Source organism: Furipterus horrens, unplaced genomic scaffold (genome assembly GCF_987537825.1).
Source record: "Furipterus horrens unplaced genomic scaffold, mFurHor1.1.pri manual_scaffold_3, whole genome shotgun sequence".
Taxonomy (NCBI): Eukaryota; Metazoa; Chordata; class Mammalia; order Chiroptera; family Furipteridae; genus Furipterus; species Furipterus horrens.
In genome coordinates, this window is record NW_028327173.1 from 18,057,125 (window position 1) to 18,197,550 (window position 140,426).

Consider the following 140,426-nt stretch of genomic DNA (forward strand, 5'->3'; position numbering starts at 1 on the left):
AGAAAGGAACACTTTTTTGGAGGAAATAAAAATCAATGCAGCTATTTTTGAGGGCATTTAGTTTAAGGAAGTAATTAAGGATGTGCACAAATGTGTAGTATAAGGCTGGTCACCTTAGTGATGGGTATAATAGCAAAAAAGGGAAATAATCTAGATGTCTCATAAAATGAAATGGAATAACTAAATGATACTTCATCCATACAATGAGATATGTTGCAGCCATTCAACATTAGTAGAAATTAATTCAATGACATGGAAAACCATTCCAGATAGTAAAATTATTAATTTTCTGACCTTAGACAAATTACTTCTCTGCCTCAGTTTCCTTATCATTAAATGGGAATATTAATATTGCCTTCCTTATAGAATTATCATGAGGATTAAATGAGTTATTGTGTGTAAATGTTCTTAGAATCCTACCTGGCCCATGGTAAACATTATGTAGACATAAGCTATAATTATTATTACGTGAAAAAGAAAGTTTAAAAAAACATGGATGTTATGCTACTTTTTATAAAATACGTACATATAGAAAACGGTATGAAAGTAAATACTTCCCCCTGGTGTGGCACAGTGGATTGAGCCAGGGAATCAAAATGTCGCTGGTTCGATTCCTGGTCAGGGCACATGCCTGGGTTGCAGGCCAGGTCACCAGTTGGGGGCGTGTGAGAGGCAACAGATTGATGTTTCTTTTGCACATCAATGTTTCTTTCTCCCTCCCTTCCCCTCTCTCTAAAAATAAATAAAAATTAAATCTGTTAAAATAAATAAATACTTCAAAATGTTAATAGTTATTGCTTGGTACTGGAAATATGCTGTACTTTTGTTGTTTTTTACTATCTTTTTGTTGTCTTTGACTGAACAAGTATATTTCTTGTGTAATTTAAAAATAATAACTAAAAGCAAAACAGAAGAAGATTGTTGCTTTCCTATCCTGCCCGAGCCCTGATTTTTAGCCAGTGTGGTTGGTGTAAGAAGAATATGAAGGAGGAGACAGTCTTCTCCACACACTTTAAAATGTGATCCCACCTCCTTCAAGGTTGAGAAGTTCAAACGCCCAGGATGCTTAGACAGTGACAGGTTAGCAGCAGGGGCCCAACAATATGGAGCCAAGGTTGATCTCTACAGGTAGACAGGATGTGAGTCATCACACTGGTAGTTTTTGTCAAGTTGACAACAATTGTTTCTCTGTTTTTCCTTGGTGGTGTGAATGTGATGAGATTCATTTTTTAAAAAAACAAATACATCAGAAGATAAACATCTGAATAAGTGGTTCTCTTCATAGTATGTTGAGAACTCACATACTTATTTACAAATTTTACCATTTGTTAAAATAATTTTTTTATTTTGCTGGGGGAGGGAAGTCAAACCTATTGACTTCAAAATCAGTTTGTATGAAATATTTTTCTAACCCCAAATATAGAAATTGTGATACCAGGTGTTTGTTTTTTTTCTCGATGCAAATGGGTATTCTAATGCTTCTAGTGACATTATAATTTAGTGAAAACATATCTGAAAGCAATTTGTAAGTAAATATCTAGAATCATCAAATTCTTCTATGCTTTTTCAATTTTTAAAAAATATATTAATTTGAGAGAGAGAGAGAAGCATCGATTCATCGCTCTACTTATTCATGCAGTCATTGGTTGGTTCTTGTATGTGCCCTGACTGGGGATTGAACCTACAACCTTAGTGTAGAAGGACAATGCTCTAACCAACTGAGTGGCCTAGCCAGGGTTATTATATTTTTTTTTAATCCTTATACCCTTTGATCCAACATTCTCCATTTGGTAATCCAAGGTGAAGAAATAAGCTAAAGTATGGAAAAACCTACATATTTCATGTAATAAAAAACTTGAAGTCAATAATACTGTGTTGCATACTTGAAAGTTGCTAAGAGAGTAGATTTTAAAAGTTCTCATTACAAGAAAAAAATGTTTAACTGGTGATTAACTAGACTTATTGTGGTGATCATTTTGCAATACATACAAATATCGAGTCATGTTGAACACTGAAACTAATATGTTATATGTCAATTATACCTCAGTTAAAAAGAAAGAAAGAAACTTGAGCCCAGGCTTGTGTGGCTCAGTGGATTGAGCGCCAGTCTGTGAACCAAAGGGTCTCCAGTTTGATTCCCAGTCAGGGCACATGCCTGGGTTGCAGGTCAGGTCCCCAGTTGAGGGTGCGAGAGGCAACCACACACTGATGTTTCTCTCCCTCCAGTTCTCCCTCCTTTCCCCTGTCTCTAAAAGTAAATAAATAAAATCTAAAAAAAAAAAAAAAAAAGGAACTTGAAACAACGTAAATATTCAGCAAAAGATAATTAGATATTTGTGGTTAAGTAAATTCTGGCACATCTATTAAAATTATTATGAGGACTCCACAGCAACATGAATATATGCTTAAGATATATTAAATTAGGTTAACATATAACAAATTATTTGTACACTATTCCCACTATTTTTAAAACGGTATATTAAGCCCTGACCAGTGTGGCTCAGTGGTTTGGGCATCGTTCCACAGAGTGAAAAGTCACTGGTTCAATTCCTGTGTCTTTCTGCTCATGAATAAAAGTTGGGGGCTAAAAGATGATTGGAAGGTCTGTGCATAAAAATAGAGCCATTGACCACGATGTCATTTGTCTATGAGCCAATGGACACAAGGAACCATTAGCTGGGAGACCTCAATGCTATTATCTTTTTTTCCCCAATTCTAAAATTTTATGGTTTTCTGGTTTTACCTGTATTGTTGTTTTTAAATACAACATACAAACACAGAAGATACCAGCCCTGTCTGGGTAGCTCAGTTAGAGTGTTGTCCTGATACACCACGGTTGTGGGTTTGATCCTTGTCAGGGCGCATATAGGAGTCAACCAATGAATGCATAAATGGGTGGAATGGTGGCTGTCTCTCTCTTTCCCTCCCTCCCTCTCTCTCTGGAATCAATAAATTTTAAAAAAATTTTTTTTAAAGGAGATATGAGTAACTTTTTAAAAATGTAATCTATTATTCAATCCATTCAATAGAATTTAAGTCAGGAACAGTCAAATGAAAGAGATGCATAGAAGGAAGGGGAATGCAGAGCTTCCTTGCTCTATCCAGGGGATCCCACCCTGATAGCACCATCTCAATACCATTCTCTTTATATCTTTCATATTGGACTTCATTTTCCCCATAGAAGAAGACTCAGATGCCAGCATTCTAGAAGCAGAGTTTGGGGAAAGTCTACTGATTCCTCCTTTTTTTGTAAGATGCCCTTAATTTTTAAAATTGATTTAGAGAGGAGATGGGGGAGAGAGAGGGAGGGAGAGACAGAGAGAAGGAGAGAGAGAGAGAGTGTGAGAGAGAGAGAGAGGTATTAATTTGTTGTTCCACTTATTTATGCATTTATTGCTTGTTTCTTGTTTGGGCCTTGACTAAAGATCGAATCTTGCAAACTTTGGCATATGGGGATGATGCCGTAATCAACTGAGCTACCCGACCAGGGTCGGTATGATGCTGTTGACTGTACCTGGTGACCCTTACTCCAGAGATTCTCTGTTTTACTCCATGAAGAGAATAACCCACCCTGTCTGGTGTGGCTCAGTGGATTGAGAGCTGGCCTGTGAACCCAAGGGTCGTAGGTTCGATTCCCAGTTGAGGCACATGTATTGTGGCCAGGTCCATGGTTGGGGGTGCACGAGAGGCAACCACCCATTGATGATGTTTCTCTCCCTCTCTTCCCCCCTCTCTAAAAATAAATAAAGTCTTTAAAAGAGAGAGAGAGAGAATAATCCTCCATACTTCTGCTGTAGTGGAGGAGGGGCAGTTCCCTAGAAGGGAACTAGTCCTTCAGCCTGTCCTTATTAGTTGTTCTTCACTCTCACTTCCAGAGATACCACTGGTTTGTTAATTCCTGAATATATCAGGCTGCTTCTCAGCTTTCTCCAGTTTCTGGTCCAGGATTCAGTGTTTTTAGGTTTACCAGGCCTATTGTTAGTCATTCATTTGCTTTTTTATCTGCAAAATTCTTTTGTATTTACTGTTCCTCCTCTCCCTTTCCGTATGCTTTAAAACAATCTTTTAGTGCAGTTTTAATGGGATTGGGAGGGGAGGGAGTGGATAGGAAAATTAGATGCATGAGAAATTACAGCCATTGTCTTTATCCAGAAATCTTTAGTTGTTTTGTATGGGATCATACTATATTCTACTACTTACGTAGGCAAATTACTTGGATTTCTCTGGGCCTCAATTTTCTGATCAACAAAATCACAAAAATGATAATACCTACTTCATGCTATTGTGAGGATTAAGCAAAATGTTATATTTGTTTTTAAGAAGCACTATTTCTATACATTTTTCTGTCTCTGATATAATAATGCTTATACAAGTCCAAGTATGTTATAAACATTCAATAAACAATATTGTAGGTTCAGAGAAATATGGTAATACATGTAATGCACTTGGAAGAGTGCCTGAAACAAGGTATGCAATAAATGTTGAAGACAGGATTATTATTATTATTATTATGCATACTAAACCATTCTTTTTTATTAAGATTTTATTTATTTATTTGGAGAGAGGGAAAGGGAGAGATAAAGAGAGGGAGAGAAACATTGGTGTGAGAGAGAAACATTGATCAGTTTCCTCTAGTGCACACCCCGACCAGGGACCAAACCAGCAACCCAGGCGCATGCCCTGATCAGAAACCGAACCGAAGACCTTCACTTTGCAGAATGACATCCAACCAACTGAGCCACACTGTTCATAGCTAAACCATTCCCCAGTCTATTTATTCCTACCAATTATGCTTCTAATTCGTGCACCATTTCCCCAATCTTTCCCCATTCCCTCCTCCCAATGATCTCCCTCCAATGTCTCCATATCTATGATTCTGTTCCTGTTCTGGTGGTTTGCTTTGTTTTTGTTTGTTTTTTGTGTTTTTTAGATTCAGTTGTTCATAGTTGTGAATTTGTTGCCTTTTTAATGCTCATGATTTTGATCTTCTTTTTCATAAGTAAGTCCCTTCAACATTTCATATAGTAATGGTTTGATGATGATGAACTCCTTTAGCTTTACCTTATCTGGGAGCACTTTATCTGCCCTTCCATCCTAAATGATAGCTTTGCTGGATAGAATAATCTAGGTTGTAGGTCCTTGCTTTTCATCATTTTGAATACTTATGGTCAGTCCCTTCCTGACTGCAAAGTTTCTTTGAGAAATCAGCTGATAGTCTTATGGGAAATCCTTTGTAGGTAACTCCTCTTTTCTCTTGCTGCTTTTAAGATTTTCTCGTTATAGCTGTTTTTAAAAAAGATTTGATTTATTTTTAGAGAGAGGGGAAGGTATGAAGAAAGGGAAGGAGAGAAACATCAATGTGTAGTTGTCTCTCTCAGGCTCCCAACTGGGAATCAAACCAGTGACCCTTTGGTTCACAGGCCGGCATTCAATCCACTGAGCCACACCGGCAGGGCTCTCTTTAACCTGTGGCATTTTAATTATTATGTGTCTTGGTGTGGTCATCTTTGGGCCAACTTGTCTGGGACTCTGTGTTTCCTGGACTTGTATGTCTATTTCCTTTGCCAAATTAGGTAAGTTTTATTTCATTATTTTTTCAAGTAAGTTTTCAATTTCCTGCTCTTTCTCTTTTCCTGGCACCCCTATGTTTTGGATGTTGGCTTGTTTGGAGATGTCCCAGAGGTTCCTAAGCCTGTCCTTGTTTTTCTGAATTCTTGTTTCTATATTTTGTTCTGCTTGAATGTGTATCTCCTTCTTATGTTCAAATCGTTGGTTTGAATCCCAGTTTTCTTCCTGTCTCTGTTGGTTTCCTGTGTGTTATTCTTTATTTCACTTAATGTAACCTTCACTTATTCCTTTATTTTTTTGCTGTGCTCATGGAGCTCTCTAAGCATCCTGATAACCAGTGTTTTAAACTCTGCATGTGATAGTTTGGTTATCTCCACTTCTTTTAGTTATTTTTCTGGGGTTTTGTTCTGTTCTTTCATTTGAGCCATATTTCTTTGTCTCCTCACTTTAGCAGCCTCCCTGTGTTTGTTTCTGTGTATTAAGTAGAGCTGCTTTTACTCCCTGCCTTAATAGCATGGCCTATGTAGAAAAGGCACCTGTAAATTGTGTGGGGTGGAGCCTTAGGTAAGTTCCAGGGTGGGTCAACCCCCTTCACCGCTTTGTGGCTGTGTAGCGTGGGCTCAGAGAGGGGACAATGCTGCTGCCTGGCTTCTGGCAGTTCTCCTGGCACTTGCCCCATTTCCAGTCATTTCACCCGCTTCCGGTGTTCAACTGGCGCCCTTCCAGCTGCTGCCCGGGTGGTGAGTCCTGGAGTGGGTGGGTTTGCATGCATTCTAAGTCCATACTGGGCCCCTAAGTGGCGAAAATCCAACAGTTTCTTCTGCTGCCCCAACCCCCACTGGTTTTTACAACCAGAGGTAATGGGGGTCTGTCTTCCTGGTGCTGGAACCCTGGGCTGTGCCTGTCTGGCCTGGGGCTGGATCTGCTTGATCCTAAGGTATCCCTCGCATCTGTTCCATCGCTGCTGATGCCGCCAACTTTCCACGCCACACTGCCTCTCCGCCTGTCTCTGCAATTCTGTCCCTCCTACCCATCTGGATGAATGTGTCTTTTTTAAATCCTTGGTTGTCGGACTTCCATACAGCTAGTTTTTCTCACAGTTCTGGGTGTTATTAGTTTTGAGATCTCGTAATTCTTTCTATGGTTGCACGAGGAGGCAAAGCGTGTCTACCTATGCCTCTATCTTGACTGGAAGTCCCTATTTTTCAAATTTTTTTCTGAAGTACCAATAGTGGTTTGTCTAGTAATATATTCTTACACACTTGTTCTAGTATTTCGGTGAGATAAAGGCAGAGAAGTGGAGTCACTATATCACACTTGCTGTATGTCTAATCAGAACTTTAGGAGTAAAAGAGACATGTGAGTGGTTAATTCTGATATAGGCAGGCAATATGTACTTACAGAAAGCACACTAGACTTGAAGGCAGGAGACATAAATGCCAGTGGGTGGCTCTACCACTTATTTTGGGAAATATTGTTTGTTCATTTATTCAAAAATAGTACTGAATTCTGCCTATTCTGTGCCAGGCACAGTGTTAGAGACTAGGAATACAGAGATAAATAAGAGACACTCCTTACCCTCCAAAACTTTACAGTAATTGGTGGGGAGATAGGCATGTAAACAGATGTTACTTGCTCACTGTGGACCTTAGGAAGTTGCCTAACCTCCTGAACATCTGTCTCTTTTTCTGTAAAATAGGTAATAATTATCATGAAGATTAAAAGAAATAATGAGAAATGCCCTCATAGTGCCTGGCACATAGAATGCACTCAGGGAATGGAAGCTATCATTATTGTTTTAGTAATAGGATAATTATAATAAGTAATTTTTTGTCATTCTGAACTCTTTCTACAGTATTAAATGAATTGTTGAGACAATACTGTAGCATATACAAAGTGGCACTCAATATATACTAATTTCTTTTTTTGCCTTTTTATGTTGAGACAAAGAATAAACAAGCAGGTGAAAACGCACACATCGTATGTTTGAACACAAACACAACAGTGATCTTCCTGGTCCATGTGTCATAGAGCCAATTCTGGGCACTTCCTTAGCTACACCGATTTCACCTCTGCCCATATCTGAACATCTGGAATGAGGCTGCATACCTCCCTGCCCACAGCCACGAGTAATCATGGAGACCAGACCTTCGTGTGCCCCAGGGCTAATGACTGCCTCCTGCAAGGGTACTTTTCTCCCAGTTTATTAAGCACAGCTTGCACCCCATCCTTAATGGGGTTGCTTATTTGCTTGACACTGACTTTTGTTATATAGTTTCTTTTCTTTCCCACATGTATATAAAACAAGGTTTAACTTTTTTAAAATATATTTTTTATTTATTTTTAGAGTGGGAGCAGAGGAAGGAGCGATACACCAATGGTTGCCTCTTGCATGTCCCTAACTGGGGACCTGACCTGCAACCCAAGCATATGCCCTGACTGGGAACCAAACTTCCGACCTTTCAGTCCTCAGGCTGGCACTCAATTCATTGAGCCACACCAGGCAGGGCAAGGACGTGTATCTTGATGCCAAAAATTTTGAGCTTTCGTACTATTTAAATTTAAATACGATTCTAGAGGCAAACTTAAGCAGAATTAAGTGATAAAAATACTAATATAAATATTTGGGATGGACTCTGTTTTAGGGCATAACTAGTATCTAATTACTAGACACATTATTGGGGTTTTTCCTCTTGTTTCTTTATTTCCCTGGAGGGTTTTAAAAGCAGTGATATTTATTTCTCCTGTCTGGATTTGTACCTGGCTATACAGATCGTACCACATTTTCCCTGGTTTTTACAAGCTAATTGTCCTTGCATATATAGTGGGGCGCAATGGTCTAGAGCCCAAGTTTTGGAGTCAGGCCGACCTAGGTTTGAATTCTAGCTCTTCTATTTACTAGGTCTGGGATCTCAGACAAAACTCCTTGAAGTTCAACTTTCTTGTCTGTGAAATGGGCAATATTAGTATCATTGTATTATGATATTAGCATTATAGAATGAACATGGATTAAAAGAATGGGGTTAAAACAGAATACATGTAAACTCAACACAATCAAATAGTATATGTTTTTTAGTTTTTACTTATGATCATGATCATGTTTATTTTCATTAAGGTACCCCAAGCAATGCCTGGTACATGGTTCATGCTCAATACCTGGTAGCTATTACAATAAGTTACCTACAGTTTCTAACTGCGAAGATTATGGCTTTGTAATTTATTTGTTAGCAATTAAAACAATCTTTAGCCTAGTATTTAGGGGCTTGTTTCATCATTCCTGTAACTCTGATAGTGTAGGCACTCAGTACATAGCTGTTGAATCATATTCAATTGACCTGAACATCTATTCAGACATTAGCACAAGAGCTGTGTTACTAAATAGCTGTCATTCCAAAACTGACAGCCAACCATGACACAGACATGCTTACACAGTTTGTAAGCCATGATTTCAACTTCCTGCATTGCAGACATCTCAGTTAATACTCCATTCCACTCACATGACCCTTAGAAGGAAAGGGCGAACTAATAGAAATACCTGCTGAGAAATATCTTAGCAGCTGAGAATGAGCTTTGGTCTAGAAATAGATCCAGGGTTATATTCTTGTTCCAGCACTGCCTAGTGGGTCAGTTACTTAATCTCCCTGAGAACATCAGTTTTCTCATCCATGAAAAGGGTATGTATTCATAGCATCTATCTTACCAGGTTATTGTGAGAAGAGTCACTTTTTTCAGAAAGCTTCCCTGCCACCCATGGTAGGTTGGGTTCACAATTATACTCTCCTTGTAGTACCTACCAATTACCCTTTGTAATTACTTCTTCAACTACTCCCTTTCTGGATTGTGAACTCCCACAGGACAGGGATGGTGACTGTTTCACTCACTTCTGTGTCTGCAGTGCCTAACAGTCCCTTGGTACATAGTATTTTGGATGGACTATATTTGTTAACTGAGTGAAATAATGAGATAATAATGCACACAAACACAGAGGCTAAATTTAGCAAGCTCCCAATAAATGGTACATATTATTAACAACATAGTATCAGTGCTGAGTTTATTCACCTTGAGAAAACTAACATAGTTAGAGGAGCAACAAATTAGAGGTAGGTATTGTGAATTTAGCTTTGTGTCTCGTTTGTTGTATGTCCTTGGCCAAATCTTTGTTCTTCTCATTTTCCCACTGTTAAAATGAACATAAAATATTTACACTCATGTTGAACCTGTCAGCTTGGTTCTTATAAAGTCTGCCCTTTGTCAGACCACACCTGACAGGCTATCCTATGTATGCCCAGAGTTTCTAGATATAGATCCTGTATTGCCTTAGCACTCTTCTGCTTTCTCAGCTGCTAATTGTTGACCCCTGACCCACCTCCATTCTGACCTTGTCAAGCTCCTCAGTTTGTTACACCAATTGGCTATCTCTTAGCCTTCAGCCTTGAACTACACCTGTCTTCACAATAAAGTCCAAAATCCTTAAGGTGCTGACTGGAGCCTTATCTTCTTCCCACCTTCTCTTTGCTCATTGTGCTTTAGCCCACAGGCTTTTCTGGTTACCTGGTGGCACTAATCTTCCTAATTGAGGGCCTTTGGATCTACCAGTCTTTGCTTGGAGCGCTGTTCCCCCTATTCAACCTTCATGCCTCAGTTTTAACATCACTTCTTCAGGGACCATTACTTGGCTCCCTTGGCAGAAATTAGTTTTCCCTGTTATATGCCATCTTTGCAGATTTTCACATTTTAAAAGAGAAGTTACGAATTTGGACTAAATGTGAAATTTCTGTTTTTAATGATGGCAGGTAATTTAAAAAATTGTAAATACTGAGGTTGAATGAACCAAAATATCTGTAGGTTAGTGAGCACCTGTGACCTGGCCTGTTTGCAATCTGAGTTATCCAACCTTTGGCTACACTTGGCATTTATTCCTGTGTTAATCATCACTCCATTTATTAACTGTCCATTCCATGCCAGGCACTGTGCTTGGTGCTTTACACAGATTTCATATAATATCCAAAACCACCTGTGAAGTCAGGTAAGGGTCAGAGAGGTTAAGACACCGGCCCGAGGTCACAAACCTTAAGTGGTGGAGCCAGGTGCTAAAGAGCTTTCTACAGGACTGCTGTGTGTCAATTCTGAGAGGAAGTCCCCACCCGCCCCCTTGGGCTATTTCCATGAACCTGTTATTGAGAGGTGTGGCCTGCAGGTGGCAGCAACACCAAGTCTCTAAATTCTGCAATGTTCAAAGCCACAGTGATGATGCTTTAGTCAGATTTACTTATTTGCATATTACTCTCTGATTGGCCCAACAAATTCTTTGCTGGTGAATTGGACTTGGTTCTCAACCCAGTGAGAACTGCCAGGTTTACAGAGCCATTCACAGCTGTGAAAGAGAGCCCAAAGGATTTGAAACTAGGGTGAAGTTTTCCAATCCAATAACCAGCCTGATGATTTTCAACTGTGTTGGGTGAAACCATGTTTTAATAGTCCCCCAACACTTTCTGAATATTAAGCATTAAAAAAAAAAAAATTTGTTTTCTGCCCTGGCTGGTATAGCTAAGTGGATTGAGCACTGGTCTGCAAACCAAAGGTTCTCTGGTTCCAGTCCCAGTCAGGGCACATGCCTGGGTTGCAGGCCAGGTCCCCAGTTGGGGTGCGCAAGAGGCAACCACACACTTATGTTTCTCTCCCTCTCTTTCTCCTTTCCCCTCTCTCTAAAAACAGATAAATAAAATAAAATAATAAAAATAACAAAATAAAAATAAAATAAACTTGTTAAAAAAAAAAGAAGCATAACTAGTAGGTACAAAATAGACGGGGAAGTTAAGAATAATATAGGAAAGGATGAAGCTAGAGAACTTGTATGCACGACCCATGGACATGGTCTAAGGGGGATGGGATTGCTGGAGGGAATGGGGGTACTGGGCAGAGGGGAGCAAAGGAAAATAAATTAGGACAACTGTAACAGCATAATCAATAAAATATACTTTAAAAAAAAAAGAAAGAAAAAAGTTCTTTCTTGAAAACAAAATAAAAATAAAATAACGTTAGATGTATACTTACCATACAATACAATCCCACTCCTAAGTTTACCTAAGAGAAATTAAAACTTATGTTTATATAAAAAGAATGAAATTTACTGTATGTTAATAAAAAACTGTTTATTGCCCTGGCAGGTGTGGCTCAGTGGATTGAGTGCTGGCCTTGGAACCAGAGGGTCGCTGGTTTGGTTCCCAGTCAGGGCACATGCCTGGGTTGTGAGCCAGGTCCCTGGTTGGAGGCATCTGAGAGGCAACCACACATTGATGTTTCTCTCTCTCACTTTCTCCCTCCCTTCCCATATCTCTAAAAATAAATAAAATATTAAAAAAAAAAAGAACTGTTTAAAAAACATAAACCCAATGCTTGCCACCAATACTGTGAAAGGCATTGATTTCAGGTTGGTTTAACAGCAGTCGTTGATATAATTTTTTTTTAAGGTAGCATGTTTTATACACTCCTCTGTTCCATGCTTTCTTTTAAATAGAGAATTATTTCAAGCATACAGAAAAAGAGTTTTGTTATAACAAACACCTAGTACCTTACACCAACATTATCAATTCTTCACATTTTGCCTTATTTTCTTACAATTATTTTCAAGAAATAAAATATCAGAGATGTTTTAAGCCTCAGTGCATCCCTTTTTCACCCATTTCTTTTCCTTCTTCTCAGAAGTAACTGCTTGCCTGAAGGTTTTAGTTCCTCACAATTTTTTTTTTTACTATGAATGTTGAATCCTTAAATAATATACTGTAAAGTGTTGTCTGTCGTATTTTTAAATTTTATATACATAGTATATAACCTTCTGCTAGTTTTCTTCTTTTTTCTAGTTTTTCAATATTTTGTTTTATCCATGCTGATACCTGTGACTTTGGTTTATTCACTCTGTTTTGTAGTATTTTATATTATGAATATATCACAGCTGATTTGCTCTTCTCCAGTAGGTGGATATTTAGATTGCCTCTATTAGTATATTATTACTATTATTATTATTTGCTATTTCAAACAGTGCTATGATGTACATCCTTATTCCTGTAGCCTGTGTATATGACATAGATGCTATCTTCATTGTTGAAAACTTGTAAGCTTAAAAAAATAGAAAGATGAAAACTAATATTACCCACCCAAACAGTTATTGTTTATTGACTATTTAATATGTATCAGGTATAGCATTGGGCACCTTATGTGCATTACTTTAATTTTCACACCAACCTATATATTATGTACTATTATGTTTGCTATTGTACAAGGAGAAAACTGAATCTTAACAAGTTTAAATAACAGCCAAGGGCACACAGATAGGAAGTGGCAGAACAGGTTTCTGTTGCTAAAGCCTCTGTTCTTAACAATATGCTCCAACAGTGCCCATAAGCCCCAAATCCAGAAATAATAATGGTTAGAAATAGTCTTTACTGGTAATTGGTCTCCCAATTAAAAAGAAAAAAAAGGGAAGAAGAAAATATCAGGGGAAATATTTGTGATCTTGGGTTAGGCAAAGATGTCTTAGATATGACATGATTCACAAGAGAAAAAAGAGAAATTGTACTTAATCAAAATTTATTTTTTAAAAAATAAAGATCAGGAATATAATATACATACAGAAAAGTATAGATAAGTATATAAAAGTATACATATCCAATTGATGAATTTCCACAAACTGAGTATATCCACGTGGGTGAAAAGAGCTCTATAATAAATCTAACTGAAAGTAATCTCACAGGATGTCCTGATCACAAATTCCTAATTAGGAAGGCCATGAAGGGAAGTCAGGCCTCAGTCCTATTGTTACAGAACCCCTGGGCTGCTCCAATTGAAACCTAGCACCCATGGGCTGTTTATTTAGGGGCCCGATTGCCCATCGCCAGAATTATAACTCTCAATACCAGAGTTTAGTGAAAAGAAAAAGAATTGTTTATTTAATAGTTATATAGATTTAGATTATTTGCGAATTTCTGCCGTTAGGTCTTATTTTCCTTAAAACACCCACAAACACGTATTTCTGCCTCCCCCTGCCAAACCAGGCTGGTTTTAGAAAAGTTAGAGATACGGTTTCCCTACTTCTTAGACACAGTTCAGCTTTACCGGTAGCTGCCAATCATTCAATTCTGATTGGGAAGGCCTTTCTGTGTTGTGGTGTCCACCAGCTTTTAATCCAGAACCGCAGATTCCCAGTCTTTCCTTTCCAAAACCACAAAGCTATTCTCCCTTCTCCAAGCCACAAGATGTGTCTCAAAGCTGCATGGTGTTCCCCGTTTCTAATCTGCATGGAGAGCACCTTTGCCCTCCTTGCACACTGCATGGAGAACCCTTCTTTTCAAAGCAGCATGGTCAGTGTATCTGCAGTTAAAACTGCATTGTCAGCCTGGTTAAAATGTCTGCCGCTTATTTTTAAATCCCTGACTGCGTCTTCTGACCCCCGTCGGCATGGTCCCCAGTTCTGACCATTCTCAGAACCGCACGCAGGCTCTGTGTGCTTTTTCCATACCATCCCCCTGTCCAAGACCCCTCCCATCTTCCTGGGCCTTGTATGCATTAAAGCCATTTTGCATAACAGACACTAGCCCCTAGCCTCAGGCATGTGAAAGCATGCTGAAAGCTGCTTCCTTCTCCCCATCCCCCAGCCGCAAGCTCTGGGGGTTTTAGGACACCCCACTTCTGTAACACTATCATTTTCCTAGTAAAGTTATCTTTGTCCTAAGCAAACCCTGTCCATTGCTATTGTGCATCTAGATTAACAAACCTTTGAAATGCCTTTTTTAGACTCCTGAGGGGAAGCATAACCACCCTCAAAGGAGCACATAATCTTGTTAACTACTTTCTAATCCACAGAGATTTCCCTGCCTTGTTTTCTCCTGGACGCCTGAAACTGGTAACTGTTACATAGGATAGATAGTAAACCAAGGAAGGGAAAAGGAGGGAGACATGTCTCACCCACTAACTCAGCAGTCCTGAGCCTGGTCCCATAAGATTGCCAGGTGTTCCAACATCACGAGAAATGCCATGCTAGCTAGCACAGGCGCCTATGACATAGATCCAATGTATGCTTTCCACTGTCTGGGAGAGCCTTTGAAACTGTCTTCATTCCAAGGTCTAGAATGAGGAAGAGAAGGGGGTCCACAGTGCCCAAAGAAGCAGCCCATGAAACAACTTTGGTTAATTGCCTACTTCTGGTCACTATCTGTTTTACCACGGGCTCCCCGGTTGCTTATAGAAAGAGCCCATAAATAACTTTGGGTAACTGCCTCAACTTTAATTGCCTCCTATCACGTGTCTGTTTTATAAGATGAACAAATGTGGTCTGTAGCAAGATACGAATTTGAGCTAAAAGACCCCCACAAATACCTAAGTTTGGGTAGTCTGCCCCCCCGCCCAAAGGTGACACCACCTTTACCTGTCAGTCAATATGTAACTTCTTCACCCCATCCAGGCAACTATCTAAGTCCTCAAGACAAAGGACCCGATGCTCTTGCTTTCTGCCACCCAAGACTATGGCTTTCACCCCGTCTTTAAGGCCTGTTCTCTTCCATGAAAACGTATCACTAATAAACTTTGCTAGCATGTTGGCTAATAGACTTGCTGATCTGTAATTCTTTACTGCCTCATCAAGAGGAACCAAATTCTTTCCGTGACAAGACTTGGAGAGAGATGCTGGTGGTTTCCTCTAGCTGATAGTAGTGAATATGGAAAGGAATTGAGATATTTGGGATGTCGTTGTCATCGTTGGCAGCCGTCCGTCTCGAGAGACGATGGTGTAGCTTCTTAAGAGTCTATCTGCACCACCGAGAATGGCTGTGCAGTCCAACTCGGGAGTGACACGGTATCTGTCTCCTCCCGTGTTGAATCGACATCTTGCGATGACGCTGGAGTGTCCTCTCCAGTGAAGCTGAAGCTACAGAGCCTGGGCAGGGTGATATGGAGGGTCTGCTGTTGCCCATGCAGCAGACCCCCCTCTCTTCGCAGCTGAAGGGTCCAAGGGAAAGACGGAGTCAATGCAGCTTGGCTTCAGGTGCGCCGAAGGAGTTGCCGGTGTTGACTACAACGTCAAACCGCCTTCGGGACTCCGGCTCCGGATTTTCTGTCGGGGTTTACTCCCTTAGCCTTTCCCCTGAAGAGGTATGCCGCAAGGCAGCGGAGGTTTTTTGGAGTCAGAGTTTTCCTTCTCTGATGTGCCCTGACTGGAAGATCGAACCAGCGACACTTAGCTCGCAGGCCGACGCTCAATCCACTGAGCCAAACCAGCCAGGGTGTAGAATAATTGGATTTAATGGGCTGAAGGAGGTGTGAATGATTCACGAGTTTCTTCCTCGTGCACAAAATTGAGGGAACTTGCTTCAAAAATTTTTACACTTCAAACAGGTCCGCAATAGTGCCGCCCCCTCCCCCGCCCCCTGCCCCTTTGGGGATGTTATGCCTGACATATGGCCGCAGTTTTCTAAAACAGCACACTTACATCCAGCTCCCACTTCTGGCACTGCCTGGGGCTCAGTATATTGAACTCTGACCCTCCTAGTCCAAAGACCTTTGTTCCCCTCAGTACCAGGAAAGGTGCCCAAATTCTTTTCCACGCGGGGCTCCAGAGGGTGGCGCATGCCCAGAGAGGGCGTGTGGGGCCGACAGCCGGAGAGCAAACGGCTAGAGGGTTCCGCCATTTTCTCGGCCCGACTCAGCTGGCCTGGGCTGGAGACTACAAGTTCCGTGAGCCCCCGCGAGGGCATTTCCTACCCCTCACTGTCCAGCCTGCTCCCTCTTACCCCCTCCCGGGGGCCGAAGGCTCTGGCTGTCGCGGGGCCGGCGGGCCAAGTAGGATTTCCGGGAGAAACTTCGGTGGAGGCTCAATAGGCGGCTGCGGCGGCAACCGGGTGAGTTCGGTGAGCAAAGGAAAGTGAGCGGGGAGTGCCTGTGGTCGGGCTGCGGCCGCCTTCTAGGCTGGGGCCGCGTTCCTTGCTCCACAGTGGGTCGCGGTTCGGGGGAGGGAAATTGCTCAGGCCGTGGTCGCTTCGGGCGGCGGACGGGGCGGGCCGGGGCCGCCGCCGCCGCCTCCGCAGTCCCACAACGGTCCCGCCGTGGCTTCTGTGGCGCGGCTCGCGCAGGCTCTCCCTATCCGCCCCAGGCTACTTGGCTGGTCCCTTTTGTCTGCGCTGCTTTGCGCCTTTGTGCCTGTGCGTGGAGTTGCCTCCTTGGGGGAGTCCCTGGGGCCACTTTCTTGAGGGAAACCTGTCCGTGGGGATCCGGTTACGGTAACCGGATCGGGTCAAAGTCCATTTTTCAAAACTGTCCGGCCTCAGACCGCTGCATCCCGGCTGGGTAGAGTGGAAGCGTCGGAGCCAGGGAGAGGCAGACGGAGTTTCTGTTGAAAACCTTGAGGTTATTGTCTAACTCTTGAACGTCAGCCCCCGGCGGCTTCACGACACGAGTCTCAGATTTTTCGGTAGGGGAATGGCCTTTGGAAAAGAAGTGAGCCCCACTCCCAGGGAAACTGGGCTGCGATGTCGGTTTGTTCTGATCAGGAAACCAAAGAACCAGTGCGAATGGGCTCAATGGTAGTACACCTCTGGAATCTCGGAGGAGAAAAAGTGATTTATAGCAGCGAGCAGCCTTTCCATTCATTGCATGCAGGAAACGATTACAGTACTCCATCCAGCCTCCTAGCTCCTCGCCCCCCAGATCGTTTTCTTATTCTGCTTAAAAAGTCGAAAGGAAAAGTCCATAAATAGAAGGGTCTGCTTTAGAGAGAAAACAGAAACTTGGTGTCTAGAAAGCAAAAGAAAAGACTCATTTCACCAAGTAATAGGAATGAAGCCAGTTTGCAGGAGAAGTAGCAGATCTTTTAAATGGAACACGTGAATTTTGTGGATTTGGTCAAACTTTGTTAAGTGGTAACTTTATGTATGTCCCGTTAGAAGACTGAATTGGTAGATATTCAGCTTGAGATAACACTTTATAAATGCATTGCAAATACTCCTTTTGAAAAACTGATTTACTATTTCAAGTCTCTGAAATGGGGACAGCTGGGACTCCTTTACATGAATCAGGGAAGGCTATTGAAGTTATATATAGTTAAATTCCCACCCTAGCCATGTAGGCAAACAAAGCCCTTTGTATTTTATTACGTTCATATCTCATAATGGAAGTAATTTACTCTTGAGAATCCCAGATTGTGTTAGTGATATTATATAGGGATAGAGATCTTTAATGTAGTTCTTCAATTTTTAATCTGGCAATGAGTGAGGATTGTGTTTTCCTGGCTATGCTTTGAAGAGGCACCTGCAAAATTTTTCTAGGAACAATTCTAAGCAACAGCAGTTGCTAATGTTGGACTGTTTTGTAGTTCTTCAAACATACCAATGCTGTTATTTTTTGAAAACAGCTCATGTACATCATTATTATTTTTTATTGATTGATTTGAGAGAGAGAGACATTGATTTGTTGTTCCATTTATTTATGCATCCATTGGTTAATTGTATAGTGAGTATATTTAAGAGAAATATGTTTGTGCCTACACAGAAATAAAGTAATTGATCTTTAGAATATAACAGAAAAAAAAGTACAAAATTAGAAAAGTATCATTCTTTTCCCAGCTCCCAGTCTTATTTCTCAAAGCTTTTATTCAGAATTTTTATTTTTCTAGAGAAAGAAGAAGGGAGAGAGAAACGTTGATTTGTTGTTTAACTTATTTGTGCATTCATTGGTTGATTCTTGTATATGCCTTGGCTGGGAATTGAACCTGCAACTTTGGCATGCATATGGGGTCAGCAGTTTAACCAGCATAGCTCCCTGGCCAGGGCTTCAAATACATTATGTAATTTAATTTTCACTACAATTCTGTGAGTTGGTTGTTCTCTGATTTTATGCTGACAAATGTTAAATTTACAGCCTCTAAAATGTTCTGCAACTTGCCCAAGGTCACGGAGTTCACCCAGATAGGAAATAGTAAACCATACTTAAGTGGTCTTTCCATTACTTCACACGTATTGCAGTTACACATCATACCACCACCAACACCTTGTGATATGATTTACTGAAATTTAAATATTGGAGAAAATAATGAAAATATTTTCTAGTCAGAGCAAACTGATTTATAAGGAACTGGAGTTTATAGAATTATAGACAATGTTATACTGAACCATAAGTCATACTGAACGTTGGTGCCATGACCTTGTACCTAGGCAGAATGGCAATTTTATGTATCCCTGGGTGGGGGGGCACGAATGGTGATCAATTCCTAGGCTGAGGTTTAGACTAATTATTACTAAAAGCTTTATTTACTAAAAGGTTTTGACTAATCTTTGATTAAAGTTTTATTAAGAAATATATTGGAGAACATACTCTATACAGCATCTTTGGCTGTTGGAACTAACATTGAAAAAAACTGAAGTTCAGATGCTTTTCTAGCCAAAGAGTAAAGAATCAAGAAAATGCTTTTTTTAGATTTTGCTTTTAGTAAAACCTTTTTATCAGTTTCAAACCTACAGTTTAAGTCTTGGATTTATGTCAGAACATGCCATGAAGTGACATCAGAAATAGAAAGCGCTTTCACCTCCATTTACTTAGATTCTTTTTAGGTAAAATGTATAACATGCCAGTGCAATTGAGTTAATATAATTAGTCTAGCCTTTTTAACTAGTAGAAGCCTGTTTCAAATCTCTTTCTAAGCCGTAATAATGGGAGGAACTTTATTTATTAAAAATTTTTAAAATTTTATTTATTTATTTTTAGGGAGAGGGAAGGGGAGGGAGAAAGAGAGGGAGAGAAACATCAATGTGTGTGAGACACGACAACAAGTTGCCTCCTCGCATGCCCCCAACTGCGGACCTGGCCCGAAACCCAGGCACATGCCCTGGCTGGGAAATGAACCAGCAACACTTTGGTTCTCAGGGTGGTGCTCAGTCACTGAACCACACCAGCTAGGGCTGGAAGGAACTTTTTAAAACATGTATTTTTAATTTATTATTTTAGAGAAAGAGAGGAAGAAGGAGAGAGAAAGAGAGAGAGAGAAACATTGATTTGTTGTTCTGCTTATTTATGCATTCATTTGTTGATTATATGCCCTGACCAGGGATGAAACACGCAACCTTGGTATGTCTGGATGATGACCTAACTAACTGAGCTGCCTGGCCAGGGCTGGAAGGCACTTTCTTCCCTTGTGCTTTTTTGCTGTTGGTCTTTTTTATTTCCAGAGCAATTCATTCATTCAGTCAACAAATATTTAGTGAAAGCCTATTGTGTTTGAAGTACTGTTGTAGACCAACCTTGAGGGTAAAGCAGTGAAAACAAAAGAAGTCTTTTCCCTTTTGGGGCTTATGGACTGATTTGGGTGGGGTGGAAAAACAGAGGAGTCAGACAGTAAATAAGTACTAAAATAAAATTCTGTCTTATTTACTGTCCAACTTTGAGGGATAACCTTTTTGAACTTTTTCTCATCTTTAACATGGGGATGATTCCTGCTCTACCTTGCTTGTAGAATTGTTTCCAGAAGTGAGAAGAGTATTTGGTTGTATTATACCCTTCCAGTTCCTGTAGTAAGTTAACATTACTGGTATTATAAAAGGAAAAGGAGCATTGAGAGATGGTTATTTATAAAGAAACAAAGAGAATGGATGGATTCTCTGGTCTAAGAGAGTCTGGTGTCCCATTATAAACTGTTTTGTGACTAATAGTCGTGTCTTCACATGGACTACTATAACTTTTTTTTCCTTTTCCTTTTTTCCCTTTTCCATTTTTACCATAAATCTTTATGTAGACCTTTCTTATAGCACTTACCAAATAAGATCATTATTATTATTTATTGATTTGAGAGAGAGAGAGAGAGAGAGAGAGAGACATGGATTTGTTGTTTCACTTATTTATATATTCATTGGTTGATTCTTGTACGTGCCCTGACTAGGGATTGAACCCCACAACCTTGGCGTGTTTTCACTATGCTCTAACCAGCTGAGCTACCAGGCCAGGATAAGATAATTATTATTTGTTCTGTATTGTCACAGTTAATTGTCTTAATGTCAGGGACTGTGTCCTAGTGTGTACATCCTTAATGCTTAGCACTCAGCTCCAGGTATTTCATTGGAACTTTAAATTGTTTGTTGAATGAGTGAATGAATAACAAAAGTAGGCAGGGGCAGTTGTGGAGAATACCAGAACACAAATGTAATGCCAAGATGGTTCTTTTATTTTTCGCATTGTGTGTTAGGATCTGGGTTACGTTCTGGTGGTACAAAGATGTGAAGGTATATAGTTTCTGCCTTGAAGAGCTTATATGACAACACCTAACTGTGTGGTAAGTGAATCTTAAATAGAGGTGTTTTGTAATATAGGTAAGGGACTGAATGATTCTATTTCAGTAGACAGTGAAGAAAGGGATTACAGAGGAAGTGATTTCGGAACTTGTTCTTGAGGGATGAATAAGAACTCATCAGGGAGACCAGTTACAATTAAGGTTAATCCAATCAGAGGGAGCAGTTTGAGCATAGGAATGGATATGTGGAAATATAAGGTATGTGCCTGGGGAAGAGTGAGTAGTCTAGTATGGCTAGAGGATATTAATATTTGGTTTTTAACATTTTTTGGTTCAGATAACCCCCTCTAGAGAATTTGAGAGAAGCAATAGATTTTCAGCCCAGAAAACCTATGAATACGCAAACATGCATATAATTTTAGAAAGTTGTGGAATACTCAGGGGTCTCTGAACCCCTGGGGTTAAGTAGCTGAAGAGTTACAATGGCTGGTGAAAGGAAAGATTGATGACTAGGTGCTGAAAAGGACTCAAAATACTGAAGAGTTTAGGCTTTTCGATTAGGGAATTGATAAGCCATTAAAGGTTTTTAAGCAAGTAATTGACATGACTTGATCTGTTTTGAAAGGTAATTACTTGCTATCTTCACCATGGGTTAGAGGGTTTAGGAGAGATGTTTAGAAAGTAAATGCTAAAGCAGGATTGAGGGCCTATTTTTATTTTGTTTTTGATTTTTTACGAATGGGAGAAATTTGACTTGTTTGAAGGTAAAGGAAAAGAAGCCAGCAGAGGCAGATATTGAGGATTTGCACAAGAGAAAAGGGAGATAATAAGGAAGCTGTGGGAGGAAATAGAATCTAAAGCTCATGGAGAGGTGAACCTTGAAAAGGAAACATGAAGAAAGGATAGAAGATACATTTGGAAGAGATGGAAATGTAAGTTGAAATTGGAGTAGTTACCAACTTTGGACTTAGACACCGATCTGTGTACTTTTACATATGTTATTTAATTTTACAAAAATTCTATGGAGCCTGTGGTCATTCCCATTTGACAGTTGAAGAAATTTATGGTTCAGAGAGATTAACCAAATACCCCAAAGTTACCAAATAAATAATGGAAGAGATCTGGAACCGAAATGTATTTCAACTGTAAAGCTCAGGATCATAATTTCCACCTTATAGGGTCTTTTAATATCTTATGACCAACCCCCCCTTTTTAAAATAGATTTGAGAGAGAGAGAAAGAAACATCGATTTGTTGTTCCACTTATTTATGGATTCATTGGTTGATTCTGATGGGGGGTCAAACCTACAACCTTGGCTTGTTGGGATGACACACTAACCAACTGAGCTATCAGGCCAGGACAGATGACCTCTTTTTTTAAGTCTTCCTTTCTGATAGGATGAATTACGTTAACTGCAGCATGATAAAAAGATGGAGTGGGCTAGAAGACTTCAGAGTGTTGAAAGTCTGAAACAGCAGTTGTGAAAAAGGTAAGGGGAGCCAACCAGAGATGAACAAAAGGGCTGCTGGGCAGCAGTTAGCGCCCCACTGAGGTCCGACACAAATTACCCAGTAGTTCCCCATTCTGTCTCCTGTACTCTCAGTAAGACCACCTTTCTTAAATATCGTTGACAGGGGCCTTAGAAGACACACTCTACTGTAGTGGAAGGTGCTGGTGCCATCCTTGACTGTGAGCAAGTCACAAGTCTTGTGCTTCAGTTTTCTCATTTCTAAAAGGGTTGATCTCTCAAATTCTAGGATTTTATTATTTACAACCAAAACCATTCCAAGGAGTTTTAGGAGAGGAAGTGTGTTTAGTGGCTGTTTGATTTTTTTAGAGAAGAGGTGGTTGAGACTATATACAGCTTTCAGACTCAGGCTTGGTTTTCAGTTTAATTTCTCTGTTATGTTTAAAGCACAAGGTGTGTGTATGGTTTCTTTTTGTGTGTGTGTGTGTGTGTGTGTATATTTTTTTTTTGACAATTTGAAAATTCAGACATATTTACTCAATATAATGCATTTAACTGTCTTTGGAGTCTGAAAGCCTGGGTTCTAGTTCCAGCTTTATCACTTCCTAGCTGTGAGTATCCAAGTCAGCTAACCTTTTTAAACTTTAGTTTTCTCATTTATCAAGTAGGGATAGTGACAGTTTCTTCAGAGGTGTCAGATGAGATCATGGATGTAAGAGGTCTGTGTAAACTTTTGTGATTAATAAGTATGAGATGAGCTATTATCTGTGGCAGAGGAAAAGGGGGTAGTACTGTGATCGGTACTGGACAAGGGAGGAAGAGCCCGGTTTAAAGTGTGTCTTTTGATTCTGGAGTACTGAGTCGTAAGGGAAATCTCTCAGGGTGTGACCTTGTCAGTGCACTGAAGTTAGAAGTTTACTTGTAGTATATGATGTTGCTGGGTGTTTTTTCAGGTATACATTTAAAATGGAATCTAATCTTGAACCAAATCTGTGCCTTAAGAAAACTCCATTGTTGCCCTGACTGGTATGGTTGGGTTGGGCATCATCCCGCAAACCGGGAAGGTCACTGGTTCCATTCCTGGTCAGGACACATGTTTGGGTTGCTTGCTTGTCAACCCATTGATGTTTCTCTCACTTATCAATGTTTCTCTCCCTCTCTTCTTTCCTTCCCCCCTCTCTAAAAATAAATAAGATCTAAACAAACAAAAACTTCATTGTTAAAGATTCTCTACATTTAGTGTCCCAAATATGCACTTGTTAGCCAAATTTCCAGGAGTATTTTTTGGATAGACGTTGACTCTTTTATTTAAGAGTAGATAACAATTTTATGATTGTCTGACAGAACAGTGCAGTGCTTGGTTTGTTTCCTCTGTGGATGGCTAATTCTGGTAGAACTCATTTAATCTCTTACAGAGGACTCCCTAGCCCTGCTTTTACCCTGCACTTGCATGCCATCTAGTTGATAACCAGTCTACTTGATTTTCAGTACCCAGCTGCTTACTCTCTTTTTTGCACTTTGGTTGGCAACACAGTGTCAAAAATTGGTATAAAGGATTAATGACTCATAAAGAATTAATGATTCATCCTTACCTTGAGCGATCCCAAATCCCTTTGTCCATATCTCTGCAGGGCACTTTTCCCTTGTAGTTTACCTCTTTATTCTCCTTACTAAACGGTACCTGTATGTGAAAATAAACTGAGTTCTAAGATTCCTGTGTTGTTGGCTTCAATTTATTTAACCATTACAAATGGTAAAGTTATCACAAATAATGCTGCACATAGGTCTTTGTACATGTAATGGTTCTTAAAATATGAAATTACTGGATTAGCAGCTAGTAACATTTATATATTGCTTTATTGGTATTACCAAATTGTTTGCCAACATTAATACTCAAATTTACAGTACTTGATCATTCACAGTCAACCTTACTGATCGATTTTAATATTTTAAAATAAATATATTTCCAGTTTAATAGTTATAAATGTTGCATAATTATTGTTTTAACTTTTTAATTACTTTTTAAAGGATTTTATTTATTTATTTTTAGAGAGAGGGTAAGGAAGGAGGAAAGAGAGGGAGAGAAACATCAGTTGGTTGTCTCTTGTACGCACCACCAGCTGGACTGAACCCGCAACCCAGGCATGTGCCCTGACCAGGAGTCGACTGTCGACCTTTCACTTTGCAGGACAACACCCAGCCAACTGAGCCAAGCTGGTCAGGGCTCTGAAGACACTAAATTAAAAATGTTCTTATTCATCTTCAGATGCTTATATCCATCTAGGTCATTAGAAATTTTAAAATCTTCACTTTATAAGAAATCAAGGACATTAAAAAATAAATATTTTTTCATATTACTGGTGATGACGTATTTCATTCTTATTTACCTCAGAATAGGGTTTATAGAGAAATGGTTGTTTTCTTGGGTGGGTGGATTTTTTCTTTTTAATTAAGGTTAAAAATTGGAGACCTGAAACACTTTTCCTCACTTTCAGTGAGTGACAGGTAGAAAGGGAGGATCCCCAAGGGACAATAGCCTTATCTCTTCTTTTTCCCCTCCCTCATGGATGCCAATTAAAAATGCTGCCAGTAGATACCAAAGAGTAACTGTGTAGAACCAGTCATAAGGTATGAAGAGTATTTTCATTTCTTTTTACTGGCACACACCCAACTTCACCTCCTGTCCCTTCCTCTGAATTTAAATTTGAGGGAAAACATTATGACCTGGGGTAAAACTGAGTGTATTTTTGCTGAATCTATTAAAAGGGGATACAAGCTCTTACCTCTTGGTGTTAACAATCAGACTAGGAATTTTACTAACAGTCTTTTACATAGTCTGTGTGCTTACATAAAATTAGGTGAAAGATAACTGGGTTTCTGGGACATCTTTGTATAATTGGGAGAGGGGCATCATCCTTCCATCATTAGCCACAGACCACTGAGGACTGTTCTGTTAAAGGAATATATCTTTGCATACTGTGACATAAGATAAATGAGAAGTCTGTTTCTTTGCATTAATCATTGCAGACTTTATATTTTTTTATTGTGGTAAAGTTTACCATTTTAACCCTTTTAAAGTGTACAGTTCAGTGGCATTAAGTACATTCATAGTGTTGTGCAGCCATCACCACTAACCATTTCCAGATTTTTTTCTTCATCCCAAACAGAAACTCTGTGCCCACTAAATAAAAACTCCACATTGTCCTCCTCCCTCAGCTCCTGATAATCTCTATTCTACTTTATATTTTTAAACTATCTCCTCTTTGTCCTTAACCTTTGTTTTATTTTCTAGAAAATCAGGAGCTCCCTGAAATAGAAAAGCAGCATTGAACTCTCTTCAGGGCACTTAAGGAATGAATAACAAGAGGTTTAAAGGATTTGGTAAATAAAATACTTCAGTATATGCTAGTGCTTTTGGAAGGGCAGAATAGAAAGAATAATATTAAAGAACAGTTGTTGAGCATCTTCTTTTAACTAAAAGGGATTTAAAGGGTTAACCTCCTAAACATCAGTATACCATATTAAATTCCTGTAAATAGTGAACCTAAATATTATTTCATGAGGAGGAAGTATTCAAATTGATATCACTGTGATCCAGGCATACATGAAATTATTTAAGTCCATTTAAATCAGTCTTTCCATTGATCATTTTTGCTTGATTTCTAACATATGTAACCAAACTTCTATTAAAAATAAACTTTTCTAAAAAAAAAAAATTAAAAAAATCTTTTCTTGCCTGAGTCCATCTTTAGTATTAAGTAGTCCAGAAGAAATAAGATGATTAATTCTGATCTGCAAATCTTAAAAATAATTTTTAATTGTAATCAAAATATACAATAAAAATTCAGATAGTATAGAAATACATAAAATAGCCCTGGATGGTGTGGCTCAGTTGGTTAGAGTGTTGTCTTGTCAACCGAAAGGTCACAGGTTCGTTTCCCAGTCAGGGCACATACCTAGTTTGTAGGTTCAGTCCCCACTGGAGCATGTACAGGAGGCAACCAAACGATGTTTCTCCCTCCCTCTCTCTCCTTTTCCCCTCTCTCTAAAATCAATAAGCATTTCCTTGGGTGAGGATTAAAAAAAGGAAAAGAAAAGGAAAAGCAAGTCTTTACCGTCATCCTTCATCACTCAGTCCCACTCCTGTCCTCTCTAAACTTCCACAAAGAGTTACCACTAATTGACAGTTTTGGTGAGGGTCCTATTTCTATCATTATACAACTTGTTTCTTTTTTCATTCAACAATATGTTGAATTTATCCTCTTACGTCAGAATGTAGTAGACATTTTTTATTCTTTTGTTTAAAGTATATTTTATTGATTGTGCTGTTGCAGTTCTCCCAATTTTTTTCCCCTTTGCTCTCCTCCGTCCAGAACCCCCTTTCCCTCCACCAGTCCCACCCCCTTTAGTTCATGTCCATGGGTCATGCATATATGTTCTTCAGCTTCACCCTTTCCTATACTATTCTTAACATCCCCCTGTCTATTTTGTACCTACCAATTATGTTTCTTAATCCTGCACCATTTCCCCATTTCTCCCCACTTCCTCCTCCCAGCTGATAACCCTGCAAATGATCCCCATACCTATGTTTTTGTTCCTACTCTGGTTGTTTGCTTAGTTGGATTTTGTTTTTATTTTTTAGACTCAGTTGTTGATAGTTGTGAGTTTGTTGTCATTTTAATGTTCATAGTTTTGATCTTTTTCTTAAGTAAGTGCCTTTGTCATTTCATATAATAATGGCTTGGTGATGATGAACTCCTTTAGCTTTACCTTGTCTGGGAAGCACTTGATCTGCTCTTCCATTCTAAATGATAGCTTTGCTGGATAGAGTAATCCTGGTTGTGGGTCCTTGCTTTTCATCACCTTGAATACTCCTTGCCAGCCCCTTCTTGCCTGCAAAGTTTTTTTTGAGAAGTCAGCTGATAACTTATAGGCACCCCTCTGTAGGTTACTCTCTGCTTTTCTCTTGCTGCTTTTAAGATTCTATCTTTAACCTTTGTCTTTTTAATTATGATGTGTCTTTGTGTGGTCCTTTTTGGGTCTAGCTTGTTTGGGACTCTCTGTGCTTCCTGGACTTGTATGTCTATTTCCTTCGCCAAATTTGGGGAGTTTTCCTTCATTATTTTCTCACATAAGCTTTCAATTTCTTGCTTTTCCTCTTCTCCTTCTGGCACCCCTATGGTTTGGATGTTGGCACGTTTAAAGTTGTCCCAGAGGTTCCTCTCCTCACTTTTTTTCAATTCTTGTTTCCTCTTTCTGTACTGGTTGACTTTTTTTCTTTCTTATGTTCCAAATCATTGATTTGAACCCTGGTTTCCTTCCCGTCACCATTGGTTTTGTGTGGATTTTCCTTCATTTCATTTAGCATAGCCTTCATTTCTTCCCTTATGTGTTTGCCATACTCAAGCATATCTGTCAAGCCTGTGAGCATCTTTATCACCAGTGTTATGAACTCTGCATCTGTTAGGTTGGCTATCTCCGTGTCGCTTAGTTCTCCCTCTAGAACCTTGATCCGTTCCCCCTTTTGGGCCATACTTCTCTGTCTCCTCATTTTGATAGGTTCCTGTGTTTGTTTGCCTCTGTGTCTTAGGTAGAACTGTCGCACTTGTTAACATTGTAAGGGGTGGAGCCTTAGGTATTCGTCAGTATAGGGCGACTTGTTTCACCACGTTGTGGCGCTGTATGTGGGGGAGGGGTCAGAGAGGGAGCAATGCTCAACACTCGCCCCTTTTCCAGGCACTCCTCCCGCATCTGTATGGGACTGGTGCCTGCCTAGCTATCGCCCTAGCTACCGTTGTGGGTTTCTAGACATTGTAGGACCATGGGGATCCTCTGCTGAGAGACTGGCAGTTTTTCCTTCTGCCCAAACCCCCACTGGTTTTCACAGCCAGAAGCAATGAGGCTTTTATTTTCCCTGGCACTGGAACCATGAGCTTTTATTTTCCCTGGCACTGGAACCATGAGCTGCTGCACAGTCTGGTCTGAGGTTAGGATCACTGCCCAGGTATCCCTCCCAACTTTTATAATGTGTGACTGCTCTTTCTGCTGACTGGCCACAGCCACTGCCTTGCTTCCACTGCCGCCACCACCAACACACCACATCCTCTCTACCCCTCCAACCTGTCTGGATGACTATTGCTTCCTTATATCTTTGTTTGTTAGACTTCCATGCAGTTCCATTTTCTCATAGTTCTGGTTGTTCTTATTTTTTAGGTAGTTGTATTTCTTCTTATTGTTGTGGAGGGTGGTGAAATGTGTCTACCTACATCTCCATCTTGGCCGGAAGTCCTCTTACCTTTTTGTTATCTTTTTCTAAAGCAGCAGTTCTCAACCTGTGGGTCGCGACCCCTTTGGGGGTCGAATGACCCTTTCACAGGGGTCACCTAAGACCATCAGAAAACACATATAGATTCTGGGCGGGGCGAGCGCCTTAACCCGTGGGCCAGAACTAGATGAGGTGAGACGTAAAGCACGGAGTGGTTTGGGATCGCAACTCCGTGGAGAGAGTGCTTTAGATTTCTGTTAAGTTCCTATGTCTTCCCCTGAAACTGCTTCCCTTTCATGGGGGCAAATGAAAGTACAAGGCTCTACTAAAACCTATAAGGACTGCAAAGTGTGGCCAGGGGGAAGTCGTGCTTGGGATTGGAGAGAAACTGGAACTGAGGTGCCCCCATCAACTCTGGAGTACCTCAAGAAACAAGGCATTGATGTGCGGGTCCTCCAGACAGAGCAGGCAGTAAAGGAGTGTAATGCCTTGGTTGCCCAAGGTGTCAGGGTGGGAGCGGTTTTCCATTCCACCTGTTGATGGAGCCTTAAGAAAATAAATTCCTAAGCAGTAAAAAAAAAAAAAAAGAGAAAACACATATATAATTACATTTTGTTTTTGTGATTAATCACTATGCTTTAATTATGTTCAATTTGTAACAATGAAAATACATCCTGCCTATCAGATATTTACATTACGATTCATAACAGTAGCAAAATTACAGTTATGAAGTAGCAATGAAAATTTTATGGTTGGGGGTCACCACAACATGAGGAACTGTATTAAAGGGTCTCGGCATTAGGAAGGTTGAGAACCACTGTTCTAGAGCATCAATTGAATTTAACAATTCCATTGTCATTATATTGTTTTCCCCTTACTCTTCAAGTGCCTGATATATCCAGTTATGTAGAGCATTCCCTTCCACAGAGAGACAATCACTATTCAAGTTTAAGAATTGAACCAGCACCTTGTGCTAGCGATTATCTTTGTTACACCTGCCACCAGTGATGGAGTCCTCATTGTCATCGAGGCTGTGATCAGCTAAACTCCAAAACCACATAATATTTTTTATTTTCTCAGATCACATGTGGTACCAACTGTTAATAGGTACTGTTCTAAAAGAACTTGAATTAGAGTTTAAGATTCAGACTGTTTATTAGGGAATGCTCTTGGGATCTAAACCGTGAAAGAGATAGGAAGTAAGATTGGACAGATTTCCTTGTCTTAAGGGTGAGGGAGGGTGGATATCTATACTTGGTCAAATTTCTTTCAAAACATTTTTTTTTGCTTTATTTTCGTATTTGAGCATTCTAACCTTACTGAACCATCCTCCTATATCTAAAATGACTACTATTTTCTTTAGGCAAACCAATTCCCTCCTCCTAAGAAATTCTCATATCCTTTCTCAGGTATTTATGTGAGTTTGGAACATGTTTTTTGTTTTTGTAACATAAAAATTTGGATTGACTGTGGGAACTAGGGATGGAGGGAAGCAGGGGAGAGCAATGGGGGAAAAATTGGGGCAACTATAAAAGAACAACAATAAGAAAAGGAAAAAAAAGTTTGCTTGTTTTCCTTACACTATAGTAAATTCAAGTTGGGGACTGGAAAGGGAACTTATTTGAGAAAACTGAGAATGACATATTTTAAAATGAAAATTATTCTTAAATGTTTTATGATATTTTTATATTATAAATCTGAATTTCAAGCCCTTACAAATAAATCTCAGTTGGCAATATTCTCACTTTATAAGTTGTACATTTCAATAATGTATTTTTCAATTATAATCATTGTTACTAAATGATTTTTTTTAAAGATGATGGATTCTATGTTTTAAGCATAATATTTATTATTTTCTCTTTTTAGAAACTATACCTCTACCTCCCTAAACTGATTAATAGTGACATGGAAGATCCATTTGGTGAGTATCACCTACATTTTTCTTAGTAAATGATAGTTGTGTTTTATCCTCACCTCCATTAAAGCTTTGAGAGTAAATTAATTCTTTTTGTGTTCATTATGCTACTGTTTTGATCAGTGGCTCTTAAACTTTTGATCTCAGGATCCCTTTGTACTCTTAAATATATCCGAGGGTCCAAAGACCTTTATTTGTATGACTTATCTTTGTTGATATTTTTAATATTATAAATTGAAACTCAGAAATTTTGAGCCCTGGCTGGTGTGGCTCAGTGTATTGAGCACTGGCCTGAGAACCAAAGTGTTGCCAGTTCGATTCCTGGTCAGGGAACATGCCTAGGTGGCAGGCCAGGTCCCCATTTGAGGGTGCGCAAGAGGCCACCACACATTGATGTTTCTCTGCCTCTCTTTCTTCCTCCATTCCCTTCTGTCTATAAATAAACAAACAAATTCTTTAAAAAAAGAAATTTTGAAAATATAAATTCATCTAAAATAACATTAGTAAACACATTATACATTATATAAATAACATTTTTAATGAAAAGTAACTCCCCAAATAAACAAATTACTGAGAAGAGTGGCATTGTTTTATATTTTTGCAAATCTTTTTAATGTCTGGTTTTAATAGAAGACAGCTGAATTTACATACCTGCTTCTGCATTCATTCTGTTGTGCTGTCACATACCATGTAGTTTCTGGAAAACTGTACAGTTGGAAGATAATAAGAGTGAAAGGACAAATAACCTTTTTGTATTATTATAAGAAATAGTTCTAACCTTGCTATTAGGTATTCCCTAGTGGTCCCTAGACCACACTTTGAGAGCTGCTGTTCTAGAATAGAATGTTAGTTAATTCAAATAAAACAAGAACCATTTGGCAAGTTAAAACAAGCAAATCTATATTCTCTAACAACATGGTTAAGGGAATATAAATCTTGATACACAGAGGTTTAATATCTACCTTTTTGACTCTAATGGCAGTTGCTGTGTATTGAACCTTTTTTTCTTGTTGACTCTAATTTCAAAGAGAGATACAGTCTAAGATATCCAATTATAAAATAATTATAGACTAGGAAATATAGTTAGAAAGTATTTCCCACTTAAAATATGCATCAGCATAAAAGGAACCAGAGACAGTTTTCTTTATTTAACCTTAGCATACATGCTAGAGGAAGATTTTGATTGAAGCATTTGGTGATTTTTTACCAAATGAGAAAAGTTTGAGTCTCCTTTTATGCTAGCGTAATCTGAAGAAGTATAGTAAAAATGTTACCAAGTTTATATTCTATTCATGCCCAGTTACCATTGATGACTGTGGGTAGGCCCGTTGGCCTACTAGTACAAAAATATCGGATAGCTCAAATTAATAGCTGTTATTTGGATTTGAGAAGACTGTTCTTGAAAATCTTGCAAAATCTGAATTTCTGCTCTGATTTTAATGACCCTAAATGGCTTCTTTAGGACCTTGGTTTCCCCACCACCCCACAAGGATACTTTACATTGCATAGTTCATCAGTGAAATCCTTAGTTTGAACACCAGAGGGCAGTTAGTACTGTATATAAATTTATAGTTTTATTACCAAGTTAATTCTTGAGGGGATTATTTATGAACAATTTGATTGTAGTTGCCTGGTGACAAATCCTAAAGAACATGTTCATATGGCCAACATGAGTAATGTAAAATAACTCCAAAGGTTTTTACTGGAAACATTTTTCTCTCCGAGCTTCTCCATCACCTAACTCATGCATAACTTAAATTTGATTTAATCTAATTAATTAAATTTATCATTAAGCTAATTAAGTTTAACTTAAGTATAACTTAAATTTACTAGAGAATATCAAAGTGAGAGTTGAGCTATGGAAGTTAAGGTGGCCAGTACAGTAGATTGAAACATAAATTGAAATGTGCTTTTGATCACTAAATATGAGAAAAAATTTTGTGTTCCATGCTAATGAGAAGATTTTTTTCTCTAATACTTTAAATCTTGGAATTTGTAAATTAGTTAACATTTATATTCATAATGTGGATTTTAGAAAAAATGGAAATGATTCATAGTTATATATTTATCAGTCTCATTCTCTGTCTCTTCCGTTCCTCCTTAAGATGTTATACTGATTTTTTTCTTAGTTGTTTACAAAATATACATATAATAAGAATTTGGTTTGAGTTATGGTTCACTCAATGCCATTTGACAAAGTAAAGATTCTGAATGCAAAATAAGTGTTTCTGTGAAGATGGAGTCTCTATAAGATGGGGTGAGAGTTTTGTTACAATTAGGTTGGCTAACAGTTATGTAGATAGATATATTGAATATGAAATTTTTTATTCAAAAAATAAAACTGAGGGATTTTAATACATTCTAAAACCATGCGTGCCATTTAATCTGCGAAAATCAGCAATTTCTTTTGCCACCCTGATCCCCACTGGTTTTTACAGCCAGAAGTAATGGGTGATTATCTTCCAGGTGCTGGAGCCCTGGACTGTGTGGTCTGGGCTGAGGCTGGGATTGCTTGCTCCCCAGGGTATCCCTCTCGATTTTTATTTAGCACCATTGCTTGTCTGAGGCACACCACCTCTCCGCTCCCTCCGGGACTCCGCCCCTCTGCCCCTCCTACCCATCTGTATGAATGTGGCATCTTTAATTCCGTGGTTGTCGCACTTCCATATAGCTCGATTTTCTGATGGTTCTGATTGTTACTTGTTTTTGAGATCTCATTGTAATTCTTTCTATGGTTGCATGAGGAGGCAAAGCGTGTCTACCCATGCCTCCATCTTGACCGAAGTCAAGAGTGGGAAGCTTTAAATGCATAGGCAGGTTGCCTTTGGACCTTGTTCCTCTTGTTTATTAGCTTCTCCCTATTAGTATCATGGATCAAGAAGCAGTCTCCCCATCACTGTTTAGATGGGGTGAAGAGCTGGAGAGGATTGGTGGGGGTTGCTACATTCAACATTAATTGTGCCTATGTTCACTTAATTCCCTTTAGTTTTCAGTATTGTATTCCTGTCTCTTGTGTCCCCCAGTCCAGAGACCATTTGTTTTATCTGTTCTAGGAAACAGACTTCCAAATCCTGCCAGAGTAGGTGTGGAACAAACATTGAAGTTCATGCAGTGGGGAAGATGGTAAAGGGATCAAACAGCTCTTACCCTGAATCTCCTTATTTTATTCCTTTCCCTTTCATCCCCAGTTTCAAAATAAAATGGTAGAATACAGTAAAAGTATCATTAAACTACATTGATATATGCAACTGATTTTTTTTTTTTTTTTTAATTTAAGTGATGACTACACTGGACCTAAGTGCTAGGAGAAGGAATGGTCCAGAGAAAATGTGTATACAACTTATGCTACTGTGATGTTTCATAACTGACTAATTGACATACATTTCATTAATTTCAGGTGTAGAACATGATTTGATATTTGTATATATTGCAAAATGATCACCACAGTTAAGTCTAGTTGACATTCATCACCATACACAGTTACAGGATTTTTCTTTTTTTTATGAGAACTGAAAATCTGTTCTCTTGGCGACTTTTCAATACAGTGTTATTTATAGTCGCCATGCTGTTCATTACATCGCCATCACTTATTTATTTTATAACTGGAAGTTTGTACTTTTGAGTCCTTTCACCCATTTCACCCCTACCCCACCTAACAACTTTAAAAAGTGGTTCATTCTTGCTTTGGCTTGCTTTCTTCCTACCTTATCAGCTGTTTGTCAGTTAACAGCCACTCTCCCCATAGCATGCCAGAGGAAAAGATTCTGAAACCCTGGCATATGAAACTCCTGAAAGTTTTTTGATATAGGAGAGGATCTGTATGTATACTAAATTGCCTTCCCAATATGTTTTACATCTTCTGACAGTTTCATTAAGTTTCTGTATTATCCTCCCCTTCCACGGAAGTGAATACAATTTGTTTAAAACTTTTTTTGGTGTTTGGTGAAATATTTAATGAAATAGATTATTAATGTTAATCTTGAATTTCCAACTAGATTATTCATATGCATGGTGTTCTGGGAACATATTTATAAGGTAATTTTTCCTTTAGATTAGAATTTATGTCACATAGGAAATAGGAGAAACAGTTTGTTGAGATAGAAAACAGAAGCTGTATCCTAATTAAATAAAGTCAGTTATTTCCTTCATACTCTGTATCTGAATTTATAAATCATTAATATATTATAAAGGGGTTTTTCCTAGCTATTCAAGGACATATGTTATGGAGCCACACTCCAAGCTAATGCACTTCACTTCAACGTTCATGGGAAAAAATTTTGTGACATTATGTTGTTACCATTTGAAGCTCAAATGTGCTGATAACACAGTCCTTCCCTCCCTCCCTCTTTAAGAATGAAGAACAAACTATGAACTTAATTAGTTTTGAGATCCTTGGGGTGTGGGAGATAAATTCCTCTGGAATTAAACAATGCCAAAAATGATGTTGGTTCTGTTTTTTCTCTGTGGTTTTGAGTAATACTTAATATAGCATTGCTATGAACATACATTAAATATCTTCAGTCATCTTCTTTCCTGATAAGACTAAACTTAGGGAGGGCTATATCTTTTTACTATTATATCCCACTGCCTCAATATTAAGCACACAATACATATTTGTATGTATTTCCTACAGTGGTTTTAAATTTTTCACGTAAGGCAGAACCACCACTCTTGAGGGATAATAGAGTACATGGAACACCAGTTTTTATGAGGTTGAATAACACAGATGTCTTTTTTTTTTTTCTCTGTCAATAGGAAAAGATGGGCCCATAATACTAGTAATGCAAGCCAGACAAGTAGTAATGCTAACATTTTGGACTGTCTCCCATGTCCTCTCACCACTTTTTTTCACTTCTGACTACTACTTACTCCCTAGATAATCATAACAAGTGTGATATGGTGACTAAATACGTAGACTGGTTTTCATCTGAGCCCTTATCAATGTGTCATGGCTGCTGCATAGGCAATGATTATAAAAATTAAAATTAAAAAGAGAGGAATAGGAGGGATTGGTGGCTTTCACTTTATCATTTAGTATGGTTTGAGTTTTCTAACTCTGCAATGTATTACTTTATTTTTCAAAATGTGAACAGGGATTTTTTCTTTGTTATATTTTTCAGTGTTAAAAATTAAATATATAAAACTAATTTCTTGCCCTGATCGGTGTGGCTCAGTTGGTTGGGCGTCATCCTACAAAACAAGTTTGCCAGTTGGATTCCCAGTCAGAGCACGTGCCTGGGTTGTGGCCTGGTCTCCTGTCAGGGTGTGTGCGAGAGTCAGCCAGTCCGTGTTTCTCTCCCTTTCTCTCTTCCTCCCTTCCCCTCTCTCTAAGAATAAATAAATACGATATTTTTTAATGATAAAAATAAATAAATAAATAAAATTAAAGTACTTCTTAAAGGAAGCAAAAGAGAATAAAAAACCATCGTTAAAGGGAATTACATACTCTTAATGGTCATTCTACATGTACAGCTTACCTGCTATACCTTTTACATCTCTATTTAATAATGTGTCCTTTTTAAATATAACTCATACTTTAATCTTCCTACGAAATTCAGCCTACCCTACCAAACTCTTAACACAACTGACTTATTCCTCATTTATTTATTTGTTCAGTAAACACTGAGCAAAATCAGCAAGTCTGTGGAGTCAGACGAACATGAGTTAACATCCCAATTCTACCACTCCTTGCTGTGTTCTTTTGGGCAGACTCCCTGATCTCCAATTTCTCTGTAAAATAGGTATATGAATTTTGCCTTTCTCACAAGGTTGCTATAAGAATGAAATGAATTAATGCTTTCAGTATGCATATAAGCACATAGTAAACATATAATAGCGATAATATTCCTATTTCAGGCACTAAGGTTATAAACAAGAATAAGACATAATTTCTGTTCTTACGGAGCTTTCAAGTCTGTTTAAGCAGTTAAAAGTTGCTCCCTAGGATATTTAAAAAAAAAAATTCAGATTGAGATATATATAAAATAAAATGTATCCTAAAAAAAAAAACTATATATATATATATATATATAGTTTTGTTTTTTGACAGACATAAGGTTGAGTGACTACCACTGCACTTAAGATATGGAGTTTTTCCTTTACTCCAAAAAGTTCCCCACCTACCTTATATAATCAATGTTCTCCCTCTACCCCCTTCCCCTGGCAACAACTTAGCTAAGTTCTGTCCCTTTTTCTATAATGTTATATAAACAGAACTGAATGATACATAGCCTTTTGCATGTTTGTTTGTTTTTAAGATTTTATTTATTTATATTTTTGAAAGAGGGGAAGAGAGGGAGAGAAACATCGATGTGTGAGAGAAACATTGATTGGTTGCCTCTTGCATACCCCCAGCTGGCACGTAGGCATGTGTTCTGAGCCAGAATTGAGCTTGTGACCTTTATATTTGCAGGCCAGCCTTCAATCTACTGAGCTACACCAGTTGGGGCTGTTTGTGTTTTGTTTTGTTTTTTAAGATTTTATTTATTTTTAGAGAGGGGAAGGGAAGGAGAAAGAAAGGAAGAGAAATGTCGATCAGTTGCCTCTCCCATGCCCCCAATGGGGACCTGGCCCGCAACCCAGACATGTGCTCTGACTGGGAATGAAGCTGGAGACTTTTCCATTGGAACGAAGTCCAACCTGCTGACCCACATCAGTCAGGGCTGCATCTGGGTTTTACTTAGCATACTGCTGTTGGAATTCATACATGTTGTTGCATGTTTCAGTAGTTCATTCCTTTCATGCCTTTTCTAGAATTTCATATATTTAGAATCGTACTGCATTTAAGGTTTCTTCATGTCTTTTCATGGTTTCATAGCTCCTTTCTTTTTAGCACTGAATAATGTTCCATTATTTGGATGTAACACAGTTTATTCATTCACCAGATGGGCATCTTAGTTGGTTCCAAATTATGGCACTTATGAATGAAACTGCTGTAAACATCTGTGTTCTGGTTTTCGTGTGGACATGTTTTTATTTGGGTAAATACCAAGGAGTACAATTATTAGAACGTGTGGTAACAGTATGTTTAGTTTTCGAAGGAGCTACCAGATAATCTTCTATTTTGCCTTCCCACAGCAATGAAAGAGAGTTCCTGTTACTCTCCTTTTGGTACTGTCGTTGTTTTGGACTTTGGCCATGCTTAATAGGTGTGTAGTGGTATCTCATTCTGGTTTCAATGTGCAGTTCCCTAATGACTAATGATGTTGAGTAACTTTTCATGTGTTTATTTGCCACCCCTATATTTTCTTTGATGAAATGTCATTCAGATCATTTATTCTTTTTAAAAATTAGCTTATTTTATTATTTGTGAGAGTTTTTTTTTTTTTTTTTTACATAACTGCATGCAAGTTCTTTATATGTGTTATGCAAATGTTTGCTCCCAGTCTGTGGCTTGTCTTCGCAGAAGTTTTTATTTTTACTTAAAAAAATTTTTATTTATTGATTGATTTTAGATAGAGAAGAAGGGGGAGGAGAGAGAGACACACACACATGGAGACATTGATTTGTTGTTCCACTTATTTATGTATTTATTGGTTGATTCTTGCATGTGCTCTGACAGGAGTTTGAACCCACAACCTTGGCATACTGGGGACGATGCTCTAACCAACCGAGCTACCTGGCCAGGACCAGAAGTTGTCATTTATTTTTATTTCTATTATTTTCAATTAAAAAAAAAATTCTTTATTGTAGTATTACTTTTTCCCATTATCATGTATTCCCTTACCTTTTCTCTCTCCCGCAATCCCCACACTGTTGTCAGTGTCCATGAGACCTTTTATCTTTTTGCTTGATCCCTCGAACCCCTAACCACCACCCCCCCAGAGCTATCACCCTGCTTTGTATAGAAGTTATTATGTTGATGAAATCCAGTGTTTTATTTTTTTTCTTTTACGACTAATGCTCTTTGTCTTTTAAGACATCTTTGCTTAACCCAGGATTAAAAAGGTGTTTCTCTATTTTTTCTTCAAGATGTTTTATAGTTTTAGGTTTTACATTTAGGTCAGTGATTCTTTTTTACTTAATTTTTGGTTATGGTATGAAGTTGAAAATACCCTCTGTTGTCCACTCAGTTACTTTGGCACCTTTGTTGAGTTCCTGATGAAGTAATTTTCTAGAAAAATGTAATTTACCAAAGTGACTCAAGAAATAAAAATCCTGTATAGACTAATAGTCATGGAAGAAAAGTTAAAATGCATCTAAGTCCAGTGGGGCTTTATGGGCAATTTCATTCAAAGTTTGAAGAAGCAGATAATTTTAATGCTATATGAACCATAGTAGAGCAAAGAAAAAGAAAATATACCCAATGATTTTACCAATTAGTGAAATCTTAACAACTAAAAGCTGACCAAAATGGTACAAAAATAAAATTGACATTTGTTCTATCTCAATATAGTTGTAGAAAGCCTAGGGCTGATGGGTTGTAGGTTCAATTCTTGGTCATGGCACATGCCTGGGTTACAGGTTCGGTCCACATTGGGGGCACGCTTCAGAGGCAACTGGTTGATGTTTCTTTCTCACATTGATGTCTCTCTCTCTCTCTCTGTCTCTGTCTCTCTCTCTCTCCCTCTCATTCCTTTCTCTAGAAGCAATGAAAAAAATGTCCTCAGGTGAGGATAAAAAAAAAGACAAACCCTAATTAGAAATATGGTTACGGTAATGAAAAATATTATGTATTTGTTGGCCGATTTTATTCTCTTTTCAGAAAAATACAACTAGGGACCTGGCCCACAACCCTAGCATGTGCCCTGACTGGGAATCGAACTGGCAACCCTTTAGTTCGTAGGCTGGCACTGAATCCACTGAGCCACACCAGCCAGGGCTTGAGTGTATTGTTAAATTTTTAAATTGCAGTTGACATTCGGTATGGAGTATTTTGAACTATGTGTGTTGTTCTATTGAACCATCTGCCCTTTATACACCAGTTCTACATTGTGTTTATTATTATAGTAGTATTTTAAGATCTAAAATAATATACCTTTATTATATTTTTCAAGCTTTTCATGGCTATTTACCTTAAAAAATCACCTTGATAAAGAGCAGTGTGCACAGCATAGTATATATAGCATATTCCCATTTAAAAGTGTTATTTTAAATAAAAAACATTAAAGTTTTTGAAATGTTTTAGAATGGTCATAATTAAATTTCTTTAATTAAAAGGTATTTTTTTCCTCAGCTTTGCTTAAAATTTAGTTTAAGTTTGGTCAATAGGATTTAAAAGTTGGTAATGAAACTGATATGAACATTTCCCATTAGGCAAGGAACCACTAGTTTCAAAACAATCTCAGTGGTTGGCTTCTTCCATTTGCTCAGAATTCTATGTTAATGACCTTTTATGATAGAGCTTTGACTCCACTCAAAGGCAAGATAGTGTTTACAAGATTGCATTTTGAAACATCAATGGAGTACAAAACACATGTGTATGTGCAAACACCCATGCACCCCATAATGGAGACTTCCATTAAAGGAAGGTGATACCAGAAAAAGAGCTAAACAAAATGGAGATAAGCAATCTCATAGATGCAGAGTCGAAAACACTGGTTATAAGGATGCTCAAGGAACTTAGTGAGGACCTCAGCAGCATAAAAAAGATTCAGTCAGAAACAAAAGGTACACTAATTTAAATAAAGAACAATCTACAGGGAAATAACAATAGAGTGGATGAAGCTGAGAATCAAATCAGTGATATGAAACATAAAGAAGCAAAAAAACACAAAAAAAGACAGAACAACAGGAGGAAAAAAGTATTTAAAAAAGTGAGGGTAGTGTAAGCAGCCTCTGCGACAACTTCAGGCATTCCAACATTCACATTATAGGGGTTCTAGAAGGAGAAAAGAAAGAACAAGAAATTGGAAATCCATTTGAAAAAAATAATGAAAGAAAACTTTTCTAATTTGGTGAAGGAAATAGACATGCAAGTCCAGGAAGCACAGAGTGTCCCAAACAAGATAGACACAAAGAGGCCCACTCAAAAACATCATAATTAAAATGCCAAAGGTTAAAGATAAAGAGAGAGTCTCAAAAGCAGCAAGAGAAAAACAGATAGTTACCTATAGGGATGTCCCCAAAGACTGTCAGCTGATTTCTCAGAAGAAATTTTGCAGGCTAGAAGGAATCGGCAAGAAATGGCAGTAATGAAAAGCAGGGACCTATAGCCAAGATTGCTGTACCCAGCAAAACCATCATTTAGAATTGAGGGGCAGATAAAGAGCTTCCCAGACAAGAAAAAGTTGAAGGAGTTCATCATCACCAAGCCATTATTATATGAAATGTTAAAGGGATTTATTTAAGAAAATGATCAAAGCCATGAACAATAAAATGGTAAAAATACATATCTGTCAACACTTGAATCTAAAATACAAACTAAGAAAACAAGAACAGAGACAGAATCATGGATACAGAGAGCGTTGCCAGATGGGAGGGGAGTGTGGGGGAATGGGTGAAGAGGTGAGGGGATCAAGAAGTACAAATAGGTAATTACAGAATAGCCTTGGGGATGTAAAGTACAGTCCAGGAAATGGAGTAGCGGAAGAACCTATACACATGACCCATGGACATGAACAATGGTGTGGGTATTGCCTGAGGGAGTGAGGGGTGCTGGGCAAAGGGGGACAAAGGGAGGAAAATCAGGACATCTGTAATAATATAATCAATAAAATATTTTTTTAAAAAAAGGTGATAGTAATAGAATGGGCTAGTAGAATGGTGCTGATGGCCTCTAATTCCTCATTGAAGATTTGTGTGTGTGTGTGTGTTTTTCCTCATCAAATTAGTGTTTATCTGTTGGTAGCCAGGGTGACATTATATCATGTTACAATCTATAGTTTTGGCTTTCCTTTTATTTTTTCATTGCATAAAAAGATTAAATATATTTGATCTGATAATTTAAACATTTTATATATTTAAATTTTCATATTTAAGTTTCATTTATTTTATATCTTTTGTTTTTCTTCTTTGATCTCCTAAAATAATTTAAATGCTGTAAAACAGGTGACTCTAGCTGCTTTGTCCATTTTCTCCCAAAGTAAGTCTTCTCCCTATTCAGTTTAGAAATTAATCATCAAAAGGCTTGAATAACAAAAACCCATAAAAATTGTCTTAAATATTAAAAGAAAAAAGTGTCACCAAAGAAAAGGCATTCTTACTAGGATGAGAAGCTTGGTGTAACACTAAAGGTGTGTGCTTGTTTAGTTCTGGATATAATCTTATAATGTATCCAGGGCAATGGCTTAACAGTGGTTACAATGAAGCTCATTTAGTTTTGCTTGAATATTTATTTTATACTTACTACATACGCTAACCCTAACCAAAAGGTGAAAAAGTGGATGGATGGATGGATGGATGATTGATTCATTAACTCACTCAATAAATTTTTGTTGGCTCACCACCCTAGCTGTAATGAATGCAAAAAATAAATAAATAAAATAGTTTCAGCTCTCAAAGAGGAGATTAAGAACTGTTAATGCTAGGCAGAATGAATCAGTGTTTTTATATAGATAAAAATAGCTGTGTTGTTGGAATTTCATGCCATGTTATTCAGCATGACTTGTGCTTAAGGAAATTATTAGAACAAAATTTGCTTGTATAGCATCTAGTATTTCCTTTTCTATATCTGTGTTCTTTGAATAGTTTAGTGGTAGTTTCTTTAAGGAGAGTTTTTTGCTTTATTGTCTTTGTCTTGTATCTAACAGGAGATTTGGGTGAACATGAGCAAATAGGGAAAACTAGGGGCTTCCTAACTGCCTTAGAGAGAGTATAGATAGACAATACTTGTTGCTGACATTTGTACATTGCTAATAATAATGCCCCCAGTTGCGTAATGTGGGTTAAAGGTGTTGTAAACCTGTGCTTCCGCAAATGCAGTTTCTCAGGAAACACGGACTGGAGTATTTATATTGTAGATTTAGTTTGAGGAATAGTGGAAACATCTCTGCCCCAAACAGCCAACTTTCTTTTATTTTAGACCTTTCGTTTATTTTCTAAGAAATTCATTTTAAAATTGATTTTGAGATAGGAGCATCCTTCTTGTTAATGATTACTGGAAATATCAGGGGTGAATTAAGAGAACAAATGTTTGCTTTTAAATTTTAACATTGTAATTTTTGGCAATATCTGTAACTGCTCTGTATCTGAATTTTACTTTTGTTAAAGTAATATTGGAATACCTCCCAGAGTTTTTATAAGGTTAAAAATAAATGTCGTTATCTAAGCATCTAGGAAATATTGTGTGAATCCAATGTATATTTAGATCTATAGTGTAGTAGTTAGGGGTGGGAGATTCACATCTAGGTGACTTAGATATGAATCCTGCCTTTGCCATTGATTAGCTCTGAACTCCTTCAACAAGTTAACCCCTGTGTGACTCAGTTTTCTTAACAAGTAAGTAGGATGATAAATGGTATCCTTCTTACATGTTTGTTTTAAGAATTAGGTAAGTTAATATATGTAAAACACCTAGACTAATTCCTGGCATTACAATACATGCTTAGTTACTCTTAGCTGTTATTCATAGAGAATGGGGAGGAATGCATGGGAAATTGAACTCAGTTTATTTTTTCGAAGTTTTAGCATCCTTTTCATTATATGTTTTGTTAGAGATGTTCATATATAACAGTAGATTGTTTTGAATTTAGTATTTTATTTCATTATGTTCTGATTTTTCTGGTGGAAAGTTCTCACTTAGTGAAATGATCAGAAACCAAGAAACAAGAATGAAGGGGAGAAGCAGCAGAGACTAGAAATCAGCTTTGAGAGATTAAAAACTGGTGGTACTACTTTAGACCTTATAAGTGTTTCTCTCAGAAACTAGAAGAAAAGAAAAGCTACTTTTTAAAAATAGGTTTTTTATAAATCTAAAAGCAACTATCATTAAAAGATGGTATTGCTGTTATCATGTACCTCTTGGCTTGCAAGATAATCTCAATTATGTCTGTCTTTTTTTCCTTTTTGTCATGAAATTGTTCAGTGATTTATTATATGTTCATTATCTACAAGCCTGACTCTTTTCCCAGCATAAATACTTCATAGCCTAAAAGGAACATCTGTAAGCTAAACTAGTGAAAAGCCCTGTTCTCCCTTTGCTTCCCTCCATTTTTTCAAATATTTATTGAATATCTACTATATGTGGAGCAGCATGTTACTTGCTGAGGATATAAAGAAATTTCTGCTTTCAAAGAATGTAGGAGAGACAGATAATTATAATGAGAGTAAACAGATAATTACTATATGTAGAGGTATATTTAAGGGGACATTGGAGAACAGAAATGGGGTGCCTAACTCAGTGTTAAGTATAAAAAGTAGATGTCCAAAGAAGAATTCCTAGATGAAGTGACACAGAAGCTGAATTTTGAAGGATCACGAGTTAGCCAGATTGGGGAATGTGGGCATTCCAGATAGCTAGAACAACAGGTGAGGAGGTTGATAGACCTGGGAGAGTATGTTCAGGAGCTCCAAGTGTTCAGTAGGAACTAAAGACAAGTATTAAGACTAAACGAAGCAGATATGGGAGAACGATGAGAGAAGAGACTAGGCAGACAGATAGGCATTGGGTCAGGACTTTTTTTGTAAGATGTGAAGAACACTTACATTCGTGTTGTTATATAGATCACTGTGGCACCACTGTTGATAATAGATGAATTAGAAAGGGACAAACCTGGAGGCAGGTGGAAAGAAATTATTACTGCTCCAGACACACACAGGTGGGTGTCGAATTTGAAAACCGTGTTCCACAAACAGCTTCTGTCAGACCAGGAAGATTTAGAAAACTGTTTAAAGATACAGAAGACTTCTTGCCCCAAGTGACTAAATCCCAGAAGAATCATTTCAGCCCTTTTCTTTTTTTCTTTTCAAAACAACACTACAAACTGATGGTCATCTCTTCCTTGGTTTTAGGATAGATGGTATTGTGAAGGCTTTTGGTGCCTTGGCCTAGAAATAAGGTGTGTATGCATACAGTGTTTAATAGCTAATTGGATACCGTTTAATTTAGGGCTTTTTCAATAAAAGAAATTATTTTTAGGCTGAAAAAACAATCAAATTTGCATCTTGAAGGGTTTTCTTTGGTGACTGCATTTTTTGCAGTCTCAGTAGCACTAATAAAGATGAGCTTTTAAGAAAAGTAAAACTGGGACTGAGCTACTTTAGCACAGACAGACGAGCAAAGGCACAAGTTGTCCATGTTTGCTCTCACCTCACTAGACTGTTTTCTGAAAGTGTTAATGTTTTTTACTGTTACAGTTTTTAAAACAAGATTTAGAAGCAAGGGTATATATAATCCAAAACATAATTTCTCTTTGAATTTAGAAATATGATACGTACTTATACTTTCTTTGTATGCATCACCTCCTAGGTGTGAAAGGTTGAGGGTTTTGAGGGAAGGGAATGATACAAAAGAGATGGATATTTCATACATGGAAACCAAAGAATAAAGTGCATTTGAATTTCTGGCTAGAGCAAGTTTGATAGAAACACCCTTCATATAGTCATCCTTGATTCTTTTGCAGGAATTACTGTTGACTCATAGTGTAACCAGGTGTTCATTACTGAGAATTTTTATTTAATGGAATATGGTTATATTCTCCTGCACATATACTGGAATAGAGTCCTTGAGGAGGTTCCTTGTTAGAAACTTTTGAATAATGTTTACAAACGGTATAGCTATTATCAGACATTTATTTTATTCCCACTAGATATGTATGTGGCTGAGTGTTGGTAGTATTTATTTCTCGTTCTCACTCACTTAATGTAAAATTAAGGGCCAGGTGAATTAGAAAGAGTTATGCAAGAGAGGAGGAAGGAGAGAAGTGGCAGTGGCTAATAGTCATCTTTCTGAGTCACCAGCAATGAATGCCACTTTCCTGGGGAACATTACTTGATTTCTGACTTGTTAGTTTCTACGTATCATTGATACCTTCTGGTTCCTTAAGAGAGGCCAATTGGGGTTTAGTTTTTATGAATGTCTTGTGATTTTTATAAAGTATGTTGTTCATTAAGATTAAGACTATTCAGTTATTTCACGGTAACTACATTTGATCTACCTTCAGCTCATGAAAAAGTACATTTTGGAGTAGAAAAAATATTATTAAATGGAAGACCAGTAAGATGAAGGTTGTTTGATTGATAAGTGGATATAATTCTAAGTATATCTGTAAGTTGAAATGAAGCTGTTATTCTTTCTTAGACTGAATTTTTACTAACAGTCAAAGACTAATTGAAAAAGAAGTGGAAATTCAGTTACTAAAGAAAGAGTATAAATAGCTCAGCAGCTTCTGTTGAATAAAAGGAAACTTTTTTTAACTGTTAAGGTTCCTTCAGAGTAGCCTTTAGTAGTTTATGCTATGGAAAATAGATACCGCACGTTGATGAAACGTGGAGTTGGTGCTTTGAAATACTCTGTTTTGTTATACTGAAAGACTTCTGTGTGCTTTATAAATCCTTTAGATTCAGCATGTCCAATGATGCTTTTTGCAGTAATGGAAAGGTTCTTTATCTGCACTGTCCAGTGTGGCAGTTGAGACTTGAAATGTGGCTAGCACAACTGAGAAACTGAAATATGCATTGTATTTAATAGAAACATTAAATATTAATATAAATTTAAATAATCATATGTAGCTTGTGACCATAGTATTGGACATCTTTAGATAGTTGAGAACTGAGCAGCATATTTGATAACCATGTTGTTAAAAATATACTATAGAGCCATGGCTGGTGTAGCTCAGTGGATTGAGTGCCAGCCTGAGAACCAAAGGGTCGCCAGTTCGATTCCCAGTTAGGGCATATGCCTGGGTTGGCGGCCAGGTCCCCTGTTGGGGTTGTGTGAGAGGCAACCTATGGATGTTTCTCTTCCTCCCTCTCTCGCTTTCTTCTCCTCTCTCTAAAAATAAATTAAAAAAAAAAATCTTTAAACCTAAACATTCATTTATATAAAGAATCTAAGTGGGATGAGAGGGAGCCAAATAAATTAAGTACCTGCAATCATCAGAATCTTTAGAGTCTCTTATTTAATCCTCACAACAGCTCTATGAGTAATTACAGTATTCCCTCACTTAGTGCAGTTATTACATTCTAGAACACCCACCGCCCCGTGATAGGTGAAAATCTGCCAAGTAGGAACCTTACATTTATTTTAGTATTTATATATATTTTCAGGCTTTATAAACCCTTCCCACACACTTATAAACCATTCCCAGTCCCTTATTAACCTTTCCCACTCCCTTATTAACCTTTTCCACACTTTTATAAACACTACTTATGTTCTTAAACATATTCTACACTCTTAAACCTACGTAACTTTAACAACATACGTATACAGTACCACAAAATCCCGCGATATAGTGAAAAATCCGCAACAAATAATTAAATATAATATTTTAATAATCCCGTGATACAGTGAGGCTGCGATAAGTGAACCGCAATATAGAGCGGGACTACTGTATCTCCGTTTTACAGATGCTGGAACTGAGGCTCACCTAAGTTAAGTAATGTGTTCAGGGTCACTTAATCAGTAAATGAGAAGGCTCAAATTTTACATAGTTATATATGTGACTCCAAAGCCTCTGCTCTCCTCCCTCTGTAAGCCTTTCTGCCTTCTGGAAGAGTGGTTAGGCAGGAACAAGATATAGAATAGGAGGCAGGTGTGTTTGTTTTTTTGCTTCCAGTGAGCCAGCCACAGAAAGAAACCAGTGTTACTTGGGTTAAATGGATGAGTATCTGGTGATATCAGTGGCCCTGTATTAACTTTAACTTTCACTGTCTCTTTCAGCCTGTTCTACAGACTAGTTCACATGAACTACACATGTTTTCTGCTGAGTATCTTGAGCCTAGCAGTAGTGATTATATGAGGTTTTATGTCAATATTCACCTGACAGATTTGTGTCCTTTGGAAATTACTACCTGCAAAGCAGTAAATTCTCAAAAACAATCCTGAGCATGCCACTTTCCCCCACAAAAGTGAGATTTCACAGCAATCTCAGGATTGTTTGGAATGATAGAATCCTCCATGGTCTCTACATTTCTTTCAGCCTCCATTTGTAGCACTTTTCACCTTAATGGTCTTTTGTTACTAGATTCTGTGAGCAAAGCTTAAAATTGAAGAATGCTGCTTCTCATCTACTCAAGGTTAATAAATACTTGTTGCATGCCCAGTGTGCACTCAGTTGTGCCGGGAGTTGAGAGTTTAAGGATAAATACATCATGGTCCCTGCCCAGGAGATGTTTCTAGCCTATTACAGAAGTCTGAAGATCACTGTAATTCGGGGTGATATGTCCAATACAATGAGTCATGACCAGCTCTTTACCTTTCCAATCATATCTCTTTGTTTTTTAATTAATTAATTTTTTAAAGATTTTATTTATTTATTTTTAGAGAGAGAGGAAGAGAAGGAGAAAGGGAGAAAAACATCAAAGGGTGGTTGCCTCTCATGTGCCCCCAGCTGGGGACCTGGCCCACAACCCAGGCATGTGCCCTGACTGGCAATCAAACTGGTGACCTTTTGGTTTGTAGGCCGGCGCTCAATCCACTGAGCCACACCAGCAGGGCTCCAATTATATCTCTTGATGCTTGTTCCTTTTTCTCACCTCTGTCTTCACTTCTATGACTGACTTTTTCAGTTTTGATCTCACTACTTTCAAGATATTTTCTCTGATCCCTCAGGACAAAGCTAGACACCCGTACCCCAACAATATGTGTTTGCATAGTACCTAAGTACTGAATGTGTGGTTGTCTCTCATGCACCCCCAACTGGGGAACTGGCCAGCAACCCAGGCATGTGCCCTGACTGGGAATCAAACTGGTGAGCCTTTGGTTCGCAGGCCGGCACTCAATCCACTGAGCCACACCAGCCAGGGCTCTCTTTAAGTTTTACTGCCAACCTCACAATGACCTAAAATCAGTCTTGAGCCAAGCCAAGATGGGCATTTAAATTTGATGGTAAACCGCAGCTGTACCAGGATCTGTAAATTTATGTGTTCTACTCTTGTGTGGTCCTGTCAATATAGATTCTATAGTAATGTTTCAGAGAGAGAGAGAGTGTGTGTGTGTGTGTGTGTTTAAGTGCCTGATTTAAACTTACTGACAGTAATACTTTTGTCAGTACTGTTGTATCTGCTTGATGTTTCTGTGCACCGCCCAGACTTCCTTCTTGCCCTGCATCTTCCAGTTGGCACTTTGGATTCATGATGCAGAAATGTCATCCTCTTCTGTTTCTGACTAACCTCTTTGTAATGACTAAGCTTTTTGTCATGTACCATTATCTGGCTGCTCTTGGCCTGGCCTCTCCTTTCTTGACTTTTTTTTCCCTGTAAGAACTGATCATTAATTTCTTGCATTTATTGAGAGCTTTTCATATGCCAGTCACATTACAAAGGGCTTTTTTAATGTCCATGTCATTTCATCCCCACAATTGCCCTGTACTGTTTAGTATTGTGTTGCCCTAAGTACTCATCGTACTCTATTGTAGGTCCTATTTGCTTGGACTAGAAGCATATTAAGGGCAAAAACTATTGTTTTTAGCACCAACACATTGATGGGCACATAACCAGTGATCAGTAAATCTATTGGAATTCTGCTTGGGTGAGAGACTTATAATAATGGAAGCAACATTTGAGCCAGTTCTTAAAGGATGAGCAGGAGTTTTCTAGATGGATCTGGGAAAGAAATTTTAGGCTGAGGGAACAATTTACATGAATAGATGAGATGATGAAAAGTTTACAAGTAACTAGCAAGGCTTTCTAATTTCCACATGGATTTTTATACACAGGTTATTAGTTGTAGGATATTATCATCTATAACTATCCAGAACCAGCTCGATTAGATTAGAATTATCACTGGGTAAAGAAGAGGAAACGGCTCCTTCCCCCAGTTATAAATCCAGACGTTGGAAACTAATCTTTTACTTGAATATGTATCTGTGTGACCTATTAATAATTTCTGTTGGTCAATCTTTCTGAAGGAAAGTCACTTTCCTAACCTCCCTCTAGAACTCACCTCTGTGAGACACGCAGGCCATGGGAAAGCGGCATGCTGAATTAAGCTTAGGGAGATGTGATTAAAATAGCTAAGAGCTTACTCTCCTAGGTAATCTAGTTCATATTGGTAGTTAAAGCATAAATCACATTTAAATGTAAGCCTTATACTCTCTTGATTGATCTTGTAACCTGTTTACTGAAAACATAAAACATATTTTCATCTTAGTGTATGATATGATGTGCTTGCCAACAAAAGTTTGGAGTTGTAAATGGCACTAAAGGTTCTGAGTATCAGCTCTTCATAGGTTAACCTTTCTTTTTATAAGGCCTTGCTTGCTCTTTCCATAAATATCATAGGAAGAGATTAATAACTTTTTATGTAACCTCCCCCATTCCTTGAGGCAGTAAGCTGTGGAGGAAGAATACTCTAAAAAGAGAGTATCTTTTATTAGGTGACAATTAAGAATAGTGTGTACTTCTTATAAACTTAAAGTGAGACTTTCCCGTGCATTTCTGAAATATAATGCATGGAAAACTAGAATGAATTCAAGGCTTTGATTGTTACATTTTAAAGCCATCAATAGGCCAGTATCTTCCTCTCTTTCTGCTTGTCTGCTTTTACCAGCTGGTACAAAGTAAATATTATTGGTCAAGGAACATTTATTGGCTTGGTACACAGGGGACAGAATTAGCATTTCTGAGAGATTTCTTGTTGTAGGGTATGGACTTCCTTGGGAAATGATTGTATCTTTAGGAAGTAGATATTTTCTTGACTATTTATACAAGAGTTGAAGTAAGTCCTAGAGTTAGAATCAAGAGATTTGGGTTTTAGTCCTGGCTCTGAGCATGGCATTTAACCTCTTTATCCATCAATTTCCTTTTTCTGTAAGGAGTAGAAGATTGAGCCAGATGATCACTAAGAATCTTGTCATTTTTTTAAAGTTTTTAAAAAGAGATTTTATTTATTTATTTCTAGAAAGAGGGGAAAGGAGGGAGAAAGAAGGGAAGAGAAACATGAATGTGTGGTTGTCTCTCATGCACCCCCAACTGGGGAACTGGCCAGCAACCCAGGCATGTGCCCTGACTGGGAATCAAACTGGTGAGCCTTTGGTTCGCAGGCCGGCACTCAATCCACTGAGCCACACCAGCCAGGGCTCTCTTTAAGTTTTACTGCCAACCTCACAATGACCTAAAATCAGTCTTGAGCCAAGCCAAGATGGGCATTTAAATTTGATGGTAAACCGCAGCTGTACCAGGATCTGTAAATTTATGTGTTCTACTCTTGTGTGGTCCTGTCAATATAGATTCTATAGTAATGTTTCAGAGAGAGAGAGAGTGTGTGTGTGTGTGTGTGTGTGTGTTTAAGTGCCTGATTTAAACTTACTGACAGTAATACTTTTGTCAGTACTGTTGTATCTGCTTGATGTTTCTGTGCACCGCCCAGACTTCCTTCTTGCCCTGCATCTTCCAGTTGGCACTTTGGATTCATGATGCAGAAATGTCATCCTCTTCTGTTTCTGACTAACCTCTTTGTAATGACTAAGCTTTTTGTCATGTACCATTATCTGGCTGCTCTTGGCCTGGCCTCTCCTTTCTTGACTTTTTTTTCCCTGTAAGAACTGATCATTAATTTCTTGCATTTATTGAGAGCTTTTCATATGCCAGTCACATTACAAAGGGCTTTTTTAATGTCCATGTCATTTCATCCCCACAATTGCCCTGTACTGTTTAGTATTGTGTTGCCCATTTTACAAATTAGAAAACCAAGGCTCAGAGAGTTGAAGTAACTTACCTCGTGTTAAGCACTGAGTGGTAGATCTGAAATTAAAATTTCAGTTGCCTCCAAAGCTCATCATGCTTTATTATCTTCATGATGATGGTGGTGGTGGTGTTGGTGATGACGACTATAATATGTTGAGTACCTACTGGGTGCTGAGCAATGCATTTGCTACCTTTTGCGACCCCATTTAATAGGAGTAGAAACTGCTATTGTATATGTTCCACTCTTAGGCTAATAGATACTCATATAAGTGCCAGGGTTCAAATGGTATTGGACAACCTTCTTACATTGTAGCATTCTGTCAATGTACTCACCTATTTTTACTCACCTATTTTAGTGGTCAACATCATAATCTTTTTATGACTACTACCAGTATTAACAATTAAATGTTGCCTGAGTATTTCTACACTTTCTTTTTCTTACCTAAGCCTATGATTGTCAGTTTCTTTTTTTTTAAGTATATTTTATTGATTATGTTTTACAGTAGTCCCAATTTCTTTTCCCTTTGCTCCCCTCTTCCCAGTACCCCACTTCCCTCCAGCAGTCCCACCCCTTTAGTTCATGTCCATGGGTCGTGCATATATAAGTTCTTTAGCTTTGTCACTTTCTTATTTGTTACCTTTGCTATGTTCTTTTTTTCTGTATCAAAACAGAACGGGGATAAGATAATGGGGGGGAAAGGAAAGAGTGCTAAGGAAAGGTAAAAGAAGTCTAGATACTAGAATTCTTTCCATGATCTCAGTTTGGAAAACTTAAAGATTTAAACTAAAAGCTCCATGTTTTGGGTAGCTGTCATTTGTTGAAGTAGTATTAGGACTTTGGCACTTAAAAACTTGGTGATATAAGACATAGGATTTGACCTCACTAGCCTTAGTTTTCTTATCTGATAATAGAGTAATATATTCTTCACAACACATGGTTAGTTGTGGTGATGATTAAATGAAATAACCAATATAAAGTTCTTAATATAATGCTAAAATTACTAGTTCCCCATTTTACCTTAAAGTGTTGTGAAATAACGCAGAGTATGTGGTTAAACACTCTTGTCATGTGTGGCTTTTTTACATTTAGAAAATCTAGTGTTAGCATACACAGGCATGTATGTAAATAAAAATTCATCAAGCTGTAGTCTTTATGTTTTGCCTATATGTAAATTAGTTATATCTCAATAAGAATGAAAAATCAGTATGTAAGCTGGACTTTTGGTTGCTGCATGTGGTTAGCTGATGTTTCCATGTATTATACCTAGCATGTGGAACTACTCCTCTGTATTCCCCAAGATCATATGGTGGTTATTGAGCTTTAGCAAAAAGAGAAATATTGTATAATACCTTCCAAATATTTATTTCAAGTTTATGTCTTAGTAAGCAAAATTTTCAGAAATAATTCTTTTTGTATTTAGAAAAGGTATACTCAATCCTAAAATAATGTTCCTAATGTTATTAATTCCCAGTATGTAGATCTCATTCTGCTTTGGGTATGCCACTCACAGGTAGGAAACACAATTTTAGAGCAATAAGGGAAATGTAAGAACAGTCTGATACGTTTTAGGCAAGCCTGTATCAAAAACATACCTTTGAGTGGATGTCTGCTCCATTTAGCTTGCTGCACATAACCCTGATGGGCTTTTGTGTGATTAAATCTGCAAGTTCTTTGGTAGGCTCTTGAGCAAGCTCCCTTTCTTCTGGAGAGCAGGAACCAAGCTCAATGTCAGGAAAAGTAGGTGTGGACTTTTAGGGCTGTGCCGCTCAGCAGCTAGAATGTGGTTGGCAGTCTCCTCCCCTTCCTGCACTTCTGCTCTTCACAGTGTGCACCCTGGAATGACAGGCATTCCTGTGTGAAGAGAGCCAGCGTGAAGACGTATTTATAAGAACCACAAGTGCCCAGGCCGGGATACAGGGAAAGAGAAACTCCAGCAGATTGACCTCAGAACATTTCCTGATGTTTGGCAGTGACACTGAGAGAGGAATGCACGTCCCCTCCTTGTGCGGATTTATTTTTTAAGAAAAGTTCGCTTTGGTCTGGCACAGTTTGTTGTCGTGAGACACATCAGACAATATAATCATGGGGCAAGCTGATGTCTCCAGACCGGTAAATCCAGATGCGATTGGTGAGTAATAAAAGGCAAAGAAATAAAATCTTGACAGACAAGGCAGATCTACAGGTGAAGTTGAATATTTTATAGAAATTTGAATGTAAGGATTTTGAGGTTTGTAACTTTGGGACGTTTATAACTTTGTGAAGAATGAATGAAAACATTATTAGTTATTTTTCACTTAATTATATTAAACTACCACACATAGTTTTGTTGTCTTGAATTTTCTTTTTTATAAGTAATTTTGCTAGGAAACCATTTGTTAATTTCTTGCCTTTGCAGAAGATAACTACAGAAACTGGTATTTAACATTCAGTGGTGTTTTACTAGCATTTGGCAGGGGTTGGGCAATTGATAGATACATATGGTGTAGAACTAGAACTGTTGACTTCTGTAAGCAGGACTATTTTAAATAATTGGTTTAATTTTTCAACTCAGTTAAACAATTTCTAAGTAAATCTCCGACTTTTCCCCTTGTGGTGATATTTCCATTTCTCATGAGGCAACACTTTGGTATAAATATTTCTGAAGTCAGTGCTTTATATTTGAAGTGTTATTATCTTTGGAGATAGCTAGAGATCAGGCTGATAATTACAAGTGTACCTCAGTTTCAAAGCTATTAAGTGAAATGGAAGTTCATTGTTACTGAAGATTAATTTTCCCAAAGTTCTGGGATTTTTGTATAAGATGAAGTTGGAAAGGTGGGTTAAATAGTTTTAAATGGATGTTCATCAAAGGATTGTTAAGTATATGCAAAGTAGGGGAAATCCTGTCAATCATTTCTTGACATTAATCTAATTTTTAAAAAGATTTATACCTTTTCTTTGACTTAGGGAGCAGCAGAAAACATGTTCAGGTCTTAGCTGATGGGGTTTTTTTCTTTACCCCTTTTTCCAGAAATGAAAAATGTCGGTGACTTTAAAGAAAAGTATGTAAGTGTAGGAGCACAGGTACACTCCCAGATGTCTCGTGGTTTAATATTATTTGTTGTCTAAGGGTATGTTTTCTCCTGAGACTTGCTGGATGAAATTCCTACAAAGTATTTTTTTATGTTTTACTGAATCTGAGGCACATGGCTCACAAAGTGAATCATTCAGCAACAAATTTTTAACACTGAAGTCATGACTTGATTCACTTTACCTTCCTTGATCACCAGGGCTGGGTTCATTTCCATTTCCTCACTCACTTTTTAAAAAAATAAAATGTTTTATAAATATTGTAGGAAAAGGTGTAGAGAAAAATATAAAGGACCCTCGGAGGCCAATACCCAGCTTTAGAAATGAAATTTAGAACAGAGATATGTCCCACCCCATAATACCCCTTTCTCTATGCCCACATTCTCTTTATGGTGACATTTTGCTTCTTTGCTCTCAGATGTAACCACTCTCCCGAATTTGGTGAAATTAATTTGGGGCACTAAATTCTCCAGTGGTTTCTACTCCAAAGCTTAGTTACTTATTAACAAATATAATAAGGACCTAAATAATGCTAGGTATTTCTCTATGAGATGGAAACGAGAGGTCTTTGAAAAGCAAGAAATAGGTAAGCAGGTATAAATAATGGGTGGTGATGTTTATGAAGAATGCCCATCTAACATCTATATACACATGAAAAATTTAATCTAAGTAGATGAAGTTTGATATTTCTTATGCTTCTTAAAAAAAAAGTCAGAATCATATTCATCAATTTTTCTAACTATACCAGTATTCCCTCAGAGAGCTATGAAGAAGAAATAGAAATCACTTGGGTACCTAACAAAAATTTTTATGTTCTCTCTAGATTAATATGAGGGTTTTATTTCCTATTACCTAGAAAATTTCTAGATGACTATAAGCTATTTTAATGGACAGACAGCTATTTTAATGGACAGACTCTGTTTATATTATTTGTAATTTGGGATGTATTCTATTTGAGCAAATTAGGACTGGGGTATGAAGGCTTAACGTTGACAACTTTGAGGACTTATACCATTGTTTTAAAGTCTTTTACCAAACATAACAATTTTTAATGAAATTCAAAAAGCATCTCAGTGGGTAAGGTGTCTGAAAAGTCTTACCAAATTCTTTGGAAGGATATATGTACAGAGGAAATTAAGACATAAATAGTTGTAATTTTTTAAAAGGCAAATAATTTGTTTATGATTGTGAGCAACTGAGCTTCATAAATTATGACACTAGTGATGACGAGTTCTTGGGGTTCCCAGAAAACTACAAGAGTACTTGAACCTTAAAGTCTCTCCTCATTTGATAATGACAGTGATGATGGTTCTTAATACCGCTGTTGACTGCTGTTCACTTCACATGGTTGAGATATTATTCTGTTATATTTTATTAAATATTTTAGTACACCATTTGGTTCAGAATTTTTTTTTTCTTGTCTTCCTCCTCTAAACCTAGGTGTATCTTATGGTCAGGTGCATCTTATAGTGTGAAAAATACGGTAATTAATTAATTAAAAATTGATGTTACTAGTTTGGGCAAGCCAAGTGATATAAATTACTGACTATATTGAATTGATTTATTATTTTCAAGGCGTTGTATAGATATAAAATATCTATATCCTTAAGAAGTTCACTTTCTAGTTGAGAATTTAAACTATTAAAAGAAAAAATTCAAAATATTTATAAACTTGTAAGGTAGTTGACTCCCTTGACTTATGATGGATGTCCAAGGCTGTTAACCAAGAAAAGACTGCTTCTTTCAATGCCTGAGGCTCATACGCAAATTGATGAGATGTTATGTCAGTATCCAACTAGAGTTTTTACTATAGGATCTTTCTAACAACTGGTGAACTAATTGAGTATACAGATGCTTAGTAGGATTTATGCTGTGGTGTCCATTCAGGGAAATAAGTAGCTATCCTCAGCAGTTCATACTTTTAAAATTATCCTTTAGTGAACTATGTCCATAGGAGAAAGTCTGTAGATTTACTCAGATAAAACTTTCAAATAATACTTTGTAGTTTTTTTGTGTGTGTCTATTTTTAAAAGATTTTACTTAGTTATTTTTAGAGAGAGGGGAAGGGAGGGAGAAAGAGAGGGAGAGAAACATCAATATGTGAGAGGTTGTATCTTGCACAGGCCCCTGGGCCAGGCCCGCAACCCAGGCATGTGCCCTGACCGGGAATCAAACCAGCGACTTTTCACTTTGTGGGACAATGCTCAACCAACTGAGCCATGTCGTTCAGGGCAGTACTTTGTGGTTCTTGATCAACATAAAAGCTGTTTCTGTGTTCACCAGAATACTTTGCATCATATTAAAACAACCAACTAATTAGCATATGTCCTCAAATTATGCATAAGACCAAAGAATTTTAATAAGCTCTACCTTTTCTTTACCTTTCCATTTCCCATCTCTAGCTTTTTTCTTTTATTTTTTTTGACCCTTCGCATATCTTTTATTCAATAATTAGCCTCTTCTTTCTATTTTTCTTTTACATAGAAATTTGTCATTTTAGAAGGCACTGTTTTGTAATATTTTGTCATACCTACATTCCTTTTTCCATTGTCATTTGATTCATTTTGCTCCAAAATTTCATATACATGATTAATGGGAATAGTTCTAGGAATGGTGATTTAGAAATATATCATCATTTGGAGCAAAATTAGTAAGGAGATTACTGTATGAATAAAATTTAATGTAGCTATATAACTATCAACCTTGGAATAAATAATAAATGGGTTAATTAAACATAAACTTGATATGACTTTAAAGAACAACACTTGGCTTTACTTAGTCACCAGAGTTAGCAGAGACATTTCTCATACCTGTATAGGTCTAATAATAAATGCTTTCTTCTGAAGCAGAAGGAACAAGCATATATTCTACATAAAATCCAGGAATGAGGAGGAATCGATAGTATAGGAGTCTGTCATGGACTCCTTGTAGGATTTTCTGTTTTCAAATGTGGAATACCAATCAGAATTTACCTTTCCTCTTTCTGCTCCATTGAATTTTCTGAATAGCCTATTGTCACAACAATGTATCCTTCTTTCTACTTACAAGTAAACTTTGGGAAGTTTAAGGATTTTTATTTTTGTTTTTTTAAATGAGAGAATATATTCTGGCACCTCACTATAAAATTTTACACTCAACTTGGAGTTTTTGTCAAAAAAAGTATATATATTAAGTTGACAAGGGTGAAGCATCATCACTTCTGATGCAGACATGGTCAGAAAACTGTATTTTCCCAGAGTTTGAATCTCAGACCTAATTGTACCTACAAGTATTGTACATTACAGACAATGACCTTCTCCTTGACTATCTTCTTGAGTGCTTTGCCCAATTCTAATTCCCAAAGGTCAGAACTATGCAGTACTTCCAAGGGAAGTTATGGTCCTGCATTAGACAAAGCCTGCTTTGTTCACTAGTGGCAGCTTTTACTTTCTGTAATTCGTTGAAGTTTTCTAAAAAAATTCTTTAAATCCAATACTAGTTTTTTAAGAAGGCAAACAATGAGTAAGTACAATACTGTAAGTACCATAAATTAATATTCTCCATTTACAGAGTTCTACTGCTGTTAAAATGGTTGTACAAAAGCAAGATCTGTTATAAAAGCTAGATGTACATAAAAAATCGACAGAGGCCCTGGCTGCTGTGGCTCAGTGGATTGAGCACCGGCCTGCGAACCAGAATGTCACTGGTTTGATTCCTAGTCAGGGCACATGACTGAGTTACAGGCCAGGTCCCCAGTTGAGGACACACAAGAGACAACTCTTTTTTTTTTTTTTAAAGTATATTTTATTGATTATATTGTTACAATAGTTCCAATTTTTTCCCCTTTGCTACCCTCCACCTAGCACCCCCCCTCTCCCAGCAATGCCCCCCAAATCCATGCCCATGGTTCATACATACAAGCTCTCCCGCTTCACCCTTTCATATATTCTTCTTTTTTTTAAATAAATAAATGATTAATTAATTATTTTAATAATAAAAAATAACAGTTCCTCTCTCTCAGATATTAAGACCCTTTATAATCTTATAAAGGACAATGGGCAAAGGTCTCAAGCTAATGGAGTATGTATCTTGTTGCATGTAACTATAGATTTCAAAATTTTGGACAAATAACATTGCAATAGAAGTTCTGTGGGTAGAATGGGAGAACTTTATACACTTTAAATCTAAACATTTCTTAAAACCCGATAAGGTATGAGAAATAGAGGTAGAACTAAGATGCAATAATTCTGTTGCTTATTACTAAACTTAGTGAAAGGGAGAGGGTATATAGGCTGTGTTGAAAACTAAGCTTCCTATCGACTCTAATAGCCTGTGCCTTATCTTGCCTTGCCTTCAACATAGATGATTAAGAATTGGTTGTAATACAGATTCTAAAATGAACACTGTCTTTGATCTAGAACTTTAATGTTGAACCCTGTTTTATCACTTATCTCTAGGAGGTAATGTAGGTATAATATGTGTCTACAGCAAATAGCCAATATAAACTTTATGTGAAGATGAAAAATGCTAAGTAAATTTTAATACTACTATACATTTATTTTAAAATCACCCTAGAAATTTATCTGGAACAACTAAACTTGAACTAAAAATCTTTAATTAAATGCTGGCCAAAAAACCCTAGGGGTTGAAGAAAGAAACTACTAGAACTTTACATAATACTTGATGTAAGAAACAAGCCTATGAAATGTGAGGTGCTACAGCTTTTGAATGAAGGAGTAAATAGTTTAAATACCAGGGCATAGTTTTAGGCTACTGCACAAACTGGAAGCTCCAAACTCCAATTTAGTTAGTTATCTTTCTCTCCCTACCTCCACCCACTCCAGGAAACATCTAGACCTCCAACTCTATGTGTGATTTGTTTTCCTAATGGTCTACAGCTGCATGACTTAAAAAAAAGAAAGAAAAGAAAAAAAAAAGGCGTTTTCTTTGGAACACATAATCATAAAACTAAAGCCAGTATCCTACACCCTATTACCTGTCAAACAAAGGGAATCTATCTTATGTTGGCTCTCACAGAATGCAAGGGGCCATAAGGCTATTTTAAATTTCATAACTGGTTTAAACAGAAACAATGGAATATCCTAATGTGATGCCAAGCCTTTATTTCTTGTCAAATTGGAAATGGAAGGGAGATGGTTGTCAAATCAGAATTGCTGAGAACGAGTGGTGGATGTTCTCATGATGTGCTTACGAACAGCTTCAGATTCACTCTGCCCTTTATGAGTATAGAACAAATCTGAGGTGTAATTGTATCATTAAAATAAAAAAAGGGTATTTTTTAGATACTTGAATATACTTTTTGTTGTATAATTTATTTATTTGTTAGCTTCTTTCTTTTTAAGTGATGTTTTCTAAGTGATGGAACTGAATTTTCTTCCTGTCAGACAAAAATTTATAGTGAGAAACCTGAGCTAGGGTATTAGCATAAATGGATCCAAGAATGCACCAGAGATTAGTGACTTCAGTTAGATCTAGTCAGCCACTGCTCTCAAGGATTTATGCATACTTTAAAACCCTTCATTCTACAGCCAGAGAGTTTAAACCTGGTGACTTTAGGTCACCATTAAATTTGGTTTCTAACCCTTTAGCACAAGATCGTACTTGTGGCAGACAAGGGAGGTATACTTAAAGAATGCTGGACGAGAAAGTGTTGTTTGGGTAATCTAAATCTTCTCACTGTAACTTGTCACTACGCCAAAGACCAAAGAAATGTATCCCTGAGTGGTTTAATTTGCTTACTATTTCAGACTATGGTTTCTATGGGGGAAATTTCATTTTTATGGGAACTTAATGTTTAGAAAGAATTGTTTTCTTTACTGTATTTACATATATGTTGGACTTCATTTATTAACTAACAGTGTGAAAGCGCCCATTTCCCATTGTAAAAAGTAAATTTGTTTTTTTCCAATTATAAAAACCATACATGTTTATTGTAAAAATATATAGGAAACTAGAAAGAAGAAACAAAGTCTCCCATAATCCTACCATCAAAATATATTTACATTTTAGTTTAGTTTTTTCAATTCTTCTTTTTAACATACTTTAGCATGGTTTAAATAACGTGATATACAATTTACATGTATTTATTTTTAATATAAGATTATTACTCTAGATACTTCATTTTAATGATTATGTATTGTTTTATACAAATTTTTTAATTTACTTATTCATATACCTATTGTTGTACATTAAACTCATTCTCAATGGTTTACCGCCCTAAATAACACTCTCTAGAAATAACATTTTGCCCGGGCCAGGCAGTTCCGTGGGTTACAGCGTTGTCCCCATACACCAAGGTTGCAGGTTTGACCCCCGGGTCAGGACACATACAAGAAGCAACCAGTGAATGCATAAATAAGTGGAACAACAAATCAGTGTGTGTGTATGTGTTTGTGTGTCTTCCTTCCTCTCCTTTCCTTCTTCTCATTCTCTAAAATCAATAAATTAAAAAGAAAAGAAATAACATCTTGGGGAAGCTTCCATATTTTAAAGTTGAGTTTTCTAGACTTTTGTGTAAATGTTATATGAGAACTTAGGCTTTTATTAAAGAAGATAGTCTTACATAATTTATATACAGTTGGAATTAAAATTTTAAAAAAATATGTGCATGGCCCTAGCCACTATTCTAGTTACAAATAACACCTAGCTAGATAATAAAAGAATATATGCCTAGCCCTGGCTGGTGTGGCTCAGTGGCTTGAGTGCCAGCTTGTGAACCGAAGGGTCATCGGTTCGATTCCTAATCAGGGCACATGCCTGGGTTGCAGGCCAGGTCCCCTGTTGGGGGCATGTGAGAGGCAGCCACACGTTGATGTTCCTCTCTCTCTCTTTCTCCATCCCTTCCCCTCTCTCTAAAAATAAACGAATAAAATCTTAAAAAAAACAAAAACAAAAAAGACTATATGCCCAAATGGAATTTGATAGTGAGAGACTTGTTTCATGGACTCTTTAAAGTTGGATTTAGGCAGACTGCTGGGTAGGTCTTTTCAATGAATTTTACCAATGTCTACTTTTGTCTAATAACCTTCCCTTCTTGAAAATACTCTTGGACTTAAGTAGGGAAGATGTGACTGACTACCTCCCCACTATTATTTATTTGAAGATCCCTCCCTTCCTGTGTAGGACATTTGGTGGAGCTAAGTTTCTGTGATTTCCCTCTGGTGTCAACATAATGCATTGGGGGGAAGAGAAGATGATTTGCTTCCTTTCCTTTTCATTAGGAATGATTAATTTGCTTGCTCTTTCTTTCTTCCTTTCTTTTCTTTCTTTCTCTCTCTCTTTCCTTCTTTCTTCCTCTCTCTCTTTCTTTCTTTCTTTCTTTCTTTCTTTCTTTCTTTCTTTCTTTCTTTCTTTCTTTCTTTCTTTCTTTCTTTCTTTCTTTCTTTCTTTCTTTCTTTTCTCTCTCTGATATCTTTCATGCATGAGAACACTCCCTTGTTTTAGAATTTCTTTCTTTCAGGAGGCACTTACCTAAGCAAAGAATGTGTGGGAAGAATTTTATCAACACTTTATTTTAATCAGTTATAGGTGTTGGTCTTGAATAATAGCTAAAAGTTGAGTTTCCAGAGCACTCCCAGGCTAGTCTCCACAAAAAATGCCTAACAGTATGACTTCAGAGTTCTCTCCCATGTATGTTATCAACAACGTAAAGATTTGAATCCCATTGATATCACTTATGCTATGTGCAAGTAGAAAGCATGCAAGGAATGAAACATACAAAGAAAAGCAGTCCAACAGGGGAGAAAAAGCCAATCAAGTGACATTTATAAAGTGCTGAAATTAAATAGAAAAAACCTCAACTCCCAACTGAAAATACTATACCCAGTGCAAATATCCTTCAGCGATGAAATAAAATTATCTAAATTAGAAGCATAGAATTACAAAAGGAAATGAATGGTATCTGAAAAAGCAAATATGTAGCAAATATAAAATAATATTGTTTGTTAAAACAACAATAGCCCTGGCTGGTGTGGCTCAGTGGATTGAGCTCTTGCCTGCAAACCAAAGGGTTGCCAGTTGAATTCCGTGTCAGGGCACATGCCTGGGTTGTCAGCCAGGTCCCCAGCTGGGGGTGTTCAAGAGGCAGATGATCTCTTCCCTATCTATAAAAATAAATAAATCTTTAAAAAACAACAACAATGATGTTTTCAGTGGTTTATTATTACGTATATGTAGAAAAATATGGCAATAACGGAGCAGGTAGAGTTGGAATGTTGTAAAATTCGTACATTGTTTAGTAAATAGTAAAAGTACTAACTTAATTTAGATTATAAGTCAAGAATGCACAGAACCAGACAAATAGAAAATAACAGCAAAATGGTAGACCTAAGCCCAACTGTGTCAGTAAAAACATTAACTGTAAATGGACTAAACACTCTAAAAGACAACAATTGCCCAACTAGGTAGAAAAACAAAATCAAGGCAGAAGTATTTATTAGAGTGATATAGGTCATTTCGTGATAAAAGGATCAATTTAACAGGAAGAAATAACTCTAAATTTGTGTATACCTAATAATATAGCTTTAAAGTATAGTAGGCAAAAATTAATAGAACTAAAAAGAGAGACAAATCCACTTTCATTGCTAGAGATGTTAGCATACCTCTCAGTAATTGATAGGACGAGCTGACAACAAATCAGAAAGAATGTTACTGATTTATACAATATGATTATCCAGCTTGACCTAACTGGCATGTATAGAACACTGTACTCAACTGCACAATTCACTGTCTGTCCAAGTGCGCATGGAACATACTATAAATCTTGAAAAAATAACTGCAAACTTTTATATTTACTTTTAATTTAAACTATATCTGAAACTAAGAAACACAGGGAGACCCTCACAATTCTTCTGTAGGACTACTGTGTGTGAGTAAGAAACACTGAAAATGATGCCATGATTTTCTAGTCTATTTTCCTTCAACAGAGTATCAGGTTACAGGCATACAGAGAATGTCTGCCTCTATCTCTTTTAACATGTCCAGGGTATCATGTTTCCAGATAATAATCTGGGGTTGGGTTTAACAAACCTGTCTGTCATAAGAATCACCTGTGAAGGTTTTCAAAAACAGATTCTTAGGTCCCACCTCTTAGAGATTCTGTATTTTGAAAAGGTGATTGGGCTGATTCCAAAGTATTTGAACAGATTTGGGAGTTACTGAAATAATGTTCTCTTTGTCATATGGAGAGGAGGGAGTGGAAGGGGAAGCATATGAGAATGTAAGAATATGATTAATAAATTGGGGCTAATAACTAGGTCAGGGATGGGTGTGGCTGAACCCCACTGCATGAGGCAAGAGGCATATCCACTTCTAAAAGTTTTATAAACATGAAAATTAAGCACATTTACCAGGCTGGGTTGCTCAGTTGTTGAGAGTGTCGTCTCAAACACCAAAAGGTTGCCAGTTCCATTCTCTGTCAGAGCACATACCTAAGTTGCAGGTTTGATTCCCGGTCAGGGCAAGTATGTGAAGCAACCCATTGATCTCTCTCTCTCTCTCTCTCTCTCTCTGTCTACCCCTTCCCTCCCTTTCTATCTTCCTCTCCCTCAGTAAACATATTCTTGGATGAAGATTTCAAAAAATTTAAGCACATTTGTGTGAAGCATCAAAGAAAAAAAGACTGCTCTTTTTGCAAAGTGTTCTGTGACTTTTAAAAAAAAATTGTTTAAAGATTTTTATTCTTAGAAGGGAAGAGAGGGAGAGAAACATAGATTGGTTGCCTCTTGCATACCCCTCAACTGGGAACCTGGTCTGCAACCCAGGCATGTGCCCTGACTGGGAATCGAACTGGTGACCTTTTGGTTCACAGACCAGTGCACAGTACACTGAGCCATACTAGCCAGGGCTGTGACTTTTTTTTACATAAAGGAGGAGGGCTGTTCTTAGCAATGGATGTAACTAGACACATTCATTTTTTTATTGTATTCTGTTATTTTCCACACAAGGTACTTTTTAATATAGATGGCTTGTTTTTAGTTCATGCCAGTAGGCATAAATATATTTGAAAGGATATCATGATTTTGTTGTTTGGAATATATATGAGAAAGGGGACACATAAATATATTGTTCAATATAATGAAGAATTAAAAGGGATGAACTAAGTTCTACTTTAGAAAATGAATCAATATGTGAGAAGACAGTGGAAGCAAACCAAATTTCCTATATTTCATTTAGGGACTTTGCAGAGACTTTTTTGTAAATATGTTACTATCTAACATTCCTAAAGCTTTAATGGCTTTTTTTCTTTGTAACAATATCACATACTACTAATTACATGTCTTTTTAATAATGTTAGTCTGTTTTATTGTTTTGGTTTTGTTTGTTTTTTAGTCAACCCCATTACTCTTAACCAAACAAGCATTTCCCTGTGTGTGTGTTGGAACGGAGTGAAGTTTATTTAGTGGATGGGTTAGCAGGACATGGAAGTTTTAGTCCCTTCTTGTCTCTGCAAGTAAGGCTACCATGTGAGAGTGAGCAGCTTATGTTCCTTAGCTCTATTTCTGAATAGATTACCATTAACTTGTTAAATATGATATTATGAATGCTCTGAAATGTTCTGCGGTCCTATTGACACTCCATAACTGGGGTAATACTGTCTTAGTTAAAGCACTGTCTTTTAAAAGCAATACCATGTGTTCACTCTTTGGGGAAATTGTGTCTCTGGCAACTAAACTTTTTGAGATATGGTCCAGTGTCATAATCAGATTCCATTGCATTTCACATAAGGAATTAAAATAGTTGAGACCCAGGATGCCCATAACTAAATGATGCAACTAGAAAGAAAAGAGTTACTGTCCTCTGTACTCTCCATCTATTGTACTTCAGTAATCAGGACTCTATTTTGCCCTAAGTCATCTAGATACATCAAAATAATGTATCAGCAGGCATTGCTACAGTCACTCTGATAATTACAGTTGTGTAAATCTGAACTTCATCAGTGGACTTCCCTAGACTCACGTCTAATCAATTGAAAAAAGGTTGACTTTGATAGTGTTTCTAAAAAAATAAAAAATTGCTTGTTGATAGTGTATTTCTCTTATGAAAATATATCTAAAATATTTTTAAAAGATTTTTAGTGAATTTATTATGTCCCTTTGTATCCCCCCAAAAAGCGTTATTTGCTCCAGGTGTGAAATTGTTTATAATAAACATATTAACTTATTACATGTGATAATACAGTATGTGGTCCTTGCTATAGTTCTATAAAGTAAAGGTTCCCCTTTGATTCCTGGACTGTTACTCCACATGACTCTTTTTTTTCTTCTCCTCTAGACTTCTCCAGAGAACCCTGGGACAGTAGGTGGAGTGCAAACCTATATTGTGTTGCCTTCCTGCTTTTTTTGTTGCCTTCCTGCTTTTTTAAATTATTATTATTCTTGGCCCAGTCTTGACTGCTCCTTTCTCTGCCACTAAAGCTACCTAACTAAACCCTGCATGTATAGTCATTCTGAGGGACTTATTTATGGTCTTTCATTTCAATCCTGCACATTTATTTATATCATGTCAATCATGTTTCTTGTGAAATCCTTACTATCAGGATTGTTCCTGAAGAAATATTGTGATAAGCAAACTGGAATCTCACTTCTACTTTCCAAAAAACTTCTCTTCCATTTTAAACCACTCTCTTTCTATACTCCTGCTGCCCACCCCAATCCCCTTCCAGTACTCCAGAACTTGCTAAGGTCTTGTGAAGGCAGAAAATAATCTGAAAAACAGATGCAAGTAAGGTGTTAACACTTAATGTGTCACCCCCTCTCTGAACTATTTATATCCTGAAAGAGGAGGACAGGGAGAGGGCAGTGTTTAACAAAGGATAATGACCTGCTCACAAATGCTGGAACTCCCTGCTTCAGTGACATGGGAGATAGTAGTGTTAGCTGAGAAAGGCCTTCCTCCGGTCAAGATCAAGGCTGCGTGGGGCAAGATCTCACGCATATTGGGAAGATACCCACATTTGTGTGTGTGCCTTTAAGAGATTTTGAGCTGGTTATGATCATCTCATTGAATTTTTGTCCTAAAATGATGTCAGCTTGGTTTGGTTCCTTTTTCTCCTTAGTAATTTCTCTGTTACGGATTGTGATATTTGGTGTTCATGTGATGTCAAGGAGTCTGACTGTCTGCATGATTGTTCATCATTGCTCTGATCCTTTCCAACTACCACAGGAAGAGAGGGGCAGGGACAATTTCAAGTTTATACCGAAATAATACATTGGTTTTTCCCTTCCCTCTCTCCGCCACCCCGTGACACAGAAGAAGCGGGCCAGCCCACTGCCGACCCAGGCATGATCATGGATAGTGTGGAAGCAGGAGGAGACACAACACCTCCCACCAAAAGGAAGAGCAAGTTCTCAGGCTTTGGCAAGATCTTCAAGCCCTGGAAATGGCGGAAAAAAAAAAGTAGTGATAAATTCAAAGAGACATCAGAAGGTGAGATACTAAGATTTAAGTATGTGTTCCGAGTTAAAAAGTTCCCTCTTTTGGAAGTACCTTTTTCCTTCTTTTTCCCAAGCTTCAATAACTCCCTATTTGAAGGGGGAATTGAATCTTTTAGAATTAAAAACCAAGCGATCACTCTCTAAGCCTTATATACTATAGCCTCATTCCCAGATGGGTATTTTGATGGGGTTAAAGTTTGTCAAGTGGTAAATGGGGTTCCTAAACTGTAGTGAATCTAAGGTGCTCCTTCTTCCTACCCTGGCCACTTCCTTCCAGAGACGGGTCATTCATAAATACCTTGTTATTGAAATTCTAATTTTAAAAGATAAAATTATATAAGGATAGTTACTTTTGGAAATGCTATTTTCCTAATAGCACAGCATGTGAAAGAAATTAAGTTTTTAAATTTAAAGTTAGTTTTCCTGTTTTTTTCTTTCCAGAGACTAGAAAATTGAACCACTTTATACTTTTACCTGTGGAGTTAGAATGCTTAAAGTTGACCTTTAACTGCCACAATTCTGAGTACTATTTTCCAATTTAATGTTAGTTTTAGAGCGAAAAATATCTATGCGGAAACCCAGAGAAGAGCTTGTTAAAAGAGGGGTTCTGTTGGAAGACTCTGCGCAGGGTGAGTTTGCAAACATACGCATGTCTCTGTGTAACTGGTCTTCAGTTCCTGTGAGGTATATGACTTTCCTTTCTTTTATTATTGCTGTTGTTGGGGGGAGGGTGCTTTAACAAAACAAAAATTGTTCATGCATCACGAATTTTTTTTAAAATATCTATTAAAAAAGAAAGAGACAACTCAATAGAAAGTCTGCAAAAGCACTGAACCATTGAATTCACTAAAGAGTATATACAGATGCCCAATAAATAAAAAGATGGATTTGTTTTACTTCATTAGTAATTAAGAAATACAAATTAAATCAAAATAAAATAATTCAACATATAAACTAGAAAACCTAAAATTAATCAAATGACCAAGAACAAGAGTTGGCGAAGGGGTGTGAAGGAGTCGGTAGCAACGTGGGTCTTCCCGCTACTGTTGAGGAGCAACAGCCAAACGACCGCAGCCTGAGGCTGACGGACGATTTGCTGTGAGACCATGGAGGGCAGCGGGGGAAGCAGCAACAAAAGCACGGGAGGTTTGGCCGGCTTTTTCGGAGCTGGCGGCGCTGGTTACTCGCACGCGGATTTGGCCGGCGTCCCGCTGACTGGTATGAATCCTCTCTCTCCTTATTTAAATGTGGATCCACGGTATCTCGTGCAGGATACAGATGAGTTTATTTTACCAACTGGAGCTAATAAAACCCGGGGCAGATTTGAACTGGCCTTCTTTACCATTGGAGGATGTTGTATGACAGGAGCTGCATTTGGAGCAATGAACGGTCTACGGCTAGGATTGAAAGAAACCCAGAACATGGCCTGGTCCAAACCAAGAAACGTACAGATTTTGAACATGGTGACCAGGCAAGGGGCACTTTGGGCTAATACTCTAGGTTCTTTGGCTTTGCTTTATAGTGCATTTGGGGTCATCATTGAGAAAACACGAGGTGCAGAAGATGACCTCAATACAGTAGCAGCTGGAACCATGACGGGCATGTTGTATAAATGTACAGGTGGTCTTCGAGGGGTAGCACAAGGTGGTCTAGCAGGACTAACACTTACTAGCCTCTATGCACTATATAATAACTGGGAGCACATGAAAGGCTCCTTGCTCCAACAGTCACTCTGAAGATTTTTGCCAGCCTGCAAATAGAGGACAATTTAGTAGTCATCCAGATCAATTTATGAATCAATGTGGAGTTCTCTTATACCTACAATTAGGTTGAAAAATTGTGCAGATGCCGGCTTGCTGTGATGAAGATGGTTGACCAGACTGGTTCTCCTTCCAGCCATGAATGAGTTGAAGCCAAAGTCCTTTGGTGGTTGAGTAAATATGGTTCTCTTTGAAGATCTTGCACCTGTTCTCTTTCCTACCCACTGAATGGAAAACCACTTACTCCCATCATTCATTTCATTCCTACCAATATCATATCACCGAGTTTGTTCATTTAATGATCAAAAAGTGTAATATTGTCCTGTATTCCCAATAAAGGGTGAAAATAGGAAAAAAAAAAAAAAAGAAGAGTTGGCGAAGGTATGAAGTAGGTGGAATTCACATATAACTGTTGGTAGTAGTGTTAAAATAGAATAATTACAGAATTTGGCATATAGCTAATAAAAATGTGTATACATATATCTCAAGACATGTACCAATATACTTATAGCAGCAATATTTACTAATAATAGAGCAAAATTGTTAGCAACCCAAATGCCCATGTTGTGATACAGTTATAAAATGAGATACACAGCAATGAAAACAAACTACATCTAAATGCTATCATGTAAATCTCATAAATAATATCAGGCAATTAAGTCAGTTATGAAAGAATATATATTGTATCATTTCTATAAATGTAAAGAAATAATAGGCAGTATTAAACTACAGTATTTGGAGATGCATGCTTAAGTGGTTAAACTATAATTTAAAAAAACAAAGAAAGGATCATGATGAGAGTTAAAAGAATAATTGTTTTGTGAGAGAAGGAAAGATATGTTACTAGGGAGAAAAGGAGGCTTCTGAGGTCTGGAAGCATTTCCTTCTTTTTTTATCCTCACCCAAGGACATTCTCATTTTTTAGAGAAAGGGGAAAATAGGTAGAGAGAGGAGGGGAGAGAAACATTAATGTGAGAGAGAAACATCTATTGCTGCCTCTCACATGCACCCCAAATGGGGACTAAACCCTCACTTAGGCATGTGCCCCGACCGGGAACTGAACCCACAGCATTTCAGTTTACGGGAAAACTCTCCAACTAACTGAGCCACACCAGCCAGGGCTGGAAACATTTCTTAATGTCCGTAATGATCACACAGCTGTTCTCCTCATAATAGTTCACTAAAATTTAAATTTATGTTCTATACATTTTTCTATGCTTGTGTTATACTTGATGATGAAAAGATATTTTTATAGAATTTAGTGTCATGCCATCTATTATTTATTTAAAGAAGGCAAATTATTTTTGTGGGAATGAAAATATCCAATAAATGAAAGATTAAAACATAAGTAAGAATAACTGACTTTGTACAGAATGTCACATTAGGGGTATAAGTATGAAATGATTTTTTTTCTTCTAATAGTTACCTCCTAATTTTCTTTACTGAAGTCCATTTTCTTGCTGGGGTAGGGGGTACTATTCACCTCACCTTCCATGTCTCAATTATCTGGCTGGGATCCTTAACTCTGAAATTGAGTGGTTGGTGAAGGATCCTTGGAGCTAACATTATCTGTCTCTATACATCCTCAGCATTATCCCAGCTGCAGTACTGTGTCACCTCTGTCTGTCTGTCTGTCTCTCTCTCTCTCTCTCTCTCGACCACATTTGTCTCATGTCCACATTGCTGCCCTCGTCTTCTGTTTGTTTGTCATAAAGATCATGTTTTGGTATTTCAACACTCATTGCTGGTTTAATAATGTCAGGACTTTCTCCAATGTGTGACTTTTAGAAAAGCAGCTTATCGGAAGAGTTAAAGACTATTTAGTTGTGTTTCATTTTTCTTCATTAGAGTGACTTTGCATGAGACAGAAATCTGAAAACCCAAGTTTTAAAATATATCCTTTGGATGATGGGAGAAAGAAGCCAAACTGATGGAATATTATACCTTTTAGGTTTTGAACCATGTGAATATACTCTTTATTCACACAATTTAATTAAATTATGTATATTGAAGATTTGTTATCTCAGCTATGTAAAAACTGAGCAGAGGATACAAGCTCGAAGGAAAAATACTAACATTATAGCATTGGTTACCTCTGAATGTTGAGATGGGGATACAGGGGGTTTTTTCTTTCTATTTTTCTCAATTTTCTACATGGTTATTATGAGCAGGTATAACTTGTTTTATCGTGTGTCTGTTTGTTTTTTACAGTAGGGCACGAAATCTTCTAGGTATTTAGGGCTTCACTACAATTGTAATGCCTCAGTTGCAGCACCCTTGGCCCTTGGTTTTTTGATAATAGCCACTCCTCACTCCATGCCCGAGCCTGTGTCTCACCTTTCTTGTTTATGCACCACAAGCCCCATATGTTACGTCCTTCTTGTTTTTCACCTTCATTCAATCTCTTTTGCCCTGTGCTTCCTGTTGGCCTTTGATTTAAGTTGTTTTTAGCCTAGAAGCTCAAAGGCCCAGTTGATGAATGAGTGGCAGCCACTGGACAATATGCCACTGTGCCAGCCAGAGAACTGACCTAAGCTTTCTTCTGTAAGGAAAAGTCAAGAGATGGAACTCAGGGCCTGGCTTATATATTTCCAGTTTAGGCCAAAAGCAGTGTTTGAACTTTAAAATTTTTTTCATCCTTCAAGATGGCTTTTGGCTTGATTGTGGTTCTAACTTGACTATATTATAAAATATTAAATAGATTTTCTGAGTGGGGGACATTCATAGGCATTAAAGCCAGAGAATACTTCTGCTCCATTCTGTTAGCGTTGCGGAAACCCTTTGCATTAAATGTAAGAAAGTCTCCTTAAAAATAGGCAATCCTGATGCAATAACTTGAGAGAACTGATCAGCTTTACATATATTTTACTAGTGTATGCTGAGTAGAAACCAATTAATAATGTGTCTTAATCTTTCACTATATGGTTTTCAAAATGATCAGTCTTCATTGGCGCTGAAATGATTCATTACTTTATATTCTTGAAAGGCCTGTTTTTGTTAAAGCTGGTCTGTACTAACATAAGCAATAACTTATGTTTGCACAGTTGTTGTCATCTTGCCCCTTCCCCTTTTAAAAAAGTGAATTAGTTGTCAGAATACCTCAGCTTTGGAAGTACATTTTTATTTAGTGCTCATTTGCCTTAGTCTCTTCACTACTTTGAGCTCAGGCTCCACCTCTTATGTAGACTGCATGAAGAATGATACTGTCTAATGTCCTAGGAAGTGGTGGGTTGGGGTGAGGGAGACTGGTTGGTCTTTGAGGACTGGAAAGGCTAACTGAAGAGACACTAAAATGATACTGCCCAAAGTGTCTCAGTATAGAAAGCAGAGGATGCCATCTAGAGAGCAACTAGTTCCAGTTCCCACACCAGGAGATAAGTCAGAAGTTTTAGTCTTTAACCTCAGTTGTTTTTCAGTTTTCTCTTCCAAAGGAGTCTAGAAAACCTCAGCAGTAGCTGGGAATGTTTGTCGAGTTGCTCCATGAAGGAATCTTACCTACAGTTTTCATAGCGCTGAGGGGTCATCCCAAAGCCGCCAGCCTAGCGATCATTCCTACAGTTTAGCTTGCTTACCTCTGATCCATCTGTCAGTTCTACACACTGCTCTCCATTCCTAATGCCCGCAAGCACCCTCTGCTATTTCTCACGTGTATTCTAGCAGTAGCTCATAATTAGTTTTCCTGTTTCAGTCACTGCACAATCTGTCTTCCTCACAGCTCTGAGTTAACTTTCCCAGACACAGAACATATCAGATCTCTCTTCTATTTTAATTCATTGGCCTCCTGTTACCTACAGGATTCAGTCCAGGTTCTTTTACATGGTTTTTGGTATCCTTCAGCCTGACTCTTGCTTGCCTCTCTAGTCCTATCCATAACTTTTTCTTGTATGCATCTATTCTCCTGCCAGACCTAACTAGTTGTCAGTCCCCAAACATGTCGAATAATTTCACACCTTCGTACATGCTATGCTGTTCCTTCCTCCTAGACAGACTCTTTCATCATTAGTCTGGTAGGCTCCTACACATCCTTTAAGACTCAGTTTAAATATTTTGTTTTATTTTTTTTATTTTAGAGAGATGGGGAGGGAGGGAGAGAGAGAGGGAGAGAAACATCGATCCATTGCCTCTGTCACACCCCCAACCAAGGGAACCTGGCCCACATCCAAGGCATGTGCCCTGACCAGAAATGGACCCAGCAGCCTTTAGGTTTGCAGGATGATGCCCAACCCAATGAGCCACACCGTTGAGGGCAAGGCTCAGTTTAGCTACCATTTTCTGTAAAGCTTTTCCTAACTCTGTTCTCGCCCCAAGATAATTATTTCTTCTTTATTCCTACCACTTCATCCATTATAGCTCTGGACGTTTAGCACTGTAATTACTTATATATAATAAGTCTGTCTTATTGATGTAGCAAGGCACCTGGCACATAATAGGCAATCAAATGTGTATTATAAAAAGGAATTATTTAATTTCCAATACTCCTATAAAGATCCAAATCATCATCATCATCATCTAGATCTAAATAATAAGCTAAAAAGGAGGAGGGGGAATGGGATAAGATGACCATACCAGTTTCATCAATTTGCTCCTTCCTTTTGGACCCTGCAGATGGTGAGGATCCAGGGAAGCTGAACCATGCCATGTTGAAGAATGGCCATACCACCCCCATAGGGAGCGCCAGATCTTCTAGTCCAGTCCAAGTAGAGGAAGAGCCAGGAAAAGTAGCTGGTCTTGGGAAACCTATTCCAGAAGAAGACCCAAAGAAGCGCCTAGGTAAAAAACTGGATTTTTGAGTTTACTAGCCATGGATCAGTCATTCTTGTTTATCTCAGGGGTTTGTGAGAGCAAGGGGGGAAATAAAATCCAGAGGCAATTCTGTTCTCTAGAATTTCCTCAACTAATTGTAACTTTAAGTAGAATTTTACACACACACACACACACATCCATTCTTTCATCACAAAGTATCTAAAGTTGTGATTCACAAGGATGGAAGAGGATGTTAAATATCAGATACCTCTAGGACTTTTTTTGGTTTTTAGATTTGTTTGTTTGTTTATTTCTAGAGAGAGGGGAAAGGAAGGTGAAAGAGAAGGAGAGAAACACTGGTCAGTTTCCCCTTGCACACCCCCAGCAGGGGACTTTGCCTACAACCCAGGCATGTGCCCAGACCAGGAATCAAACCTGTGACCTTTCTGTTTTCAGGACGACACCCAACCGAGCCCCAACTGAGTCAGGGCCTTGTAGGCCTTTTTTTTTTTTTTTTTCTTTTTCTTAATTTTTTTTTTCCATTAAAGATTTTTATTCATTTATTTATTTTTAGAGAGAAGGGAAGGAAGGGAGAAAGAAAGGGAGAGAAACCAACAGTGTGTTGTTGCCTCTTGCACACCCCCAACTGGGGACCTGGCATGCATCCCAGGCATGTGCCCTGACTGGGAATCGAACCAGCAACCGTTTGGTTTGCAGGCCACATTAGCCAGGGCTTGTAGGACTTTTTTAAGCTACATATTTTTCCTCCACCCAAGGGATTCTGATGTGCCTCTTCCTAGCTCTTGTGTAAAAAAATCACTATGATAACAAGTCTCTTTTACTGATTGAGAAAGTGTTGAATACATAAGAATGTTGAGGTTGGGAAATTTTTGCCTGGAAACTGATCCAGAAATTAAATAATAGATGAAGCTGACTATAAGTCAGTAGATGTGTTAGCTTTTTGAGTCTGTCTTATTACTCTCTTACTTTTTAAATTGTGTCTCTTATTATACAGGCTCGACTGGAAGCCAACCTAATTCTGAAGCAGAGTCTATTTCTGAGAATGTACCCAAACAGCCTTTACTTCCCCCTAAAAGACCAGTGTCCTCTTCTCATGAAGGAAATGAAGGGCAGGCAAAGGATGCCACTTCTTCTGGCAGCACAGCGAGGTCCACCTCCTCCACCTCCATGGCCGCCACTACCACAGTACCTGCTGCCACTGCTGCCACCACAAACCTTCCAAAAACTGTTATTAATTCCTCTGTGCCCCCTTCCCCAGTGCCCAGGACTCTGCCCGCTGCTCCTGCCAGCACTAACTCTACTGCTACCCCGAGCCTCCCTCTCACAGTCCCTGCCAAGCAGCCCCCTGTCCCTCCCCCTAAACCAACTAACAGAAACAGCAACCCTGTCATTGGTAAGTTTTTAGGTTTTCGTTGGGTTGGGTTGGGTCGGGTTGGATTTTGGATGATGTTTTACTGGAAAACTGGTCCAGTAATGATTTGATCTATAACAGAATTTTCATATCTTGTCCCTTTGAATGCACTCAATATGGAGAAAAATCTTGAAAATGAGGCAGGTGACTATGCATGAAGATCAGATAACACTAAAATCAGGTTCAAGTGTGGGGGAATTTCTATTTCCCTAAAACAGTGTTTCTGAAATGCTATCTATATTTGGGGGACTGGGTGTGTGAAGGCCCTAACAGGTTTGACCAGCATGAAGAAGAGGTTTCTTTTAACCTACTTTAAACTGCCAATGGATATCTTCCGCATAAGCTCAACAGATGAAAAGATGGTTGTATAGATGCCAGTATAACTTGTGATTCAGTGTCTGGCATAATATCCTCAAGGGGAACTGCAAGAGATAGTATTTAAATTGTCCTGATAAAATCATATTTTATCTTGGGAGAGTTAAGAATGATACTCCTTGTAAAATTACTGGTGGAAGAGAGAAAGGGAGGATAATTGGTTTTAGTATACTAACTTTTTATATTTACCTAAAGTCCTTTTTAGGTCTGTTTTCTTTACATAAATGCATACCTTCTTAGAGAAATTTTCAAGAAAAAGAGGAGAGAAAGGAAGGTAGTTTTTCAGGAAAAATGATACTAGGCTTTGTACTGCTTGAAGTTCTTGTTAATGATTGGAGGAATAAAAACTATGGTTGTTAAATGGCTTAATACCGTCAAGTTGTGGGGAGTGACTAGAACCTTGAAAAACAGGCTTACAATTCATTGTGACTATGACAGGTTTGAGTGGCTTGATAAAAACAGGATGAAGGTTATTATTATCGCCACTTGGACAGATATTGCCGCATTGACTTCTCTCTGAGAAACTGGAGGAGCTTTCTTGTATACTTATTTTCAAAATCTTGTGTAGTAGGGAACCGATTTTATCTATTAGATAGTTAGGATAATTAGAATGTGCAGAAGTGACTCCTCGAGGTTGCAGTTAGTGAAAGATAGAAAGCAAACACAGACTTTTCTTTCTTCTTTTTAAAGATTTTATTTATTTATTTTTAGAGAGAGGGGTAAGGAGGGAGAAAGAGAGGGAGAGAAACATCAATTGGTTGCCTCTTGCACGCCGCCAACCAGGGAACTGGCCTGAAACCCAGGCATGTGCCCTGAGCAGGTCTCAAACCGATGACCTTTTGGTTTATGGGACGACATGTCAGCCAGGGCCAAACATAGGCTTTTCGACTCTTGAGTACAGACCTCTGTTCCAGACACCTGTGTTCGCAAACGGTTGTCTACGTAGGTGTTCTCATCACAGTCACCTGGAGGGCTTGCTAAACTACAGATTGCTGGACCCTGCCCTTAGAGTTTCTGATTCAGTAAGTCTGAGGTAGGTCCTGGGAGTTTGCGTTTCTAGTAAGTTCTCAGGTGATGTTGATGCTGCATATCCAGGGACCATGCATTGAGAACCACTGCTCTAAACCAGTAGTATATGCCACTCTTTTCAGGGTAGACAACATAAAAAATGGTATTATGTGTACTGCCTCCTGGGCGAAACTGCAGAGGCCACACTTAGCCTAAGGTGAATAGCCGAGAGCAGCAGGACCTGTGACAGAGGAGTCACTCCCCGTCCATGAGTGGTCCTCAGCAGAAGGAAAGAAGTAGGACAGTTTACAGAGTTTTTATTAAAGTTAAATAGATTTGATTTAAAGGACTGTCCTTTATTCTGAAATTATGACCTTATTCTTTGGTGTTAAAAGACCATTTCTTTCATGAAAAGATTATACTTGTAAGTGGTATATTTAATATCAAGCCTTACTTGGAAGTATTGAAAATGACAGCCTGAGGTTGGTTGAGAATTTCTTTTTAATCGTATTAGTCCATGAAATCTAAACAACTGGAAACCACTGCTGTGGACATTGCTGCATCTACTAATGGACATAACAGTCCTAAGACTGGGACTAGTAAGAGTATTAGGTCTAAGGAAGAAACATCATAAGTAGCTGAACCGAAGAAGGAAATTTATAACCCTCCGACGAACACTCTTGACATCTTGCTCACAGAACTACAGCCATATCCCATTGTCAGGGTATATGTACCAGAGTTGACTTCCTTAACATGTTCAGGTATATGTTTTCCTTAAATTACTGTAGGTACTTTACCTTATCAATTCAAATGTTAAAATAGTCAAATTTGGTCTTGTCAGAGGTGAGTTTTGTTGGAACAGCTAACTGCTGTTTTTAGAGAGGCAGCAAAAGTCCATTCTACCCAAAAGTATCCTTTCCACTGATCCTAAAATTCACATTTTTGATTTTTTTTTTTATGTGTATGCAATGTTTTTCTAGAAAGTACTTTTAAAAATATACTTATGATGAGTGACATTAAAACATTAGATTACAGCCCTGTCTGGTGTGGCTCAGTGGATTGAGTGTCAGCCTGTAAACTGAGAGGTCGCTGGTTTGATTCCCAGACAGGGCACGTGACTGGGTTGCAGACCAGGTCCCTGGTTGAGGGCGTGTGAGAGGCGACCAATCACACATCGACCTTTCTCTCCTTCTCTTTCTCCCTCCCTTCCCCTCTCTCTAAAAATAAATAAATAAAATCTTTAAAAACACACACACAAAACATCAATTACCTAGCCTTTTACTTTGAATGCTGCTCATGGAATGGGATTTAAGGCAAGCAAATTTTTATTTCAGGGAACCTTGAGACATGGAATCATGTGAACAATTGACGGAACCAAAATAAGTTTGGGTAAAGGGTTAGAGGTTGGTGATCAGGAGAGCTACTTTTTAATTATTTTGCAAGGTTGGCCCCTGCACAATGTGGTGATTTACTTTTTAATGGCCATTTGGAGCACTTGAAAGAGACTTTGCTGAATCAACATCTGAGTCACTTTGGGCTGTGGGTGATGATATAAGGTTATATACTGTCTTGATATATAGGGTACGGTCCCCCATCTAATAAACATGTATGAAGATCCACTATGTGCCAGGCACTGTGCCTAGCCCTGTGGATGTGCTGATGGAGACAGGGGTTACCCTGTCTTCAAGGAGCCCATAGTGTAGTAGGGAGGGGAGATGGGGATTGGGCATATAGGACAAGAGGAGTGGACACTAATAAAAATCCAGTACAGTGGTACCCGGAGGATGGAGCCCAATAATGAGACCTGGAAACTAGCTGATCCTTCGTCGGTTTATAGTATGATCTTAGGCAAGTCACCTGACTTCTGTGTTTTCTCCTTCTTTAAAATTATTTCTTACACAAGGAGAATATGAAGTCAAGGATAAAAAAGCAGTTTGATTTCTTCAAAGGCCTTTGCATTTGCTATAAATATCCAAGCTGTCGTTTTTGATAGTTTCATAATACAGAGCTAATAGATATCACTGTTTATCAGGATATGGCAACAGTACGTAATAGTATTTGTTTTCTTATTGCTATCTGCATGTTTAATAGAGTGCTTTTAGACAAAAGAAAACTTGCATTTTTTTCTGTGTCCTTATTAACTTAATCTTCAAGATCATCATAAAGAGTTGTCATATCTTATCAAAGAAGTAAGATTTCTTATCAGAGTATTAGGGTAGTGGTCTTCCTATACTTCTGTAGATTTATTAGGCCACAGATACTTAAATATAAATTTTGTTTTAGAATGAGGTATCTAGGGAACACAAAGCCATGACATGCGGTATTTAAGACTGAGCTCAACTCTAATTCTAGGCCCTGGACTGGCCTCTCAAAGCATTGTAAAGCCATCTTAAATTAAGGTGTTGCTCTCTCTTTTCCAGCAATAAACAGTGGTACATTGTTATCAAAACCATCCCCACCCTTGCCGCCTAAGAGAGGCATTCCATCAACCTTGGTACCCACGTCGGAGTCTGTCACCACCACTGTCACCACAAAAGCACCAAGTGACCAGAGAAAGAGCACATGTTCTGTGGGTTCCGAACAGCTGCTGCTGCTCCCACCTCCCTCTCCATCCCCCCCATTGCCTACTCATATACCTCCAGAACCCCCACGGTCCCCTCCATTCCCTGCTAAGACTTTTCAAGTTGTGCCAGAAACTGAGTTCACACCTTCCTTAGATCTACCCCAGGAGGTTCCCCAGCAGGAGGACCAGAAAAAGGAAGTACCCAAGAGGATGTTGGATCACAGCTTTGGGGAGCCGCATGTACCCTCTAGGCTGCCCCCACTCCCACTGCATATCCGAATCCAGCAGGCCCTGAGCAGCCCACTTCCCATGATTCCGTCCTTGGAGGGCTCTCACAGAGCTCATTCATTGCTCTTCGAGAACAGTGACAACTTTCCTGAGGAGAGCAGTACCCTGAGTCGTACCACGTCACTTCCCATCACTATTGAGATGCTGAAAGTGTGAGTGCCTTTAAAGCTTGCCTCTGTTTCCTCTCCTTTACTTGCTTTTTCTAGGTAACCATTCTTGGAAAATTATTACTTATAAAAGAAAATGTGAACAAATTTAAAGGAAGAAGAATACTTAACAGATAAGACATGTTCTAGAATTTGGACTTTGTTTACCCTGCTGATTTCTATAACATTGTTTCTATGGAAGACAATTTGATGATGATACAAAAATTATAAACTTTTGTACTTGAAAATTAAAACCATTGTATATTTTGATACTTGGTGCTTAAGAGCGATGACTTTGGAGTAAGATAGCTCTGGGTTCAAATCCCAGCTCTATGTCTTACTCACTAGCTTGTAATAGTGTATGTTACTTAACCTTTCTGCTCTTCAGTTGTCTAATTTGTAAGCAGGAATAATACATATTTACATAGCTGTGTGAGAGGAAGTTTTACAGATTGGAAAGCACTAGTGCCTGACAGATAAGCTGGGTAGAAAGGGGACAGAGAGCAGTCTAGAGGAACATAAGTCTGAAAGACAGCTTAGTATTCCAGCCCCGTAGACTGGAACTGGTCCTCTTATTCTCTCCCTCATCTCTCCCCAAACACTGAATCTGCTTACACCAGTACTGGTCTAACACCTACTCTGTCTTTAAAATTCCAACGAATTGCGACTGAAGATTAACACCTTTCAGCAACTTGGAGGTGCACCTTACTAACTAAAAGAATTATAGGGCTGTTGCAGCATCCTGCTTGTTATTTGTTTTGCCATAATCTTTGTACTTGCTGTTATATCTATTTCATATCCTGGAAAGAGACCGTTTAGGAATTTGAAGGTAGACCAAGTCTTAGTTTTATGCCTGCAGAATGTAAAGGGGGAAAGTTGATTTTCATCTTTACTTCTCTGTGTTTCCTGGGATTAAATTATCATTTTCTCGTCCTGCATTGTTAAAACAGAGGGAAATGGATTAAATATTTGTATTAAATATCTTCCATGAGCCAGGAACAATGGTAGGCACTTGTGCAGTCTTCTCATTTCATCGGTCCCAGGCAAACTTGTACCTGCTGTGTAGACCATCAGGGCCCTGTGTGCCAGGAATTAGGGCATTCTAGAATTTGTCTAGTTCGTCCTCACAACAAGCCAGAGGGGTAGGTATCGTTCCCATTTACAGAAAAGTTAAGTAACTTACAAGCTAGTAAATAAGTTGTAGAGCTAGGATTTGAACCCAGAGCTTTTAGATTAATAGCAACTAAAAGAGTTTCTTAGCAAGATTGTTAAAGGAGTGAATCCTAAGTTATTTTATTCATGGACTTCCCCATAGGTAATCAGTATTTTCCCTTGCAAAATCAGTGGTCCTTTATGTTTCTGAAAGGAAAATATGATTTTGTTAATTTTATTAGTCCAGATGATGAAGAAGAGGAGGAGCAAACCCATCCGTCTGCATTCAGTGAAGAAGACATGCCACCTACCTCAGTCGTTCCTAGACTACCGCAGTGTCTGCAGGAGGAAGAGAAGGAGAGCGACTCAGACTCAGAAGGTCCCGTTCACTACCGAGATGAAGAGGATGAAGATGAAAGCCAGAATAGTAAGAAAGGAGGGGAAAGTAAAGGAGAAACTGCTTGTACAGAGAAAGCTACTTGCTGGTCTTAACGAGTGAACGATGAATGGAAACAGGCACCCTCTCCCATCGAGTCACCTGATGTTGGACTGTGAAGGGCTCTTGTCTCTGACATTCTGATATTCCCAGTGTTATAACATGCCAGGGAAAGGGAGCCATGTAGATTGAGTCTTTCAGGTTTTTCGTCAGTTTTTAATTAAAGAATTATTTACCTTGGTGGTATGAAAAAATGTGGAGGAAAGCTGGTATTTGGGTTACATTGTAAAGATGAAAGTGATGCTCTCCTTCAGTCTAATGAACTTACTGTGTTCATGGGGCACAGGAAAAAAAAAAATGTTCATGTACACAAATCTACAAACAATAGAGTTCCACTTCCTAAAGTGAGAAAACAGCCTTAAGAATAGGAATTTTATGAGGTGTGTTGGTACAAATACCTTGCTGCCATAATTCAGAGGGCTGTCCCATGCTTAGATTCTCCTATAGCAGTTCTTACTAAGGAGAAAAATACAGAGTCCTGGTAGAAGGGAGAAGATATTTTTAGCCCATCCGAGTCCATCTGGCAGAGAAGTTTTTAGATGTCTAGCTTTATGCACACTTCTGTGTTAGCTGGATGATTGGAGGCCGAGGAAGAAGCTGGCAGATGCGATGTTGTTTACTCAGACTCTTGCCTGAATCTCAACCAGCATAAACTTCAACATTATTTTTCTTTTTCTTGTGTAAAGGTGCTCTGGCCAACAAAGTAAAGAGGAAAGACACACTGGCAATGAAGTTGAACCACAGACCCAATGAGCCAGAGCTGGACTTGAATTCTTGGCCTCGAAAAAGCAAAGAGGAGTGGAATGAAATACGGCACCAGATTGGGAACACACTGATCCGGTAGGCTTTGGTTAGAATATACGTATTGATTTTATCTCATTATGACAGTATGTATGTTGGAGGTTTATTTTTATTTTGTGGTGGAGCATTCATTTATCCTTATGTTGTTTTTTAATTTTAGAAATAGTGCAATTTTTAAAAATATGTATTATGCCTGTTGGGTATTGTCTAAGAATTTGGAAATTAAACCATAAGATAGACATAAATACTTTTTTTAAGTTTTAGAGAATTCAGGTGGTTCCCAGGACTGCAAGACTCCTCTGTCATTTATCCAGTTGCTCAAGCATGAGATGCCAAGCCAATTAATTATCACTCTCATATTTTTAATATATCTGTTATACACATTCCATGTAACTGCTTCCATTTAAAGTGTTAATGTATTTTTCAAGTCAGCTGGAACCAGACACATAGAGGAACTAAATGTAGGCCAGTTTCTGCACATATAATACACATAATAGTCCAAGTATATAGACAGATGTTTGCCCAACTCAGTTGTGTCTCTTGGTAAAGTGAGGAAAAGGAGGTGGAACTCTTGACATATTGCTTACAAAGTAATTAGGGATGTCCATTAACTAAAATATATTCTCCTCTCCTAGCATAGACACCTGGCTTTGCTGTTGGCCAAGATGACAGTCTTAATGCAAAACTCTGGCCCTCTGATTGTCAGCAAGAGACCATCAAAATTAGGAATTAGTTAAAAATGGAGGTCTTTGGGCCCAAGGTGGTGTGGCTCAGTGGATTGAGTGCCAGCTTGTGAACCAAAGTGTCACTGGTTCGATTCCCAGTCAGGGCACATGCCTGAGTTGTGGGCCAGGTTCCCCAGTTGGGGGCATGCGAGAGGTAACCACACATTGATGTTTCCCTCTCTTTCTCCCTCCCTTCCCCTCTTTCTAAAAATAAATAAATAAATTTTTAAATAATAATAAAATAAATACATAAATATAAAAATGGAGGTCTTTGATAATTTTATTTTAAGATATATTATAAAGCTAAAGTAACCTAAACAGTATGATATTGACATAAAGATAGGCAAATAAACCAAGGAAACAAAGGATAGAACCCAGAAATACACCCACCCATATATGTACGACTCATTATTGAGAAAGGTGCAAAGACAGTTTCAGAAAGGATGGTTTTTTCCCACAAATGGTGCTGGTGCAAAAATAACCAATTCATGCCTTGCATCATATGCAAAAATTTAACTCAGAATGGATCATAGACTTAAGTATGAAAGCTAAAATTATAAAATTTCCAGAATAATATGGACCAATGATTCTTAGAAATGATCTCAAAAGAATGATTCTTAAGAGAAAAACATTGATAAATTGCACTTAATCAAAATTCTAAAACTTTTCTTTGAAAGACACTGTTAAGAACATGTGAAAACAAGTGGGAGAAAATATTTTCAAACCATGTATCTGATCAAGGTCTTACATCTAGAATATATGAAGAACTCTCCAAACTCAATAAGAAAACAAACAACCCAATTTTCAAAGAGGGAGGAAGAGAAGATTTCAGTAGACATATCACCAAAGAAGACATACAGCTGGCAAATAAGCATACGGAAAGATGCTCAACACCCTTAGTCACTAGGAAAATGCAAATTAAAACCACAGTGGCGTACCACTATAAGCCCACTAAGATGGCTAAAATTGCACAGTTTAAGACTGAAAATACCAAGAGTTGCTGAGAATAAAAAGCACCTGGATTCTCATACACTGGTGATGGGAATGTTAAATAGTAGAACTACTTTGGAAAACAACTTATAAGTTGTTGTTTTTTTTTTTTAAATCAAACATAGCCCTGACTGGTGTGGCTCAGTGGGTTGGGCATCATCCTGCAAATTGAAAGGTTGCTGGTTCAATTTTCAGTCAGGGGATATTCCTGGGTTGTGGGCCAGGTTCCTAGTTGGGGCCTTGCAAGAGGCAACTGATCAAGATTTCTATTGCACATCAATGTTTCTTTCCCTGTTTTTCTCCCTCCCATCCCCTCTCTCTAAAAATAAATAAATAAAATCTTTTTTAAAAAACCTAACATATACCTACATATGATCTAGCCATTTCCTAACTATTATTTTTAATAACCAAAAATAAAAATAGAAACAAATATCCATCAGAAGACGAATGAAAAAATCATGATATAGTCATGCAATGGAATACTACACAGCAATGAAAAGGAATGAACTATTTATAATGCCACAACTTGGGTGAATCTCAATAATTATGCTAGACCAAAAAAGAGTACATACCATATGATTATATAAAATTTTAGAAAATGAAAACTAATGTATAGTGATATAGACCAGATCAGTGTTTGCCTGGGGGCAGGGAAGTTCAGATTACAAAAGAAAATGAGGAGTCCTGGCCAGGTAGTTCAGTTGGTTAGAGTTTTGTTTGATATGCCAGGGTTGTGGGTTTGATCCCTGGTCAGGGCACATACAAGAAGCAATCAATGAATGCATAAATCAGTAGAACAGCAAATTGATGTTTCTCTCTCTCAAATCAATAAATTAAAATAAAATTTTTTAAAAATGAGAAAATTTTGTGGCAGAGATTAATAGTAGGTAGAGTTGTGTGTCCCCCACCCTCCCGCCAAAAAAAAAGTCCTAACCTCTGGTACCTATGAATGTGACCTTATTTGGAAGGAGGATCTATGCAGATATAATCAAGCTAAGATGATGTCATATTGGATTAGGGTAGGTTCTAATCCAATGACTGGTATTCTCAAAAGAAGGAAATTTGGACACACACACACACACGGAAAATGCTGTGTGACTGTGGAGGCAGAGACTGGAGTAATGCATCTATAAACCAAAGATTGCTGGCACCATGAGCTAGGAGAGAAGCGTGGAACAAGTTCTCCTTCAGAGCCTTCAGAAGGAACCAGTCTTGCCAACATCTTGATTTTTGACTTGTTGCCTTCAGAACTGTGAAAAATATATTTTATGTTCTTTTAAACCACCCAGTTTGTGTAGTAATTTATTACAGCAGCCCTAGGAAACCAATACTAGAGTGACGGATATATTCATTATCAAGATTCTGGTGATGGTTTCATAGTTGTACATATATGTCAAAACATCAAATTGTGCATTGTATTGTATGTCACTTATATCTTAAAGCAGGATTGTTTTTTTTTAATTAACATTTTAAAAAGAAGGTCTTATTCAGAGAGACAAGAAAAACTGAAATACATAAAGTTTTATATTACATATAAAATGGAGCTGTGAGTTCTCTGTGCAGAGACAATTAAAGAGTTATTAGCATGTGGTTCAAATACTGTCTAAGAAGTATAAAGAAATGAATAACTTTCTGATTCCAAAAATGATACGTTGTTCTTGGCAACATCTCAGAACTGTGGATGAGATGAGAAACTTCATAAAATATCTGACAAAGAGGACCAATTTTTAAAATTTCAGTCCTCATCCTGATTTCCTGAATCAGAATTTCTCTTAATGTGCCTTGATGATCTGTTTTAGCAGATTTCCTAAAGGAGCAAATCTGTTTGGGAGCCACCAGTCCAGCCCAAACCTTCATTTTACAGACAAGTACCCCTAGGGTCTGAGTGAGCTTTTTTTGTAGTGATAGGGCTTGTTGACATCAGAGCTACAGGTAGAATCCTGGCCTCCTGTCTACACGTACAGTTCTTTTTATATTGTGACATCTGTTTGAACACTTTCAATGTGAAAATTGTTTCATAAACAGTGAATCAGATAAACAAATGAAATATCAAAAGAGTTTGAAACTTTATTGATTTCTTGCTAGGGTAAGGGACTAATATAAACTAAGACCAAACAAATCTTTATTAATTAGGATTGGGAGGTTTAAAATAGACAAAACTCTTATTTATCTCTTTTTAGACGACTGAGTCAAAGACCAACTCCAGAAGAACTTGAACAACGAAATATACTACAGCGTGAGTCCAGCTATGGAAATAAAGTTGTATAGATTTTCTTTCTTTAGTTCTGATTTTAATATGCATAACAGAGAAGAGAAGCATTTCTTGCAATGGCCAAGGAGAGAGTGTTCTAGCCAAGGAAGGACTGACTGACTATTCATAGCTTTTCCCCAGAAGGAACAGAGTTCCCGTAAACTTTCTTTATGAGATACTACTATGGTATTGTTTAGTGTACTGGGATACTCCAGAAATTTAAGTTTTAATGTTCTCATGGTATCTTGAGACTACCTTGGGCATTTGGGAGTATTTCATAGTGTGTAGTAGACTCTGCCCAACTTTTCTGTTTCTTAAAGGAAGTAAAGTAGTGACTATGCATTTGGAGGGGACCTTCTTGTTCCTAGTGGAATCTGTGGGCTGGGGCCCAAAGCAACTCCCAAATACACAGACTTCCTGTTTTTTTCATCTTTTTAAGACTTTCATATCTCTAAAGTCACAAAATAGGACCATGTATATATTTTCTTTCTGTGTATATAATTAACTTTCTGAAATAGCATTCTAATGTGGTACAGGTTTACTTTTTCAGATTGTAGGGTGAGATTTGATCCTAAAACTCTCCACACCAAAGAGGATTAGGCATCGTAGGGTTACTAGTGGACGTGCTCAATTTGAACAATCCACCTCCTGTTCTCTCATCACTATTTGTATATATACAACTTAATCACTTAGTAAATTTTTAAAGTGTGGGAGTCTTTGTAGACATATCACACAAAATAGTGTGATCTCCATTGTAAGTGTTTACCTTTGAGCAAGAATCTGCAAAGGTGTTTTTAAAGGACTCATAGTATATATTTTCATCTTTGCAGGCCAAAGGCAAAAGGAAGCTGTTATTTAGGTATTTATCAAACCATTCAAAATATAACCATTTAAAAATGTAAAAACCAGTCTTAGCTCATGGGCAACTAGCTGGATTTGGTACCATAGTTTGATACCCTTGCTCTTGAGTATTTGACTATACCAGTTGACAACAAAATTGTCTTGGTTAGCCATTCCCCAAGTTCATATTTTATTCTGGCTTGGAGCCTATAAGAAACATCTGCCCTGTAATTAGTGAAAAGTTTGATATGCAGATCGCCATTGTGAAGTAGTATTTTTTGTTTCTGTCAACTGTAGCTAAAAATGAAGCTGATCGTCAGGCAGAAAAACGAGAGATTAAACGTCGGCTAACTAGAAAGGTAGGTGATCCCCGTGTTTCAGCCTGTCTCCTGAGTGCACATCTTATATTTGAATGACCTGTTTGATTGGAAAGAAGTGATTGACCTAAATCGCCATAGATTGCTATGAAAATAGAATACATGATACAAATATAGAAAATAATACAGCATTATCAGGAACTTTTTTTTTTTTCCATTTTCACTATTTTTTAAAAAGCCTGGCACAATAAGATGCTCAATAAATACATAAAACTTTTATTTGGTAGACCTGGAATTTTGATGTAGACTGTAAAACCTGTTAAAGTATAGAGATGGTAACAAGAGGAGTATGTAGCATTCAATTCTGCGAGACAAACTGGTTATTTTCTAATCAGGGAAAGAACTGAACGGATCCTTAGTTATAGCTGAAAACTACAAAAAAACAACTAGGATTTTTACCTTGGTTCCAGAGCAATTAAAGTAGAATCTTTTTTGTACCAGACATGGCTTAGCTTTTAAGCTCTGGGATTAGAACCTCTTTTCTTTCCTTCTCCCCATAATAGTTTCTAATGGCTTCCTGTAGATTCTGATTTGGTCTGAGTTCCCTGGGTATTTCTTAAAACGTAAGAATCCCCAAGAGAGTGAGGGGATCTAGACATTTTCTTCCCGATTTCTCCTACTTGTCCCCCTCCCCAGAATCTAAGGGACTGTCATTGATAGGATAGGGAAGCTACAGGCCTCAGCTGGACTCGATGCCTTCAGGTTGAGTAGGTCCCCTGAACGTACCGTCTTAAACCATAATTTAGTGCAGAACCTGCCGTCATGGACATTGTTCATATTGAAAGGAAATTCACCCTTAATACTACCCACTAGATAGTGTTTTCATATGAAACATATTCACTTTCTAATGGATTATATATGAGTTTTTAGCCCTAATCCTTTTGCTACTCAGACTGTGGCCCATGGACCAGCAGCATTGGCATTACCTGGGAGCTTGTAAGAGATGCAGAATCTAAGACCTACCCCAGACCAGCTTAATCAGAATCTGCATTTTAACCAGATCTCCAGATGTCTTGTACGCACGTTAAAGTTTGAGAAGCACTGGTAATACTGGTTACTTTGGTTTATAGCAATGGTTTTCAGTCTTCACTGTGCATTCAGAAACTTAAAAAATAATTCTCAGTACCCAGAATGTCTGGGGATAGACCACGCATCAGTAGTGTTTGAAGGTCCCCTTGTGATTCCAACATGCAGCAAAGGTTGAAGCCCTGGGTTAGAGAGAATTTTAATGCATGATTGATGCCGGACTCTTGGCATAGTCAACTAAGAAGCTCCATTTCTTTTAGCTCAGTCAAAGGCCAACTGTGGCTGAACTACTTGCCAGGAAGATTCTGAGGTTTAATGAATACGTGGAGGTAACAGATGCTCAAGATTATGACCGGCGAGCCGACAAACCATGGACCAAACTGACCCCTGCTGACAAGGTCTATCTCTCTCTCTCTCTTTATGCAAGACACTATCTAGAAAGGAGAACCACAAATAAAATTTCTATTTCTGATATAATGTTAAATTTGTAATCAAGACACACAATGTCAAGATGTACAAACCAAAACTTTATACTGATGACACCACCGCCACCACAAAACTGGAAGAAAAGAAAGCCCCTGCTACATCAGTACAAAAGTCTGGAAGGAAATAAAACACCCTTTTAATGATGGTTATGTTTGTTGGAGGGAGCTTGGGTGGTATACTTTAGTAATTGCCATATTTTACTTTTTAAATAGGAAAAGCATTGCTACATGCTGTGGAAACCATAAAATCTACAGTATCCCTTTTAAGCTCTTCAAGTTTTCCGATTTAACTGGAGATTGTAGGTTTCTTATGAGATGAATGGTGTTGGGAGGGGATGGGAATGGACTCAGAGCTTCCCCCAGTGAGCTGACCTGGCTTTTTTCTTCCTCTGGGCTGTCTGCTGCAGGTTACAGTGACTCCTAGAGTTAAGCACAGTAGAGAATAGATGGCAGATCACACTGCTGGACGACAGCAGACAGAAAATGCTGAAACATGTTTGTTTTTACTCCACAGGCTGCCATAAGAAAAGAATTAAATGAATTTAAAAGCTCAGAGATGGAGGTTCACGAAGAGAGCAAACATTTTACACGGTAAGAGCTGAAAGACCCAATTACTATGAACAAAATAACGTTTTACCAAAAAGCAAACATACCAGCCATTGTTTAGTTGGAAAGGACGCTAATGACATTGTTTTAAAGAACACTGAGGCCCTGGCTTGTGTGGCTTAGTGAATTGAGTGCTGGCCTGAGAACCCAAGGTTGCAGGTTGGATTCCTGGTCAGGGGACATGCCTGGGTTGTGGGCCAGGTCCCCAGTTTGGGGTATGCAAGAAGCAACCAATCAGTGTCTCTCTTGCACATTGACATTTCTCTCTCCCTCCCCCTCTCCCTAAAAATAAATAAATAAAATCTTAAAAGGATACTCAGTGTTGATTACAAGAAGACTACATTAAAGAAAAGGGATGAGAATTCAGAATTAGTAGTAAGTGCCTATACTAAATGTGGTGTTTCTTTGATTATCTTATTTAATCTTTGCAATAAACTTTCAAGGTGATAATTTCCTCATTTTATTGAAGAAACAGGCTCAGAAGGGCTAAGTAACTAGATTGACTTGCTAGTAAGTTACAGAACCAGGATTTAGGGAAAGGAATAAATGACTAAAAAGCTACAGGGAACCGTGGCCAGGTAGCTCAGTTGGTTAGAGCATTGTCCCAATACACCAAGGTTGCAGGTTTGATCCCCAGTCGGGGCACATACAAGAAGCAACCAATGAGTGCATAAATAAGTGGAACAACAGATTCACTCATGTCCCCCCACCCAATCTTTCCCTCTCTTCCTCTCCCTTTCCTTCCCCTTCTCTCTCCCTCTTTTCATCTCTCTCTAAAATCAATCAATAAATATATATTTTTTAAAGCCACTGGGTTCTCTCCCTGTGCCTCACTGTCCTAGGTTATATATGAGGAAATTGTTGTAGAGTTAGACAGGATCTTACCCTCTCCAGTTTCAGTTCTTTGTAGTACAGTGATGTTACCAATTTTGTATATAAATGTTATTTTTATTAGCTGTCTTCATGAAACAAGCCAAGAAATATTTTGATTTGGAATTACTGATGTGATTGAGGACACATCCGGTACCTAAAGAATCAGCTAGACAAAAATGAAAACACTGAACATATCTAGGTGACTCTCAGAATATTTATAAAAAGAGGCTAAATGAAGAAGATATAATGACAATTCCATTTTGCTATAAAGAGAAAGAATAAGCAAAGTTGGAAAATAAAATATTGTTAAACATTGTTCCTCACAGTACAGGCAGATGCTCTTTTAATTAGAGATTTTTTTTTTGTACTGAACTCTGACAGGAGTAGAGAAGGAAAATTCTCTGAACAGCAGAGCTACTATTCAGGGCGCTACACTGTGAACTCAAACAGCAAACCATACTTGCCAGTCAGGAAATTGTGGTCTAATTGGGAAAAGACTGGTGTACTACCAAATGTAGTGCAGTCAGTACGATAAAAGCCTCAGTCATTCTGAGTCCTCCGTCTGCCAGGTTTCGTTTCCCAATGCCACCATGTCCCAGCTCTGCCAGTGTTAACTGTTTTGATTGTTATTAGTAATCATAAGAAGGGACTATAGTGAACTACAAAGTGTCATAGAGAAGGTGATATTTAGGCTGGATCTTGAAAGTATGTAAAGTAATTTATCTGGACAAGAAGAAAGAAAGGAACGTTGTATTGTAAGCAGAAGGACTGGCTTTAGCGAGACTATGGGAGGTAGGAAAATGCCCAGCATTTCTGGGTAAAAGAAAATGTAGCTGGAGCAGAGGACCTATGGGGACAGTGTGGTGAGCTGAGACCAGCAAGATGCATTACAGTCACACTTTGAAGAACTTCGACCGTTATGCTAGGATATTGGAACCATTGGCTTTCTGTGTATTTCAGAACAAGCTCTGGTGGAACTGTGGAGGTGAGCTGGAAGGATAGAGAGACTAGCAGCAGGAAACCAGTTAGGAAGTAACTGAAATAGCCACAGTGAGCGTACTGGTAGCTCTCAGCAGGGAAGTGACGGTGAGAGCGTGAGGGGTTTGAAAGACATTTCAAGCATAGAATCAACAGGGTTTGGCAGTCTTTTTTCATAAGATTTTATTCTTTTTAAAATTATATTATATTGATTATGCTATTACAGTTATCCTGATTTTCCCCCTTTGTCCCCCTCCGCCCAGCACCCCCCACACCCTCAGGCAACCCCCCAACCACTGTTCATGACCATGGGTCATGTGTGTAAGTTCTTTGGCTACTCCATTTCCTATACGTACTGTACTTTACATCCCCATGGCTGTTCTGTGACTACCTATTTGTGCTTCTTAATCCCCTCCCTCTTCACCCTTTCCCCCACACCACCCTCCCATCTGACAACCATTAAAATGCTTTCTGTATTCATGATTCTGTCTCTGTTCTTCTTGTTTGCTTAGTTTGCTCTTTAGGTTCAATTGTTGATAGATTTGTATTTATTGCCATTTTATTGTTCATATGTTTGATCCTTTCTTTCTAAATAAGTCCCTTTAGCATTTCATATAATAATGATTTGGTGATGATGAACTCCTTTAGTTTTTTCTTCTCTGGGAAGCTCTTTATCAAGATTTGCCAATCTTTTTATCCCAGGGGTGAATCAAAAGAAGCAGTTGAAATGACTTGTAAGATCCCTTAACTTGTAATTTTTGAGGTCTGTGACTCCAATAAGGAGTGCAGGTGAACAGTTTAGGATATTTCTTCAGTAAATACCTATTGAGCAGCTACTACATGATACAGTGCTAGGCACTTGGGATATAGCAGGGAACAAGATAAAGTCCCTGCCTGTAACAAGCTTCTAAAAGAGGAAGGCAGCTCTGACTGTTGTGGCTTAGTGGGTTGGGCATCATCCCACAAACGAAAAGTTCACCAGTTCAATTCCCAGTCAGGGCACATGCCTGGGTTCTGGGCCGGGCCCCCTGTTGGGGTTGTGTGAGAGGCAACTGATCAGTGTTTCTCTTGCACATCGATGTTTATTTATCTCCCTCTCTTTCTACCTCCCTTCCTCTCTGTCTAAAATAAATAAATAGCCCTGGCTGGTATGGCTCAGTGGCTTGAGTGCCAGTCTGCCAACCAAAAGGTTACTGGTTAGATTCCAGGTCAGGGCACATGCCTAAGTTGCAGGCCAGGCCCCCAGATGGGTGTGTGAGAGGCAACACATCAGTACTTCTTGCACATTGATATTTCTCTCTTTTTTCTCCTCTCTTCCTCCTCCTCTAAAAAATAAATAAACAAAATCTTTAAAAAAATAAAAGAGGGAGGCAGACAATAAACAAACTGGAAAACAAATTATCCATGTTGAGTTTGCCGAGCCTGTGCCACATTGAAGGTGGAAAGGCCTAGAATACAGGCGGGTATTCAGCCTAGAGTGCAAGGAGAGACCAAGGTCTAAAGGTAGCAAATTTATGAGAAAAGATGGTGGCTCTTAAGAGGGAACTTGTTTTTAAAGAGTGCACTGAGGAAAATGGACCAGGAAAGCATACTGAAGAAAAAGGAAAACTAGAGAAAAGACAGGGTTATGGAGGCCAAGACAAGAGAGTTGTGAAGAAGGAAGGAAGAGGGTCAGGAGTACCAGATGCTACAGAAAGGTCAGGAAGAAGCACAGTGGAGGAGAGGCATTTTTTTAAAAAAGTTAAAACATAATATTTCACTACTATTAATGTAGTAATGGCAAAGCAATTTACAGTATCTGGTAACTTGGCTCTTTTTGATCCTCTGTTTTAGCTACCATCGTCCATGATGCTGAAGTTTGAGAAAGGAATAAACAACCCCCCAAACAGGGCTACTTTGCTGCTTCAGTCTCCAGAACGACATGGCGGGAACGTGAGCACTCACCAGCACAGCCGGGACTGAGTCCCCTGGGTATGCTTCCGGGGCGAGCAGCACTTCTGTGAATGTAGCATTTCACTGGAATGGATTCTCATGTGGTGCCTTGAGCAAAACTGAACACTGTCAGTGCTTTGAACTTTTTAATATCACAGCATATTGGAGGGGTCTTCCCTCCCCAGTCACAAACAGTCTGGGCCGCTCACAGGGTCAGAGTTTTCTTGGCTGCACCACACCCGGGCCCCGAGATGACCGCCTGCGCCGAGGCCCAGTTCGCACCATTAGCCTTACCTGCTCTGTCCTGGTGGCGAGACCCACTGTGTAGGCACCAAATTCTAGCCGTCCAATCCAGTTTGTGGTGGGGACAACCAAGAGGACCCCACTCTTCTGGCCAAGGAGCCCCCACTTCCAGGGGGTGCCTTCACGCCACGCTGGCCGTCAGCGCTGCACTGTACCCCTTGTAACACAGCAATGTAGTCCTTCCCGGGCCAGCCAGCCTGGAAGAAGCTCAGGATCTGCAGTGCTTCCTTTCTGACACAGGTTATCCTGATTTTTACTTTTTACAAAAGTCTTGGAGTGGTAGAAACTTACGTTCACGCTGACCTGCAACCAGATTTCGAGTTGGAAAAATGCAAAAGCATGTATGTTTTCCGTATACAAAACCAGAAAAGCCTTTATGTTAATGCCAACTTGGCAGAAAACTGACTCATGGCTTAAATGTTAAAAGCTGTTGTACTTTTATTGTACCAAATGATACTGTAAATCATTTTTTAAAAAGGATTTTGTTTATTTACTTCTTAGAGAGAGGGGAAGGGGTGGAGAAGGAGAGGAACATTGATGTGCAAGAGAAACATTGATCAGTTACCTCTCACATGCCCCCAACCAGGGAACCCGGCCTGCAACCCAGGCATGTGCCCTGACTGGGAATCAAACCTGCAACCTTTAGGTTCAGAGGCTGGAGCTCAATCACTGAGCTATACCAGCCAGGGCTGTAAGTCATTTGACCAGTAGCTATATTCTCCTCCGTGACGCAGAGTTGTAGCAGCTCTGTGGGGGCACTTGTGTTCTGTCAGTGCCCGCACTTTCAGGCAGAATCACAGCAAGACCCTAGGGACGCTGTGTTGGGTGCTAAGTAGGAAAGGCCTTGGAGAAACAAGCAGGAGGAGAACAGGCATGACCCACTGCGCCTCTGTAACTCAGCACTGGTGTTTGTCCTCCCCGCTGCCCGTCTCTGGCAGCGTCCGCCTCACTCATTCCTAGTCTTCCAAGCTGGAGCCAGTGTAGTTGGTGCCTGGGCACTGGCTCAGTCCCCACCCCTCTTTTTTTGTAATATATAGAAGTATGATTTCCTTAAACATGATTCAGTTGCTTTCTTTGAATTTTTATTGAAAATCTTACAGCCTCACTATTTCCCTCTAATTCCTACCCACGTTAAATGGAAGAAAGAAATAGTTTCTATTTGACTGATGAATGTGGCTTTTTCTCTTGTCATGTTCACAAAATTGTGGCTGTTTTTATAGATTTCTTCTGCAGTCCCCATTGTTCTTTATGTAATTTCAGCAGCTTTTTCTGTTTTTCTCCTGCGTGTCCATTAATATTTGCTGAACAATCAGAATGTCATGTCAAAACAAAAAAGCTGAAGCAACCTTAAAGAGTAGTGCCCTCTGTCTGTATGGGGAATGGGAGGCATTGGATTTCTTAGTTACTGTCAGATCCTTTATGGCTATGGAGATATACCGGATTCACAACTCCTTGAAACTTAATTAACATCTGGTAGGTCTGAGGGAAAGCTAAGTGACAACTCTATGAAGCTGTTAGAGAGCTGTATGTAAGGTGGCCACACATTAACTGCTAACTTGACTTCTAACCTTTCTATCTTGTTGGTTTGATATTAGTTGGCTTATGGCAGAATTCTCTGTGGCTTACAATAACATTCTCAAACCCTTCCTTCACTGCCTTTCTTTCCCTTAATGTGCCAAGTTTGAAATAGGATTTGATTTTCTGAGTTACTTGTCTGCTTTCTATGTGCCACCAAGGAGTCTAGTTAATCTTTCATCTCATTCATGTTCTTTTGAAACAAGATATTTTGGGGGTCAAGTCTGTTCAGGTGTTTTTATAATATATGTGTGTATATATATATATATATATATATATATATATATATAAAGGATTTTGTGTCCTTCCCATGTAAGTAACAATTCACAATCATGCTGTATAGAAGAAACAAAAACCTGATGTATTGTACTTCAAAATGCTTCCCTGATGTACAGAATCTCCTTGTAAAATAAGTAATTGCATTGTATATCAGTCATCCTACCAATATTAATTATTAAAGTATTTTAGAATTTTAAAAAATCTATGCTATTCTGGTATTAAGTGTTTATTTTATGTTCTACCTTATTCTAAAAGATTTAAGCCAACTTAAAAATTATATCTGAAATACTGCTAGACATCCTTAATGAGAAGTAGATGGGAGGGGATGGGGTGGAAATAATAGTAAGAACATTAAGTGTAACCAGAGATGAAGGTCGCTCATATTTGTGACTGTGTACACATATGGAAAAAGAATAGGCTTCAGAGAGGAAAACCGACATGAACCCCATACTATGTACCAGGTAACTGTACTCAGTTCTTTATCCTATTTACCCTAGTCTGGCAGGTAAGTAGAAATACACTCATTTTACCAGTGAAGAACCCAAAAGGTGAAGTTGCTTCCCCAACATCAAAGCAGATTGTGTAATCACTGTATATATTCAAGGACAAGCAGTTGCATCCCAATCATCTGTACAAGGATTACTTGTATGGACCACACACAATTAGACCTCAGGCTGACATCGCAATAAGACAGCTGATACCTAATCTACTCCTCCCTGGCTAGAAGCCCAGTTTCATTCCATGTGGCCTCACCAGTGACTCACTTTCTACTTGTCACTTTGGAGACTGGCCTTGATTAGTGCACCACCCTTTACCAAGGGTTTAAAGAAACCATGAGTCAGAACTCCTGTCACTGTGTTCCACCTGCTTCCAAATTTTCCTTCTACTAGTCCTCCAAAGAAGCTTCAAATTGCCATTACCCTTTTGAGGTTAAATATTGTCTCCAGAAGGGTGGTTTGCAGGGGCACATTGCCCAATGTTGGCTGAAACAATGAATGACTAGTGTTCTTAAGGATTTAGATTACTGTACCCAGGAGAGGGAGGACTGGAGTAGAATGAGAAGTTTGGAAAACCACTATCAAAAAGGGGGAGCCCAGTGGATATTAAGTGGAAAGGGATGAGATAAGAAGTGTCCTTATAATGTACAACAAAGAGAAGCCAAGGCCTGAAACCAAAATACAGCCAACTACTGATTTTAATTAGAGCTCTAGGAGGCCTGAAGGGAAAAGGAAAAGCAGGAACCACCAGCAGCCGTCTTTTTTGTGGATACCATCAATTTCTTGCCCCAAGAATTTTTTCTCCTTTATAAAACACAGGTCATCTGACAGGAACAAACACCCTCAATTTCCCTCCATCTGGTACTGAGGAGACACACACCACTCATTCATTCATTCATTTAATGTTTATCTCCTTCCTACCTGCCCCCAAATCTTCCTTGGACCCTATTTTCTCTTCAGTCTATTACCCTATCTCCTGCTTTTCCTTCACATAATCTATTTTAACATTAAACAATTTAAATTTCTGTAGTTGAGCTAAATAAGTGACGAGTGGAGGAGAAAGGCTTGATAGAGATGTAAACTAAACAACAGGCTCCTCGACACTGGATATGACCTCTGATCTGTATGCACTGTTTTCCATTTCTAAAGCCATGTTCACTCAACTCATTAAAATCCAAACTAAATCTTGCCCAGGCTCAGCTGATTTAGAGCTCAGTCCCTTGCACAAAAAGGTTGCTGGTTTGATTCTGGTCAGGGCACATACCTAGGTTGTGGGTTTGATCCTCGTTCTAGACTCATACAGGAGGCAACTGACCGATGTTTCTTACATTGATGCTCTCTCCGTCCTTGCCTCTCTCTGTAAAATCAATAAACATATCCTCAGGTGAGGATTTTTGTTAAGTATTAAAATCTAAAGTAAATCTAAAATAAAAATGTCTTTCCCTGAGGTAACCAGTGACTTTTGAATTGCCACATCAAAAGCCTGTTCCCAGCTCTAAACGTATTTGACTGCTCTGCAGCATTTGATGTTTTGGGCCATGTCCTTGTCTTCAAAATTTCTTCCTTAACTTCTCGGACATCAGAGTTTCCTGATTCTTCTCTAATCATGTTTTCTCTGGCCTGCTGGCTTCTTCCCTGACCACCATTTAAATTACAGGTTTTCATGTCCTCTCATCATTCTCCCTGCTCTCCCAAGGTGACTTCAGTCATCACTCTTATTCTGATAACTTCTTTAAGATTTTATTTATTTATTTTTAGAGAGAGGGGAAGGGAGAAAGAGAGGGAAAGAAACATCAATGTGTGGTTGCCTCTCATGCATCCCCAACTGGGGACCTGGCCCACAACCCAGGCATGTGCCCTGACTGGGAATTGAACCAGTGACCCTTTGGTTTGCAGTCTGGTGCTCCATCTACTGAGCCACACCAGCCAGGGCTTATTCTGATAACTTCTAAATCTTTATCTACAACTCAGGTTTCTTGCTGGATTCCAACCCTATATACAATTGCCCTTTGGAGATTATATACATATATTCTCCAAATGTTCCCAACATAATTTATATGCTCCTATAATTTCTACCCCCACAGCCTACTTTCTCAATTACTAGAGTTAGAGACTACCATATGTTCAGCCTCCCAAGCCTGAAACTTTGGTATTATCTCCAAGTTCCTCTCTTACCTTGAAGGTCCAGCAGGGCAATAAATTCTGTGCATTCTCTACCTCAGAAATGTCTCTTGATTTATATGTCTCCTCTTGCCTTGTTTACCATTCAAATCCAGTGTCTGGAGGACTTTATAACTTCCAGTCTCTTCGATCTATCCTTCAATATTGCCATTAGAGTTACCTTTCTAAAATGCAAAGGCAGTTATAGCAATCCTTTACTTCAAAACTTACTGGCCTCTAGTTAACCAGATAAAATTTAAACTCGGCCTGGACTACAAGATATTTTGTAATTCAGCTCTTCCCTACTTTCCAGGCACTTCTCCCTTCAATGTTCCTCATCAAGCTGATTTCTTGCCCTTCCTGGGAGACCACTGGTCTGTCAGTTCATCAACCTGAAATGCTGTCATCAGCCACACTCCACTGTCTTTTAATTTTAGCCAATTCGCGAAGGAGCACTTGTCCTACTTACCCACGGATTTATCAAATGTTTATTTCATATGCGACAGGGCAGATTCAATCCCTTTTTACTTTTCGCATTTCTCTAGATGTCTTTTATCTATTTTGCATACTTATTAAGCCGACGTTATTTCTGGCGAGTTTATTTAACGGCACATTCTCCATATTGAGTGAACTGAGTGTAGAGAAGTAAATTTGCTATTAAAAAAGTACTTATCTTCCTATATACTCAACTCAGTTTCTGCATTTTACGCCTGCCAGCCAAGTCGCGCGCTAGGGCTCTCTGTCGCGAGAAATCCCTGGGCCAGGTACGGGTGGGACTTACCCGGAAGTAGATTCTGCTAGCACCCTTAGGGAATTTCTGATTCGCTAACTGCGCATGGCGCGGCTCAGGCGCAATAGACATATCCGCTCGCTTCAAAAGGTATAAATAGCGATGACTTGGCACGCTCGGTCTTTTCGGGGAAGACCTTTGTTCGGTGCAGGTAGTGGTCGGTGAGTGTTGTTGTCCGCCTGGCATCAATGCTAGGTCCGGTGGTCCGGGCCTTTCCCGTAGCGATGATGATATGTAGAGGGATTGCTTTCAGCGGCATGCGTGCTAATTACGCTTCGTTCGTGCAGCGGCGCTGGATCGGATGTGGGCCGTGGAGGTCTCGCGGTCCGCGGGTGATGGCCGTCATCATTGGGGACGAGCGCCGACTTGCCACTCTGGTTTGCCGAGACGCTGAAAACGCAGCCCCCACCCCCACGCCCACCACGCTGTCCATGTATTACCTACCTCCTAGCAGTCGCGTTGTCCTCGGTGCAGTTAACACGCTTTTGTTCTCGACTTATAACGGCGTTTGAGGCCTGATTCTGAAACGGACGGCTCTCAATTTGCCGCCAAGTAGTTCGATCATTTAGCGGTAACTTAACGGCTTCAAATGAGCGGTTTAAAGATTAAATTAACTGCTGCCTAAACGGCTCTTTATTTACCATTTCTTTGGCAGCGTTGTTAATTGCATGTTGTAGTTTCTAGGTGTGTTTGCAGTGACTGAAAACTAAATAAGGTTACTGACAAAACTGTTCATCCGTCTTGAACTCTAGTTCTGTTGACTTTGGGGAGTTCAGGATCCACTACAACGTGGATATCCCTAGGAAGTCGCTGTGGTCTGGATGAAATTAATTTCTAGGACAGTAGTCTGAATTAAAATACATAACCAACGTGGATACCCCGGGAGGTCACTCTCCCCGGGCTCTGTCCAGGTGGCACAGGGGAGCGTAGGGCTCTGCCCTGTGACGTATAGTCCCTTTCCACGACGTTGGAGAGAAAGCCGGGCCTTGGGTCTGCGCCTGCATATTCCTACAGCTTCTCAGAGTCCTTTGGACAATGACTGAGGAGACAAACCATGCAGGAAACATCTCTAGAGCGCAGTTTTCAACCTGTGTGCCCCGGGAGTTTTTAAAATAGGCACTGCTGCCTGGCTTTAGTCGGGGGCACTGACCTCTTGTTCCTTAAGATGGGCAAAGTTTTAAAAAATGACGAGCCAACACAGTAGGTGTTCAGTGTGAATGAATGAAAGTAAGCTCTCTTACCTACCTTGTTTTGCAGCCTTCAGTCAAGATTCCAAACAACTGGATTTGGGGTAAGTAAATGTATGAATTGGTTTTGGCTTTTCATGAAGGTGCTGTTTCTGGTTAATGCATCGAGATAGACACTGCTACATTTTCATAGCCATGTTGACAATGGTTCAGTTGTGTGATCATGTTCTGGGGAGATGTCTTTTTCTTTTCCCCCCAGTAAAACTGCTAAGATTTTCATGTTAATTCTGTGATAGAGGGAAAATTTTCTATTTAGCCATTGAAAAAACTATGATAGCTTGGATTGACTTAACCAGTCATATCCAAACTTACACTTGAGGCATTTGGTGTAAGTACCCCCTCAAAGTCCATCCACTGGAGCTGGGGGTTTGATCTCATGCACAATCCTTTTTCATGGTATTGGAGTACAAGCTGGGCGTATGTGCCGGCATGTTCCAACAATGAATTGAACAACTGATTTAAGTAGATGAACCATGAAATACTATATAGAAATTACTGGTTTGGAATTGATTAAAAACAGCTAGTAAACCAGTAGGCAACTTCATGTGTAGTATGAGGTGAAGAAAAAAAATTTTTTTAAGTGAATCTTTTTAAAAGACTGAGGGGGTAATGTTGTTTAGCAGTATGTATTCTACTCTAGTTTGTGATGAATCAGCAACGTGAATATCTCTGGGAAGTTCCTGTGGTTAATTTCTAGCACAGTAGTCTGAACTAAAATACATAGCCAACGTGGATACCCCGGGAGGTCACTCTCCCCGGGCTCTGTCCAGGTGGCACAGGGGAGCGTAGGGCTCTGCCCTGTGATGTATAGTCCCTTCCCACGACGTTGGAGAGAAAGCCGGGCCTTGGGTCCGCGCCTGCATATTCCTACAGCTTCTCAGAGTCCTTTGGACAATGACTGAGGAGACAAACCATGCAGGAAACATCTCTAGAGCGCAGTTTTCAACCTGTGTGCCCCAGGAGTTTTTAAAATAGGCACTGCTTCCTGGCTTTAGTCGGGGGGCACTGACCTCTTGTTCCTTAAGATTGTCGAAGCTTTAAAACATGATGAGCCAACACAGTAGGTATTCACCGTGAATGAATGAAAGTAAGATCTCTACCTACCTTGTTTTGCAGCCTTCAGTCAAGATTCCAAACAACTGGATTTGGGGTAAGTAAATGTACAAATTGGTTTTTTGGCTTTTCATGAAGGTGCTATTTTTGGTTAATGCATTGAAATAGAAACTGCTCCTTTTTTTTTTTTTTTTTTAAAGAATGTTACAGGGCAATTTGGGATTCAGCCTCCTGCCATCATACATAACCGTAAGACAGATTGGTGGGGAAGGAGAAAGTTTTTTGATTATGTTTTTTTAAGATAATTTGTTTGTTTATTTTTAGAGGAGAAAGGGAGAGAAACATCACTGTGGTTGCCTCTCACTTGCACCCCCAACCGGGGACCTGACGGTGCAACCTAGTTATGTGCCCTGACTAGGAATCGAACCAGCAACACTTGGTTCACAGGCAGACGCTCAGAAACTGCTACATTTTTATAGCCATGTTGACAGTAGTTCAGATATGTGATCATGTTTTGGGGAGAAGCTCTTTTTCTTTCCCCCCAGTAAAACTGCTAAGATTTTCATGTTAATTCTCATGTGATAGAGGGAAAATTTTCTATTTAGCCATTGAAAAAACTATGATAGCCTGGATTGACTTAACCAGTCATATCCAAACTTACACATGAGTCATTTGGTGTGAGTACCCCCTCAAAGTCCATCCACAGGAGCTGGGGGTTTGGTCTCATGCACAATCCCTTTTCATGGTATTGGAGTACGAGCTGGGTGTATGTGCTGGCATATTCCAACAATGAATTGTATAACTGATTTAAATAGACGAACCATGAAATACTATATAGAAATTACTGGTTTGGAGTTAATTAAAAACAGCTAGTAAACCAGTAGGCTCTCCCCCCAACTACATATGTAGTATGAGGTGAAGACAAAACACTTCTTAAAGGAAGTCCTTTTAAAACACTGAGGGGTAATGCTGTTTAGCGGTATGTATTAATCTGCCAACATGGATATCTCTGGGAAGTTCCTGTGGTTAATTTGTAGCACAGTAGTCTGAATTAAAATACATAGCCAACGTGGATACCCCGGGAGGTCACTCTCCCCGGGCTCTGTCCAGGTGGCACAGGGGAGCGTAGGGCTCTGCCCTGTGATGTATAGTCCCTTCCCACGACGTTGGAGAGAAAGCCGGGCCTTGGGTCTGCGCCTGCATATTCCTACAGCTTCTCAGAGTCCTTTGGACAATGACTGAGGAGACAAACCATGCAGGAAACATCTCTAGAGCGCAGTTTTCAACCTGTGTGCCCCAGGAGTTTTTAAAATAGGCACTGCTGCCTGGCTTTAGTCGGGGGCACTGACCTCTTGTTCCTTAAGATGGGCAAAGTTTTAAAAAATGACGAGCCAACACAGTAGGTGTTCAGTGTGAATGAATGAAAGTAAGCTCTCTTACCTACCTTGTTTTGCAGCCTTCAGTCAAGATTCCAAACAACTGGATTTGGGGTAAGTAAATGTATGAATTGGTTTTGGCTTTTCATGAAGGTGCTGTTTCTGGTTAATGCATCGAGATAGACACTGCTACATTTTCATAGCCATGTTGACAATGGTTCAGTCGTGTGATCATGTTCTGGGGAGATGTCTTTTTCTTTTCCCCCCAGTAAAACTGCTAAGATTTTCATGTTAATTCTCCTGTGATAGAGGGAAAATTTTCTACTTACCCATTGAAAAAACTATGATAGCTTGGATTGACTTAACCAGTCATATCCAAACTTACACTTGAGGCATTTGGTGTGAGTACCCCCTCAAAGTCCATCCACAGGAGCTGGGGGTTTGGTCTCATGCACAATCCCTTTTCATGGTATTGGAGTACAAGCTGGGCGTATGTGCCGGCATGTTCCAACAATGAATTGAACAACTGATTTAAGTAGATGAACCATGAAATACTGTATAGAAATTACTGGTTTGGAATTGATTAAAAACAGCTAGTAAACCAGTTGGCTCTCCCGCCAACTACATGTGTAGTATGAGGTGAAGAGAAAACATTTCTTAAAGGAAAATTTTTAAAAGACTGAGGGGTAATGTTGTTTAGCAGTATGTATTCTACTCTAGTTTGTGATGAATCAGCAATGTGAATATCTCTGGGAAGTTCCTGTGGTTAATTTCTAGCACAGCAGTCTGAACTAAAATACATAACCAACGTGGATACCCCGGGAGGTCACTCTCCCCGGGCTCTGTCCAGGTGGCACAGGGGAGCGTAGGGCTCTGCCCTGTGATGTATAGTCCCTTCCCACGACGTTGGAGAGAAAGCCGGGCCTTGGGTCTGCGCCTGCATATTCCTACAGCTTCTCAGAGTCCTTTGGACAATGACTGAGGAGACAAACCATGCAGGAAACATCTCTAGAACGCAGTTTTCAACCTGTGTGCCCCGGGAGTTTTTTAAATAGGCACTGCTGCCTGGCTTTAGTCGGGGGCACTGACCTCTCGTCCCTTAAGATTGTCAACTTTTTTTTAAAGGACAACAGCTGCCAGCACAGTAGATGTTCAGTGTGAATGAATGAAAATAAACTCTCTACCTACCCTGTTTTACAGCCTTCAGTCAGGATTCCAAGTGTCTTGAATTGGAGTAAGTATGAATTGGTTTGGACTCTTAATGAAGGTGCTGTTGCTGGTTAATGATCCAGATAGAAACTGGTGTTTTAGTTGTATCTTCATGTTTTGGGGAAATGTCCTTTTTCCCCCTGGTAAAACTGCTACGATTTTCATGTTAATATGCATGCCCCCTCAAAGTCCATCCACAGGAGATAAAGGTTTGAACTCATGCTCAATCCCTTTTCATGGTATAGGAGTTGGAGCTGGGCATATGCACCTGCATACTCCTCTAACAATGAATTGAATAACAGTGGTTAAGTAGGTTAACCATGAAATAGTGCATGCTAATGATTGGTTTGGAATTGATTAAAAGGCATCTATTAAACCAGTGCACTCTCCCCACAACTACACGTGTAGTATAAAATGAAGGGGGGAAAATTTTTTTTAAATAGGGAAAAATATTTTTTTAATAGAAAAAAGGTGGAAAGGTTTTGAGGGGTAGTGCTGCTTAGCAGTATTGTCTTTACTCCAGTTTATGATTAATCAGGCAACATGGATATTCCTGGGAAGTTCCTGTGGTTAATTTCTAGCACAGTTGCCTGTGAATTAAATTACATAACCAACGTGGATACCCTGGGAGGTCACTCCCCCTGGGCTCTGTCCAGGTGGCGTAGGGGAGCATAGGGCTCTGCCCTGTGATATATACAGTAGTCCCTCTATATCGCGGTTCACTTACTGCGGCCTCACTGTATCGCGGGATTTTTAAAAATTTATATTTAATTATTTATTGCGGATTTTTCACTATATCGCGGGATTTTGCGGTAGTACTTATGATTTTAATGATTTTTGCCTAAATTTTTCAAAATATATAAAAATATAAGTGATTCTAACATTAAAAGAATATCAAAATAAAATACTGCACACTGTTTACAGTATGTATTTTTTTTGCGGACGAACACATACATTACGCTGAAAACGATGTACGCTCGAGCTCGTTTGCCTACGTGAGATTGTACACGGCACACCACTGGCTGATTGATGGAAGGCGACCAACCAGAGCATTGTCTTGTGTATCCTGGGCGCTGCTTGGCTCAGTAACCGTAGCATCAGTCTGTCTGCTATCACGCACTGCGTATATGTTCAGCATCTTGTCTTGTCCACTTCGCTCCCACCTCCAATCACTGTGCGTAGTTTTGCTCTGCCGTGTTGTGTTTTGTGAAATTTTCCTTAAAGACAATTTATTGCAAGCCCTACTATGCCACCCAAACGTTCTGCATCTTCTAAGGATTCTGGCAGTGAACCCAAGCGCCAGAGGAAGATGCTTACCATAAAAGAGAAAGTGGAACTTCTCGACATGTTGAAGGAAGGAAGAAGCTATGCGTCTGTTGGCCGCCATTATGGGATCAACGAGTCTACGGTTCGCTATATAAAGAAGGACGAGAAGAATATCAGATCTACAGCATCAGTGACTTTCAACAGAACAGTAAAGAGGGTGGTTACTTCCCGCAATAAGATCATTGTGAAGATGGAGTCTGCATTAGCTGTGTGGATAGATGATTGCAGAAAAAGGAATATCTTACTGGATACAAACACCATCCGGACAAAGGCCAAGCAACTGTATGATCGTTTAGCAGCAAAAAGGGATGATCACGACGGTGATAAGAATGAAGAAGAGTACGATGATGACGGCATTGAAGCAGGACCTTCGAGTGCTTCTCCAACCAGACCAACCCCGTTCAGTGCCAGCAAGGGCTGGTTTGACAAATTTCAGAAACGGTTTGGACTCAAGAGTGTTTATCTGCATAGAGAGGCTGCCTCTGTGGATGAAGCCGGAGCCAAGGAGTATGTGAACAACACGTTCAAAGACATCATCGAGGAAGGAGGCTATAAACCTGAACAAGTTTTCAACATGGATGAAACTGGCTTATTCTGGAAACAGATGCCATCCTGCACTTTAATTATGAAGGAAGAAGCAAAAGCCCCTGGTTTCAAGGCCCAAAAAGATAGGGTAACTTTAATCATGTGTGGGAATGCTGCGGGCTTTATGATAAAGCCAGGGCTTATTTATAAGTCCAAGAACCCAAGGGCCCTAAAAAACAAAAATAAGAATGCATTGCCTGTGTACTGGATGCACAACCCTAATGCTTCAGTCACGAAACTCCTCACAACTGATTGGTTTCATCAATGTTTTGTCCCAGAGGTTAAGGTTTATCTGGCAGAGAAAGGCCTTGATTTCAAAGTGCTTCTGATAATGGGCAATGCTGGAGGCCATGCTGTTGACCTGATGTATGATGGTGTCCAGATAGACTTCTTGCCACCGAACACCACATCGCTCATTCAGCCAATGGATCTAGGCATTATTCGCGCTTTTAAGGCGCTCTACACCCTAAACGTCCTGCAAAACCTTGTTGAAGCTATGGGCTCGGATGAAGCCTTCTCGCTAAAGGCATACTGGTGTGAGTACACAATTGCATCGTGTCTCCAAAATATTCAAAAGGCCATAAAGGAAATGAAGAGTGAGACTTTGAATGCGAGCTGGAAGAAATTGTGGCCAGAAGTGGTCCATGATTACAAGGGATTCTCTCCTGATGAAATCCATCATTCTGTGGTGGATAAGGCCGTGAAGCTGGCAAAAATACTGGGAGAAGAGGGCTTCAGTGACATGACTACTGAAGATGTAAATACCCTGATTGATGTGCACTCTCAACCGTTGATGGACAAAGACCTGAAGGAGCTGACTAAGTCAGCAAGTAAAGAGGATGAGGAACAAGATGAACAACGGGTTGAAGAGGAGGAGGAGGTTGGCCTAACAGTTGATCGTCTTGCAACCATGGTCAGAATGGCCAAAGAACTTCAACGAGTGGCTGAAGAATGGGACCCCCATATGGTTCGTTCATTGCAGTTTGCAAATTCAATCGACAATGCCATGTCAGTTTACAAAAACATTCTCAAATCAGAAGAAGAGGCAACTCCCCATAACTATGTTCATCACTCAAATGAAGGGGTCGGTTACGCCTACGCCTGTAGCAGAAGAAGAAGTTACGGACGAGGCCGAAGATACTACTGCACCACCTGAAGAAGCGCCTGATGAAGTGGTGCCTTTAGAAGAGCTGTAATGCTCTTCTTTGCTGTGCAGTACATTCATCTCATCTTCATCACCTTCATCGTCATCAATACTACCCAGCTAATTCATCATCTTCATCATTCAAGTTGTAGTATACTTCACTGGTGAGTACCCATATAAAATTTTACAGTACTGTATATGTATGTTAAAGTTACGTGGGTTTAAGAGTGTAGAATATGTTTAAGAACATAAGTAGTGTTTATAATAAAGTGGAAAAAGTTAAGGCACTGGGAATGGTTTATAAGTGTGAGAAGGGTTTATAAAGCCTTAAAATATATATAAATACTAAAATAAATGTAAGGTTCCTACTTCGCGGATTTTCTCCTATCGCAGGGGTGTCTAGAACGTAATACCCGCGATAAGTGAGGGAATACTGTACTGTAGTCCTTTTCCACAACGTTGGAGAGAAATCCGGGCCTTGAGTCTGCGCCTACATATTCCTACAGATTCTCAGAGTCCTTTGGACAGTGACTGAGGAGACAAACCATGCAGGAAATGTCTAGTACGCTAATTTAAATTTTTTTTTTTTGTAACTTTAGATTCTACGAGGTCTATCTGGAAGAAGTCCAGCCATTGTTAATATAATAAGAACTGATATAACGTGGCAGCCTGGGAGTGGACTGGAGAATGCTCATGCCTGAACAATGAAGATTTCACTGTACTAGTCAGTGAGCAGGAGACACCATTGAGTGAGCATCTACTCTGGCCACCGCATTCAAAATGACTGAGCGAGTAGAGCAACGAATCTGCATCAAGTTTTGCGTTAAGCTTGAACATTCCTCAGCGGAAACCATTCGGATGATTCAGAAGGCTTTCGGGGACGACGCAATGAGTGCAGCGCAAATAAAAGTGTGGCACAAACGCTTCAAAGATGGTCGAGAAACTGTTGAAAGTGACCCACGTTCTGGAAGGCCTGCAACAAGCAGAACACCTGAGAATGTTGAACGTGTGCGAGCTGCAATCAACAAAGATCTGCGACTGACAGTGCGAGAACTAGGAGCTGATCTGGGGATTCCAAAAACTACTGTGTCTGAGATCCTGATGCATGACCTTCGCATGAAACATGTCATGGCGTAATTCCTTCTGCGGCTTCTGCTCCCAGAGCATGAGGAACATTGTGCTGCAGTTGCTAGTGACTTGATTCAAACCACTACCAATGAACCAGATTTCCTCCAAAAGGTTATAGCTGGAGACAAATGGTGGGTCTGTGGCTGTGATCTGGAAACGAAGGCACAGTCATCACAGTGGAAGGTGTCATCCATTACAAGTTCGCCCATCTAGGCCAGACAAAAAGGAGTACTACCTCAGAGTTCTTTGTTGGGAGAAGCAATATGGTGAAAATGGCTACAGCAACAGGCAACTAGTGATTGGCAGCTTTATCATGACAATGTTTCCTGCCCCTGCATCACGTCTTGTGCAGTATTTTGGTGAAACATCAAATATCCCAGGTAACTCAGCAACACCTACAGCCCAGATTTGGTGCCCTGCGACTTCTGGCTTTTCCCAGAACTAAAATCACCTTTGAAAGGGAAAAGATTTCAGACCATTGGTGAGGTTCAGGAAAATGTGATGGGGCAAAGCTGATGGTGGTTCCAACAAAGGACTTTGCAGTGTTTTGAACAGTGGGCCGGGAGAACTGTGAGGCCCCAAGGTGCCTGCTTTGAAGAGGACTGAAGCGGCATTGTCCGATGTACAATGTTTCTTGTATTTTGTGTCTTAAATAAATGTTTCCATTTTTCGTGTTAAGTGGCTGAATCCTTTCTGGACAGTCCTCATAAATAAGTCTAATCTTTTCTGGTTTCATTCAGGAGAGAAGAGGAGCCTCACCTTAATTTTTGGCAGCTGACAATGCTTTTTGGGTCCTTTATTTAACGGAAAGTTTGTAAAGTTTTTCTATTTTTGGAAGATTAGTAACTGCCCTTTAGAGTGAAGGGGGAAAGAGGAGGACAGAAATGCAAATTCTCAGGCATAGTTCTAGGTCTGTATTAACTGATTTATAAAATGTTCCAGTGGCCATGTGGCCCATTTAAATTTATAAGGAATTGCAGAATGCACTTTAGTATGAGGTCTATTAAAACAGTATGGTCCTTGGATGGACCTATGTGGCCCAGAGAACTTTTCAGAATGCGTGAGGTAAATAACTGAGGCTAAGATGATACTCGTCCTTTTCAATCCTCAAAGTTGGTTTTCAAACTGGACTGCTGAATGAACAGAAAGTAGAAACCCATGAGAGCCTAGATGACTTTTTATTAAAAATCCATTTCTAATGTATCTATGCATTCTAATAAAGGCTATTGTACATTATGCGTATTAGTGTGGCTTCATTAGTGTGAATATGTACTGTACTTCAGCCTAAAGTAGTCCATGAATGAAGTAGTATAGCAGTTAATGCCTAAAGTCTCCTTAGCTCTTGTCCTGTGTATCCTCTTGTGCTCTTTTTGTTTTAACATATTGGCACTTGACCATGGGGGAGATACAATTAAATCAATCCTTACTTTCAGGAGTTTACCCATGATGTACAGTCAACTTGACATTGACAAGTACAAGGTTGGATGTAAGTCTTACACAGCTGTTAGGCTAGTTAAACCTGCTATTTGTGTCTGGCAAACAGGAGCCTGGAAGAAAATTTCCCATGAGTGATATGTGGTTGAGTCACAATGGAAGCCTAGTCAAACCCTTGTACAGTCTGCTAGCATTGTAGGGAAGTGATAGGCCCTGCAGGATGGGGACTAGTGGAACCATCTAGAAGGTAGAGTCTAGACCCTGGTGGGACTGAGTGAACATAGTGTGGGGAGGTAGAACAGCCATGAAACCATTGGTTTCAGATTTAAGGGAAGTGGATGAATTTGGGGTTTGAGTGATGGTTTATGGCTCAAAATGTAAATGGAATATCAGATGGAGTCTTATAAATGGTGTTCAGGGCCAGAGGATAAATTTGGGAATGGGAGCTGTTACATACAGCCATAATTATGGAGAAAAACCTGGGAGAGCTTGCTTGTTGGGTTTTTTGTTTTTTTAGAGTTTTTTTTTTTATGTATGTATTTTTAGAGAGGGAGAGAAACATCAGTGTGTGGTTACCTCTTGTGTGCCCCCAACTGGGGACTTGGCTGGCAACCCAGGCATGTGCCCTCACTGGGAATTGACCTGGCGACCATTTGATTAGCAGGCTGACACTCAATCCCCTGAGCCACACCAGCCAGAGCTAGGGTTTTTTTTAACTGATACGGCAACATCTAGGTTATCTGTCTAAACAAGCAACACTCTCAGTATTTAGTTATAAGCATTTGCGTATATTAATCCCTACAGCTCTAAAGTGGGTATTAATCTAAACTATTGAATGAGGAAATGTAGGAACAAAAATGCTAAGTTGCCCAAATCCACAACTAGAAAGTGGAACCTCTGCACAGAGGCATCAAACCCCTACAGATTTGCCAGGAGGGAGCCAGATGCAAGGCAGGGTTCTCTTTATCCCCAGGATCAGCCAATGCCCAGCTTTAAAAAAAAAAGATTTTATTTTTAGAGGGGAAGGGAAGGATTGATCGATTTCTTCTCACACGCCCCCAACTGGGGACCTGGCCCACAACCCAGACATGTGCTGTGACTGGGAATGGAACTGGCGACCTTTTCAGTTCACAGGCCAGTGCTCCAGCTGTAATCTTTATTCATTACCATATACTGTCAGTATAGTGGTAGGTTTTTATCTACAACCAGAGATTAAGTATTTAATACAAATTCTCAGGGTGGGGCTCTAACTAATGCTGGGCAGGAAATAACACATTTCTCTCCTGATGTCCCAAGTACAGTTGAAGCAAAGCTGTCGGCAAGTATTCTAGGTCCCACACTTTCTGCTAAATTTAACTTGCAACATACCTGTCTAGACTTTCCAAACAGTCTTTTCCTGCATGTAGGCAATCCTACTGGTTGTGCCAAGCTTGTAGTCAAATGGCCTAGGTTTGAATCCTGATGCCCCAACTTGCTGTCCATGTGACCTTGGGCAAGCCACTGAATCTGCCTCAATTTCCTCACTCATACATAGACTAGGGATGACTGAAAGTAACTGCCTTTTGGGGGTATAATGAGAAATGAGTTAATATTTTAAAAAGTTTACTTACAGTCTCATAAGTACTACAATGAGCTTGTTAAATAACATTCTCTGACATCTGAAGCAAACTAAGAAAACAGTATCCAATAAATTTTGTTGAATGAATAAACGATTTACTATTAAACCATGTTTATATCACTCAGAGCCATAGACCTTTTCAGGAGAGGTAAAAGGGAAGAATTATAATTAGTAACTTGCCCAGAATCACCTAAGTAGTAAATAGGAAAACAAGATTTGGGCCAAACTCCAAATCCGTATCATAATATATTACTAGCTTTGAACATGATAGTGTGGTAAGATTCATACAGCATTTCATCTAATACTCCATATACCTCTCTAAAATAGGTACTCTCTTTTTAACTATTGTGCCCTGGCTGGTGTGGCTCAGTGGATTGAGTGCTGGCCTGCAAATCCAACCGATTTAATTCCCAGTCAGGGCACATGCCTGGGTTGTGGGTCAAGTGCCCAGTTGGGGGCACACAGGAGGCAACTACACATTGATGTTTCCCTCTCCATCTCTTTCTCCCTCCTTTTTCTCTATAAATAAATACAATCTTTTAAAAATTGATTTTTGGGTTCAAAGAAGGAAAAGATAAACAGGGCCAAGGAAGACTTTGTGAAAACTGGAACTGAATTGAACCTTAAAATACACCAAGAATTCAGCTAGGCAGGGAAAAAGGCATCTAGTAGGAGAACAGTCCGGATGAAAGTGAGAAGGTGGGAATGATAACTAGTACCTTCAGAGTATGGTGCTGAGGCTAAGGGGGACTTTGCCAGCTGATACTGCAAGCACAGCACCAAAGAAATTTCTAGGTTTTCAAAGATTTTCAAGCAGGGCAAGGCCTCACAGCCATGTATTTAGGGAGACTAATCTGGGGATATTAGTGGAATGAAGGAGGGGCAGAAATGAGGTGGGAGCCAAGGCCAGGATGGTGGTGTTTTCAACCAGAGGGGCAAAAACAGAAACATGAAGAGAGGGGAGAGAGGAAACTGAAAAGAGGTTAAGGTTTGAATCTATACTCAAAGCATCTACACTTTGGCTGGAATGATGAAGTTCTGTGGGGAGAGGGTCTAGATCCATGGGGTCATCTGGGGAGGGTGTAGGGCTGATCTTAGGATGGAGGTCAGAACCGGACTGGATGGACTGCCCTCTCAATTAAAAAGTGACGGCTCAGCTCTGAACAAGAGTTCTGGCCCCCCTCTGCCACTTGCATGATGACTCCAGAGAACATCCTTAACTTCTTTGAACCTCATTTTTCTGATTTTTCAACTGTCATGAGGTTTTTGTGAGGAACAAATATGCTAAAGAACATGGGTGGACATGTTTCTCTAGTTAAAGGGTTTTACAAAATAGGTGATAATGATCATTTTTATAATTACATGAAGCCATGTGGATGAGTAAGATCTTGGAGGAAGACAACAGAGAGAGCAGAGATCCTAGGGCTTAAACTTGGAGAAATTTCACAGTACTATATCATCCAAAGGAGAAGTTCATGATGGAGGCAGAGGTAAACTTGAAGAGGTAAGAGATCCTCAAGATGGGGAGTACTTTGGGGTGGGCTCTGCGTAGTAAAAAGAAATTCAGTTGGTAAATACTCATCAAAAGTGTCCATCTATTTGGGTATGATAGAGTGACCTTCAGAGTCAGACTCAACATGAAATGGAGAAAATACCATTTGCAGAGGTCACTCCCTGACCTGGGAAACCACCCAGACAGTCAAATGGCCACAGAGGTCACCTCAGGGAACAACTGAAGTCTTCACGAACTGTTTGTGTCCCTCCTGAAGAACAAGAGTGTTAACAAGGAGAGGGTCATCTGCTTGGTTCCTCTTTTCCTTCTCCAGACACCCAAACCCAATTCACACTCCCTTCTTTCTAGTCTGCCACCCTCCACCTGCTCTTCCCCACTCTTGGTTCCCTCCTCACACAAGTCCGTTCTTCATTCTGTTCTAAAACAAAAATCTACTCATCACTCACGTGGTCAGATCCCTTCCGTATTTTCGCATTGCCTCAGGACAGGCTGCGCTCCTTAGACACACTGGACCGTGCATCCCTGGCCTGCTTCCCTGCTCCGGTGCCCTCCTGGTCACTCCCTTCTTAGCAGTTTCCCACAACCACCCAGACTCTCACGGCTCCCTGTCATTGCAAGGGGTGCTTCTCCTAGAATGTCCTGGCTTCTTCGAGTTAACTTGGGAAGCCTTTCGTACGTCCCAGGTTGAGCCAGATGCCCCTGTGCGTACCGTTGTCATAGCTAGCTCTGTGTTGATAGTCTGATTTCTCATCTTTCTTCAGAATAGGAAAGATCAGTATCTCTTTTCTCCGTACTGTCCCTTCCACACCAGATTTTCCCAAACAAACCCAGTTTATAAGTGGTCTTTCTGGTTGTCAGTCCACTTGTCCCGATTTTGGGGGCGTCTCCAAAATACACACCCACTGTACCGGTGGAGTACCACCCACCCATGGAGAGCTCCCTATGGGGAGTGTGTCACTTGCACTTCCCGGGGCGGCCACCAGGGGCCGCTGGGCTCTTTGTTTTCCTTTCTGGCCTGGGCCAGGGCCAGAGGCCTGCAGAGCGCATGCTCTCGGGTAGTTTGGGGCCCAGCCGGTGAGCCGACGAGTTCCTTGTAGCTGACCTGCACCAAGGTAGGTCGCACGCGTCCCGAGAGAAGGGTCCTGAAGGAAGGCTATTCCTAAGTGACCAAAGCCGGAGCAAGGGGGTCCTCGGCCGGCTGGGGCCGTTGCTCGCCCGCGCCTGGTCCAGCGGCTACGGCTCCACGTGAAGCCGGCTGGCAGAGGGTGCGGGTGCTCGTGTCCCGGCCCCACTGGGCTTCCGGGAGCAGGCCGGGCCCCACCTCGCTTGAGCGGAGGCCGTGTAGCCCCTCTGCCGCCGCGCCTCTCACGCAGGGCCCGCTCGTCCGCGCAGGCGGGAGATTCAAACGGCCCAAGCGCGGCCGGCTGGGTTGCGCGCCGCCGCGGTGACCTCGCCGGCCCGGGTGCGCAGACCCGCTCGCCTCGCTGAGCCTAGCCACCTGCCCTGGCGCGGGCTGAGTTTCCCAAGCAGGAAGTGATTTTGTCCAGCCTTCCTTTGGAGAATTCGGTTTGCAAATTGGGGAAGGAATCCTGCCGGGCGAGGGTCTGCTTTAGGAGCTCGAGAATTGGCTAGGGAGGGTCTGCTGCAGGGAAAGAGATCTCAGCGTCAGCAGGCACCAAGACAACTGTTGACCGGTTTGGAGAGGTGTGCTGTGAACTCCGTATCATCTCATCTGTCAACAGATTATTTACTGGCTGTCTACACCGTGCTGCTCTTGCGGGGCTGGGGAACAATGTTGAGAAGGACCCCATGTGGCCTTTAAGGAGCTCCCGGTCTCCTTGGGGATACCTAATTGGGGCCACAATTACAGAAGGGCCACTGTGATCATCGATGTATGGTGGAGTCCAGGGCGCTGTGGCTGGCAGGTCATTCATTCATCACAGAGTAATTGAGGTGCTTTAACCACGTGTGACGTTGGTGTCCTAGCAGAGGTTGAGTGTATGGAGTGTTACACGGGAACTTGGAGGGTGTCACCCAACCCTGCCCAGGAGGGTCAGGGATGGCTTTCCAGGTAAGATGACGCTTGAACGGGCTTTTAATGGAGTTGTAGAGTTATTCAGACAGACCGGGGGTGGAGGGATTAGGGTGATCCAGGCAGAGGGAACAGCCTGTGCAAAAGCATGAAGGCCTAGGTGAGTGTTACACTCAGGGATTCCACAGGTGTGAGTCTGACTGGAACACAGGCTACAATGAGGGGAGTAACAAAATGATACAGCAGGGACTAGGCCTTGAAAGGTCTCAGGTCCAAGACCAAGGAACAGTGGGTGGGGGTGAAGGAGGCAGGGATGCTGTCACCCAAGAAGGATATTAGAATGGAGTCTGGAACAATTGAGTTAGTTCATGCTCATGTTTTCAAGACATCCCAAGAGCAGGAATCCTGTTTAGCTTTGCAACTTACTAGTTGAATCCCCGTGGGCCACTCACCCAATCCCCTGACTATTAGTTTCTTTATCTGCAAAATGAAGGTAAGAGGCATGTGGTGAGAATTACTGATATCCTATCCTTTTCATAGAGCAGTGGTTCTAACATCTGGTAGAAGATGTGGCCCCTTTCCGTCTGCGGAAAATAAGCAATAAACCCAGGCACAGCTCTGTATACAAGGGGGACCCCCTGATGAGGAACTCTTGGGGAGATGTATCCCAGTGCTGTGCCTGGCACATAGCATGAGTTCAGCAAATGTTTGTTGGCAGATGAGCCCCTGTCCTCCCTTCCCTGGGGATCTTTCTCACAAAGAGGTTCTTCAGCCTCTGGGTCTGGCAGGCAGGTGTCCGCCTCCTGACATTGGGGATCAGGAGATGGTGGTAGGGACAGCTGCTGTGGTCAGAAAGGACTCTGCCTCCCTTTGCAGAAATGAAGCTGTGGTGAGGTCACAGCAGGAACACCAGGCCCCTGGTAGACTGCCTAATCTGGTATGTCTATGTTCATCACAAAAAGAAACTGAGGTTCAAGGGGAAGTGGGAAGGGGGAGCTCTGGCCCTGGTGGGGAGTGGGGAGGCAACCTGCCATTTCCTCCCACTCCTGTGTGGCCTGGGGCGCCTTGTCCTGAACCTCAGCCTTCTTATCTGTGAAGCCAGGGTGATCACACCTCAGAGGCAGGTGTGAGCATTCTAGGCCAGTCGACTCTGTGTCTGACTTTTAAGTATTTGGGATTGTGTCTCACTCTTCTCCCAGACTGTGAGCCCCTTGAAGATGGAAGCTGTGTTTGTCTATTGGGGGGTGATGGTGGAGGACAAGAGACTACTACTTATTGCCAACCCAGTCACTCACTGTCTGATTAAGAAATACACCCCAAGTGGTTAGAGGGCATGTGCACAGAGGACTTATTTGTGCACTAGAGGATGCAGGTGGGTCACGGGGGTAAGGCTCCACCTTTGCGAAGATGCCCTTTCATCGCCTGCCCTGCCCTTAGGATTGCTCACAACAGCACTTAAGTGCCCAGAGGCCTCCATTTGAGAGATGAGGATTCTCAGGCTTGGAGAAGTCAGGTCTGTTGGACTCTAAAGCCAGTGCTCAACTCCACTGCAGCAGGGGGTTGTACCCGTTCTCCTTTCCCATGTCATTCCGATTCTTCACTCACCTGGCCCACCCTTAGTCCCTACCTGTCTCAGTGTCTCCTCTCTGGTCTCACCATCCTCTCCCTTTTAGCGGCCTTCTGCCCTCTGCTTCCTGTGTTTGGCCAAGCTCATGGGGGACTCCTGGGGAGGCCTGCTTAGGCTGTCTCCGCCCTGCCCAGATCATGGCCTACCTTTATCCAACCTGTTTTTCATTTTGTTTTGTTTGTTTGTTTTTTTTAATCCATCAGATATGCCTGGGTTCAGTCCCTGGCTCTCCTTTACTGGCTGTGCGAACTTAAGCTAGTAAATTTACTTATCTGAGCCTCAGTTCCCTCAACTGTGAAACAGGAGTGAGGGTGCCTTCTTCAGCTTGTGGGAAGTAAAATGTTGCTGGCATGTAGAAGATAGGAGTGGCCAGTGCCCCAGAGAGGCTTATATTTTAACGAGTAGATTTGTATGGTGGATAGACATGTAAATTAAAGTAATTGTGGTCCAAAAGTTTGTCCTAATTTCTCTGGGAGAGAATGATTCCTTTAAAATTGGGAGAGGGATCAGAGGTGACTTACCAGTAAAGCAGACCTTGAGACAGGTGAAGAGGTTCTTCCTGTAGGATAAGGGACGGGCAAGTATAGAGATGCAGATGGTATGGAGAGAACAGTAAATAGTCTAAAATTGTGTGGGAAGAGGAAGGAGGATGTAATAGATAAAGGGTGAGACCAAAAGTTAGGTCTGTACCAGAGTCTGGAGATCTATAGTACCAGGCTAAGAAATGTGGGGTTTGGCCCTGGCTGGGTTGCTCAGTTGGTTAGAGCAGTGTCCTGATACACCAAGGTTGCAGGTTCAATCCCCAGTGAGAGCACATACAAGAATCAACCAAGGAATGCATAAATAAGTGGAACAACAAATTGATGTTTCTCTCCCTCTAAAAATCAATAAGTAAAACATTAAAAAAGAAGTGTGGACTTGATCTTCCAGGTAAAGGGAACCACTGAGGAGTCTGAGCAAGAAGGCAGCTTGTTTCAGGTTTGTTTAGAGAGACCAGGAATGACTTGTAGAATGGGATGGGGTTGGGGAGCAGGGAGACCAGAGACAAGTCTGCTTTTTTCTCGGGGGAGAGGATATGAGAGATAGTTCCCAGGCAGATGGAGAGACTGGAGAGTGTGGGGAAGAAGCTGATAAGGGCACTAGCTCTGGAGTCTTGACGAACTTAGTTCAGATCTTGATTTCCTCTTCCAATCTTGGGTGAGATCCTTCACTTCTCTGAGTCTCAGTTTCTCTATCTGTATAGTAGGGTCACTGTGGCTAGCATGCAGTGAGCTGCCCCAAAATTCTAGCCAAAACACCAAAACACAGGTGCCTAGGGGTTAGTTCCAACTCCCAGTAACAATTATTTTTGTTAGTGCCCCATGACACCAAACACTTCCTATATATTTTTCTGTCTCCACTCTGGGCCTGTCCACATGTCAGCCGAGCACCAACACCAGTGTGCTGACATAATTCTGTCTCGTTTTCACTTCTTTGTGAGTATTTTTCATGCCACTACAGTCTCCCTCCCCAGCACAGCTAACTGTGGGGGGGAAGGACAAACTTTCCCCTCCCTTAAAGTTCTTCTGTCTGGTCTGATGATCAATAGACATGACATAGATTAGCAAAAGAAAATAACCAAATTTAATACATACATGTGTATGGGAACTATGCATACTTGAGAGCATATGAACCACATGCACAAGAGGTTCAGACAGGAAGGGAACATGGGTATATAAGACATTCTGAACTAGGGATGAAGTCAAGTGTCTTGGGGGCTTCAAAGGGTCATTGCAGCACATTAAGAACAGAGGCTTAGCCCTGACTGGTGTGGCTCAGTGGGGTGGGTGTCATCCTGCAAACCACAAGGTCACCGGTTCAAGTCCTAGTCAGAGCACATGCCTGGATTGTACACCATGCCCCTGGTTGGGGGTATGTGAGAGGCAACCAATGTTTCTCTCACACATAATTGTTTCTCTCCCTCACTTTCTCCCTCCCTTCTCCTCTCTAAAAATAAATAAAATCTTTCAAAAAGAAAAGAACAGATGCTTAGAAGACAGAAGTTTGTCTTACTCTTGCCCTATCGATCGATCGATCGGCAGCCGTCCGTCTCGAGAGACGATGGTGTAGCTTCTTAAGAGTCTATCTGCACCGCCAAGAATGGTTGTGCAGTTCGACTCGGGAGTGACACGGTATCTGTCTCCTCCCGTGTTGAATCGACATCTTGCGATGATGCTGGAGTGTCCTCTCCAGTGAAGCTGAAGCTACAGAGCCTGGGCAGGGTGATATGGAGGGTCTGCTGTTGCCCATGCAGCAGACCCCCCCTCTCTTCGCAGCTGAAGGGTCCAAGGGAAAGACAGAGTCAATACAGCTTGGCTTCAGGTGCGCCGCAGGAGTTGCCGGTGTTGACTACAACGTCAAACCGCCTTAGGGACTCCGGCTCCGGATTTTCTGTCGGGGTTTACTCCCTTAGCCTTTCCCCTGAAGAGGTATGCCGCAAGGCAGCGGAGGTTTTTTGGAGTCAGAGTTTTCCTTCTCTGATGTGCCCTGACTAGAAGATCGAACCAGCGACACTTAGCTCGCAGGCCGACGCTCAATCCACTGAGCCAAGGTCAAAAGAGGTTATCTTTTTTTTTTTTTAATTTATTGATTGATTTTAGCGAGAGAGAAGAAAGGAGAAAGAGAGAGAGAAACATAGATTTGTTCCACTTACCTATGCATTCATTGGTTGATTCTTGTATGTGCCCTGGTCGGGGATCAAACCTGCAAACTTGGTGTATTAAGATGATGCTCTAATCAACTGAGCTACCCAGCCAGGGCAAAAGAGGTTATCTCTTATTATGGGTGAAACTCCTAATTCAAATTTTTCTAGGTAGTTAAGGGGGAGGGGGCAAAAGTTTCTCCTGGGCCTGTAGCTCAAAACAATCTGCATACCACAGAGTTCCTCCTTGGGGAGGCTTGCTCTGGACCCCACAATAGCTGCAGTTCATTCTGAGGAACTGGCTGGAGATTTGCCTTGACAGGAAGGGGCCCTGGACATAGTGAACTGGCTGCTGCCAGCCTGGTCAGTGGTATGAACTGTCTACCTGAAACACAGGGGTGTCTGTTATATCTCACGCCCCTGACCCACCTAACTGTATCCTCTTAACATCCCTTCTTGGATGGCTCCCAAACACTTCAGACTTAATGCAAACACCTGATAAAACGGAGCTCCAGGTGTCTCCTCTTCTGTTTGTCCCAGTGATCTTCTCACTAAAGGGAAGTCTACCACCCACCTGGTCAGTTAAGTCAAAGCCTGGGAGTCCTTGTGTTTGGTTAAGCTCAACCCTGAAGAGAATCCCCTGGATTTTTTAGGATGGAAAAGTCATTCTGGATTCCTCCTCCCTTCACTTCTCACATCTAACGCACTGGCAAATCGAATCTGTTTCCTAAGTTGATCTATATATTTTGTCTACATACTTTTCTCTGTTGCCTCAGGTCAGATCAGGTCAGTATCAACTTTCACTTGGATGCCTGCAATGGCCTCCTCTTCCAGTCCTGCTCATTTTATTTGCAGTAGCCAGAGCAATTGTTTGAAAATGCAAATCTGATGAAGACATTCTTCTTACAACTTCCCTGTTTCTCTTGATCCAGCCCCTGGTCCCCTGAGGCCGTCTGAGTAATCTTTCTCCAGCTACAGCCCCACTGGCCTCCCCAGATTCCTGAACACACACAGTTTGCTGGGACACTTTTGTCCAGTTCTTCTCCTGGCTTTCTCTCCTGTTTCAGGTCTCAGCTCAAACGTCAGCTCCCTGACCACTCTCGTCCCCTTTTCCAGTAATTCTCTCTTTTTTTATTATGGTAAAATATACGCAACATAAAATTCATCACTTTGACCATTTATAAGTGTGCCGTTTGGTGGCATTAAGTACGTTCACATTGTTGTGCGATTCCCAAGTTATTCTCTTATGTAGCAACCTTTGGTTCACAGGCTGGTGCTCAGTCCACTGAGCCACACCAGCCAGGGCATATTTTTTTTAATTTTTAAAATTGATTTTAGAGAGAGAGAGAGGAAGGGAGAGGGAGAGAAACATCAATTTGTTGTTCTGCTTATTTATGCATTCATTTGGTGCTTCTTGTATGTGCCCTGACTGGGGATTGAAGTGGCAACAATTCTAACCAACTGAACTACCTCGCCAGGGTGGCACTTCAAAGTTCTTTACCAACATTTTGTTCAGTCTTTTATTTTGTATGTTCTATGTATTATATTCTGTATTCATACCTAAAAAAGTAAGCTAGAGAAAAGAAAGTTAAGAAAATCGTAAGGAAGAGAAAATACATTTATAGTACTGTATGTATTTATGAAAAAACCGACGCGTAAGTGGATCTGGGGATTTCAGACCTGTGTTGTTTAGTGTCAACTGTATTTAGTTTTCCTTTTTTTTAAATTCCAGTTGTTGATCTTTTTCTCTCTCTTTTTTTTTCTTTTAACTGTATCTAGTTTTATAAGAAACTGCCCAACAGTCTTCCAAAGTGGCTGTACCATTTTGCATTCCCAGCAGCAATGAATGAGAGTGCCCAGCCCTGACCAGTGTGGCTCAGTTCGTTGGGCGTTGTCGTCCTGTAAAGCGAAAGGTCACTGATTTGACTCCCAGTCTGGGCACAGGCCTGGGTTGCAGGTTGCATCCCTGGATGCGGTGGGGTGTGTACAAGAGGCAACCGATCAGTGTTTCTCTCAATTGTTGTTTTTCTCCCTCTCCTACCTCCCTTCCCTTCTTTCTAAAAATAAAAAAAATCTTAGAGACAGAGAGAGACTTGTTCTGCATCCTCACCAGCATTTGGCATTGCCAGCATTCCAGATTTTGGCCATTCAAATAGATGTGTAGTGTTAGATTTTATTCAGTCTTGACGGCAGCCCTAAGAAGTAGTCATGGCGTCCACTTTTACAGATGAGGATACAATTAATAGAGGTTAAGGCTACTGGCTAACTGTGGTCACAAAAACTAGGTGAACCAGCCACGCCCTGGCTGGTGAATCCAGTCCCCTCTAATCTCAAAGAATGTGCATTTTTTAGTGTGGGCGGAGTTTCAAAGAAGCGGGTTGGAGGGAGGATTCCCACTCTGGGAGAATAAAACTTGGGTGAAGCTCAGTACTGCCACCTCATCAGAGTCAGAACTGGGCCAGTCACAACCTGTAGAAGCTCAACCTGCATGGCTACTTCCCTGTTTTCAGTACTTTGTTTTCCTGCCTCAGGATAGTCAGCAGAATGCCCCAAAATTTAGAGGCCATTGGCCTCTGTGTTCATATACTGTGGAGTGGGAGCTGAACAGGCTGAGGCTCTAGGATCTACGGGAAGGAAGGACGGAGGAGGGGGCCAGGAGTTGGCTGCTGGGTAGACTCACAGCTGAGCCTGGGAAGGGCTCTTGAGTAGAGTCTGTATTCCTCATCTGTGAAGTAGGGGAGAGGAGGGTTAGGTTAGTTTAGAGCTGAGTCTCGGCACTACCTGGGGCAGGTCCTAGACATAATAATAACACTGAGCACTTATTATGTGATTACTTTTACAGTATTAGCTCATTTGATCCTATACATTACAAAGATATAGGTACAGTAGTCCCTCTCTATATCACGGTTCACTTATCGCGGCCTCACTGTATCGTGGATTTAAAAAAATATTATATTTAATTAATCACAGATTTTTCACTATATCGCGGGATTTTGCGGTACTGTATACGTATGTCATTAAAGTTTTGTAGGTTTAAGAGTGTAGAATATATTTAAGAACATAAATAGTGTTTATAAAAGTGTGGAAAAGGTTAATAAGGGAGTGGGAAAGGTTAATAAGGGTCTGGGAACGGTTTATAAGTGTGTGGGAAGGGTTTATAAAGCCTTAAAATATATATAAATGCTAAAATAATTGTAAGGTTCCTACTTCGCGGATTTTCACCTATCACAGGTGGGTCTAGAACATAATACCCACAATAAGTGAGGGAATACTGTACTATTATTATTCCCATTTTACTGAGGAGGAAACTCAATCAAAAGGGATTATATAGCTTTTCTCCACGTCAAACAACTAGGAAGTAGCTGAGCCCAGATTAAGGCTGTAGAGGCTATATTTTCTCTCTCTGTCTCTGTCTCTCTCTCTCTCTCTTTAAAAAATCCTCACCCAAGGATATATTTATTGATTTGAGAGAGAGAGGAAGGGAGAAAGAAAGAAAAATTGATGTGAGAGAGAAACATCAATTTGTTGCTTTCTGTACGTGCCCCAAATGGGGATCGAACTGCAATGTCGGTATGTGCCCTGACCAGGGATGTACCGACAACCTCTTGGTGTATGGGATGATGCTCCAATGAACTGAGCCACCAGCCAGGGCAGACTACACCATTTATGCATCAGGAGAGCTCTAAAGCGTCCTGATCCCAGCCGTCCATACGAGAGGAACCACAATCCAGAGTTTGGGAGCCCCAGGCTTAGACAACCTTAAAGACCAGAGCTCAGTAAAGATGTATTTCCAGAGCTGCATTTGTGGAGCAAAAAGGTTTGGGGCACAATTTGGGCTGGGTTAGAATTGAGGGAGAATGTCTGTTCTCAGCAGCCTTGGGAATCAGTATTAGTTAAAGGAGGGTTCAGGACTGAGACTTTCAGCTGCCTTGGGTCATTCTTTTTTTTTTAAGAAGATTTTTTAAAATTTATTTTTTGAGAGAGGAATGGAGGGAAAAAGAAAGGGAAAGAAACATCAATGTGTAGTTGCCTCTTGTGTGCCCCCAACTGGGGCCCTGGCCCGCAACCCTGGCGTGTGCCCGGACTGGGAATCGAATCATAGACCCTTTGACTTGCAGGCCGGTGCTGCCCTGGATCATTCTATGTCCAGCAACCCTTCTTGTCACCCATAGGTGACTTCCTTTCCCTCTTTTGTAACAGCTGGTGTTTGTATGTTAGTGTGAGTATATATATAGTGCTTATTTCTTGTTGGACTCTGTAGAAAAGCCAGGCTCTTCCCAGAAGTGGCACTTTTGGATCAAAGGGCATGATGGTCTGGTTTGGTTGTATTTAATGAGAATAGCTTTTTAAAGTCTGATAATAACAGTAATTTATCAAAATTACATAGTAGTTATGTAGTTAACCATTAGTTACAAAGTTACTAGTGATTACCTCAGAGTTTGGGGGTAGTTATTAGGTATACTTAATGTTCTTCAGTGTAGAGATGGAATTTTTTTTCCTAGCCATTTATTTTATTTTATTGTTGTTTAATTACAGTTGTCCCAATTTTTCCCCCTTGTTCCCCCCTGCCCCGTGCCCCCCCACTCCCAAAGTCAACCCCTACCCTGTTGTCCATGTCCATGGGTAATTTTTTATAATAAAAATATGTAATGCTCCTTGTTAAACATCTTAGATAATATATGAAGGTAAAAAGAAAAATGTTGTTCATAATCCCATTTTCCAGAGATTACCATTGTTAGTAGTGGATGTATTTTTTTCTCCATGTATGCAGATGCACGATGTGTATGCATTTATATTTCAAAAAAGGGATGAACTGTTTTTCAATCTGTTTATATTATTTGGAAATGGTAAACATCTTCCTATTCAATAAATAAATCTCTGAAAGCATCAATTTTAGTGGCTTCATATTGTTCCATCATGAATATACCATAATTATCTAGGAATTCCCCTACTATTGAGCACATGGGTTACTCCATTTTTTAAAAATGTATGAAGAATACAATAGAGAATATTTGTGGAACTTAATCTTATTCTGTTCTTGTTCTTCTCAGATAAATTCTGAGAAGTGGAATTGCTGAGAAATTCCTCTCACCTTTTTTCAAGGTTTCCTTTTTTTCTTTTTTCTTAATATTGCCTAATTAGAGCAGGAAAATGATCACCATTTCTGACATGGAGTATTTGTTTGGCTTTTTCAGGACAGAAAGATGCCACCCAAGCGTATGGCTAAGAGAAGGTCATCCCCAGAAGATGCCCTCCCCAAAAGCAAGAAGGTGAAGGGTAAGTTGACCTCTATCTCGGTACTAGATGGCTTCTTGAAGCCCCCCAAATCTGGCACTGGGCTCTTTCCCCCCTGACATTTAAAGCTGAGGGGTCTGAAAGTCCAGGAACTCTCCCCAGGTGGAGAGTCTCCTGTAGGTCATTGAATCCCAGCCTTTGGGAATCAGAAAGGTACAGACTTGTCACAAAGCACTCAGGTAGTATTAGCAAAAAACACTAGACCTTAAGGCTTTGTCCCAAGCAGTGATGGATTGTGGTTTGGACCACTGACTTCCAGATGTAGGTTCAAGTCCTGGCTCTTCCACTTCCTAAGTGTGTAGTTTTGGGCAAGTATCTTAATCTTGCTGAGCTTGGATTACCCCGTCATAAAATGAGGGGCGAGAACAGTACCAACCTCACTGGGCTCTTGTGAGGAAAATGAGATAATGTCCTGGTACCATTTAAGGGAGGTAGCTGTAGTTTCCTCTTTCTCTTGGAGGGAAGCAGGTAAGAGAAATCCACCCCCAATCTGGGAAGGAGGAGTGTGAACTCACACTTAGGCAAGTATCTATCTTTTGCAGACCCTCGTAACCAGGCAGTGAGGGCCATTGCATCCCACCGCGTTCCAGGCACCCGCAGCTTCCGAGGTGCCTGCAGGCTGAGCCCTCCTGACCAGAAAACCCACCCAGGTGGCCTCCCTGCCCAGCACACCCTCTGAGGCCCTGGCAATGTGGCCTTACCCCCGGGGGAGGAGCTGGACACCCTTGGCTGTCTGGGGCTGCAGGCGATTGTTATTGGCCAGCAGATGGCCCTGGGCTGCCCACTGGTTGGCATTTACCTCTCAGCAAATACCCGTGTCAGCGCTTACTCCTGCCCCTCCCTCTTCAGCTGCTCTGCGTCTGCCGCCTGGTAGGACCAATACCAACGCAGGGTGTCAGTGTGAATATGTTCAGGACCCCAGTCACACCTGAGGATGGAGGCTAGGGACTGTGCTCAGATCCATGTAGGTGCCCTTAGTTCCAGTGCAAACACGACTGCTTATTACCTCTGTTAACCTCTTTGAGGCTCTGTTCCTTTTCCTGTAAAATGGGATCTTAAATATGGAAGACGTGTAGCATGATGTGGGGGACCACAAAGCAATTTAACATTCGTAGTGAGCAGTCAGTAAAAGGTACACATTATTACCTGAGCCCTCATTGTTGGCACCATGGCACCTTATCAAGACTTAAAATTGATCAGGAAAGCTATCTTGTATATTCACTGTTCTCCCCACCAAGATTCATTTCACAATATTGAGTGTTGTCTTGTTTCCGTTTCTCTCCTCTCACATTAATAATGTGCTCAAGTTTTACAAATCCTATGAGATAGGTACTAATGTTATCTCCATTTCACAAACGAGGAAACTTAGGCTCAGAAAGGTCATACTAATGGTCTGTGGCAGAACAGGGGCTTGAACCCGGGTCTGTGTGACCCCAGAGCCCATGCAGTGACCTCTCCTCTCCAGTCATCCTACACGCTCAGGGGCTGTCTTCTTCACCCCTCAGTCTCACATAGGTCCCACCGCACAGAACCGGGCTTGGTGCTGACACTGGGCCAGGGCGACGTGGGCCAGCTGGGGCTGGGCGAGAATGTCATGGAGAGGAAGAAGCCAGCCCTGGTACCCATCCCAGACGACATTGTACAGGCCGAAGCTGGGGGCATGCATACCGTGTGTCTAAGCAAAAGTGGCCAGGTAGGTTGGGGGTGGTGTTGGATGTTGGATAGGGACTGGGGTGGGAGGACTTGGAGAAGGAGTGTCGAGCCAAGACACATTCCTCTATGGAAATGGAGCTGACTAGCTGCACAGGGGGTGGTCTGAACAAGAATGAACTGAAAGGCCAGACCTTGTACTAACGGGGGCATCCTGTGCACAGGTCTACTCCTTCGGCTGCAATGACGAGGGTGCCCTGGGCAGGGACACGTCAGTGGAAGGCTCAGAGATGGTTCCCGGGAAAGTGGAACTGCAGGAGAACGTGGTACAAGTGTCAGCAGGAGACAGTCACACAGCGGCCCTCACTGAAGATGGCCGTGTCTTCCTCTGGGGCTCCTTCCGGGTAAGATGGTCTGGAAGACTGCACAGGGGCTGGCAGACAGAATTAACCGGCAGGGCTCCAAGGATAGCTCATGTCAATGCCTCTATTGTACTTACTGGTAAGGAAATCGAGTCCCAGAGGTAGAGCTTGGGCCCGACCCAGGTCTCTGGTGTTTTCACTCAGGCCTGTCCACACCACTGGCTCTTTTTTTGACTGATGTTACGAAGTGTGTGTCTTGGGAGAGGGTGAGTCAAGGACGTCTTTGGGCTGAGGCTGATCCAGGAAACCTGTTACCCCCACCCATGTCCCTGCCTTCCACCTCTCCTCTCCCCTTCCCAGCCTTCTTCCACATTTCTCAGGAGTATTGGGGGTTTTGGGGGAAATTACTACAGCTCAGAATTTCCAAGACACAGGAGTGTGGTTTAAAAAGCAGACTTATCATCAAAATTATTTTGATACTTTGGTATTTAATTTATTTTGAAATGCCAAAAAATCTGATAAGGCTTTTCCTCATTGGGGCTATTTTTAAGTTATTTATGGAGCATTTCAAACACATAAAAGTAATCAAGATAACATTGAATACCTGTCTACTCCCCTTAACAATTATCATCTTTTGGCCAAACTTGTTTCCTTTCTATTCCCATGCACTCCCCAACTCCTTTGTTATTTTAACGCAACTCACAGACCATGTGTAATTTCATTCATAAATATTTCACTACATGGCCTGGTTCCTGGGCACCTCTTCATCGCCATCTGACGCCCCTACCAGACAGCCCTGTGGCTGCCTGCAAGCCTGCACTGGGGGTGTGGGGCATGCAGGACTTCTGTTAAGTGCTCTGCCCCTTCCTTCCAGGACAATAATGGCGTGATCGGTCTCTTGGAGCCCATGAAGAAGAGCATGGTACCCGTGCAAGTGCAGCTGAGTGTGCCCGTGGTGAAGGTGGCCTCAGGTGAGTCTGGGGTCACTTGCTCTGGGCAGGAGTTGGAGAACCTCGTTCTGGTGCCGGCCCAGCCTCGGGCTTTACAGACAAGCCCTGCCTCCTGCCTCCTTCTCACCCTCAGGAAACGACCACTTGGTGATGCTCACAACTGATGGTGACCTCTACACTTTGGGCTGCGGGGAGCAGGGCCAGCTGGGCCGTGTGCCTGAATTATTTGCCAATCGTGGTGGCCGGCAGGGCCTTGGTAGGTGACCTAGGTCCCTCTGGCAGGGCAACTTGGCAGTCCACCCCCTGATGAAGGTCATAGGCAGGAGGGATTCTGTGCGTGTCTTTAGGCTTACCTCAGATAGACTTGCAGTCGTAGTTAAGAACTTTTGACTGTAGAGCCAGGCTACCCTGGGTTCAAATCCTGGTTCTACCACCTACTGTGGGACCCTGGACATAGTTTCTTCATCTCTAAACCTAACTACATCATTGGGTTGTTCTGAGGTTAAATGAGTTAACATAGGAGAATGGTTGGCACCTGGTAAGTTCCATGTAAATATTACCTCCTAGGACTGTGGCAGTCTGCGTAAGGCACTTGTACTCTCTTGGCCTCAATTACCTCTTCTGTCTGTAAGGAGAAAAGTCCCTGCTTAGGCTCTCTCTGGGGGTTTTAGTAATGTGGGAGAGACCGACACAGGGCAGAGAGGAGAGGCTGTGTGTGTCCGCCACTGACCCTGGCTTTTCTCTGCCGACAGAACGACTCCTGGTCCCCAAGTGTGTGATGTTGAAATGCAGGGGGAGCCGGGGCCGTGTGAAGTTCCAGGATGCCTTCTGTGGCGCCTACTTCACTTTTGCCATCTCCCTCGAGGGCCATGTATATGGCTTTGGCCTTTCAAACTACCATCAGCTTGGTGAGTCCCAAGAGTGGCCTGGGTTCCAGTCCTGGCTCCACCCCTCATTTATTGTACTCCTCCCTCAGAGCCACAGTTTGTCATCTGAAAATGAGAATATCCACACACTGGTGAGGTTTGGGTGGCCTCCATGGGAGGGGATGAAGAAGGACAGCTCCCTGGACCCCTTCACCCCTGGCGACTCTATCCTGGCCTTGTCTCCCAGGAACCCCAGGCACAGAATCCTGCTTTGTACCCCAGAACCTGACATCCTTCAAGAACTCTACTAAGTCCTGGGTGGGCTTCTCCGGTGGCCAGCACCATACAGTCTGCATGGATTCAGAAGGTGGGACCTCTGGGTTGGGAGTGCCGTGTTCCTTCAGCACAGGCCTGGCCTGACTCCTGAGACCATGGCCCCTGGAACCTGGGTCTGCTCCATGGATTGGGCCCGATGTTGGTCCATGAGGGTCACACCTGCCCCACGGAGTCCTGGTGTTCTTCCAAGTATGAGTTTAGCGGGGTTCTGTAGAGGTTCTCCCTGGCCTCCCCCCAAACTGGAAGAGAAACTGTAGACCTCCTCCTCATCACCCGGGGAATGGGGACAAGCTCTCATGGATTTGGGAACTCTCCTGGCCAACCTGAAACACGCCCTCTGCTGCCCCTCATCTCTCCCCTTCCTTCCACAGGGAAAGCGTACAGCCTGGGCCGGGCTGAGTATGGGCGGCTGGGCCTTGGGCAGGGTGCTGCGGAGAAGAGCGAACCCACCCTCATCTCCAGGCTGCCTGCCGTTTCCTTGGTGGCTTGTGGGGCCTCTGTGGGGTATGCTGTGACCAAGGATGGTGAGTGGGCCTGCCCACACTTGGTCTGGGTGGGGCCTGGGGGTTGTGATTCTTACCGAATGCCTGGTAGGCTCTGAGGTCCACCATGGGGTAGAGCTGAGAGGCAGAGTGCAATGTTTACAATAACATTATTTTTCTCCTGTCAAAAGCTCTGGCTTTGATGAACTTAACATGAATAAATGAATTCTTTCAAAAAAGGATTTGTTCTGTAGAGGAGAAAGACAGCAGAGGGGAAATATAACTGAGACCTAACCAGGCAATGGGACTTGAACCCAGGTCTCCAGGCTCCTATTGAGGCTTCTCTTTACATATTCCACCATGGTGACCCTTCTATTTACAACCTAGTATGTGCCAGCTTCCCAGGGAGTTATACTCAGAATTCTGTTAGGAGAAAGTAGGCTTTGTAGTCGGGGTTCTGACAGGCACAGCAGAGGAGGGTATGAGCAAGCCGTCACCAAAGCCTGAGTGGGTGAGTTTCACAGCCATTGGGGCGTTGAGAAGTCAGGCTGGTGGAGGTGCTTGATCTGGGATTATCTGGGAAGAGTTCCCAAGGAAGTGGGCTTGTACTACACCTTGAAGGTTTATGATAAGCAAAGGAGGGCATCCCAGGCACAGGAAATACAGAGTGGTCTCAGAGGTGGCTGATCCTGGGAGTGGAGGGTGGTGTAAAGGTCATGCCTAGGAGTAGGGAGAAGTCTTTGACAATGTGTAAGGACTTGTGTTACCAGGATGACAAAGCTCTTATCCACCATCCCCTTGACTTTTCCCAGCTTCCCTAAACTCCCAGAGGCTGGGACATTCCAGGCTGCAATAGGCCAAGACTAAAACTCACCGTTATGTCCCAGGCTTCTCTCACTACAGAAAGGTGAAGCTAAGGATCCTGCAGACAACTGCCCCTGTTTCTCTCTTATAGGTCGTGCTTTTGCCTGGGGCATGGGCACAAACTACCAGCTGGGCACAGGGCAGGAGGAGGATGCCTGGAGCCCCGTGGAGATGACAGGCAAACAACTGGAGAACCGCATGGTTTTATCTGTGTCCAGTGGGGGCCAGCACACAGTCTTACTAGTCAAGGACAAAGAACAAAGCTGATGAAGCCTCAGAGGGCCTGGCTCCCAGCCCCTACACCCTTCCTCCTAGAAAACAAAAGCCGTAATAACTACGGACTCCAGCAGGCCTCCCCTTGCCTCAAGTACTTTGTCATCGCCTGCATTTTTTCCATCCACAGAACAGAATCATCTTCTTTTTCTTCCTCCTTTCTGGAATCATCCTGTACCCTACAGGATGAAGGGAGGGGATAGAAGAAGGGAGCGGGTTTTGTTGGAATGTTGCTTACCCCAGAACTCTGTGATTAGACCTTTCCCCCTCATCCCTACCTCCATGGTCCTGGCTGAGCCTAGTTTTGTCTACCAAAAACCAAACTTCCATGGGGGTTTGGTTCCCACACCCTGAGAAGTTGGGGCCCCATCAATCCCTACACTAGTCATGTGCCACTCTTCCTGTCCTTGACGATCCACATGCAGACAAAGGGTACAGTTGTCAGACCCAGCTGTCATGGACCTGTGCCTGGTGGAAACTGGCGAAGGGGCAGCCATGGGCAAGCCCAAACCAAATATTCGGCTCTGAACAGGTGTCCATGGGGCAGAAAAAAAAAAAAGCAGTGATCCTCCACTTGATTAAGGAAAGCCAATCGGCCTTTCTCCCAGAAGCACAAAGCATTCTGCCTTGCACTGCTGATCCAGCCTGCCTCACCTGCAGCCAAGGGCCCAGAATCTGTAGAGGAAGCTACGCCTGTAGAGCAGGACATGGGGGAAGACAGGAAGGAGGGTTTTATAAACAAATATAGTATCAAGAGTGAAGGGAGGGCAGGGAAGAGGTTTGGATGGGCAGAGGTTGGTCCCCAGAAACGGAGGCAGCAGCTTGTACAGTGTCTGAGAAAATAGCAAGCAGTTTAATTTTTTTTTAATGTAAAGTATTTTAGAAGGGAAAGTGAAATCTTTTAACATTTTTGAATAAATTTAGAGTTTTATAAAAACAGGCCACTTGTTTTCTACATGCTCCCTGCTTTTTTAAGGGAGCATCTGCTGTGTTGGGAAGGGCATAATAAAGCCACACCTGTGAACTTGGTGAAGACTAGGACTTAAGGTGATGTCAATATGTCCTAATATGTGCCTGTCAGCTGTTGATGTGACTGTCCCATACCAATCAAAAAAGATTTGATTTTTGCTTAGGCCTTTATGTGTCAGGAATCATTTTTTTTTTTTTAAATTATGCTGCATAATACGAGAGACATGGAATGGTTCTTTCAGCATCCTAGTCCCAAACCAGGACAGTACAGCTCTAGAAATACTTATATTGAGCTTGCTGTTGTATCATTTTCAACAGCTGATGTAATTGATTAAACATGATTGACTACCCAGTGACTCTTAAAGACAATTTATACATATTTATTAGATTTTCACAAGCATTTGAGCAAACAAATCATAAGAGCTCATCTGTCCAGTATGGTGGTCACTAGTTTCACATGGCCATTTGCATTTAAATCAATTAAAATCTGTAGAAAATTTAAATTCCTCTGTTGCACCTAGCCACATTTCAAGTCCTCGGTAATTACATGTGGCTAGTACGATGGTACTGGGCTGTGCAAATGTAGAAATACATAGAACATTTCTATAATTGCAGAAAATTACAATGGACAATGTTGATATAGAAGGTCTATATGTGTATAACAGGAAAGTTTTATCAGTGCCAGGAAGATTCTTGGATGTATATTACTTGGAAAAATGAATATGATGTAAACTTAAAATGTATTCTGTGATTTTTGCCCCTTTGAACTTTTAGGGTTTCTTTTTTTTTTTTTTAACTTTATTTATTTGTTTTTATATAGAGAGAGAAACATCAATGTGTGGTTGCCTCTTGCACGTCCCCAACTGGGGTCCTGGCCCGCAACCCAGGCATGTACCCTGACTGGGAATTGAAACTGTGACCCTTTGGTTCACAGGCCAGCGCTCAATCCACTGAGCCACACCAGCCATGGCTAAACTTTTAGTTTTGATGCAGGTGCTACACTGATTAGAAATTGACTTCTTAGAAGGAAAAAAATCACACCTTTGATTATCTTTTCTGTGTAAATAAGTACTTGGGTGTCTGCTATTCCCCCTGCTTGTCGCTAAAGTCCAATTGGATTAGATATATTGGAGTTTTTTCCCTTTTGGCAATATAGCAGGTTGAAAGTACCCTGTTCTTAATAATAGCTCTTGTGAATTGGGACTTAGAATGGACTAAGCATTGTGCCAAGTACTTTATAGGCAATAATATCTTTTTAATCCTCACATCAAACCTTAAATGTAGTAATTGTTGTCCCTTAGGAAACAGTCCTTGAGTGTTCAAGTGAGTTGCCTGAAGTCAAGTAAGTGCATAGGCTAGGCTGGAATCTAAATCAGCCTCTACCTGAGCCCAGAATCTCAATTGTTTTTCCTTGTATTGCATGTGTTCTAAAACTCTCTCTTGGTGCCTTACATATATTAGAACAATGTCAGGCACATAGTATGTGCTCTGTAAGTCATTGAGTTATGACTATTGTACTTTTCCCCACCTGGAGTTAATAATTAATTGCCTTGTTTTTCAAGTACTTAGTTTTTTTAGTCACACCAAATACACTCAGTTTTATCTTCCCCCATCCTCCTCCAACTTGGATTGGTTACTTCAAAACAATTAGAGTCATAGTACCCCATATGGCTCAGCTATAAATAATATTGATAAAGTCAAAATAATGTAAATGTTCAATACTGCTTTGATAATTTTTTAAAAATATTTTGTTAATTTTTAAAGAAGGGAAGGAAGGGAGAAAGAGGAAGAGGCACATCAACGTGTGGTTGCCTCTCGTGTGCCCCCGACTGGGGACCTGGCCTGCAACCCAGGCATGTGCCCTGAGTGGGGATTGAACCAGCAACTCTTTGATTCACAGTCTGATGCTCAATCCACTGAGCCACACCAGCCAGGGTGGTTTGACAAAAATTTTATCAGAAGATGGAGAAGTGTGTATGTAGGAGGGGTAGTTGCTTAAAATATCTGAAACTAGAAATGAAGAGAAAGTATGTTATTTAGAAATATGCAGATAGATTCTAGGGAAAAGATTTGGAAATCATTGCCCCACTAGAGTGAGAGTTGGGAGTAAGGATAGATGGAGTCGTCGTCGTCGGCAGCCGTCCGTCTCGAGAGACGATGGTGTAGCTTCTTAAGAGTCTATCTGCACCGCCGAGAATGGCTGTGCAGTCCGACTCGGGAGTGACACGGTATCTGTCTCCTCCCGTGTTGAATCGACATCTTGCGATGACGCTGGAGTGTCCTCTCCAGTGAAGCTGAAGCTACAGAGCCTGGGCAGGGTGATATGGAGGGTCTGCTGTTGCCCATGCAGCAGACCCCCCCTCTCTTCGCAGCTGAAGGGTCCAAGGGAAAGACGGAGTCAATACAGCTTGGCTTCAGGTGCGCCGCAGGAGTTGCCAGTGTTGACTACAACGTCAAACCGCCTTAGGGACTCCGGCTCCGGATTTTCTGTCGGGGTTTACTCCCTTAGCCTTTCCCCTGAAGAGGTATGCCGCAAGGCAGCGGAGGTTTTTTGGAGTCAGAGTTTTCCTTCTCTGATGTGCCCTGACTGGAAGATCGAACCAGCGACACTTAGCTCGCAGGCCGACGCTCAATCCACTGAGCCAAACCAGCCAGGATACATGATGATGTCGTCGTCGGCAGCCGTCCATCTCGAGAGACGATGGCGTAGCTTCTTGAGAGTCTATCTGCACCGCCGAGAATGGCTGTGCAGTCCAATTCGGGAGTGACAATCCCTGCCGCACTTGGTACAGGTGAAGGCAGATGGCTGTTGTTGCTGCTGTTGACGCTGCTTCCGCCTCGATCTTTTCTGGGCCGCCTCCTCGTTGCGCGCAGCCTCTGCGCGTGACGTGCCTTGCCTGACCGTGAGCCTCCAGGCTAGGCGGTCGTCTGCTTGAACTTCCCATGTGTTGAGATTGATGGAGCATTGTGTCATGTCCTTTTTGCAGATGTCTTTGAACCGCAGTTTTGGGCGCCCTGTCATCCTCTTGCCTTCTGCTAGCTCGCCGTAGAGGAGGTCTTTGGGGATACGGCCTGCATCCATTCTTTTGACATGGCCGAGCCACCTGAGGCGTCTCTCGCTAAGAACTGCATGCAAACTGCTCATATTGGCTCGCTTCAGCACCTCGGTGTTGGGGACCTTATCCTGCCAGGCGACATGCAGGGCGCGTCGCAGGCACCTCATGTGGAAGCTGTTGAGTTTCCTTTCGTGCCTTGCGTAGGTGGTCCACGTCTCGCTGCCATAGAGGAGAGTGCTGAGTACGCAGGCTTGGTAGATGCGCAGTCTGGTTTTCTCAGTGAGGCTGGAATTGTTCCACGCTCGCCGGTTCAGTCTGGCCATAACTGTGGCTGCCCTGGCGATTCTCCGGTTGACCTCCAAGTCGACTGACAGAGAGCTCGAGATGGTGGACCCGAGGTAAGTGAAGTCGTTGACAACCTCCAGGGTGTATCCGTCGATGGTGATGCATGGGGGAGTCCCCGTGCCTTGAGCCATAACATTCGTCTTCGTCAGGCTGATGGCTAGTCCGAACTCCTTGCATGCGTGGGAAAGGCAAGTGACTAGCTGCTGGAGTCCCTCTTCGGAGTGTGATGTCAAAGCTGCGTCGTCGGCGAAGAGCATCTCACGGATGAGCACCTCTTTGACTTTGGTCTTGGCTCGTAGACGGGCCAGGTTGTAGAGCTTGCCATCGGATCTGGTGTGAATGAAGACACCCTCGCTGCAGTCCTTAAAGGCGTATTGGAGGAGCATGGAGAAGAAGATTCCGAACAGCGTAGGCGCGAGGACGCAGCCCTGCTTTACTCCGCTGCTGACTGGGAAGGCCTCAGAGGTTGCGCCGTTGTAGGACACCGTGCTGTGCATGTTGTCGTGAAAGGACATGACCACAGCAAGCAGATGTGGTGGACAGCCAATCTTCCGTAGCAAGCTGAAGAGTCCGCTTCGACTGACCAGATCAAACGCCTTCGTGAGGTCAATAAAGGCGAGGTAGAGTGGTTTATGCTGCTCGTGACACTTCTCCTGCAGCTGGCGTAGGGAGAAGATCATGTCCACTGTTGATCGGCCAGCTCTGAAGCCACACTGGGACTCTGGGTAGACGCGGGAAGCAAGGGTCTGCAGGCGGGCAAGAGCGACCCGGGCGAATACTTTGCCGACGACGCTGAGGAGAGAGATGCCCCGGTAGTTGTTGCAGTCGCTGCGGTCTCCTTTGTTCTTGTACATGGTGATAATGTTGGCGTCTCTCATATCCTGGGGGATGTAACCCTCCTTCCAGCAGAGACAGAGTAGATGGTGGAGCGGCTGTAGCAGGACTGGTTTCCCGCTCTTTAGGATTTCTGGAGGGATTCCGTCGCTTCCTGGTGCTTTCCCGCAAGCAAGGCGGTCGATGGCTTTGCCGAGCTCTGCCGCAGTAGGTGGGGTGTCTAGCTCCTCCATGACTGGTAGGTCTGGGATGGCGTTAAGAGCAGTGTCTGTTACGGTGTTCTTCGTTGCGTACAGCTCGAGGTAGTGCTCGGTCCACCGCCGCATTTGCTGTTCCTGGTCAGTGATGACCTCACCTGTCTTGGACTTAAGGGGGGCGATCTTGGAGGGGATTGGGCCTGTTGCCTTCTTGATACCCTCATACATTCCTCGTGCGTTGCCTATATCGGCGGCTTCCTGAATGCTTCTGCACAGGTTTAGCCAATAGGTGTTGGCACAGTGGCGGGCGGTCTTCTGGACTTTGTTCCTGGCAGCCCGTAGAGCTTGAAGTGTACTGGGAGTGGGCGTGACCTTGTAAGCCAGTAGGGCCTTCCTCTTAGCCTCGATCACGGGTTCCATTTCTTCCCAGTGAGCCTCGTACCAGTCAGCGTTCTTCCGCTCTTTCTTCCCGTAAGCAATAATGGCGGAGTTGTATATGGCGTCGCGGAGACGTGGCCAATTGGATTCGATAATGTCATCTGCCGCCACTCCCTCGCCGAGTGCATCTTCCATCCTGTTGATGAATTGCTGGGTCTTAACTGGGTTGCTGGCACAACTGGTGTTGATGCGTGGGCGACCCTTCATCTTGGAGTGGTGCAACCTCTTCGGCATTATGCGCACCTTGCTTACCACGAGGGCATGGTCCGTGTCGCAGTCTGCACTGTGGTAGCTGCGGGTGAGGAGGGTGCTGCCAATATCCGTTCTTCTGGTGATGACGAGGTCAAGCTGGTGCCAATGGCGGGAGCGGGGGTGCCTCCATGACACCTGGTGGATCTCTTTGCACTTGAAGAATGTGTTTGTCACGCACAGGCCGTGGTGACACAAGAGCTCAAGCAGTCGCTGACCATTCTCATTGATCTTTCCTCTCCCAAAGTTTCCAAGGCAGGTGGGCCAGGCCATGTGGTCGGCTCCTACTCTTGCGTTGAAGTCTCCAAGGAGATAGAGAGCGTTACTTCTGGGAATCTTGGATAACGCTTCGTCCAGTGCATGGTAGAACTGTTCTTTCTCTTCGGTGGTGGCGCAGAGGGTTGGGGCGTACGCGCTAAGAATGCTGACTGGGCCGAAAGTTGTTGACAATCGGAGGGTAAGTAATCTCTCTGTGCCTCCTGTGGGTGGCTCTATCGAGTTAACAAGCGTGTTCTTCACAGCGAACCCAACACCGTGCTGTCTTGGTTGGTCCGGAGACTTCCCTTGCCAGTAGAAGGTATAGTTGGTTTCTCTGATAGTTCCGTTGTCGGCCAACCGGGTCTCCTGTAGAGCCGCAATGTCGATGTTTAGTCGTGCCAGTTCCCTATCGATGACAGCGGTTTTCCTGGCACCCTTGATCCACGGAAGGTCTGCAGTAAGTCCGGGGCACATGGTCCTGATGTTCCAGCTAACGAGGCGAAGAGCCGGAGGCTTCTTTCTTGTTGTTTGCTTGGAATTAACTGGTGCGGGTGTTTTGTGGCCCACTTTTCGAGAGGCGCCTCTCTGATCCCCACGCACCCAGTGGGGCAGGCGAGCCATGGCGAGACGGTAGCTGTCCAGTGAGGTGCGATGACCTCTCCCACCGTCAGAGGAGACCCCTGGCGCTCGTTTCCTTCGCCAACCGGATGAGCTTATAACCGGTATCTGTCTCCTCCCGTGTTGAGTCGACATCTTGCGATGACGCTGGAGTGTCCTCTCAAGTGAAACTGAAGCTACAGAGCCTGGGCAGGGTGATATGGAGGGTCTGCTGTTGCCCATGCAGCAGACCCCCCCTCTCTTCGCAGCTGAGGGATCCAAGGGAAAGACGGAGTCAATACAGCTTGGCTTCAGGTGCGCCGCAGGAGTTGCCGGTGTTGACTACAACATCGAACCGCCTTAGGGACTCCGGCTCCGGATTTTCTGTCGGGGTTTACTCCCTTAGCCTTTCCCCTGAAGAGGTATGCCGCAAGGCAGCGGAGGTTTTTTGGGGTCAGAGTTTTCCTTCTCTGATTTTAGAGATGTCCTTCTTCTTTCCTCCTTTATAGTCTTGAGGGCAGCATTTACAGGCTAAAATAGAAAACTGGCAGTGTAACCTTCTAAGCAGATACTACCAATACCCTGCTTGGGTATACTCACCCAACAATAAACATCTCTTAAATGTCCTCCAAGTGCCATGCCTCGAATTAGTAAATGGCAGTGCAATGGCAGCCAAACATTTGGATCAGTTTCACTAAGTAAACCACCAACACAAGTAGGTTTTTAAAACAATAGAATAGTGTCTCATTTTATTAAAAATAATAACTATTTTTAAGCAACTTACCAGCAACACTGAATAAAAACCTGGCTGTGTTTCCCACTGTTTCAACTGCTCCTCAGCTGGCTTTAACACAGCAGTATCCTGACTGGTGGCCTGAGTTAAGACTTGAAGAACAACAGTGCTGGCACTATTGAGATCCATGGAAACCAATTGGCTCAGTCCGAATAGCCCGGCTCTCCAGCTTCCACTGTCCAACACGAAGTGGCGTCGGTTGGTCCCGCGCCCCACGCTTGCAAGTCCACGCGCCGCCGCCCACTGATGCCGAAAGCGGCTTCTAGGAACGCACCATGTTCTGAGTCGCAGCTCTAAACGATGCGGACGCTAGAATATCGCGTCACAGACATCCACAGCAATAAAAAAGATCAAAATACTGATACACAAAACAACACAAATGAATCTCAAAAAGCATTACGCTAAGTGAAAGAAGCAAAGCATAAAAGTCTACATGAAGTTCTAGAAAATGCAAAATTATAGAGACAGAAAGTAGATCACTGGTTGCCTTGGGCTATGGGGCTAGAGGAAAGGATGATACAACAAGACACAGGATAATTTTTAGGGAGATGGAAATGCTTTAATCTTGATTCAATAGTAGTTATGCTACTGAAAAGCAATTTGGGGTCCTGCTGCCTGCCGCCACCCTCTAGGCAAAATTCCAGAAGCAAAGGTTTGGTGATAAAGAAAGTCTATCCAGTCACAGCTTCAATTACTTAAGCCTATCAATTAAGGCTAAACTCTAACACCTGGGCCCTGCTATCATTTCCCCCTGTTTTAATCACCTTATTTCTATAGGGCTAGTTACAAACTAAAACAGCATAAAATACAAAAACTACACAACTTTGGAAGAATGACAGGCTTCTGCCTCATAGCCTGTTCCCTCTAGAACACCCAAAGAATAAACCAGGGACCCTCTGCCAGGCCAGCCCAATCCTTTAGAAAAATAGGAAGCCCCACACTTTGTTCTTCCACAGAGACACGAACTTAACAATATACTGTCTAAAACGCTTTAAGAGAACTCCAGAAACCAGTTAAAATAAAATAAAATAAAATAAAATAAAAACGACCATCTTAAATAAGTTCACTTTATTCTCCTGTCAGTGCCGTCAGGTAACTGAAGACAGGGTTTTGAAATCTCAGCTATAAAGACATCCAGCCAAAGTCTCAATCTTGCCTTAAACATGTTCCAGAGATTGAATAAAATGTTTGTGGGTGAAAGCAACATGATGATGTAGAAAAGCCTATAATAGTGAGACCCAACTAAATGTAAAGAGGCTCCCTTGAGGAAATGAGGTTTGAGCTGAAGCTAAATAGGAGTTAATCAATTCAGCAAAAGGGACACTAAGAGAGGTATGGGCACAGTGGCGGGAGGGAGAAATGGTGTTGAGTAGTGAACAGCATGTACAAAGGGTTCTGTGGGGTTTTTTTAAGCATATGGGCACTTTAAGAACTGAAAGAAAGACAGAGGTGCTCAAGTATTGAGAGCTAATGAGAGAATGGTATGAGATAAGGTTGGCCAGGTGGTCAGGCTGGATTCCACAGGGCCTGACACACATTAAGGATCTTTATTTACCTTAAGAGTGATGAGAAGGTGGGGAAGGAAAATGACACCGAGAAATCTACATTCTTTAAAAATCATTAAGGCTGGAATGAAGAACCAATTAGGGAGTGGATAGGGTAGGAACAGGAAAACCAGTTAAGAAGTTACTACATTTAGTCATCTATAAGAGAGGGTGGAGTTAATACAGACAAATGAGTAGATTTGAGATACCAAGGATGTAAAATCGGTAAAAGGGTTGAATGATATTCTAAATTAATTATTGAGTCAAAGATAATGTTTTGCTTTTGTCTAAGAGTTCCTTATTTGTTCATTATTTGCAAACCAAAAGGCATCCTGCCAATATTAGATGTCTTTTTCAATCAGCTTTCTGTATCATATTTTATTAGATGGAGTAAGGGACTGGTATTTATGACATAAATTCAGCAAATACTTTTCCAGTGCATATTCCAAACATTGTAGGAATTTACTTAGAAACAAATGTACGAAGATCCCTTTCCCATGAAGCTTATATTCTAAATTAAGAATATTTTAAAATTTTCCATATTTTAAAAATAGTAAATAGTGTCGTAGTACTTTGTGGTCGAGGGCATGCAAGTAATTCCAGCAGACAGAACGGGACTGACGGAGGGCTGCCGCAGGCTCAGGCAGGTCAGCACTGAGCAGTGCAAGCACCTTCCTTTTATTGGATTTTGCAGATACGCTAATCAACAGGGAGGGTCCAGGAATGAGCTCACAGGCACATTCCAGGAATGATTACAATGTACTTGAAACTTAAACAGAGGAAGCTTAAAGGATTAACTAAAGGGAACACTTCCTGATAAGTCTATATAGCATCTATAGATTCAAAAACAAAAACAAATTCCATTATTTATTCTTTTAAGACTGTGGATCGGATGCACTGTTCCTTAAACACTAACAGAAAGCAATCAAGGTTAAACACCATTTGTGCTTAGTTTTGTTTGATTTCCTTATCAACATCAGGGAAGATGGAGTACTCAGCAAGATTCTTTTTAAGTCACAGGATGTCTTTTAAGATCCTGAGGCCTGAGCAGTCAGAGACTGTTGGCACCAGGGAGTCCAGCTCGCTGCTCGGATCATTAAACACCTGGACCGAGAGGCATGTAAACATACCTCAAATCATAAGTCTTGATTTCCAGCATCAAAATAGCATGGGTTAGCAAATAGTACTAAATATATTGCTACAAATTATAATTTGGAGGTTTCAGCACCCTATGAGGTAAGCACTACTACTATCCACATTAATCTCAGAGGAGGTTCAAAAACTTGCCACAATAATTGAGAACAGATTGGGATTGGGGCTCCATCTGATCAAATCTACAGCCACAGCACCCAGTCACTACACTACTATTGTAGTGAGTAGGATGAAGCTGGAAATTTGGCAACTCGAGTTTTCAGACCAATGAGTGCTTGACTTACGGGGCCAACACCCCAAGGTCAAGCTGTGAGGGCTTCAGTGGCCCCTCAGCCCAGTGGGAACGAGCCCCAGAAAGAGGTCCTCAAGCATTTGATGTGGGCTTCAGTGTTAAGAGAACAATTATCACCAACAGAAGCGTCCCTTTCTGAGAAATGTGCACTAAAGTAAGGCGATGGCCCAGGACACTGCCAAACTGTCAGGATTACCTAGTCATCGAAATCGTGTTTACTGAGGGCCTTTTCTGGGCATGTCACTGTTCTGGGGCAGGTTAAAGTTGCTGGCGGTTTGGATTAGGGTAGTGGTTTTGGGGCTCAAGAAAGTAGTGTGACAAGACTTGGGGACTGACTGGTTGAGATGAGAGGGCTGCCCCAATTTACACTCCTTTTAACCCTCCCTACGCCCCAACAGGGCTGTACACAGGATTCACGTTCCAACTTGAACAAAAATCTCTTATCTTGCGAACTGGGTGGCTGACAGAGTTAGATCACACTCAGTGGAACTGGAT

General features: G+C 40.7%; 2 protein-coding genes, 5 non-coding genes and 2 pseudogenes across 18 annotated transcripts; all 9 read left to right on the top strand.

The window, feature by feature from the left end:
* The first annotated feature begins 16,219 nt into the window (after positions 1–16,219).
* PHACTR4 (phosphatase and actin regulator 4) lies at positions 16,220–93,380 on the top strand. Of its 7 annotated transcripts, none has more exons than XM_090268917.1 (15): positions 16,220–16,457; positions 30,430–30,484; positions 65,544–65,567; positions 66,522–66,698; positions 67,255–67,335; positions 73,072–73,236; positions 74,225–74,623; positions 78,445–79,027; positions 80,416–80,600; positions 81,356–81,509; positions 85,366–85,421; positions 86,574–86,635; positions 87,940–88,077; positions 88,679–88,755; positions 92,455–93,380. In XM_090268917.1, the coding sequence occupies exons 2-15, from the start codon at positions 30,469–30,471 to the stop codon at positions 92,468–92,470; spliced, it is 2,133 nt and encodes a 710-aa protein (XP_090125043.1). In that variant the 5' UTR covers positions 16,220–16,457; positions 30,430–30,468; the 3' UTR covers positions 92,471–93,380. The 7 variants fall into 7 exon arrangements, with proteins under 7 accessions (XP_090125043.1, XP_090125045.1, XP_090125044.1 ...); XM_090268918.1 differs by lacking the exon at positions 16,220–16,457 and adding an exon at positions 53,029–53,331 and having other exon boundaries at positions 30,429–30,484; positions 65,544–65,571; XM_090268915.1 differs by lacking the exon at positions 16,220–16,457 and adding an exon at positions 53,029–53,331 and having other exon boundaries at positions 30,429–30,484.
* On the top strand, positions 28,714–29,137 carry LOC150014470 (mth938 domain-containing protein pseudogene; annotated as a pseudogene).
* Positions 67,715–68,588, top strand: LOC150014471 (mitochondrial import inner membrane translocase subunit Tim23 pseudogene; annotated as a pseudogene).
* Positions 93,381–99,022: 5,642 nt separating the features above from the next.
* Positions 99,023–99,226, top strand: LOC150014472 (small nucleolar RNA SNORA73 family). Its single transcript, XR_016510258.1, has one exon. It is a non-coding gene; the product is annotated as a small nucleolar RNA SNORA73 family (small nucleolar RNA).
* Positions 99,227–100,128: 902 nt separating this feature from the next.
* LOC150014473 (small nucleolar RNA SNORA73 family) lies at positions 100,129–100,332 on the top strand. The gene has a single exon (XR_016510261.1). It is a non-coding gene; the product is annotated as a small nucleolar RNA SNORA73 family (small nucleolar RNA).
* A 1,189-nt stretch (positions 100,333–101,521) lies between these two features.
* On the top strand, positions 101,522–101,725 carry LOC150014474 (small nucleolar RNA SNORA73 family). Its single transcript, XR_016510259.1, has one exon. It is a non-coding gene; the product is annotated as a small nucleolar RNA SNORA73 family (small nucleolar RNA).
* Positions 101,726–102,637: 912 nt separating this feature from the next.
* On the top strand, positions 102,638–102,841 carry LOC150014475 (small nucleolar RNA SNORA73 family). The gene has a single exon (XR_016510260.1). It is a non-coding gene; the product is annotated as a small nucleolar RNA SNORA73 family (small nucleolar RNA).
* Positions 102,842–106,461: 3,620 nt separating this feature from the next.
* LOC150014476 (small nucleolar RNA SNORA73 family) lies at positions 106,462–106,658 on the top strand. Its single transcript, XR_016510262.1, has one exon. It is a non-coding gene; the product is annotated as a small nucleolar RNA SNORA73 family (small nucleolar RNA).
* Positions 106,659–111,699: 5,041 nt separating this feature from the next.
* Positions 111,700–130,532, top strand: RCC1 (regulator of chromosome condensation 1). 6 transcript variants are annotated; one of them, XM_090268924.1, is made up of 12 exons: positions 112,825–112,902; positions 123,181–123,232; positions 123,325–123,406; positions 123,967–124,074; positions 124,930–125,117; positions 125,299–125,478; positions 126,311–126,407; positions 126,520–126,642; positions 127,139–127,294; positions 127,500–127,619; positions 127,960–128,112; positions 129,026–130,532. In XM_090268924.1, exons 3-12 carry the CDS (start codon positions 123,334–123,336, stop codon positions 129,199–129,201), a joined length of 1,374 nt encoding a protein of 457 aa, XP_090125050.1. In that variant the 5' UTR covers positions 112,825–112,902; positions 123,181–123,232; positions 123,325–123,333; the 3' UTR covers positions 129,202–130,532. The 6 variants fall into 6 exon arrangements, with proteins under 6 accessions (XP_090125051.1, XP_090125049.1, XP_090125050.1 ...); XM_090268925.1 differs by lacking the exons at positions 112,825–112,902; positions 123,181–123,232 and adding an exon at positions 111,700–111,781; XM_090268923.1 differs by lacking the exon at positions 123,181–123,232 and having other exon boundaries at positions 112,820–112,902.
* The last annotated feature ends 9,894 nt before the right edge of the window (positions 130,533–140,426 follow it).

Excerpts from the sequence above, each read along its gene's own strand:
- PHACTR4 (XM_090268915.1), top strand. The coding sequence starts at position 53,286 with ATGGGGCAAGCTGATGTCTCCAGACCGGTAAATCCAGATGCGATTG. Across the intron at positions 79,028-80,415 it reads ACTATTGAGATGCTGAAAGT|TCCAGATGATGAAGAAGAGG; the intron begins GTGAGTGCCTTT and ends TAATTTTATTAG. Across the intron at positions 80,601-81,355 it reads TGAAGATGAAAGCCAGAATA|GTGCTCTGGCCAACAAAGTA; the intron begins GTAAGAAAGGAG and ends TCTTGTGTAAAG.
- RCC1 (XM_090268922.1), top strand. Across the intron at positions 124,075-124,929 it reads TGACCAGAAAACCCACCCAG|TCTCACATAGGTCCCACCGC; the intron begins GTGGCCTCCCTG and ends TTCACCCCTCAG. Across the intron at positions 127,295-127,499 it reads TTCAAACTACCATCAGCTTG|GAACCCCAGGCACAGAATCC; the intron begins GTGAGTCCCAAG and ends CTTGTCTCCCAG.